The sequence below is a fragment of the Haliotis cracherodii genome, unplaced genomic scaffold (assembly GCF_022045235.1).
Source record: "Haliotis cracherodii isolate W230 unplaced genomic scaffold, xgHalCrac1.p SCAF_8, whole genome shotgun sequence".
NCBI classification, from domain to species: domain Eukaryota; kingdom Metazoa; phylum Mollusca; class Gastropoda; order Lepetellida; family Haliotidae; genus Haliotis; species Haliotis cracherodii.
The window spans coordinates 9,836,951-9,954,090 of NW_027266341.1; the positions used below are offsets into that span (position 1 = coordinate 9,836,951).

Genomic DNA, 117,140 nt, shown 5'->3' on the forward strand with positions numbered 1-117,140 from the left:
TCGAACCCTAGCATTTGGCGTTACGGGGAGACGCCTTAGCAACGAGGCTACCCCACCGACCATTTTTCATTTATGATCGGATTCTTTCAAGAAAGTCTCGATTGTGTATTTGCTTTGAAGTTTAATATTTCCTTCCCTAAACTGCATTAATTGCAGTTTGTTTGAATGCAAGTGGACTTATCAACCTAAATTGAATTGGAGGAATAAAACACCACATGACCAATCTTATTGACGTCAGATGACAGAAACCAGATGGCGCTTTTTTGTCTCTGGGCATATTTTCAAAGAGTTGTCTTTTCCTAGCTAACAAATTATCCGTTCTCTGTGTATCATCAACACTGCTTTGAGCTATCAAATAAAATTAGCCAAACACGCGAAGCTAGTTGGGAGAGCCCCCAGCAATTACACCATATTAGCATCAATAATCAATGGCCATATTTGTAACTGTAACGCTTCCCTGTGGCTCGGCTATCTGACGTTGCGTTTACGACTATTTGAGGTAGGCCACTCGGCATGCCGTCACAGTTCCTTGAAATATTTAGTATACGCTCCTCCCTTAGATGCATCCTCCTGAAGTATTTCAGTCAAATCCGTCTGTTCAGCAATTATTGAACAAAATGTCATACATGTTACAAGAGCGGGTATATCCAATTGTGTTAAATGATGCGGAGATGTATCTGTTTTGAATCATTCTGTATATTTTAGAGTGGGTTAAACTTTAATTAAAATAAACCAAACTGGTTTAAGGAATATAAACAGAATTTGATCACGATAACAATAATCCAAAAGAGTCCAGGTGAAAAAAAATAAATACAAATTTTAAAAGTTCTTTAAATTATTATAGCTGTTACATGATATTTATTGAACCTACATTAGTTTATCACGTTTTTATTCCTATATCGTTGACATATCAAGTAAATATGGTCACACTGACACCATCAGCCGTAAATCTTTCAGCAGTGATATTTTGTTCATTTTGACCAAATTTAAATTCCTTGAAAAATATAAGCACAACGTTACATTTATATGCACTCAGGAACATGCAATACCGTTGTTGACATTGTACGATAAACATTCGGGTAACGTTAATCACCCTCTTTATCAATTTTCTGCTGCAAAGCATACATGCTTTTCAAAGAGAAGAATCTCTGGCACCGTAAATACCAATTTTCTATAACAACCGGTCTGTGGAAGAGACGTTATATCAGACTATTCTTTCTATGCGAGACGAAATTGACTCACTTGTGCTCTATTCTTTTCTGAAGTATCTCTCGAAATTTTCAAATTAGTCCGTCTTGTCTTTAAGCTTTCTGAAGCCCCTAGACATCCCATTATAACGACCATAAATACACTGACCTCCAAAGCTAGGCATTCTGTAATTAGATTTCGTGTTTCCGCCACCCCCTAGGGGAACAGGCAATCGATTTTGGGATTCCGCTGCCAGACTAACATCCACTATACAAACCCTTTACACAGGGAGATAACAACAGGATCGGCTAAATATTTGCTTTATAAAATATACCTAATTTTCGCCATGTCGTGTGAAAATCGATCTTGAGTCAAGGAGGAATGAAGAGGGTTAAATATTTTCTGCGGTAAACTACGGCCCAGAAAAGGCTGTTTGACTGGACTTCAGAAGGAACCACTAACGTTTAATCATGCCAAATTTAGAACCGGTAAAAAATTAAACAATTTAACCGAAATTGCGAAGCGAAGCCTCCAATCTAAGGCTATTTATTACGTATTCTTGAGTTAGATTGAATAATGCTATGACTGATTGAATTTGGCCATGATTCCAAACGCCACGAGTGCCAGCCAAATCAATTACTGTTCCCATACCAAGCTCCAAACGCTGCTGCTCGCTTCTTGCTTGCCTCGTGTATTTAAGACAGTTTTATTCCCTTCCATGAAAATCTGAAAATGCCGGAAAGGTCCTCTCAATGAACAAGTTGCCAACTGTTTTCTCGCCTCCTTGGCAGGAGAGCGGTGTAAGGGAAAGCACTGCGCCTGCACTGTATCTTTACGACTTGCCGTAAAAATCAATAAAGATAAAGAAGGGTGTCACCAGTAAGCGGCTGTATGAGCATGCGCAAAATGAACTGTGACAACCGCCAAACGCACGTGTGTGTTTGTTATGTGGAAATGACTTGGATCTAAAGTGTTTTCGCAAAGGAATTTAAATTAAACAACCAGAATGAGATGCGTTGGCCTGGATACGGTTTGTGCAATTGTGTTATTGTGTTTAGAAGTAACGTGGGCATTCCAGAGATTCATACCAATAGGTACGTATTTAACAACACTGGTTGCTGTTGAGAGTTCAGACGCTTTGCATAAAACAAGGTGGCCATAGTCCTTTAACGCCATGGCATAAATGCCCAGTACACAAATGTATTCTTTTCATCTTAACACTCCGTGGTACTGTCGTTGAGCAACGTACTCCAATCAGGGAAAATAACAAAACATGATCGGATTCTAATCAAGCAAATATGTTGCGTTGCAATTAATTTTAGGCCTAGAATGAGACTTACATTATTCATACCATGTGTATTAACTGATGTTTGGGGTACTGTTACCAGATCATATTACATACTAGCGCTTTTTCCGTTACCTTGGTGTTGCAACTGGTCAGAACGCCAAGACAATTATTTTTTCTCATGAAGTTTTCACGATGCTGAACTATTTGTCTGACCTTCACGCAGTCTGGAAGCCAAAATCTTCATACATGTACTTGCATTAATCACAATGTCCATACTATGACGTTTCACGTAAATGTTTCATTCAGTTAAATTCATTGCAGTGTAACATGTCAATGTTTTGATCAGGCTTTACGTTAAAAAAACATTTTCCTCAAATACGTCATACAGTTCTATGCTTGCCAATGTTGCATATCAAGATGTTTGTGCCATGTTTCAAGATACGAAAGCGTATATGATCAATGTTTCAATGATTCGATGCCTACCAGTCTAAGATATCATTATCAAAACTTAATACAGTCACGCACTACAAATATTACAAGACCCATACTTAATAGTTATCATTGTCATGTTTTTTGTCTCACATGACGTCAATGGTAATGTCTTTGTACCATGTTGTGGTTTTCTTAAACGTCAACGTAAACCATAACGAATGTAAAGGGCTACACGTTAAGTTCCAGCCGATACTGTTGAACAACTTTAATCATTCCCATGAATATGTGTCGTTTAGAAACGATTTCAAAACCCAAGCATATAGACGTTTGTATGCTTACATTTGTATTTTCTATTTTCCGTTGTAAGACATTTCCCAACTATACTTATCCATTATCTTATTTTATTCTTAAATATGATCAAACAGACGTGGATCATTCTTTCTGTTTGAATTAATTAATGACTCAGAAATATCAGAAATGTCCAGTTCTTTATTCTCCCTAGTGTGACATGTGTTGTGTTGATTCACTGTTTGGCACTGTCTTTCCACGTGGCGTAATTGGCATAATGGAATAACGTTATCCCCATGGCAACGTGACATGTGACTTATTTAATGTAATGAGGTTAAATGTAAACGAGGATAGATTTGGCGAACAGAAGAGAATACTTTCAGATGATTGGTCAACTATGTAGATCTGTTACTTATCTACATTGAAACTTTCTGATTTCTGTTACGTAATGATGGTACCAAGACAGTCAGTACAGGTCTGGTTCCAGTACTAATAGCATGTGCCTTCTTAATTTTGCCTCATTCAAACTCAGAAATAATCTTTCATTTCTTGTCACAGAAGACATGTATGCATTTTACACATACATGACGAACATTAAATATCATAACAATACAAACGATATATATTTTTTGACAACAGGAAGTATTTTCATACTGACTGATATTTCAACGTATAGCCCACGGTTGTGAAATATCCCTCAAGTTATATCAATAAAAGCGACACATTTATTTCCATAACCATCAGAAATCCTCCTAAGATCCCATTGCACGAGTCCGACTATGTCATAATCATCATAATGTGTGATGCATTCACAAACATGAAACATTAATAAAACACCTTTATGTGTGGTAGAGGTAAGGTATTAGAAAGCTAAACAAGCACAACAGACACCATTACAGAATGTAACAATGCAAACAGATGGTAATTCCATGTGCAAAATATTCCTTGGCTTTGCATGCAATTAAATGCTGATCAGGAATGTCCTTAAACCTTATGTAGTGAAGGCTACAGTGACCTTTATGCTTTCAGGTTCAGTGGTAGTCGTTTTACTTTAATAACACCGTGTCTGTTCTTCGGGGTATTGTTACTTTCTGCTCTAACGAGGTGAAAACATTGATATTTCCGATATGCCGTTGCCCATGACTAAAGTGGCAAACCGTCCTTTTCAGAAGATGAAAGAGATGATATTCCACGAGACCAACCTCATGTCTCTCCACATCAATTATTCTCGTATTATTTTCCCTAACAGGTGCTATATTTGACAAAAATGACCTGATCTCCAAACGAGCGTTTGACTACGCCGTTGAACAACATGCAGCGAATGAAGACAGAGAGCAGTATTTCCAGTTTAATGTCACGGTGGATTTGATAGATATATCGGATAACTTCCAGTTGGCTTCAGCAAGTAAGTACCGGTGTTTAATATAACTACTATCACCATGCAAACCGTTATTTCAGCATGACAACCGGTTATTGCAGAACCATGAATTCTGCAATGTGCATGTAAATTGTTTCAGAGAGCTATTATGGTTAACCAACACATGTAATGAAATACAAGTGTCTTAACTTATCCTTGTCTGATTTGACATGATCACCCATATTTTGATGTTTTTAGGTAGAGATATACAATCTCCAACTAAAATATATTTATTGCATACTATCGATTTTCGATGCGCTATACGTGTGCCAATTATGAATACTGGCAAGCTCTGGCGTGAGTATTTAATGTTACCTCCCCCAGATGACAGGTATATGTTTCACTGGATTCAAGTTAGTATTCCTTTGCTGGCTTGACTTTTGGGGATTTCAGGTAAGAATATCGGTTCCCGACACCATTATGCTTGTCGCTAGAGGTGATTAAAAGAGTGGGCATGCTCGCTGACGTGGTTAATTGTATTTGCATGTCACGGTATCTCAATTTCCATGTCAATCACTGGATTGTCTGGTCCAAACTCGAGTATTTTCAGACCGCAGTAATGGGGCAGGAATATTACCCAGTGTGGCGTTACACAACAATTTACAGGCTTGAGAAGTTGCAAAATCTGGGATCAGATTTTAGACTTAATCTGCAGAATCTGTCAGGTCAGACTGACACTATGGCAATTTACAGCGATGCACTTAACACATTATTTGCTGAGGGTTATGTTGTACTAAATACAAATAGTGTTAGTCATCATTCACTGTATCTATGCTGATGTAAGCAAAAATGTATGTCGCACTCAAGTTCCATTTCTTCGAAAATCATGTTTCAGAAAATGTCATTTTTGTAAAGTTTTCACACATTTTCATTCGACATTATATTTAATTGTAATACAATAAAACGCAAACTATGATCCTTAATTCAATAGTTGGTTCATCTTTCGAACATATGTGCGTTTCACATAGTAACCGATTGTACTTAATTAACCCACACAGTAAAAGGAGCTTATATCAAACGTATACACAAATTATATGCAGCTTCATCACATATCCTCGAATATGTTCATACTATCCCTACAGTATTGGGCACACACTCACAAGCCAAAATGATATGATATTAATGACAACAATTTAAGAACTCATATCTTATAGTTATAATGTCAATGTACACACACACACACACACACACACACACACACACACACACACACACACACACAAGAATGTGTTTATGTGGGATTCCTTTGTTTAATAATAAATCTGAAACGGAACATAATGATTAAGACATACGTACAGCTATTTCTTAAAGCTTAAAAATCAAGCCATTATCTCAAATTAAAGGCTCGTCTCAGAGAAACATCTAAAGACGAACTAATCTTAGTACACCCGACGTAAAGCTTGTCTGTAAACGCCTGTTCGGTTATCTAGCTCTTTCTAAGATTTCATGACGTCCAAGTGGCGTATCAGGTAGCAATTACACAGTCTACATGTACCATCTCAATGAACAGAAGCATCTGAAGAGTATCCATTGTATATAAATACATACACACTTAGTACCTACACACGGACAATTCCTTTGAAGGATATATATTGAAACACACATGTATATACTACATATCTATCTACAGCGTTCTCGCTGTTCTACCCATGGCTATTCGGGGTTAGAATGGGCTCCTAGCAGCCTATAAGAGACAAATTAATGCATCGAGTGATCAGGATGGGGACTTTGACGATTACACGTTTTGTAACCACGACGACATGCATCGCTGCCCATTATATCAATCTTTGGATTTTTCTTGTTCAGATTCAGTTTTTTGTTGTCATACATGTGGAATGCAATCAAACGAGAAAATTGAATCTTGGCATATGAATAAGAATACATGACACAATGTTGTAGAAACTCGCGGGAAGGAGAACAAAAAAGTGACAAAACCATTTCCCTTATCATATGAAATCTCTGCCAAAAGAGTCTATTGCACGATTCCGACTATATCATAATCTTGTATGTGTTTATAAATCAATGTTGAATAGCGATGATACCAGATGTTCGCGAATATATTGAACTGTATTCTGTCAAACATTTCGATATATATTTATGTGAAATATACGTTAGGTCACATCATAACAGCTGCAGCCCACCCTGCTGTAATATCTCCGTCAATATCAGTACAGTCGATACCATATAGTTCCCGAATAGTATCTGGACAGTTAACAAATGATCTTTTAAAGCAATTCCCAATTCAAGAAAATCGGCATTAATTTTCCTCTTTCACAGACAGCACGATCCGTCTTATAGGCCTGTCATTAAACGTGCCTGGGTTTGGTGGTATTATCAAGAACATGGCTCTCTGTCACGATCCCTTCTCCAAGTCTGTTGGCCATTTCGTTCTCCTATCCTGTAGAATCCAATGGCACAAATAGAACCCTTGCTAATTTGGATCATATGTGGCAGGCACGTTTGATACGTGGTCTGTTTCACGCGGAAACCAGTTTCTGTTGTTACTACCCAATCCGTTCATGGTGTTTCGCTTATATTCTATGATGTATACACGCAATTACGTTAGCTGTAAACAGAGTCCGGAACATCTCTGCCAGAGAAATACCAATTTTCTTATACTATATTTAGTATTACACAACATGATGAAACAGTCTAGTTCTTTGTTATGGATATGATATAACGTTGACCATGTTTTTGTTACTTATATTAAATACATTGGGACACTACAAATCTGGACTGTAGACGCGCACAAAAACGGAAAATGACGTATCCTTTGCAGTGTTAAACCCTTTTTGTATTTGTTACATTTGTTAAGACAAAACTCCAGCAATATTCCAGCTATGTGACGATGGCATGTAAATAATTGAGTCTGTACCAGACAATCCAGTGAATGATATTAAGACCATCGTCCAAAGCTGTCAGGTTTCGGTGACACGCAATCAACTGAGTTAAACCAATCCCGTTTTACATAATGCGCGTGGGGGCTCCAGGTTAGAATAGGTCCCCAGAAACATATGATGATCGGAAGAGGTTAGTTAATGGATCGGGCAGCTTAGATGGGTGGCGTGGATCATTGCTCGCAATATCAATCAAAGGATTGTCTGGTCTAGACTAGATAAATTTACAGGTAAACAAAAGCTGGAGTATTGCTGAGTGCGGCGTTAAACAACAGATATACACGCGCATGCGCGCGCGCGCGCGCGCACGCACACACATACACACACAGACAGAAGTCCTGGTCAGAATCCAGTGTTGAAAGATGTATAGAAAAGAGGATATACGACAATAACAGGCCCAGGTCATATTAAACAAAGAGAATACGTGGCTCAAGAACCGGTTACATGCTTTGGTATAGTCGCAATCGTACAATGGACAACACTTTTGGCATAGAATTCTTATGATTACGAAAGGGTTTTGTTGCTTTAATTTTAAGCACATAATGCAGACAAACGAGAGGAACATGAAAGACCCTTCTCAGGCTTTGGATGATCTCCCTCGCTTGTACTTGAGGGTTTCAGAGGAGAACAGTGATTTATCGAAAGGAAAAACACGACATTAGCTTGGATTTATGAGCAATTACCCTTTTGACTTACTCTGTACTTACCGTCCTACGCGGCCCAGACACATAGATTAGTTCAAGTCGATGCACGCATATAATTGTTAGTGCGGATTGACTGTGTGATACTACACATATCCTACTGAACGCCTAAAGCGATTGTATCTCCTGCCTTGCAATGTAAAATATGTACGTGATTAACATATATGGTTTTTATACAGTCTTTGTCTTGAAAGTTTATGTGTAAATATTAGAGATTCCCATGAAACTATTCAGGTGAATATAGAGATTGATATACCATCACCTCTCTGATAAAGTTGTTGGAATCTTCACCGAAACTTAGCAACAAAGATGATGATGGCCCGGACCATCGTGTCATTAGTTACACATATCAATATAAGCGACAAAGCCCTTTCCATATTCATAATATAAGAAATCTCTGCCGAAAGCAGAGTCAATTGTACGATTCCGACTATATCATGATCATGTGTTTATGAATTACTATCAAAAAGTGATGATATCTGGTGTTCGCGACTGCAACTCAAAGATCGCCTATACAACTTTACCATGAAACTAGGAATCCAAATCCCATGGGCCTATACCTGCATGTTCTAGTATTTTACTGTTCGGGTACACTGGAATCTTCCACTCAAAAAATGACTACATTTACGGTCAAGAAGTTACCACATTAAAGTACGACCACCTCCGTGGCCTAGTGGACAAAGTGTCTGCCCGGAAAGCGGAAGGTCGGTGGTTCGGCCGCGTTATACCAAAAGACGTGAAAAGATTATCTTGTTACCATGCCAGGCGCTCGACAGAAAAGGAATAAAACAAGTCTGCTTGGGAGTCAGTATACTGTGTGTGAGTAGGGTATTTGTGTTGTTAGTCAGGACTAGTATGAGCAGCCACAAACTAAAACTCGACATCAGTCTGGACTAGTACAAGCCATCACACACACACACACACACACAACCACACACACACACACAACCACACACACACACAACCACACACACACAACCACACACATGCACGTCGCTATACACATGCAATAATCTTGTACGCGACGTTAACCACTTTTCACCTCACCTATTATCAAGTGCATTCACCGTTGTACGGACTTCGCTCTGTATTCTACTGACTAAAACTATGGGTCAAAATAACATCTGGTCTTGTACATCATACAACTGATGTTCCCCGGGTTTTAAACCCCATGAGCAACAGGATCATGGTACATGTATGCTTGTATGATCTACCGAGGCTGTGTACGTTTCATATATCCAGTAGTAGGTTTATGATGTGAAAGTTTCAGGGGAAAGTTCGCCCTTTTAAGATGAAGCCAGAAAGCCTTCTTTCACAAAAGCCCAAATACTAATATTTCAAGTAAATCGATGAATGCATCGGGCGTCATGATACAGTGAAATGTCATAACTGTGAGAATCCGAAAATATCGAGTTCTTTTCGGATGAAGGATCACGCAAATCAATTTCTTAAAGTAACTACACAGTGCAAATCTCCCTCATTTCAAATCTCTGAATTATCGTGCGGGTGCCATTTCGAACCTATTTTGGCACTGGTCTGTAAGGCGTGTGAATTCTGACAAATGAAAAACAATATCGTAACTGATCTACGATTTATTTCCTATGATACACCGCTTCGATTAAGGTCTTAACTTGCAGATCAAGTTCTGTCCGTCTCCGGTCTCTTCTTTGTCTAGGGATACTACTCCCTCGACAACTGATCGAAGTTCACCAAGGGCACAGACTGATTTCTTAGAAGGATTGTTTTGACCACGGAACCATTAAATTGGGTTGGGAGTCTGGCTGCGTGTGATAGGACGATCAGAGGTTTTATCAAACTAATAAAATTTATATCAGTATTTCACTGTGTGATGTCTGATTAAAGATATTTGTTGGGGAAGACTTGGAAAATTTTATGTCTGATAACACTTGAGACATTTCGCCATGCAAGGAAACAAATGGAGTGAACACAAGACACGGAATCAATATTTCCTGCAAGCATTGTGTCTGAAAACTAAACGCCATTCCATATCTCCTGATAAATTCCCGCAATGGCATTTATGCTGAATATATTGGCATGGTGCCTTTACTGCCCACAAGCAAGGGTTATATACACGCATAGACGTAACAAATGCCCATTATGAGCTGATGATGAAAAACGTGATTCTGGCATTTCATGCAAGCATTGGCGAAGCACGTAATTCCTATTCACACCATTATTTCAGTTATTAACGTCAAAATATGAATATAAATTGTACAACTGCCCCAAGAGAATTATCTGCATTCTTTAAATATTACCACTAACATAACACCAACTTCAGAATTAATTGGGTCAGTTTGGTCTCAACGATTGATTCAAGATGAAGACGAATGATATCAGTGAAACCTCCCAAGTTGCATTCATTTTTTATCAGACACACACTATCATGCTATTGCTCTAACACTTGCGTGGATAACGGTAGCCAATAACAATGGTTGTTGGTTCGAATCCCAGATTCTCCCTGAATATATTTCTAGGTGATAGGCTTTATACCCATGATCGTAGGTTTCACCAATGTAATGACGTCTTAAATCTGCATCATTTCAGGCTTTTCTCACACATCAAGCTGACACGCCATGGTATAACCTCTAAATAGTGTTTAAAACCCTATTTAGTCACTCACTCTTAGCCGTTAGAACTACTCTGAATAATAAACACATTGTTTGGTGTACCGTGAGTATGTTATTGATGGAGGGTGCGGGTGGTCCAGTTGTCTAAGGCTCCGCATTTAACTCTTCGCCTCTTTGATGTTAATTGGTTCGAATCCTAGATGGTCATCCGTGGTTCCAGTCCCTCGCTCTTGGGTTCCTAGAACAGGGATGAACATCAACGCACTTCGTCAGTTTGGATGTCCAATCGGCATTCCAAGATATGAAATGTAATAATCTTCAACGTTGACTGAACCAGAAGCATTCGCTTAATATGTATGGTGACCACCTCCGTGGTCTAATGGTAGAGCGTCCGCCCGGAGAGCGGAAGGTCCGAGGTTCGATGTCCAGTCGCGTCAAACCAAAAGGCGTTATAAGATGGTACTTGTTGCTACCCTGTCTGGCGCTCGGCATTAAGGGGCTAAAAATGAGGACTGGTCGGCTCGGAGTCGGTATACTGTGTCTGAGTGGGGTATTCATGTTTAACTGCGGCATGGTATGGCACTAGTACAAGCAGCCACACACACACACACATACACGTGCATGCACGTCGCTATATCAGTGCAATAATCGTGGACGTGACCTCACCCCATTTCACCTCACCTCATATGTATGGTGTAAAGCCGTGAAAGAGACTACATGAATTGACCGCCTTCTCAAACCTAGAACTTCATCGTCACAGGTACGATATAACTGAGATCCACCAGCTCAATCACTGATAGACAGATAGATTAATGTTAAGTTCTCGCGTATCCCTCTCTTAAAGATGAGCATCGATTCATGCAAAAAGGCAAGAAGATCTGAAGTAACACGTGACTTATATACGTCAAAATGAATATACTTTCTTCACACGTCAGCAGTACAGCATTAAGACTGCTGGGTGACTTGGCTGGCGGCGTCACGTACCCAGACAATGTGCATCACTGCATGATACTGATCGTGTGGTCGGATTGTGTGGTCCAAACTCAATGTCTTTAACCGCCGTTCTATGGCAGGAAGATTGCTGTGTGCGGGGTTAGTCAACCAACACTTACATTTGTATTATAATTGTGGTGTGTGCTAATACACAGCCTTGTGACCCTAATGTTCTCTCTGGTTTTCAGTGATCCATTCGTATATTTTTCATTCCTTTTACGCGTGCAGATAATCAAGACTGGTTATTTTTTAAATTGCAAAACAAGCCATTTATTTGAACAAACAAACGTAACTCCTTCTGTTTTTTTATGCAAATCAACATAAGTTGTTTGTGAAATAAGTACTTAATTCCTACCTTTCATCCTCCCCCTATATACATGTACGGCTGCATAGTTTCACCATCGTGAGCAATGGACACTGTACGCTGCTGTGGGTGGAATCATGTTAATTATTCATAGTCTGGGACAGTATTGGTGCTGAAGCATCAGTAATTACAGTCAACCTGTTTATCTAATAGGATAAACACTGTAAGTCGATCATTAACTGCTGACATGGCAGTTTGATTTGAGACACCCTTTCCCATCCTTACTGTCTTTATGCGTCCGGATATCTGATCAAATGGTTTTGTTCATGTGATTAGAGACTTATGGACAATATCTATTGATTCCAAAGTTCCAGGAACTTGTCCGGTGTCGATACACAGTAATGATGATCCTTTGTTTATTCGAACACCTTCCAATTTGTTCCACACTGACTGATACAGCAAGTGAAGCTTACTAACTTAGTAATTTTCACTGTCAACTCAGACTCTAACATGTTCGTAGACTTTACAAACCACTTAGTAAATACTTGCTAATTTGACAAGTCGGTGGCTTATCGTAGATTAGTACAATTTACAAATCAGTTATGGTCCATTTGCGGCAAAATTGAATCGACGAAATGCAAAATAGATATAAGTCCGAAAGCAAACAATTCGTCTTAAATCATGGCATAAAAGTTATTTATTTGTCCATACCAACTTGTCAAACCAAATTTCAGATATTGTTGTAAAAGTAGAGACAAAATTGTTTTAAAAACTATCATGTAATTGTTGGTGTTTAAATGCCTGTATGATTTTGCAGTAAACGGACTATAACTGCAGGAGTATGTTTATTGAGGTGGAAGTAAGTTTTGCTGCGCTCTAATAAAGGCTCATTTCTTGGCCATTTGGGGATCACCTGCTGAATACAATTTGAAAAAAACAAGTAAATAACAAGTGGTATAACCAATACAGGTAAAAGATAATATAGAATGAGTTTCAGGGTCATTTAAAATTTATTTACACAATATTACGAAAACGTAATTGACAGGTAAAATAATATATAACAAATATTGTTTTACACAAGCAAACTTAACAAACCTCACTTCTTCTGAGCCATTGCTATTAAGTTCTAAATTTTGTCGTGGCGGTCGGGTAGCCTAGTGGTTTAAGCGTTCACTCGTCACGCCGAAGAGCCGGGTTCGATTCGACATGGGTACAATGTGTGAAGTCCATTTCTGGTGTCCCCTGTCGTGATATTGCTGGAATTTTGCTAAAAGCGGCGTAAAACCATATTCGCTCACTCTAAATTTTGTCAGTCATGAAACAAATCGTTAATAACATCATTACAAAGCCAATACTGTACAGTAACTCTCATTCATCGCCTTGTCTCAAAATGGCGAGTGTAATACTGACTAAAGCGGAAGTGAGGAATTTCACGTGGTCTTGACGCCGAAACTGAAATAGGATACCCCTTCTATCCACAGCTGCCACGTGCAATCTACCAGACAGGATAGTAAATACCGCTGTTACTTATCAAATTAGTAGAATTCACTAGGTGTGTTCTTTAGTACATCTGCCCTGTGGTTTTATGTTGGAACAATGCTTATCGAGCTACGGATATATATTTCATGACATCAGTAGTTCGAGTGTCAAAATAGTTATGATTCGTTTTTGGTAAATACAGTCGAACCGCGTTGTTTCGAACTCCTTGAGAACTAAAGAAAACGTTCGACTTATCCGAGGTTGGAGCTGACTCAACCTCATTACTATCTGACCTAGCCGGGACCGGACTGTGAGTTCGACACAATCAGGAATTCTACACATCCGATTTCGAGACAACGGGGTTCGGATGTAACCTGTTATTCACATATGGCACATACTGTTTCAGCTCTCGTGTTAGGTGAGTTAGATCAAGATTAGATTGTTTTACTTCATTTAGCGACTTCATGCCAAGCGCCAGACAGGGTAACACCAAGTACCATCTTTTAACGTCTTTTGGAGATCGAACCCCGGACCTTCCGCTCTACCGCTAGACCATGGAGGCGGCCAGGTAACACAATAGGGAAACACATCTCAGTTCTGATAAGATCCCATGTACCCGATACGTGCACAACGCGTTCCTTACGCGACCCTCGTGCTTTCCTCACGCGAGATGGTACGTGAGACTCACCGTGGCATCAAGCATAAGTAACTCGTATGCCACGCGTTATAAACGCGTTTCGTCGAAAATTACTTGAAGGTTTAATGTGCATATACATCGCTCATTCACGAAGGAATCTGTAAGTCCGAGTTTCATGAAGGTTAATCTATGTATTACTCGTTGCTAATTTATTTTTCAGAAGAACGAAAAAAATGTATGAAATTTCAACTTCACTAAAGTAGCCAGCCTGTTCTTATGACGGTATCAGTTTGTCACGTCATGAATAATTAATGCCGCCGTTTAGAATTATTCTCATAATTGAAACCGTTTGACATTCTCCTTCAACCGACCAATACGTTTTCACAATGAAAATGCAAGAGCCCGGAAGGCACATTCTGCTCGATCATTTAGCGAGAATGAGTAATAGTGTGTGGTCGTATTATAGGATGTATGATCCGGAAACTCTTGCAGCTGCAGCAGGATGGCTTAATCTAATTATGTTGCATCTTTTACAGTGGCTAAGAGGTCAATGCATCTTGTTTTCATGTTTGCCACAGCGAGCTACAATGTAGAAGATAGACAGAAAAGCTTGTTATTCATAGAACTGACACCATTGCAAATTCCCTATAGTTTTATATAAAATTATTATGCCAATATTCCACAAGGGAACGTCTGTTCTTTATCATGTAAGCCAATTAGTCGGTTTAACTGTCGTTGATGTAAGGCTATTGGTTTGAGGTGAATATGAACATGGTATGATTACAGACAGGAGTGGATATAGTCTTGATCAACTCAGTTCGGAGACGTGATATATCATATGTCTGATCAGAGAAAGCATTAGCGTAGTGAAGGGGGGAGGGGAGTGGGGGGCGTCCGTGGGGAATGTACTTTAAAGCTGCCTGAGACAGGCGTATTAAAGGGGCAATGCCTCATGTTAAAGATGTAAGTATGCTTCTGAGGTAGATACTTCTCAGGGAATGAGTAAGTTAGTGTGATGAGGCGAAGGCCTATTTGAACAATATATACTAATGATGTGATGCAGGCAGAAGACGTTTACCGTTTTTGTGAAACTCACGAGAACTGGTATGATGCTGACAAACAACAAGCTCATAGCGTCAAGTAATACTTATTATAATGCGGCATGTAAGTAAGTTAGTTTTCGTCTTGCATTAGGATTTATTGTTTATGCGCAGCCGTCGATGGCAGGAGTACTGTTGTGCGGCGTCACGCAACATACACTTACGTTTATACAAAAATTGTGTGAGTGACGGGTTCTACCGGTAGAGCAGGACATGCCTACCGTTTTCGCGAATACCTGGTCTCAGCACTGATATTCAACGATTCATTCATACAAGTTTCACCGCTATTTTGCCTTTTAATATTACCAATGAAATTTATTTCGGCTGATACTCGAGATTGGTAATTCTCTGTTGTTGATGTTTTATAATTACAACACCCTTCATATTGCTCAAATGTTTCTTAATAACAATGATTAATATGTGGGTAGGTGGGGGGGTGTTATTGTGCCAATCAATATGGAATATAGTTTACTGCTGAACAAGAAAGGTTTTTTTATGAAATTGTAATTCAAGATGTGTTTTTTTATGCTGCATGTATGATTGTGCATGCAGTCCAAGCGCCTCTCTGACAGATTTGCCCATACCTTCCTCCTGAAGAATGTGGGAAATTGGCAAAAAAGGTATGAATATGTGACTCAAATAAAGATTGCATCAGTTATAAATTCTCAAACATTAGAGAAAGAAAGCACATTATGAATGAGTTTATGGACATGAAGTTAGATTGTATTGGGTTTCTTTTTTTTTTAGTTCATTGCTGTAAAAGGTTTACAAAGATTTTTAAACATCGGATATTCATTCCCTCAGGCCCCAGAATATCAAATGGCCGGCCCCTAACAGATCATCAAAACTTGTTATTTAGTATTCATAGACCTGATTTTCGTGCAGTTGATGTAGTTATCTTTGGGTCATAAATGTTTATAATTCCTTGTAACCATCTTTCGTGCCACATCCCATCAAAATTTCATAACTGGATTAATTAAAATGATGTAATACTTCTCGTTGATATTCGACATTTTGTTAGGAATAAAGAAGAATGTAAGAATGGGTTGGGTCTCCTTGATTTCAGCATCTCCATTTTCAATTATGATGCTTATTTCCTGCACAAAGCGAATATCTCGCTTGTCAGATCACGAATGTTACTCATATAGAAATCGAATAACTCACCAAAGTAATGTGCCTTTACACATCCAAAAGATGTCGCATCACACAGAGTGTCGGGAACCAGTCTTAAGACGGACAGTAAAGGAGAAGCAATACCCTTGTAGGGGAAGGCTACGGCCGGTGAAGACGGCGTTGAAGGTGGTTAACAAATTTGTCATTACGTGAGAGAGTGTGTTCGCTTAGAACACTGCATAGAACAGTATTTTAGTTATGTCCTGGCGTGTCTGTCTAATGTCGGGAGGAAAGCCCGAAATGATGCAGGTCCTAGGCGTTTTCCACTTTGGTGAAACTCACAAGCACGGGATTGGTGTTGACAAACCTAGAAACATAATGAGGGCGAACCGAGTTCCGAACCCACGAACATTGGCCTGCACAACAAATTTCGGCGCCCAAGACGCCACTAACACCGAATCTAACTAGTCACTACATGTCTGCTTCGTTGTTCTAACGTCATTATCGAGATCTATATGTACACCATGTGTGCAGTCGTGAAACATGCTCGTTGTCTGTGGACCCGTGAAGATCCGGGGTAGAACAGGTCCTCAGCAACCCATGGCGACAATGCTTGTCGTATGAGGCGACCAACGGGATCGGGTGGTCAGGCTCGCTGACTTGGTTGATGCATGTCATCGTATCCCAATTGCGTACATCGATGCTCGTGATGTGAATCACTGGATTGTCTTGCCCAGACTCGATTATTTACAGACCGCCGTCATATACCTGGAATATTGCTCCGTGCTGCGTTAAACAACAAACAAACAAACAAATTGCTTGGTTCGATGCTCATGTGAATCACTGGATTGTCTGGTCCAGACTCGATTATTTACAGACCGCCTTCATACAGCTGGATTATTGCTGAGTGCGGCGTTAGACAACAAACAAACAGACTGTTAACTGTTGATTTGATTTACGGCTTGAACTGTGTCTTTAGGCTCACCAATTGACGGAACATGTTTATCACTTCGAAGGCACCTGGGGCGGTCGGGTAGCCTAGTGGTTAAAGCGTTCGCTCGTCACACCGAAGATCCGGGTTCGATTCCCAACATGGGTACAATGTGTGAAGCCCATTTCTGGTCTCCCCCGCCGTGATATTGCTGGAGTATTGCTAAAAGCGGCGTAAAACCATACTCACTCACTCACTCGAAGGCACCTGGTGTCATCAAACACAAAAATGATGGCTGGATCCATGTGTTTTATAATATTGTATACGACTATCAGACCCTGAGGCGCAATGACGCCGCGGTTATTCAAAGTCAGATCTGCTTTCCTGCACCGGAAAAGCATTATCCAATATTGCAATAAACCCTTTGTGACCCTGCAGCGGTCAATGGGTCAGCCAGTTCTGATATAATACTATCGCTTGCAATTGTTCCTAATGTATTTTATTGTATTATTTGATAATACCCCACTGAGCACGATCAGATCGCTCAACAAATGTTGCACAATAATTGCATGGCTGGGATCAGTTCAGAATTGCACTCGATAACTACATTATGTTGTGGTAAACGAATTAGCAATTATGCAATCGTTATATTAGATTATGGAGCTGACGAGGGGCCAATTTCAAAAGCTTGACAGTGGTGTTGACAATAGTCAGTGCAATTGAAACACAGAATTTGGTGGCAAGTAGCATTGTGGCGTATTCGTGATCACCTTAAGGACAAAACAAAACATTTCAACAACGGAACTCGGGGGCACGGGTGGCCTAGTCATCTGAGGCACCGGAATTCACTGCGCAGAGTTGCGTCCCTTAAGTTTGCTAGACACCTATCATTTGGATCGAAATTCGAAATTTGCCTTGATGTTTTAAGGTTTGTCTTTACGATACTCGTGGATAACACGTTAAACCTGCATCACTTCATTCTTGCTCCTACATCAAGCTGACAGCCGTGATATAAGCGACCTACTGTTCAAAGTGGCGTTAAACTAAAGTTTCAAATCACAATAACCATCTCTGATTGATAAAACCTCTATATTGGTTCCAAATTCGTATAGCGTCAAATCTACTGGTAACATGGCTGGTTAGAAAGTATGTTGTCTCATAAGTATTCCCACTTGCCGCTGTCTGAGAGAGTAACCAAAACGTCTCTCCAACCTGCCTGCAGTCAACATTCACATAAGTCATCTTTATGGTTAAGGCGCATTCCTCGTAACTATTTAAATGGCTTTACAAGTATATTCGTCGGAAGACCACCCACTGGCCCCAGGAACTGCCACCCTCTGTCCTTCCCGACCCTGTCTTGGTGCCAGCATCTTGTGTCCCAGAAGCCCCAGGGGCATCTGCAATGTCTGTCCAATTTGTGAAACTACTTTTTTATCACCGACGCCACAAAACTACCGCTGCCAATAGACTTGTCAGACTTCACAGCCTACACGAACTTCACTGGCTTGAGAATGGGCATCACGATTATTTTGTTTTTATATTTGACTTAGTTAGCTGTAAAGGATATCTTTGATGATATTTGCGGGATTGCCGTTTATATTCAATTAAATTCCATCATTTGTTTATCAGGGTGTACCAAGCAAAGAAGTAGGATATACTGTCTCCACTTAGAACTGTTTTACATTTGAAAATATTTCTTTTTTATATCTCCTTTATACATCAAACAGTGTTTGAATTTATATGCCAAGAAAACGCTGAATGTGATAGATGAACAAAAAAGAGCTATTCATTACCCATCTTCAATTATGAGTAAACGTATTTAAATGCGAGGGCATGCAGTCGTCGCCCGGCGATCTAAGGCGCCTCTATGAGAAGTACAGAGTTGTGTCCCATTGTAGTGCCAGGATCTGCTAGGTTCAGATTCCAGATTCGCTCCTTGTATGCCCCTTGGTTTGTCAATTCCCAACCCGTGCATATGAGATTCACCAAATGGAACATATCTACGACCTGCGTGCAATCTGGTTCCCTAGGGCATTAAAGAGGGACTATGTTCCACCGCCTGTCCCCGTATGTAAGAAGATGAAGGCGTTGAAATTAGTTGATGTGAGTTTGTTCTCTGTGTAATCAGACTTTTCATATACTACTAGATTGATGTGCATCATACAGTTTAGATTAGCAGACAACCAAAGTTATTTTTAAACGAATTGAAATGAACGGTATATGCCTAACCTCTTTTAACATCAGAAAACAACAGCATTGAAACTCACTGAAATTTGCAATGATTTCGCACGGGTGCTCCAGGCGTGTAAGACGCAGCAATTCGCTTTGCAGATTTACGTCCCTTGCTTCTGCCAGAATCCTATGATCGAAGTGGGTTCTAGTCTCGGATTCGCCCTGATTATGATTATCGGTTTCAGCATATGCCAGCGCACGTTGGTTTCATTGAAGTGGTAAACATTTAACACCTGCATCACTCTGCATCTTTCCCCGTATCAATCTGACACGCCGTGACAAAACTGAAAGATTTTCAAAGCGGCTTTTCACTAAAAGTACAACTCCGTCACTCCTTCATAATCAGACAACGTCAGCATTGCAAATCTTTGACAATGTGTTATTATTGTGCATTTTGATGATACATTTAATATACAAGAAATCAGCTGTTAAAGTCAAATTGATATTATATTTCGCACATTTGCCGATAGTGTACTATATCTGAACTAAAAAAAGAATAAACATCTTGGGTCTTATTTTCAATCGGCACTCACATTTCCCAGCTCATGTAAAAAGTTTGTACTGACATTAGAATTAACATGATTATTAGTAATTTGAAACAATAAATTTTGACATTCAAGTAATTAGAAGCTTTTATTCAATTTGATGGCAATTTCAGTATTATTTCCCAATAACATGTTTCCTCTAATTTTTCTTCAAACGAACTTGCTATGAGTGAAGGAGAAGTTTAAATGAGTACATGGGTTTCAAACAATTTATCCTCCACTCTCTGCCACTGCTGACTGAGGGCTAGATTAGGAAGTTAAGGTACAGAATAATTATATTTACGAGTTCTCAAACATGTTTTAAAGACGCCAGAGTGTCTGTGATATAATTCCCACTAGACGTCCTCTGATCATTGGAGCAATTTCAAACTGTCTTGTTCGTAAGTAGTCCCAGCCGTGTTGTTGGAGTATTGATTGTATTCGGTGGTATCACTGTTTCACTCACACACACGATATTGTCACCACAGTGGGCTCATCGTCCGTCGTCCTGCGTTGACTTCGGGTGTGAAGTGGGCCAGTCGCCTGAGGCGTCACTAATCGATGTGTGCTGGCCATGGGTTCGAATCTCTGATTCGACGTCAGTGTCATTCTTGGTTTCACCATATTCGTGCAACTGGGTTTCAAGATTGAACACGTCTACGAATTACAAAACTTCCTGCCATATATAACGGTACTTCAGATCTGATTGTACCGTTTTCTTTGGTCTTTCCTCTCACATTAAGTTGACACTCCATGATACAACAGAAATAATGTTCACAAGCGGCGTTGAACCCAACTCACTCACTCACTTCAGATTGTATATCTCTGTAAACGTAACATATCGTGAACACATAGCCTCTTTTATGAATGATTACAGACATGTTCCGAAAGGTGAGGTGAGGTGAAATTGGGTTTAACGTCGCGTCCAAGATTATTGCACTTATATAGCGACGTGCATGCACGTGTGTGTGTGCGTGTGGCTGCTTGTACTAGTCCGGACTGATGCCGATTTATAGTGCTAGCACACTGAGATACCATGCCGCAGTATCACATGAATACCCCACTCAGACACAGAATACTGACTCCGAGCCGACCAGTCCTTGTTTAAGCCCCTTTATGCCGAGCGCCAGACAGGGTAACAACAAGTACCATCTTTTAACGTCTTTTGGTATGACGCGGTCGGGGATCGAACCCCGGACCTTCCGCTCTCCGGGCGGACGCTCTACCACTAGACTACGGAGGCGGTCTGTTCCGAAAGGGAAAATGGTATGTGTTGCAGCATCAATAAAATATCTATCTTTAACGTTTGAATATAAATACGTCTAACGTTTATAATACACAGAGGAAAACTGAACTAACTAATATCTGTATCGCAAATAGTATATTACTACTCAATCTGTATTCAATTACTTACAACAGAAGATTGCTTACAACAGATGAACATTTGGTATTGTGGACGTCGAGGAATGACAAAATACCAACACGACTACCCATTGGCGCCTTCTGATATATTCCCGTAGTACAAACTCAGTATGTAAGTTTCAAAACATCACTCAATTCTTCACAAATAGAAGATTGCTGAAAACCAGATGAATATTTGGCCTTTGGCGATGGAGAAGAACATATGACGATGAAATTGGACCTCTGCGATAGTCTTTTCCCAGAATTAAATTATGTAAGTTTCTTCAGAAGGCAGGTGTTCCTAACGTATTTCCCCGGTTTGGGAAGCCGTGAATGATTGGACGAACACAGGGTCACGACAGTCTACAGGAAGTCCCTTAGGTCAAGTCTTCTTTGATTCGCTCATCTTGAGTGACCAGGGGTCAGGTTTAGACCTGTGATAGCCACCGGAACAAAGCCCAGACTTGATTTGGTTGAGAACAGCGTTGAAAATAGAACGCTGTTGTCTTTGGATGTTGGCGTAACGGATGGGTATTGTCTTTAACCTATTACACGGTAGAGTAAAATGGTAGCTTCTCAGACGAAACGGGAATACATCATAGGGAGGTTGAAGACAATGGTTGTCTGGCGGTGTTGTGAAAAATAGCAAATGTCACAGTGACGAATAGTGTCGGGGGTATCAAGAAGGAGCGAGTCCCGGCGGTTCTTGAACTGCCTTGTGATATGAGTGATGCTACATAGAAGAAGAAGAAGAAGAAGAGAAGAAAATTATTTTATTAAAGTGTCACATGCTGCAGTACTAAATATATGGACATATAAACATTTCATTAAAAAACAGCACCCGGCCAGTTGGCCTACGAGACACTAATTACATAATGGTACATTTAAAATATATTAAAAAAAAGAAAGGAAAAATTAGTTGCAACTTTGTATATTACTACACCCACACCCACACACACACCCACACACACACCCACACACACACCCACACCGATACACCCACACACACATCCGCATTAAAATCCCGCTCAAAGCATTCAAACAGGTAAGCATACATATACTTAATCTCTTTGCAAACCATTGGTGCCGTCATCGTTCACAGAGGTTTGGTCATGAGTTGACAACGATATGTCATTGGGCTCTGATTAACAAAAGAACTTCTTATCACTGTGCAGGCATTTCGCGAACACCTGGTGCCATCACTCTTTCATAGTGAAAGATTATTAAAACATGTTATGTTTATTAAAACATGGTTATGATATAGTCGGAACGTACAATTAACTTTTGTTGCGCTTTTCTATTATATGTGTATATAGAGACAAGTTAATATTTATTACGATACACAGCATAGGGAATGATAGACTCACAACATTTTGGCCAACACAGCATATTATATAATTGTAGTGGAAAAGGCTGATAAGTGATCGATCATTTGCTCTTGATGGTGGGAATGGGATTTCTTTTTAAAAACATATTTATCAGAAAACACTGGAAAATCATAATTTGCGCTCAGCTATTCCCAACAAAATTGTTTGTACGCTTGACATGCCGTTATCCTGAAGAAAACATAATTGAAAGAAGCGGCTTGTTTTGAAGCAGTAACCGAATCAACATAATAATAACAACAATGATAACAACACAATTCCCCAGAACCAACATCCCACCCATCGACACCGAACCACTCTTAATATCAATCACTTATCCAGACTCTAGTCCACACAGACAATTTACAGTGTCGATGTCATATTGCTGAACTACCGCTGACAGCGGAGCTAACAAGCATAAGACATAACTAATATAAATAAAATATAAATTGAGAAAGATGCAACATTTCATTTCATTTAAAACACCAGCGTGCTAGAGTAAGGTAAATTAATTGAAACCCCATTACTCCGATATTCTAAGTGGTTACTTTCCGGAACAATTAGTCAATAATTAACTAGTCGAGCGTTATTATGCATCGAGTATTAGTAATTCGAAAATATGTTAATTCGAACGATGGCACTCCTCACCGTCCAGATTATAGGGTATCTCGTTTGGGTTAATGTGACACTGGGTTTAAAAAAACTAAACCAAACAGGATTGATTAAACCATTTTGAAAGATATCACATTACATTTGATTAATAACAATAAATTTCAGTTTAACGTGATTACTTTAATAACTGTTGTCATTTCATTACATTACGACATGTTTATCACTTTATGTTTGCTTGTCTTCCGCTTCTAAACTCATTGTGCACATGAAATCAGTCGTCAAGCGATGTCACCTATTTTCCCTTCCATGAAATCGTTGTTTGAATGTGTAATGTCAAACCCGTGTTCTATTCCATTCAAGAGTTATTATATTCGCCAAAAATCACACTTGACGTCGAACTTACGTGAGACTGATTGACGTCTTGGTTGTAGGAAGGCAATCACATATGTTTGCCGTGTTGTCAATTATCAGCTTAAATAACTTGAGTTATAAATGTTATCACGATTAAGCATCACACAAGATTGACACAGCTTTCCCAATCACAAAAACAAATTAAAATACTCAGCATAATGGAAATCCATTTTCCTGGTAATAGCTCATCGACACTCGCATCCCTAGCACGTGTATACATAGAAATTGACATGCAATGTACACACTGTTAGACAGGCATTGGTAGGACAAGTACAGCTATTGATGAAGAAGGACATCCTTGTACAGAAGAGGATGCTCAAATTGATTAAACAACCATGCATGCATCACCAATATCGCTCCAGTCATAACGTTGAGGGCCGAAGCATTTCTTATCATTCTCTAATAACATTTTCGCGATAGTCAACATGCCTTTTAGGCCGTGTAGCGGGGAGCCATCCCCAAAGTTGAAATGACTGCCTGTCAAAACTATCGGCAACGCACTACCAGACATGGCTTATTGAGATAACATTTGAGTTTTATTATCGTTTCTGGGGATTTCGCTTTTAATCTGGTAAAGTGGTGAGTATGCACAAGGACAAATCTCAGTGTGCCTGGATATCGATCAAGGATGTATTAGAACTGATATTCTTTGGTGCCAAAATCTTCAACGCATATTCCCGGGTTACCGCTATGATTTATCCTGTTTGTGAACACGTGTATTTAAGAATTTTGATTGATGTGACATGATTTTCTAGTAAAGCTGGATCGTGTGTTAAATCTTTAATGCTATTACATCACAGCGTGGTAGCCAGCCCATGGAAGTGTGAACTTGACAATGAACGCTTGAATGTGGAGAGTCTCGTGAGGAAGTTGCAAGGTATCGACAAACAGAAATTCCCAAAAGGTGTTCAGTAGGATCATGGATTGCATGATTATATATGAAATTGAGAATTTACGTTTAGCAAAATGGAGTATTCAACTACAGTATCACTGTTGCCACGTTAGAATAATTAAACAATCTATTGACAGTAATGGTGGACAAACAGTATGTGATGCTATCGCGTTGAATTGCAGGTATCCACTGTTGGTGCATATGTGTAAATATAATAAGACTCCACATAATACCAGAAGGTCAGTAGTGGTGAATCAGCTTCCACACATGTCATCGTAGGAAATAGTTCCTTGTCACAAGAACACTATTAATCTTCTTCTTTCACCAGAAGTAACTGTATGAGTCTTTGAGTTTACGCCGCTTTGAACTCTGTTTTTGTGATTTCTCCGCCAAGAAAGCCCTAAGTGGTAGAGGTCGTAGACTTTTATCAGTTCGGTAAATCCCATAATGACGGCGACGGTGCTGATAAATGTATGATCTTTGACGAATATCATATTTGAACCAACGATGAGCCGATCCTGGCGCGATCATAAGGGGTTCAACTCTGCAGAGCTCCTTAGGTGCCTGGGCAATCCATGTCCACTATTTAATTCTTTTGATGGTATTAATAACACCGGGTGCTCTCAAATGTTCTTATTTACCCCTGCCACTCCTGGCCGCCTACGTGGTCTAGTGGTTGAGCGTCCTTCCGGAAAGCGGAAGGTCCGATATTGATGTATTTGATACGCTTGTCACAGGCAATGTACGTTGTCCCTTATGTCTGCAGTGTTTCGGCGTCTGTTTTCAACCTAATAACGTTTTGATAGCGTTTGTAATTTGATGGCCACATCCAGTTACAGATGTATGCTTTCTTTTGCCCGGCAGTTTATCAAAAAGATGCATCTACATAGACAATTCATTGTATCACAATTGCGTGGATCGATGTTCTTGATGTCAATCACTTCATTGTCGGGTCTTGACTCGATTATTTACAGACCGCCGTCGTATAGCTGGAATATTGCGGCGTAAAACAACAAACAAACAACAACATGAATGCCAGCCATGGCCATACTGATAATAATTTGTCAAAAAGGAAGTGCGTGATAAACAACAAACAAACAAGCAAACAAAAATATAGACAATTAGTTTCAATTGATATACGACACGCAATTAACGACATTCAGATTGAGTTAAACCATCAAAGTCGCCTTCAAAAGTTTTAGAGAATGATGCTTTTGACAAAGGGACGGTACTGGTTCATCAGGAGATTTTCAATAGGCGTGTGTGAAGTGTGGTCGTTTTAATCTCACGTGTGACTGTAGTTCTCTGGCATTAGGCCCAGTGTTGTTATGCAAACGTAATGAACAATAGCTGACGTCAAAATGGACCCAAAACGTTATGTTCTTAATTCAACGACTGAATCTTCACAGGTTAAACGTGAAATTGATATATCTATGTGTATGCCACAACTTGGTGCATGTGCCAGCCGCGTAATAATCTAGATGTCCTGTCTAGTAGTAAAATTGAGATTTTCTCTGCATCACAGCTGAAAGCTGGTATATCACTCATTGTGTAAGTTGGTGTCTTGTTTAAATTTTTAGTAAATATTTCGGTGATACCTGTCATTTCTAAAAGAGTTCACTCCCTGGAGAATAGTGACAATATTGTTTTATTGTAGACATAAAGCCATGTTCGTTGACATTCTTATGATGTTTCCTTTGAAAACCTCAAAGCATGTTTTTTATGCGTTAAATCATTACAATCACGAATCTAAAGAAACTTTCAGTCCCGTATTTTCAACAGAAGAAACTAAAATAATATTCGTAATCAATGTGGATCATTTCCACTGAGGAAATTAAATCATGTTTATTGGCAAACATTAAGTGCTAGCCTCTCCTTTCAAAACAGCATCATGAATTATGTCCAGTCAAACATGAACTCTTTCAGGAAACTCTCAGTCGTTCATGATTTAAGCCGAGCGTCATGAGGGTGTTTTGAAACCCAGTTGTTCATTAGGAAACTTAAATGCTACCGAGTTAGCCCCACACCTCCCCAGCCTGGTCGATACGATGTTGAGTAGAAGCATGGATCGAGTGTTAATCTTGACACTACTAAATAGCAACTCAGCTGCATCGACAAATCATTTGTTAGCGCCAACGGTAATGGAGGCCAATGAATCTTGTCACGCATGCGTACTCAACCGGAAGTGTGATAAACGTTCTGAATAGACTCTGGTTTATCGCGACTAACGGTATGTTATCCACACTTTTCTTGGTATAATAAACGCTTCATATCAATGAAGTCGTTAATGTCTTTTTCCGTAATGAGTCAGTGTTTGTTTGTTAAAAATATCGATCGATATTCCCTTGATGGAATTACGTTTAAACTCTTTGAGGTAATTAAATTTTATTTAACGCGTCGATTGTATGGTGATATATTTCATGATACATGGACGTTGCTTCTGTGCGAATGCGAATCAGAAAAAAACGTCCAAGTTCTTCAGTCTTGTCGACAGAGCTGCCTTACATGGGAATGGGTCGGTCAGTCTCTGACTGATGACATAGTTGGTAGTTTGTTATAGTATCTAAACCGCAGGAAGCAATGCTCATGCTAGCAACCACTTGTTTGTCGGTTATGACTAGACTGCCGAGTGAGTGAGACATCAAACTGCACAGAGCCGAACAAATGTAAGTTGCAGCGTTCTGAAAACCTACTCTGAAACAACTTGATAGTCCGTTTTTCGGTCCTCGATTCCCACTGTGAATTACCACGCGACACAGAACACACCATCCGTATAAAATGGCCTCCATTCTCCAGCAGACGCGGGAAAACCTGCAAGAGACAAGGCCCCGCCCCCATCTGCACATCGCTTTAAACCCAGCGTCCGTATCTGGTAAAAAGGTGAGGTCGGCAGCAGCGATGTTGTCCAATAGCGTGATGACCGAAATCAATGGAGCAATGGACCCGTGAAGATTCCGAGATAGAATAGGTCTTCAAAATCCATGTTTGCCGTAAAGAGTGACGATGCTAGTCGTAAAAGGTGACTAACGGGATCGGGTGGTCAGGCTCGCTGACTTGGTTAATGCATATCATCGATCCCAATTGCGTGGATCGATGCTCATGTCTGGTCCAGACTCGATTATTTACAGACCGCCGTCATATAGCTGGAATATTGCGGAGTGCGGCGTTAAACAACAAACAAAAAAACCAATGGAGCAGTGAAGTACTGTAAGGAATCCACATTAATTATTGGTTTTACCTGCTAAAATGATACATCGACACAGTTTTAAAAAACGTACGTACGTATGTACATGCATGTACTTAGACTTGCGATAACGCTACGATCAGGTCATGAATGCCAACAACCCGTGAAGATCCGGGGTAGAGTTGGTTCTCAGCAACCATGCTTGCCGTAAAAGGCGACTATGCTTGTCGTAAGAGGCGACTAGCGAGATCGGGTGGTCAGGCTCGCTGACTTGGTTGATGCAGGTCATCGTATCCCAATTGCGTGGATCAATGCTCATGATGACAATCACTGGATTGTCATGTCCAGTATCGATTATTTATAGCTGGAATATTACTGAGTGTGGCGTAAAACAACAAACAAACAACACCATGACCAGACTGATAATAATTTGGCAAAAAGGAAGTGCTTGATAACCACAGACGACCCGAGCCTCTTTGTAGGGAGTAGCCCACCTTTAATGATTCAAGGCTTGCCTAACTGCAATGTGTGTGTTTGTTCAAGAAATATTTCTACGACCAGTAAATATTTTACATATGAAAAGGAAGCTAACTAACTGTATTCCCTAGCATCACGTGCGCTTACCCTAATTTCAACTACCAGTAGGAGTTTTCACAGTTTTAGAATCCTTGAGAAGAGCACTAAGGGCTATTGTCTTCTCATCTTAGTTTTACAAAAACGATAATGAAGTTCCCGCAATTCTGTTGCATAATTCAAGTGATAGGGTAAACTAGTCTCATACTTCATGCCCAAGAAGACGATTCTCAATCATAATTATTTCACCTCGTGTTACATGGACGTTGTCAGACATTCTAAGAGAACACTTTTTTAATTTAAAGACTGATTTGGTTGGAGAAGCAAAAGGCTGTTGAAGTGCCATTTAACAGTAGCACGCAATATCGATTCAATTTGTAGACTTAAATTGCACGTCAAGGCCTGTTTAGCATCAAGGGTAGGGGACCGGGGAAAGGGCATCGTTAAATATGGTATTTATCTTTCAAAGACACTCATTTGCTCTGGCACAGAGCTGCGTGCTTATCTTTAACGCAAAACAGACCCAGGCCTGGTATTAGACAGGACTGCAAAGCGTATACCGTAACGATGGCGTACGGAGTTTAACCACGAGGAATGGCAGATACTCAATCTGTTGATTTAGCCCTTAACCAAGTACTCAAATGCAGAAGGTCGCTGCTCGTGCATATGAAACTTCCCGCATCTTTCGGAAAAGTAAATCTCGTTGATTCTCGTGCGATTACAGATTCTTGCCACATCCAATCACTATCACTAAACTCCCGCCTTTTGAGGAAGGGACGATTACAGCCGACGACGGCGACAATTATCACGTGATCCCATGGGAAGAGCACATTATTCACGTGCACGATGTAACCACGCCACCTAGCGACACGTGATCTCCATCCTAATGTGTTACTTCGCGCGGCTTGTTTTCGGCTTGGAAGCTATCTGAATTCTATCAGTTCCTTATCACTGGGTAAAAAGCTTGGGAAAATTGCAAATCTCTTAATAGGTTCTCTACGAGCCACAATTCAATTTCTTCGGCGCGGCCTTTGAGCCACTCAGACCAAATAAGGTCTTTCTGGGAAGAACACGCAGTCAAAGAGAGGACCTACCTATAGAACCCCAGTCTCTTCAGCGTTGCAATTGGCAGCCATGATGACCTTCCCTTTCTCTGCTTCGTGATTATCCATAACAGCCTTGCTAATCTTAGAATTCAATGTGTAACTATAGCTTGTGTTAATGTGCATCCAATATTAGCTTTCAAAACCATGGTATAGGTTTGATGTAACTATTAAAAGGCAATATGCAAGAATCCAGTGTCTAGATTGCTCTTCTAGCTCTCAGTGATTCAGTGACACATTAGGTTGTGGATTGGACTTATGAATCACGTCAAATGATTTATTAACCTCTGGGAATCGCATCAATCAGGCTTAATATAAAGTTCCATGTGCATTGTCATGCACAGCTGATAATCCTCCTCTTATACATCTGTCGTACGTGTCCCTCATGAACTCGCTGTGGGGTTTTAATGATCTTTTTGAAAATGGAATTGTTAATAATTTACATTTGCATTTCAGTCAATACACTACTCTGGCCGTTTGTTCGAACGCACAGGAAGCCTAATTTTTTTATTATTTTTGTAATTGTGTAACTCGCCATCAAGCAGTCGCCTAAATGAATCAACTCAAAGGGTATTACAATTTCTATAATTTCCAGTTTTAGAGAAACGAGAGCGTATCATTAAAACAATGCTTGATACTGCGTCTGATTTGTTGGAAGTTTGAACAAATATATTATCTGAATAATTATTGTTTCTCGCAGAACAGAATAAAATGAAAGAGTAAAATACCGAAAACGTCCGAAAACGAAGTGTGTAACTATAAAACCATAGTGAACAAATATGAACAGTTACATTGTAGATGCTAACTACAAATTGTATCTGACCTATCGGGCAAAGGAAAGCATACGGGTTCCAAAGTAGTGTGTTGTACCTTACATGTACGTTCGCAGTATTTCGGCGACTGTTTTCTGCATAGTAACGTTTTGTAAACCCTCGTTTGCAATGTTTTTGTCAAATACAATTTTCAAAGATATACCTTCTTGTGCAGTGTATTTGAATTGTTACTATGAAAAATCCAAAGGACGAATCCTCTTCTATTTGCACATGAAATAAGAAATTTCCGAGCGTCCGGCAGCTCCCTGGGTAAAGAGATTCTAATTGCAGCTCGAGTCTGACATGAGTGCCAATAGATAATGACTCTCACATCAGCTTATAAATACAACAACAAAAATAATACATGTTCCATGTGACAATTATTCTCAACGTAACCACCCTCAACGAAAATTAATGTAATAGTAATCTCCCTTTACGTCATTATTATAACTAATAAATAAATAAAACAATCATAAAACCATCATATAATCCATGTAACATTTTTATTATCCTTAACGCAACCAACCTCAATTTGCTGTCTAATAAGTAACTAATAATCTACCTTGACGTTCTACTTCTCTTAATTCAGCGCAAACATTTCCTCTGTGAAATGTTCTTCTTTAAACCATTGACTGAAATTCACTACAGAGGCCGTGAGAGTTCCCCATGCCACAAATTGATGATCTGTTAAAGGCTATTACGGGTCCTGGTTGGAATTAGTCCATACTGAGATGTTCCATTAAGTCGTCGCGCGTCAAACAGCAATATGTTGGACACTGCTGAGCCGATCAAATCGAATCTTGTACGCAACTTCCGTTGACAGCTGAGACCGGAAATGGACAGAAGAGTGCGGAAATGCAATATGGAGAGCGAAAGGTTCGTAGCAGATTTCAAAACGAGAAGGGTGTGGCTGTTTCTTCATGCTTCCGGTTATCAATTATTGCAATAAAAAAATATTATTAACAGTTCATTTGGAAAGAATGGGAAATCGTTAGTTTACGTTATTTATTACAGTTGGACACAGACGTCGGCTGTGGTTGAAAACTGTTTCACATCACACAACTGCTGTTCACCCCGTAATGTTTGGGAGCAGTGGGTTATGTTTAATGATTTGAAATTCAAATCAACCTAAATGCGAGATTGTGAATATGTCGTTGGACACATATTTTCTTTTTAATCTGCATGTCCTGCAACACATTCAAATCCACAGTAAAGCTTTTAAAAAGGTTTGTGGTAGATATGTGGAGGAAATTTCCAATTTTCCATCAGTGACAAGATTTATGTCTGATGTTATTCAATATATAGACTTGTATCGTAGGGGTTTTTTTAAGTGAACAGTTGACTTGCCTTTGCACGTGTTTCCGACGGGAGTCACCAGTGGCATATACTCACATCTTCGTGAACGCCTGGTATCATCACTATTTGATATGCTCATGATATAGTTGGTGTCGTACAATCGACTCCTCCTTTTTGGGAGAGAGTTCTTATAAATATGGACAGGGTTTTGTTGGTTTTATTTTCAGTTGGTGTACACGATATATCGCTTGGCTGATTTCGTCCCCCCTACGGCATGTGTCGTTGTGGAACTGATTTGCCCGTCAAGGCCCAGACTGATAATATCCAAGCTATCGTTATTTAACTGAAATATTGCTGACTGATACAGACAGACAGTTTCTTTGTATATATGGCCAAAGGCCAAAAGTACATCATGTATACAATAACATTGTACAAGTTACAGCACAACCCAGATATTGTAGTTTCAGAGCATGTAGAACGGGTTTACAAACATAACTTAACATAACTTAAATAACACGTTCGCATCTTCGGTTTGGAGTACATCATACAGCTTTTCTCTGGATGGCCTATTTCTGCAATACTGTTGGACGTAATCATTTCTTAAACTTCCATATTCTGGATATCTTAATAGTACGTGATATTCGTCCTTATTGGGTAGTTACTTTATGGACAGGATGTATTTTCAATTTACGGGTTTCTTAAATATCTAGCTTCTCTAATGTTACAATTATGTACATTGCATCTAGCTTTCGTTAAGACTCGACGGAAGTGCACTGCTTTTATTGACGTAAGGTACGTCTCAAATGCAATAGAACTTTTGAATTCAAAATAATAATGTACATAATTTGATTCTCGTACACTCATGAACCATTCGTGTTCATATATATTATCTTTACACTTTTGTTCAGAAACACTGGTCTGTCAGCTACAACTTGTGCGAGCCAGACGTTTAAATGATAACATTCTTACAGAATAAGCCCAGGATACGTCTCCTGCATCGTCTAGTCTTTGAGTAAGTCATAGCAAATATCTTGTAAATTGGTGTCTGATAAGCCTTATCCAATATCAAAGAAATCTACTGTGGGCATTTATGAACAGTAGTAAGCGACCACGTTCTAGATCTGCTCATACAACTTTATTTGCAGCTTTGTAATATGTGTTCAATAGAAATTTGCAACACTTTGTGTGTACTTTTTCAATGGCCAAACTCTTTTCATACGCCACAGATCTGATCCATTTTCAGGATCGGTTGGATTTTCACATCAAACAGTTTGAATGAAGATGCAACTGGCATTTTTTATAGCTCAATATAAACTTTTTATTTTTTACTGACATGTAAAACTCTTTCACCTTGCATTTCAAGGGTCTCACAGGCTCTGGTGAATATATTTCTACTCGAAAATACAATGCCTAAATATTTGTAATACGACACAATCACAAGACTCGAGAAACCATTTCTCAAATCCTGATTTCCTACCTCCATTTTTAAATACTAATAATTAGTCTTACCGTCTTTATTTTTAAACCCCATCTCAGACAATACGTATTTAGGATATCAATTTTATACGTGCCGTATTATTTTCTCACATCCATCAGGGTTCCGAGGTACATCATGATATCATCTTTGCTACCTTCTAAACGCGACGCTATATGTGTTATTAACCAATAAAAGGTAGGGGCAGGTGGATGGGGGACTGATGAGACAGTTTCCCTTCAGGCAATGTCTGTACGCTTGACATGAATGTAGAAGCCTCAACGTTTTTCGGCTGTGAAGATATTTGCCTTAACGCAATGTTTGTTCGCTAGACATGAATGTACAAGCCTCAACGTTGTTTGGCTGTGAAGATATTTCCCTTCACGCAATGTTTGTTCGCTAGACATGAATGTACAAGCCTCAACGTTGTTTGGCTGAGAAGATATTTCCCTTCACGCAATGTCTGTACGCTAGACATGAATGCAATGTAGAGTGAGTGAGTGAGTATGGTTTTACGCCGCTTTTAGCAATATTCCAGCAATATCACGGCGGGGGACACCAGAAATGGGCTTCACACATTGTACCCATGTCGGGAATCGAACCCGGGTCTTCGGCGTGACGAGCGAACGCTTTAACCACTAAGCTACCCGACCGCCCCGAATGCAATGTAGAAGCCTCAACGTTGTTTGGCTGAGAAGATATTTCCCTAAGAGCTAGATATGATGGATGTCCTGAAAAACGTGTTGAAAAAGAAATAAGAATGGTTCAGCTCTACGTTTCAGAGAAAACAAACGATGTCTTAAAGTGACAGAAACGCCACTCTGTCTCCAATAATAATCCGGAAATAATCCGACCTACTTTTCCCAAGCTTTACCTTAGAAGGCCAGTGACTGACGTGCACGATATGTTCCGTATCCTGGTGGATTTGGTTGGATTCTGTCACATGTGACACGGTGGTAACCCCGAAGCACATTCAAGCACCATCGATCCCGCTCTGTCCTCGAGTCTTCTTGACAGACAGAGAGAAGTGTCAGAGATTTCTGGAAAGTATCCATGGGATTAGCTACGAACGACCAACTGATTTGGTTTCGTCCTTCATTAAACATTACTGGTTAGAATAGGTCCACATCCACCTGTCGTGGGAGGCGACTAAATGGATCAGTGGTCAGGCTCGGTGACTCGCTGTTTCATCACTCGCCCCACACACAGAATTATTTCAAACCAACCCTGCCACCTCTGGCAACAAACATAGCAACATTCAAACCCCATCACTAATCGCCCATACACATAGCAACATTCAACCCCCCACAACTACTCGGCCCACCCACACATCAACATCAGAACCCCCACAACTACTCGCCCCACCCACACATCAACATCAAAACCCCCACCACTACTTGCCCCAAAAACAACAACATCAGAACCCCACCACTACTCGCCTTATACACCACAACATCAGAACCCCACCACTACTCGCCCCACTAACAACAACATCAGAACCGTACCAGTACTCGTCTACACACCACAACATCAGAACCCCACCACTACTCGTCTACACACCACAACATCAGAACCCCACCACTACTCGCCCTACACACCACAACATCAGAACCCCACCACTACTCACCCTACAAACCACAACATCAGAACCCCACCACTACTCGCCCCACTAACAACAACATCAGAACCCCACCACTACTCGCCCTACACACCACAACATCAGAACCCCACCACTACTCGCCCCACTAACAACAACATCAGAACCGTACCACTACTCGCCCCACACACAACAACATCAGAACCCCACCACTACTCGCCCTACACACCACAACATCAGAACCCCACCACTACTCACCCTACACACCACAACATCAGAACCCCCACCACTACTCGCCCTACACACCACAACATCAGAACCCCACCACTACTCACCCTACACACCACAACATCAGAACCCCACCGCTACTCGCCCCACTAACAACAACATCAGAACCCCACCACTACTCGCCCTACACACCACAACATCAGAACCCCACCACTACTCGCCCCACTAACAACAACATCAGAACCGTACCAGTACTCGTCTACACACCACAACATCAGAACCCCACCACTGCTCGTCTACACACCACAACATCAGAACCCCACCACTACTCGCCCTACACACCACAACATCAGAACCCCACCACTACTCACCCTACAAACCACAACATCAGAACCCCACCACTACTCGCCCCACTAACAACAACATCAGAACCCCACCACTACTCGCCCCACTAACAACAACATCAGAACCCCACCACTACTCGCCCCACTAACAACAACATCAGAACCCCACTACTACTCGCCCTACACACCACAACATCAGAACCCCACCACTACTCGCCCCACTAACAACAACATCAGAACCGTACCACTACTCGCCCCACACACAACAACATCAGAACCCCACTACTACTCGCCCTACACACCACAACATCAGAACCCCACCACTACTCACCCTACACACCACAACATCAGAACCCCCACCACTACTCGCCCTACACACCACAACATCAGAACCCCACCACTACTCGCCCTACACACCACAACATCAGAACCCCACCGCTACTCGCCCCACTAACAACAACATCAGAACCCCACCACTACTCGCCCTACACACCACAACATCAGAACCCCACCACTACTCGCCCCACTAACAACAACATCAGAACCCCACCACTACTCGTCCTACACACCACAACATCAGAACCCCGTCACTACTCGCCCTACTAACAACATCAGAACCCCCACCACTACTCGCCCAACTAACAACAACATCAGAACCCCACCACTACTCGCCCTACACACCACAACATCAGAACCCCACCACTACTCGCCCTACACACAGCAACATCCCAACCTCTCCCACTACTCTCCCCACACACAGCAACATCCCAACCTCTACCACTATTCGCCCCACGCACAACAACATCAGAACCCCACCACTACTCGCCCGACACACAGCAACATCAGAACCTCAGCACTAATCGCCCAACGCACAACATCAGAACCCCACCACTACTCGCCCTACACAGAGCAATATCAGAACCCCACCACTACTCGCCCAAAACACCACAACATCCCAGCCCCCACCACTACTCGCCCATACACACAGCAACATCAGAACCCCACCTCTACTCGCCCAAAACACAACAACATCCCAGCCCCCACCACTACTCGCCCATACACACAGCAACATCCCAACCACCACAAGAACACCTCACCACAAACCCACTACACCACCCCACCCCCACTGCCATCCCATCCCATCCCACCCACATCGTCTTTCAAACAGCATCATTCCACACCAACTCCAACCCTACCCCCACCAACTCTAATCATCGCCCCTTACCAAGCAGGATGCACTGATAACACCGGGACTGCTGCAGGACAGACAGAGAACGCTCACCGCTGACTGCAACACCTTCAGCCATGGTGAAAGGAATATATCCCATTATCAGTCAAAGTTAACTATAAATCATTTTGATATTTCAAATGGCTTTCGTGAAGATTAATGCCCTTATTGTCCTATTCATATAACTGTAAAAGCTGGAATTACACAATTACCCCAAAACTGAAGAAACTTAAATGATCCAGATGAGATAGCTTAATGGTTCCCAAGATAATAAATCGATGCAGGATTATTGCAAAGACTCGACTGATTTTTTTTTTTACAGCAAGACACCAGTGAACATTTCAGATATGAATATATCATATTTCTGTTTACACATTATTCTAAATAAATGTCTAAGCGATCACATCTTCAAAATTTGCCGTTAAATATTAAACCGGCTGTAATAAACTGTCACCATATGCCGGATGCAGTAATGCATTATCATGTTTATCGTGTAGTTATGGTTTAGTTATGATTTGGTGTTTATTTGAAGCATCCAGTGTAACGGTTTTGAGTGTCTCATTTCGGAAGGGTTTTCATTTTGGTTCCTGGTTTTATCCACCAGACACCAGAAATGGGCTTCACAGATTGGGCCTTAGGCGTGACGAGCGAACGCTTTACCCACTAGGCTGTCCCAGCCCTCTTTGTTCAGATAGTACTGCCAGTCATAGGGAGATAGTGGGTTGGAGTTCCATTTGAGTGCTTCGGTCACTACGCGAAGACATACAGAACAATCTAACAAAATAGCACAACGTGTGTTTTTTTCATGACCTCCGGTATTTCCAGTAAACACTTTTATATTTTTTATTTCTAAAATAAATCTACAACTGTATTTTTTTCTAACTACATCTAATTCCGTCATCCATCACCCCTTATCAGTCACCCGACATCCGAGATATGTTACCCGTAGTCGGAGGTCGACATCCATCACCCGATATACGAGATATGTTACCCGTAGTCCGAGGTCGACATCCGTCACCCGACATACGAGATATGTTATCCGTAGTCCGAGGTCGACATCCATCACCCGATATACGAGATATGTTACACGTGGCCCGAGGTCGACATCCATCACCCGATATCCGAGATATGTTACCCGTAGCCCGAGGTCGACATCCATCACCCGACATACGAGATATGTTACCCGTAGCCCGAGGTCGACATCCATCACCCGACATACGAGATATGTTACCCGTAGCCCGAGGTCGACATCCATCACCCGACATATGAGATATGTTACCCGTAGTCCGAGGTCGACATCCATCACCCGACATACGAGATGTTACCCGTAGTCCTAGGTCGACATTAGTCACCCGACAGCTAAGATATGTTACTCGTAGTCCTCAGGTCGACATCCGTCACTCGAATTCCAAGATATGTTACCCGTAGTCCGAGTTCAACATACGTCACCCGACATCTGACATATGTTTCCCCTAACCTGTAACCCGTAGATCGACAGCCGTCCGTTATCGGTCACCCGTCACCCGTCACCTGTCACTCGTCACTTATTTCAATGTACAGTTCGTTCATCATCTCCACGCCCAGTGACATAACAGTTCATGTATGATACTTTGTTTTCCTAAATGCATCTTTCACAAAATCTAATTCTTTCCGTCCCCGTTGCTCCGTGGTCGCATACAAACATCTACACAGCCAGAATCATATCTTTAACACAATGACTGATATATTCAAGTGCATATTCCTCACCACGAACGCATCTCATTAAACCTGAACAGAAAACATAGTGTTGCAGCTGACGCAGGAGATATGTACAGAGCGCGGCAGCTGACGTTGTCGCAAGGGACGTCACCAAGAATGACAGCTTGAAAATAAATTGAAAATAAACTGCCTAAGGAATTCATTTTTACGGTCTCCATGCCAACCGTTGACTTTTATCTGTGAAAACAGATATCTGAATCGCAAAAGCGACCGGTGTGTCTTTACACATAGGGAGGGAGTATTGTATCACCCTATGGCTAAGTCCTATACCATCAAATGTAAAGATGTTGATAGGTTTAATTTCCTGAGCCGGCTTCATTGTGATGTCCCAGTTGTCTTGTCCTGTTCACTGCAGCATCTTGATGAGGTTGCCTGGTCCGAGTTAGTGCAGCTTTATTAAAACAATTGTACGATTCCGACTGTATTATAATCATGTGTGTATGAATCACTATCACATCACATCGCATCGCATCGCATCGCATCACATCACATCACATCACATCAGGTGTTCCCGAAAAGCGGAGCTTATACGATGAGTCAAATTTGACATCCACGTGTCTACAATAAAACCTTTTGAAAGTTTTAATGAGGCCTTGAATGTTGTAACTCGGATCAACAATTGAGTAAGAGTCGTATGACGCTCTTTTAAATTCTTTTGGAAACAGCATGGTGTAAACTGTAGATACCGAAGACTTGGCCTTCTGGAACATTTCTCTCACAGTCTTGTCTTGTGTCAGTTTGTGTCACTCTGAATCCTGATGCGTCGATCTAAATATGAAATAGACGAGGCGATTTCTCTTATATTTAAGATTTCTGTATTTTTAGCTCAGGTGGGAAGATCGGTGAAGAAAAATATTTGCCCCATTCAGACATTAATACCCGTTGGCGCGCGGATGCAGATATTTCTGCTTTCTTATTTATCTCAGGGGGTAGGGGGTAGAGGGTAGGGGGTAGGCGTACACCCCTGACTTGATGGGATTACAATGACAGCTTAAAACTGTCAGTTACTACAATAGAAAGATATAAAACCACTCCTTGGTTATCCATCACTATCAAATGGTAACGGTATCAGGTGTTCCTGAAAATGTAGGCGTATCCTGTCCCACCGGTGGCACCCGAGCACATCTTAAACACAACTGTATATATCCGTATGTAAGCAAGCTGTATTTAACGCCGCTTTGAAATGTGCTTGTATTCCAGGTATATCACGGCATTGGGTCAATCATGTAATACAATCTTGGCTTGGATTATTTAGTTAAGACAAAGTGCATTTCTGCTACTGGCATACAAATCTTCTCCATGGAAGGTAGGGACAGACAACACAGTTTATTCAGATCGACAATTGGAGTAACATTTAAAAATATCCCGTGGCCAGTTGTGATTCTCAATATTACAAAAGTAACAGGCGGATCGTCTAAGGGTGCAGCTCTGTGCTGTTAATTGCAGTGCTTCAGACTGTCACACATTTATTATTTTATCATTATTTTTTTCTTCTGTCATACACGCTACACGTATGCATTCACACGTTTCAACCGCGTACAAACTAACGACAATAATTAGTATTGATTCGGGTCAACGCCGATTGGACCCGTGAAGATCCGGGTTAGAATAGGTCTTCAGCAAACCATGCTTGTCGTAAGAGGCGGCCAGGGGGTTTGGGTGGTCAGGCTCGCTGACTTGGTTGTTCCACGTCAACGTATCCCAGTTGCGTGGATCGATGTTCATGATATTAATTTCTGGATTGTCTGTCCAGACTCGATTATTTATAGATAGCTGCCTTATAGCTGGAGTATTGCAACAAACAAACCAACAACGTCGATCGTAGGATCCTGGCATTTCCAATGGAAGTAACTTTGCACAATGAATTGAAGCGCCTTAGAAGACTGGACGCACAAACAGTCATCATTCAGTTATTGCCAGTTGACATGTTACGAACTGATCGTAAAGAAACGTTGATGTCATATCCAGTACGCTTTGGCCAGTTCCTTGGATACAAAGGTTTTGGCGAAGAATACGAATATCGGCAAAACCATGAACAAAGTCACATGTGGATTAAACAATAACTTTTTAATAACGAAGTTCTGATATCACGAATTTATTTGAAACGTTATTTGATTTAGTTCGAAATGTTCGTTGGGTGAAATTCCCTTTGAATATGAGTGTTAAGAAAACAGACCTCTGGATGGAACAGCATGAAAACCTTTCACTTCACTGATCCTCTGACACGACTGGTTCAATTGAGAAGTGGAAAGCTTGAAAAAACAGGTCACTCTATTTCATCTCTCTTACAGTAAATGCACCTGAGTCCAATTATTTTTTTTCAAAATGAATGAGTCCTTTCTCGGGTCAGTGTCAAGAAAGAGCTAAATATAAATCCTTCTTGTCTGGTAGTCAATTCAAGTGGTTTTCAGGATGAGAGTCTAGATTTAAAGGTCGACTTCCACTAAGCGCTGGGGATCAAAACATGTTCAATCCCTGGCTTTAAAGGTGTTTTAATGATAGTTTGAAAGACTGGGTTATTTCAAACGGTTGGCGTTAAAAGTGTGGGGTTTTTTATATTCTGCGATTATTTTTGATGCAAAGGTCTTGTGCGTAATACTTTGTAGATACATGTACTTGAAGGGTTTATACCACTTCCTGAGACTGAAAAGTGAATCTTGTCATTTAACCTGGAACCGAAATCATTGCTCTCAAATCAACGAATGATTGGCACGTACGTCTTGTTTCTATATGTACCATGTCAAAAACTCCCGATTTTCAGCCTAAAGTTACGAGTGGGCTGCAGGTTTGATCGTCTTTCAAATATTAACATCTCCATATGTATCAAAAAATATGTTTTAAACATTATATATATACTTTACCCTCAAGCACGAGAGACATTTAAATGTGCCGAACGGTTCCGTTGTAGTCAAACATTAATGCCAACCCCACTCCCCCAGTCGTCTAAGGCGCCGCGATTTGCTGTGCAGAGTGGCGTCCCTTAGGCACACCAGAAACCTATGATTGTGGGTTCGAATCCCGGTTCGCCCCGATTATGTTTCTAGGTTTGTCAGCACCTTACCCGTGCTCGTGGGTTTCACCGTAGTGGTAAGCGTCTGAGGTCTGCATCACTTAGGGCTTATCTCCCACATTAAGCTGACACGCCGTGATATGACTGGAATACTGTTAAAAACGGCGTTAAACCGAACTCACTCACTCACTCAAAACCTCAAAACTGATGGCCTTGTGAGGGTGCTAGGGTAGCATGTCCCCCAATACAGTACTTCTTGTGCGGAGAGGCGACTAAATGGATCAGGTTGTCAAGCTCGGTGACTTTATGATCGTACACCGACGGTGTTGCACGTTACTCACAGTATCAACCAATGAGTGTTTTCTGCTGCTTTATGTTTCAAAGCAAACCTTTCCAATAACACTCACCGGACTGGAAAGTGGTCTTCTGTGGTGACATCAAAGACTCACTGAGTGGCAAATGTCTACGGAGGCTCTGAGATCACTTGATGAGTTTTTATGAAGTAAATTATTAATCTGGTTAGAACAGTATAACCAGTGACTGATTGCTCTTTTACAGACGGAATTATTGTTAATCGATAAATGTTCATATAGCATACAAATATGATGGCTGACGTGTGATGGCATTTGTAAAGATGAGAGCCTAGTTATGCTGTACTATACTGGAGCATAAAAGCGTCATCGGCTTTAAAAATTCAGGGCGGGCTTAGGAGGTTATTCTGATGCTGGATTAAATCTCTGCCGCTGGTGTTCTAACTGTCATGACATTTTTGTCTGTCCTTTGATTGCAAGGATCTGCAGGTCAAGGTCAAGGCCGGATATACCGCCTGCTTCAAGAATCACACTAGTATATAGAAACTTAATTTGTGTTTCAAGTTTCCAGATCGACCCTATTCTGAAGCACGCTAACCCTTTTTTTTATTTCTTCTCGAGTTGCACCAAAGCTATTTCACTCTTCCTGTATTTGCCAGTATGTTATTCCACAAACGTAAATTTGTTCTGCTTCACTAGGAATAAACCTGTATCAAATTTTGAAAGCAGATTTTTCTGTTTTCCAAAGATAAAATAGAATATAAAGTACCTTACGTTTGAAGTGCTGAAATAGAAACATTTGGAATAGTGTGGAAGCTTTGTGACAACAAATCCAACTCACATAGTTTCAGTCTACACCAAATAGTCATTTTGACAGTTTCATCTAAAACGTCACACACTATATTTTAAATGAAGGAATGAGTGTTAAAAGAATATTTAAACCAACTCGCTGTACCACTCTTTTCACCAAATGGACAACTTCTGATGATAATGATAGAAATGAAAGTACAGTTTAAAGTGACGTGTTTAAAGTGAGGTTAAACCTAAACCACTCACTCACTCTACTAGCGTTGGTCATTCTGAAATAACACTGCTCTGAAAGATATTGATTAGTTTTATTGTTGTGTATATGTCGTCTTCTTTCTTCACAGTGTTGTCTGAATAACAGGATGACCTGTTGTAAATTATGAAAACTCTATCTCTTCAATAATCCCTCGATAATTCTTCACTGGCACTACCCTTTATACATAGCCAGAACTGTAACCATTGATGCACTAACACCTGCTTAACGCACAGTCCACTGTACGACTACTAGTATTATCATAAGCATGTGTTTATGATTAATTAGCACTATTAAATAGTGATAATGCCAGGTGTTCGCAAAAAGGTGAACGAATACTGGCACACCGTGGCATCCGTCACTAACCATTGCAAAGCCAAGTCAATTATTCACCTAAAACAATACGGAACATATTATGCAAGTCAAAAAAAGGAATTGCATCAGACATCATTTGTCACTGATTCGTCAAATTTGGAAATGTCCTCCACATGCCTACCACAAAACATTTGGAAAGCTTTGCCAACGCCGTGAATATTGTACCCCTGAGGAAGTATCGTATGACGCTCTTTGAAATTGTCGTAGAAAGAGCCGGCTCGACAATACCCCCCCCCCCCCCCACACACACACACACACACAGTCCCGTGGATAGCTGTATTGTCCCTCTTGGTTGATAGCGTGTCAACAACGTACTCAGACCTGAGCCGTTGCTCATACTATCAATCTCTGGTTTGTCTATTTACAGCTGAGTTCGGCTTTTAACATCAAACAAACAAAGCATAAACACACGATAGTATTGTATCAGTATTACAGGTATTTCTAACAGAAGCAATATATTCACACTAAGCATAAGCAATGTTGCTCTTTTGTTTGTTTCCCTGCAAATAGGCGTGTCATGTAAGCGTTCCTTGTGACCACACGATGGGGTAGCCGAGTGGTTAAAGTGTTCACTCATCACGCCGAGGACCCAGGTTTCATTTCCACACATAAGATGTTATTATTAATATAATCGATGTATGAGTTCCAATTCCTTTTGTGAAAGGACCTCTTAAAAATGCAGCCAGTTTTGAATGCAAAAAACGCCTAAACATCGGTAAAATAACGTTCCAAATACGCAAGCAGACATTGCATCAATATACAGAGCTATAAAGTACATCTTGCAATTTAACTTCATTTGCATATTTACCGTTATTTTATTAACAACATTATTTGAACAAGATATTACTCTCCGCGCTTTCAAAAAATTGTGGTCAGGGTTATTATTATTTTCATCATCATCATCACCATCATCATCATCATCATCATTCGTATTGTTATTGTCGCTATATGAATGAAACATAAATATTACTGTTTTCGCTCTTGCTATTATGAGCACCATCTTCGCCGTATTGTTGTTGTTGTTGTTGTTGTTGTTGTTGTTGTTGTTGTTGTTATATATATAACGCATAACTACTTTCATTGATTGCAGTATGCAAACAGATGAGCGATGGAGTTTTTGCAATACTTGGCCAGAAAGAGATGACCTCCACCGACATTGTCAAGTCTTTCGCGAAGACATTCCACATGCCGTTCATCACACCGAGCCTGTCCCGCATTGCCGTCAGTGAAGAGTCTAACTTCGAGCTGCACATGCGCCCGGACTACACGTACGCCCTCACTGACGTCATTCATAAGCTCAACTGGGGACAGGTCCACTTCCTGTATGACAGTGACGAAGGTACAGGTCAAACCCACTTCGGATTGTTTTGAAAGCCATTGCCAACTTCAAAACTCTTTTTGTCCAGTTGAAACCGACATTACGTTAGCGTTCAGAGCCAAGGGCATACTTGGTGCTATGACAATCGTAACAGCCGTACTATAACATAAACCTACGATAGTCGTAAGCGCTAAAACTGTTTTAAATCCCATACGTCATAGGCCTAGGATAATCGTTTGCGATAAAATAATTGTAACTCCATCGTCGGAGCTTGAAACGACGTTCATACAATGTTTCGGCCACACTCTATGAAGGTCCATACTCCAATGAACTCACACAAAGTGAAAGCAAATTCCTATTATTTTTTCTATCACTATTTGTCACCTCGAAAGATGTAGGCCTAGATCTATATGCAATTTTATTTTAGTTCGTGCGACTTCATGTCTACACTGACAGCCATACAACAACCAGTTTTATCGCGGAGTAAAATTTTCCACAAAATGAGATGAGCGTATGTATGCTGGACTTGCTTTGCAAACATCTGTTGTAGTTTGTTTACAACAAATGTATTCACATAGTATCATCACTGGACGAGAAAGGTCTGTTAAGAACTACCTCAGCAATGAGTGAGTGAGTGAGTTGGGTTTAACGCCGCTTTTAACAGTATTCCAGTTATATCACGGCGTGTCAGCTTAATGTGGGAGGAAAGCCCGAAGTGATGCAGGTCTCAGACGTTTACCACTTCGGTGAAACCCACGAGCACGGGTATGGTGCTGACAAACCTAGAAACATAATCGGGGCGAACCGGGATTCGAACCCACAATCATAGGTTTCTGGCGTGACCAAGGGACGCAACTCTGCACAGCGAATCGCGGCGCCTTAGACGACTGGGCCATCCGTGCCCCCACCTCAGCAATGACAGCGCGTCGTAATACATTCACATCAAGTACAAACCGTAAAAATGGCCAACACGATGAACGTGGCGGGAGAGATTTCCGAAGTTGTTAATGAACCTGTGGCGGTTACATGTGTTAGTCATCATTGATCAACTGGCCGATCATTACAGCGTGTTTAAAAATGTGTCAAAAGGAAACTGAGGTAGATTGCTGTCGACTGTCACTGTCAGTCTAGACACGAATCGAGTTGACACTGCGATAGTTTAGATGTGTATTTTATCGTTTTCTTCACTAGGATAGCTTCGATATTCCCCCCGGGGTTTCCCTCAGAATGTGTAAGTAGTCAAATTGTTTCGTTCATACACTTATGCACGTCACTTTCGTGGTCATGTGACCGACCTTTTGTCCAATGGAAAAGCCGTACATCGTGTTAAGTTTAAATTAAAATATCTTAGCGCTATGACCATGGTAGTGACCATATACATATTGCTGGTAAAATGTACGTGTGTGTGTGTGACTACTTGTTCTAGTCTTTACTAAAACAATGTCGGTTTTATAGTGCTCGTCCACTCAGATACCATGCCGCAGTTTAGAATGGATACTTCACTAACATACATTATACTGACACCCAGCCGACCAGTACTGGTTTTATCATCTTAATGCCGAGCGCAAGGCAGGGTAACAACAAGAACCATTTTGTAACGTCTTTTTAAATGCGCGGCGAGAGGGTCGAACCACCGACTTTTATCTCACCGGGCAGCCGCTGTGTCCACTACACCAATCCTTGAGTACGGACACGCGTTGACCATGTAATTAGAATATGGTATTATTGGTAGAGTGACGCAACACAATCATAAACCTTTGTATTTGATACGTTTGGTTCATCAAAATTACCACAATGCAAACTGGCACGACCCAAGTTCCTCTTTAACACTCAAACTATATTTCCAGGCTTGTTGCGTCTGCAGCAGATATTCTGGTCCCTCCGAGATCAACCTTTTGTCGAAGGATTCGCCGTACAGCGTCTGCAAGACGTCCGAGACATCCACGACGAATTACGTCACCTTGACAGAAGTTACGCCGGGTCCTACAAAAACATCGTCCTTGACCTTTCTTCAGAAGAAGCTTACGACCTCGTCCTACGTCAGGTAGAGAATCCATTTTTGACAGGAATTGATTTTCTGTAGATTGTTTAACATTCATTGTAACAGTTCAAGATTACAACTCCCTGTTTACAAGCGGAAGGCAATGGTCTGGGAACAATCCCTGGCCATTATAACGCGAGCGCAAAGGGATGTTGATGACGTGCCTGACAATAGTATTTCCCTCAAGCTCTACATCAGTACGTGCCACGGATCGCGGCTTTCCCGGTAGTGGCGATGCCCTCGGAAACATTGCCCATTATCATTCAAATCGTATATGTGTCATTTATAGCCTCTAACAAAACAGAAGTCTGAGATGGTCTGAGAGTTGAATACCTCAGGGTTTTGTATATTGACATTGATATCAAATAATATATCACTTTTACATACCGAGTGTGGTATTATGTATATTGTCGTGCGTGTTGTCGTGTTTAAGTGAATCCCTACTATTGGTTATAGGTGAATTCTTTTGTTTCACAATGTGTTATTAACATATCCGGTATCAGTAAGGATAATAGTGTATAATAATGTGAACAACAATGAGACAATGAGGTGAAAAATCACATTTTGACTTTTCATTATATTTTAAAACTACAGTATCTTTGGAACATAAAAATACAATTCACAAGCTTCAAATCGTATTACAGAGATACATGAAATCACACATTGCGATCTTCACTAAAGGTAGCTGAAGTCAAGCAATCGACGATAGCACAATTGTTTCCTAGCACCCAAATGGTCCCTTTTCTCCTGGCGGGTCATGTCACTGGAACTAGAGATGATAAGGTATATAGCGCTTGTTGCTACTAGAATGAGTTGTGTTTGAATTTTAGCCTGCTACTAAAAAAAATAATCCATACACCTTCTGTGCCAAAGCCTGCTTGAAACCATGTGACATTCTCATTAAAAAGGGCGTTGTGGTAGCCGGGTGGTTAAAACGTTCGCTCGTCACGCCGAACACCCGGGTTCGATTGCTCGCATTTGTACATTGTGTGAAGCCCATTTCTGGATGATATTTCTGGAGTATTGCTAAAAGCGGCATAAAACCATACTCACTCACAACTCAATCATTATAATCTTAAAACAGACTCCACCCCTCTCTGACAAACTCATCAAAGGAGGTCTGGTGAACCCTTAGCGCTCTATCAAAATGAGGGATTTGTCGGCAGACCAGTAGTCTAAGGCACCGCAACTCAATGTACAGGATCCGCTGATTATATATTTACATATCGTTGAACAACGTTATCTAAAAGACTTTGGCCCATGTTTGTGATTTCCTCCCACATTAAGCTGACACGTAAAGAAATAACGGACAAACTGTTTAACTGTGGCTTTCAACTCACTCGCTCACTCACGCACGCACGCACGCACGCACGCACGCACGTCTCTCAAACCACTACACGCGGAAATGCTCTTTTGTCTGCGTGCAATCTAGAGACCCATGTAGCTTTTAGCGTACGTTTATGCAGATGAAAAGCTTCATTAACCCTTAACCCAACAAGCGCGGAAACAGCTTTTGGAAAGGGGTGATGTTTGAGCTAAAGTTCTCGTTTAGTAAACCTGTAATTTTGTTGAAAATATGTCATAATGCTGGAATACGTTTAAATCTTAATGCCAATAAAGCTGGGGAATATAATCACGTTTAGAATGCCAAAAAGGAGTTGCGGCACGTATGCATCATGATGTGACCCCGACACTCACCTCGAACTCACCAAATGCGCTTGCACTCTAGTGCACTCTCGAATCCTATTTCCACCTCAACTCCAATATCCCTTCCACGGAAAACAAATTTGTCAAACATGTCAAAGTATATATAGTTTAATCTAAAAGTGCACTTGAAGCGTTCAAAAGTGCTCGGTAGATAGGTCTATTTATTCCGTATCTACATGCAGACCTTCGTCCCAAAGACGCGCTGGTAATGTAGCGACGGCAAGTCACTCGATTAGACACTCGCTCTCGGTTGAAGTGTGCACCGTGTCAATAGTTATGATTACCAAGCAATGCCGTGTGTGGATCAATATTATTCATCTCTGCAGAGTCAAACCTCATTAATCAGGATCCAGCTAGTTCCTTCACCGTCAAGAACTCATCGAATGCCAAGACGTAAAAGTATATTCCATCTATAAAGAACTTGTAGTTGGGACTTACAGGATTATCAAGCTCGGATTAACGAGATCCTGATTCACAAGGTTCTTATCTACGAATTTGGGGGCAAAATATTTCGGATATATTGAGAGGTCCGTAGTAATAGGCTGTTGGTTAACAGGTTTCGAAATGAATAGAGTTTTAATACCGGATTCCTGATTAACGACTCTGTTATTGAATTCTTAATTCCTATTACCCCTGGGATGACTCGACCCTGAATAAATGAGCTCCCTGCTTAAAATCCCCAATGTCACATCTCTTGGTCTGTAAATATGTGTATGAATGTATCAAAATGCTAAATGTAATGTTATTTAATGCTTTGATATGAAGTGCTTTATAGAATAAAATAATTAAATACACTGTAAATATGTGTATGAATGTATCAAAATGCTAAATGTAATGTTATTTAATGCTATGATATGAAGGGCTATATAGAATAAATAATGAAATTTTTGTGCATATCATATATCAAAATTTTGAGATGACCCCTGATGCCTTCTATTGTTTAACCAATTAGCATGCCTGACTGAGTTACATACTGGGAACAATAGGTGCTGGCAAAGTGAGGAGATCCCGTCTTTTCATATAGTTACAGACCCGTGAAGATTCCGGGACAGAATAGGTCTTCAGCAACCCATACTTGCCGTAAAAGGCGAATATGATTGTCGTAAGAGGCGACTAACGGGATCGGGTGGTCAGACTTGGTTGAAACATGTCAACGATCCCAAATGCGTGGATCGATGCTCATGATATTAATCACTAGATTATCTGGTCCATACTCGATTATTTACAGACCGCCGTCATATAGCTGGAATATTGCTGAGTGCAGCGTTAAACAACAAACCAACAAACCAACCAATCATATACATGTAGTTACATACAACGTATGCGTATATTTAAACAACAGGTAGGTTATTTAGTTTCCAAAGTGAAGAGAATTGAAACGGAAAATAACTCGAACCACACAATTGCTTTGCACTACTTTTGACGACGTTGATGATGAGGCCCAAACACCGTCTCATATCCCAGTACGTCAGTGTCTATGCTGACTGACACTAATGCACTAGCGTATGACTCATGAAAGTATTATTCCCCTAACGACATGTATTACGAGATGTAAGTAGAGCCAGATAAAGAAAGAAACCCATCCGTGCAATTACATCCAACGTTCAATACCGGCTAGACAAAAATATATCAAACCTGGCCCAAACACCTGATTACCTAGCTATTTACCATAATACCCCAGGCCTCCACTAAACACGTGAAATTACAATTTGGATAAGTCGTTGTGGGGATGTATTTCACGTAAATACTACTTAACAGATTATGCATTCATTTGACGTATTGATTTATTCAATTTGAAAGGTGGTTTGTCAAGTATAGCTAATCGGGGAACATCAACCGCTTGTCAATGACGCAGAGAATCGATAATCGCGGCAATGGCGATGTAATAGCGGTTGTTAACTTGGGATTTATTAACGTGGAATGTTTCCAGTTTGGTTTGGTTGATTTATTTGCGATTGAAATCTATCCTTGCTTTGGACTTTGAAGTTACTCGCAAAAAGGCTCCATCTCACTCCAAATACAAACATTGTATTGTTAATGTGGTTATGAGATCCGGCTTTACAAATATTGGTGGTTTATACGAGGAGATTATATCGATAACTGCATTGAAGTATGAACTAATTGGAGGCACTTTTTCGTAAGGATTGCTCTTAAACTTTACGACTGATGTATCTTGTTATCTCTGGATTTGGGGAATCCAAGACCAAACGTCTATTTAGTTGGGTTCCTGGGAGCATTCCGGTTATGGGGTGTAAACAACTTACTATATTTGTTGTGTCAACGTTGTTCGTTGGTTTTCGCTGTTTTTGGTGAGTGTGGGGAGGGGGGTGTTCTTTGAGCTTTAATTGTGTTGTTTGGTGGGTATGGGGGGGGGGGGGGGGGAGGGGGGGATTTCTATTTTGGTGTTTTTGGTCGGAGTTTTGCTGTGCTGTGCTGTGCTGTGCTATTATCGTTTGGTGTGTTGTGTTTTGTTTGGAGGAACATTGTTCTCTTTGGGCGGGAATGGAATTTAAATAATCTCAGATTTTGCTAAATGACACTGGAGTTCAAATCTAAAATCAATATGCATTGACAGTATTTTTTTTCAAATTTGTCAAAATAGCTGTTCAGTCGAACTTATATATAAATCCTTCCCTAAGGTGTTGTTTCCATGGCATCTTATAATGTTCCGGCTATGAAGAATGGTATATGGACAATGGTATATGATGAATGGTATATGGACAATTGTTTTTGGACAATGGTATATGAAGAATGGTATATGGACAATGATATACGAAGAATGATATATGGACAATGGTATATGGACAACGGTATATGAAGAATGGTATATGGACAATGGTATATGAAAAATGGTATATGGACGATGGTATATGGACAATGGTATATGAAGAATGGTATATGGACAATGGTATATGAAAAATGGTATATGGACAATGGTATATAAAGAATGGTATATGGACAATGGTATATGAAAATGATATATGGACAGTCATTGTGCACAGAACGTATTCTGAACAACTGCTGGACCAACAGCTAATAATATGCCCAAAACGTCAACTTTGCAAACAAGAACACGTTTATACTTCCTAAGCTCCTCCAATATTTTATCACCTAATTCCAGCAAAGTGTCAATTTATGACACATCCCCAATCAATACACCCGGACTCTCCCCTGGGTACAAGCTAAATGATGGCGTAAAATCGATTAAGGTTGTTTCTCCCCGCAGAATTTCTGCCAAACTCACATTCGTGTTTTGTTTACTAATATCCTGAGCAATTATTGTGCGCTGTAGTCTGTTCCTCTTTGGTTGTTTCAAGTGAAATGACGATCATGAATGAATTCATGAACAGCATTCATGAGGTTCTATAAACATAACACGCCATCACTGAAGGACAGGGTCAGAGGTCAACTGAATTTAATAAGTACAAGCTGTGTCATAGATTCTGCTACCTTGAATAGGCATAACATGCCTAGTGTTAAATACGGTGACGGCGTTAACACATTACATCACTGGGGTCCGTTCCACGAAAGGAAACGCAAATACTCAAGGAATAACTGTAGTATATACCCACCCTTTCTACTGCCCAATTCGGTTTTGGGTTTTATTTTTTTCGGAAACTACAACTAAACATGCCGATTTTTCAATTTTCAAAAGCTTGAATGGTTCTTAATTCAAGTAATTTATATGTTAATGGTAGCACAGGGGAGATGTGCGAGTCAGGCACAACCTCTTAACTGATACTAGAAATTCAAATCATCATTCGTTAAACCTCGCTTCCTTCTTTTCCTACTCGTTATTTCGATTATAATTTGGCAATTTGGAATCCTACTTTTAGGGATAATATTGCTTGGCAGAACTCATAGCCCTTGGGTTTATGCTTGTTTAAATGTAATAGTCTAACGTTTATCTGACGAGCAAATGCCTAATTTTATAACTTTGGGAACAGCCAGGGAGATGTTAATCGCGATCTTAACTCAAGTGGAAGCAGTATTGCCGTGCTAATGTATGTTTTGTTTGGTTGGTTTGTTGTTTAACGCCGCACTCAGCAATATTCCAGCTATATGACGGCGGTCTGTTAATAATCGACTCTGGACCAGACAATCCAGTGATTGACATTGTGAGCATCGATCCACGCAATTGGGACCGATGACATGCATCAACCAAGTCAGCGAGTCTGACCTCCCGATCCCGTAAGTCGCCTTTTACGACAAGCATAGTCGCCTTTTATGACAAGCATGGGCTGCTGAAGACCTATTCTATCCCGGATCTTCATGTACAGTAAACCACGTTCATAACGAACAGGCTAAAACGAACTGACGGATAAAACGAACTGTTATTGTTCCTTATACATTCGCTGTATATATGCTGTTACATATTCGTATAACGAACTACGGTTATAATGAACTAATATTAATGGTCCATTTGAGGTCGTTACAACCGAAGATTCTCAAGGACACAGCACTACGCACTCAAGGTGAAGCAAGACGTCAACTGACGTCATAGAATGTAGGCGTTAAGTACCGGTGAAGGTCAGGTTGTAATTGTTTGGTTTGATACCTCGAATATTAGCATTCATATCACATCAGTAACACGATGGAGAGTAGCAAGGGTTGACACCATGAGTGAGTGAGTAATATTTTACGCCACTTTTAGAAATATTCCAGCAATATCACGGCGGGGCACATCAGAAATGCCTTCACATTTTACCCATGTGGAGAATCGAACTCGGGTCTTCGGCGTGACGAACGAACGCTTTAACCACTAGGCTACCCGACCACCCCTCATGACAACTAGTGGCTGTACACAGTTCGGACTTGGGGTTCATGTGATACAACTGGAGTTCGCTGAAAACAACTAGTTCTTCCAATTTTCACTGTCTTCGGGCGTTATTACATTTAAAACAGTCCCCATTTTCGCCACACACTCACTCACTCACTCACTCCGTATCCTACATCGTGAATTTGGGCCGTAAAACTTTATTCATTGGTATTTGCATATATATTCATACATTAGGATTTGCCGTTTCTGTTACGGCTTCAAAATATACAGAAAGAATTTGTTCGCATATGTTTTGTGTTGAAAACCGTAGCAGTTATGTTTTTTTACAGTATTGTCTGAAGAAATTACTTTTTTAACCCCCTCCCTCCGATTATAAAGTTGACGGTCGCTTTATGTGATGTTATCGTCTCCGATATGGCGCTGCGGTGCCTCACTCACTCATTGTGTTTGGATAAGATGTATGTTGGTCTGGACGTTTAATCTTGCATTATTTGGACACGTTGATCAGAAACCAGAAAACTAGGCACCTTTCCAAGACCAACATCGCCCCGAGCTCCCACCCAAGGTCATAACATTGAGAACGTTTTATGGACGGAGGGCATATGCACTTCCACGGTGCTGACATTCAAACCTTCTTTGAACGTCAGGCACATACTATTTCATACATTTTTATTTCCCTGAACGAAATTTCACTTTTCCGATAATTGCACGAAGTTTCAAGACCTCGTCCATTATAGTGGCAATAAATCATGCATAAGACCATTAGAAGTTGTAGCTGGTATATGATGGTAATGCATTTGGTCCTTCGGACGGAAAAATGGTAATTTCATTTCTTATCAAAGGTTTCTTTCTAAGTATAACACCATCAAACTCGTTGTCAGTAAATTACTTTCTCGCCACAAAGGTTAATAGCATAGAATGTACAGTGAATAGTTCTTATTTCAAGTAATTTATATGTTAATAGTAGCACAAAGGTTGTGTATGTGTGAGACACAACCTCTTAACTGATACCAGAAATTTAAATCATCATTCGTTAAACCTCGCTTCCTTCTTTTCCCACTCGATATTCCGATGATTATTTGGCAATTTGGAATCCTACTTTTAGAGATCATCTTGCTCGGTAGAATTCATTCCTCTTAGGTTTAGGTTTGTTATGTGATCGGCATTTAGCATGGGGGCCATAACAAGTTTTATAACTTTGGGAGCAGTGAGCAAGATCTTTCAACCGGCATTCGAATTTTTTTTTGTTTTTTTACATTTTCAGCGTGTCCCATTGGATGAAAATTGGATTATTTTTTTTAAACCTAATACCTACCTCGTTCTCAATCACCAATATAAAAAACGTGAAACACATTTGATTGAGTGAACTTGTTAGTCCAACAAGTGGTAAAAACCAAACATACCTCAGTCAGTCAGTCATCCTTTTAACCTGTTTGCGGTAATTTTGTCAAAGACAGAATACTTCACCTGGTACTGCTCCAAGGTGCACATATGTTTTCTCTGTAAAGGAGGACTCACAGTTTGTTTATTTGTTGTTTAACGCCGCACTCAGGAATATTCTCACTATATGTCTATTAATAATCGAGTCTGGACCAGACCATCCAGTGATTGACATCATGAGCATCGATCAACGCAATTGGGATACGATGACATGCATCAACCAAGTCAGCGAGCCTGACCACCCGATCCCGTTAGTCGCCTCTTCCGACAAGCATAGTTGCCATTTACGTCAAGCATGGGTTGCTGAAGACCTATTCTACCCCGAATCTTCAGTAGTTTAGTAGTTCAGGTATTTCAGAAGGATTTCAGTAGTTCTTTGGACCAAAGTTTTTTCAGCAGCATCCAGTGACTTCACATTATTGCCTGCCAGGAGTTACTTGCACATTAGTGGTGTGGCCTTTGATATGTCCGCCATGTATGATGTACCCTTTGTTTCACCCCGTGACTGTTTCGTGCCCATGTATATAGGATTCAAACCCAGAGTCCGTTTAATCATAAACCCAATGTAATATTATTGTAACGCGATAACAACAGAGGAAACTCTATGCATGTCGTAATTCAATTTGAAAACTGGAAGCTGAATATTTGATTAATAATATCACATATAGCGCGGATTGTTTCCCTTCTGACTGAAAATGGAGCTGTGTCTGGCAAAACTGGTGTCAGGGTATCGTCTTGACTGACGTGATTTCGTTAGAAGTATTACTTCTGTCGCTGCAGTGTCACACTAGTAGCAAGGGGTTTTGTATTAATACGATTAATATTGAACAAGGGGATATCTAGCTTCTTTATACAGACCAGAACCAATTCCAACTGCTCAAACGAGTTGATAGTTAAAAAATAGAGATTCATAAGAGAGCGGTTGCCTTCCTTTAAAAATCAACGATGAGCAAAATGTCATCTTCAATCGGCAAAAAATAATTAGTTTTTGAAATAAATTATATTTTTCATGCTTTTGGTATTATAATCGATATCTTAGATGCTCTTTGAACAAACGTTTAAACGTTAATGTGGTGAATTCATCAAGACAGTGGAAATTACATATCGATTTTGCTGAAACGTAATTATCTGAGACCCCTATTATTATCATTCTTCTTCTTATTATTATTATTATTATTATTATTATTATTATTATTATTATCATTTATGCTCACGTTGGTTTTAAATTAATTAATAACGTATATCTACGTATAAAACTCTCTAAAATGGTAAGTGAGTGAGTGTAGGTTTTCGCCGCAAACAACAATAGCCCAGCTAATTCACGACAGCCAATAAGTACATTCGACAAACGTAGACCTGTGTTTATGTAGTAATTTATTTCGTAACAGACCACGCTGTTAGGACACAATGAGGCACAATGAACAAGACCAGTGTTGTGAACACAGATCATCTTTTTTGTTGTCTCTTGCGAAAAGAATAAAATACTGGAGACCCATTTCTTAATAATATGTTATACCACAGGAATCAAACCCGGATTTGAGTGTGTACAAATACCTCAACCACTGAGCTAGCAAATTCCATTAATTACTTACTATACATGGAACTTATACATTGAGGAACTATCTGCAGTCAGGTCTTTCCAATCGATACCCAAGACCCCCGAGATCATTGAGACTTCGGTTTGACCATAATCACTCCCGCTTGGGGGAAACTGAGACTTTGTCTCTTTGTTTATGAATACGATAGTTCCTCCTGAATATTCATTAACACGGATCGATCACAGGTCGTTCGAGATGGAGTGGTTGCCAGTTCACTTTTGAATAAGTTGATCTAGTGATTGTTATATAATGTGGATTGAGTTACAAGCAGCGAATATACTAATCTATATCATACGCCTTATATATGGCAGATTCACTTGGACAGTTGGGGCAGAAGGTTTTTTTAAGTTTTAGCATTGATGCTGGGAGCGCACTTTAGTTTCATAATAAAGGTGTTGATTGTTCTTGAACGCCGCTCTCAGCAATATTTCAGCTTTGACAGCGGTCTGTTCTTGTTATTGTAATGGCCGCGTCACGCAACAAGAGTTCCCTGAAGATCCGGGTTAGAATAGGTCTTCAGCAACCCATGCTTGCCGTAAGAGGCGACTGACGGTCAGTCTCGCTGACTTGGTTGATGCATGTCATTGTATCCCATTTGCTTGAATCGATTTTCATAATATCAATCACTGGATTGTCAGGTTCAGCCCGCCGTCATATAGCTGGAATATTGCGTGGCAGCGTTAACAAACCAACAAATATACCATAAGACTCTAAAAATGGTACTTACTATTGTTACCCCACCAGGCGCTCGGAATTGAGACGTAAAACAAGGAATGGTCGAGTCAGTACACTGTGTCTGAATGGGGTGTCCAAGTTAAACTGTGTTATTGAAGTTGAGAATTTCTATAGTGCGTGAGTGAGTATGGGTTTACGACGCTTTTAGCAATATTCCAGCAATATCATAACGTCGGGGGACACCAGTAATGGGCTTCACACATTGTACCCATGTCGGGAATCGAACCCGGGTCTTTGGCGTGACGAGCGAACGCTTTAACCACTAGGCTTCCCGACCGCCCCAGAGTTCTATTAGACTAGACCACATATCCAGTCACGGTTCCAGTATGTTTTGTTTTTTTGCTTTACGGACCAAATGATTTTCATTGAGCATATATATATGCACTATATCTGAATGATATAATTTCCATATATAAGTGATTTATATGATTTGTTAGAATATTACATACTGAGACGTAAAACAGTATTCACTCACGCATTCACCAGAGCCATCCTCATTCATCCCAAAGTAGGCTGGAGATACCCAGACAAAAAAAGTCTGTCTCTTAAACTTTTTAACAGACAAGAACCAGACAACGCCAGTTCTCATAGCGCAAAACCAAACACCCAACCCCAACGCAGACAGTGGTCGACAGAGAGCATCTTCGGCACAACCGAGCAAGACTAAAATGGAAAATATATGTAAGAAAGCATAGCGTCATCACGGTTCAACAAACACTGTATGCAGAAACACCCCAACAGACAAAGACCCCATGCGCTGCAACCTTTCCATCAGCCTCCTCATTGCGATCGCCCAGTAGGGAGAGATTTTGATTAAGTTTTCCAACTTTATAAAGACTATTTCAGACAAGGTCCCACCCTCATTCATCATCCCATCTTTCAAAGAGAGGTCTTAGCATGGCAAGAAGGGAATAGGCATCATTAACAGAAATCAAAAGAAAAAACAACCTCCTCGCACTGCTGCCTCATCAGTCTACATGTTCGTGCGGGAAATTGCCTATGCAGGATCCCAGTATTTTCTTAAGACAGTAGAAGACAGTGGTCGATCTAAACTTAAGCCTCTGGGATCGATGCAATCTCTTGGAAAACAAACCTGTATCCGCCCTTCGACTATTAAGGCTTGCTTTCGCAGTAAAACACTAGTTAGATGGGGAGACTTCTCTTATCTGGGAGTGCAGGCGGGTGATGATGCTGGCTGCTCCAGTTAGAAATATTCCGATGAACATGCTAATGTGGATAACGCGACGTGTCGTGATAGAATTTTCATTAATATGTAATGAAGTTTACCACATGAAAGGTCATTCGCCTATATACACTTGTCAGTTTACAAAATATATATTTGTACAGTTAACGTACCAAAACGTAAGGGATAAATTACGTGATTAATTTTGTTTACGCTTTTGTATTGTTTTTAAACTACAAATGCAACAAAAATATAAAAAGCAGATAGTGTGTAACTCGTCATATGTTTCAATGGACATTATGCGTGCAAAAGGACATTTTGATTGCTTTGGTGTATATTCTTTTAACCATAAATGTATCATCTTGGTATGGTTGGAAAAAGACAAAATAAGATCTTCTGTGAATAGTCTTCAATCTTATAGTTTGTTTGTATATTTGTTGTTTAACGCCGCACTTAGCAATATTCGACCTATTTGACGGCGATCTGTTAATAATCATGTGACTGACATGATAAGCATCAATCCACGTAATTGGAATTTGATGACATGCATCAACCAAGTCAGCGAGTCTGACCTCCCGATCCCGTTAGTCGCCTCTTCCGACAAGCATAGTTGCCTTTTACGTCAAGCATGGGTTGCTGAAGACCTATTCTACCCCGGAATCTTCAGTAGTTTAGTAGTTCAGGTATTTCAGAAGGATTTCAGTAGTTCTTTGGACCAGAGTTTTATCAGCAGCATCCAGTGACTTCACATTATTGCCTGCCAGAAGTTACTTGAACATTAGTGGTGTGGCCTTTGATATGTCCGCCATGTATGATGTAACCTTTGTTTCTATTCTACCCGGAACTTCACGGGTGTACAATATTCCATAATTTGAACACCTTACTTCAAGGACATATTCGTACATGTTGGAGAACACTGTTGTGAATATAACCTAAAAGAAACCTCCACTGTCAGTAGTGACTGAAATGCTAGCCACTGAGGCGCTTTGTGGCTGGCTTACAGAAGGGTAGAATCCTGGCGCTCAACAACCTGTTCCTGACCAACATGTTTGTCGGACTGTGAGGATCGGCGGGGGTCAAGGCAACGCTGCTCAGACTGTGGGGATTATTGTGATGGTCAAGGTTCATGATGCTCTGACTGTAGGGATTCGATGAAGTTGAAGGTTGACGCTGCTCTGAATGTAGGGAATTCAATGAAAGTCAAGGTTGACGCTGTTCAGACTGGGGATTACGTTGAATATCAAGTTTTTCGCTCCCGAGGCTAGGGATGTCGATGAAAGTCAAGGTTCACGATGCGCAGATGGGGAGGGATTACGATGAAGGTTTAGGTTCACGCTGGTCTCACTGGGGATTTTGGTGAAGGTCAAGGTCAACGCTGCTCAGACTACTCGGCTTACGTTGATACCGTTGGCTACATCTTCAACACTGATATGTTCTTCTAACGTGCTGTTACCCCCGTTAATTCGGAGAACTGATGTCATAAACAGCTACCCGAATACAATTATTTTATATTCAAACAGCGTATGGCGTCACGGGTGGCCCAGTCGTCGGAGGCGCCGCAATTCGCTGTGCAGAGTTGCGCCCCTTACACGTGCCAGAAAGCTGTGATCATGGGTTAGATTCCAAGATTCGCCCTTATGTTTCTAGGTTTGCCTGTACCATACGCCTGCTATGGTGTTTCACCAAAGTGATAAACGTCTTAGACCTATTCACTTTCTGTCCACTTAAAGCTGACACGCCTTGAGACAAAAATAGCGTTCAAAGCGACGTTTAACAAACAGGTTACTGATATCTTGATATCTACAAATATCTTGTCCAGATCATTGCGCCAACCACTCTGTATGTCACCCTCATAGGAATGTATGAGAACCTACAGGACCTTTGTCAATATCCGTTTTATGAGGTACAGTTTCAAAACAAAAGGATACATTGTATGAAGCGTCATAGTTCTCTAAGCCAATGTACAACATTCAACACACTATCTGTCTTAAACGATATCGTTTTATTCAGCACCCTGTATTAGTCGAATTTATAGAGGCATATTTGGTTCCGGTTGAGAGCAATATTGAAATCTGAGTTCCACTAATCAGGAGTTACGACAAAAAATACGGGTGAAGGCAAAAAGACGGTTCTTCAGGCAACAAACGAACACATTTTCATGCAAATTGTGTGAGGCGGACGATACCAAAAGGACACGCTTACTCCGTTCGCGAACACCTGGTGTCATCACTGATTTTCAATTATCCATTCTATAACTGTCGCCACTATTTTGCCTATTACGCCCAGCGGAATCTGTTTCCGTGGTTAATCGAGGTCATTTACTGTCGTTGACGTTACCTTTTTATCCCCGCCCAACAAAGTTGGCGGGAGATATAGAAACGGGCTCCGTCCGTCCCTCACGTTCCGTTTCCGGAGCATAACTAAGGAACCGTTCAATATTGTTTCACGAAACTTTGCAGGTCTGTCAAGTACATGCTGAACTGGTGCCTTTTGCTATTTAGAGATTTTAGAATGTTTTATTTTTTACGTTTCCATGGCAACAAGTTCCACCTAGGTTTAAAAAGGTTAGGGTTTGTTTAGATTTAATTATGTCATAAATTCTGCAACAGGGGCGGGGGATATAGCCACGTTAGTGACAAACTCTTGTTTATTTACAATTACTATACCTCTTCATAAGACTGGTAAAACATGATGATTTTATTCACTTGACCCTTGATGGTTTCCAGTTCGGAATAGGTCCCAGTATCTCATGCTTCTCGACAGGGATTAATACCCTGGGGAGTGAGTGGCCAGGCTCTTTGACTTAGACTCTGATGGTGAGCATCGTCTGTCATGCATTTAGTCACCAATCTGCCTGATTCGTACTCGATTATTTACAGGCCACTGTGATGTTGCTAGCATGAGCTTCGGGGTAAAATAACATTCACTCACAATTCATGGATGCACGATCTATAGTCGCTACTGGACCGTCAATATTCACAACTGTGTTGCCAAAGGATATTTATAAGCCACATTATCGGCAGAGCCACTGCTTCCGGTTTCACTTCTGTTACGTGGCTTGATGTTTGTAGTAGATATCTGACCCACTAACACTGCCCATCCTTGCTTTGATAAACCGAGCTATAATATTCACCTGTTATATGTATTTATTCATGAAACACAAATCTGTTGAGTTTTGGTTATTCCTGGTTCTCTGATCTCTACAGAAATTGCAGTTCCGTGCTGTTGGAACCGCCATTAATACCTCCGCACGCAATATGCTTTTCATTTATAGCCCCGATCCTTATTTGGTCTCACTCACTGCATACAAATGGAGCACTGTGCACAGTTTTGTTTGTGTTCAACTGACGTGTGTGGCTCAGTGTGGAACAGAAAAGTCGTGAGTGGCGAACTTGGTTTAGCATTGCATTGAACAATATCTCGATTACAGAGCCTGTCAGCTTCCAGTGTTCCGCGTTCTAGTCCTGATACAGAAATTGTGACTACTTCTGCAGGGGTTTTACCTGGGCCATTCGTGTGTGTTGTGGATTATCAGTAATGATTTGGTCCGTGGCTTGATAAAGGGTGACCAGGATGACCAATCTACCAATCTATTTCTTGGTCCCATCCATTTGCTGTATATATATATATTATATGATTATATATATTGTACATATGCTTCTAACGAACTACGGTTACAACGAATTAATATTGGTGGACCCTATGAGTTCGTTATAACCGTAGTTTATGTATGTTTGAAGCCTTACGCTATCAAGTGATTGTTTTTTTTCTGTAAAACACAACTTTTTAAGATTTTTAGATTTTTAGAGCAAGCTTCCATGGCTAGAATTGAATTCAAACTTCTATGCTCAGTTACAACATTACTTCTTTGCGTCTAGTTTCAATTGTATGCGTATTGGACGCAGTATCTTCGTTCTGCAAAACCCTGGTTTGAGTACTCTTTTACTGCTTGTCATAAAGCATCATACATTTTGAAATGAAAGAGAACGTCAATGCCCCAGAAGTTTAAAACACAATAATTAAAGTATGAAATGTGTCCCAGGTGTCCGAGATGCGGTGCTGCGGGACGGTAGGCTAGCCTGGTGGTAAAATTGTCAGCTCGTCACGCCGAAGACCCGGGTTCGATGACCCACAAGGGCACAATGTGTGGAGCCAGATTTTGGTGTCCCTCGCCATCATAAGACTGGATTATTACATTCACGAGCTAGCCCCTCTCCCGTGGCCAGTGAGATGTTTATGGGACTGGTTCTTCTACAAAATTCCTTTAACTTCTTATCTTATTTGTGATCGTCATTAGGCAGCTGATCGCCTCTCTGTTCAAAGGCATAATGTCGGCAAGGAGTGCGGAAGGTCGGTGTTCGATGGCTGGCCACGTCATAACGAAAGACGTTAAACATGTTACTTTTTATTGCTAGCACCATATAATCGGCATTAGCCAGATTAGAACAATCAGCCACACAAACACACACACACGACCTTAAACCCCATTTCACCTCACCTCACCTTACCTCACCATTAGTCAACTTTTTGAATTTACAAATTTACAAATCATATTCAGTTTTTTGGTGTTAATTTCATCCGTGTGGTTTTATGTTGAACAAAAAAGTGGCAAGTGAATGATATTGGTTTGACGACGCTTTGAACAGTATTTCTCTCACATCATCGCGTGTCAGCTTACAGACAATCTCATTAAAATGAGATATTTTTCTCCGATTCGATACTTCTCTGAAGCCACCTGAACAGGATGCCGCGTCAGGTGAACTTTCTGATCAGTCAATCAGCGTCGAGCGAGGTTTCTAACTTCTTGGTACCAGTGAGCGAAGCATTCGGACCAGCACATTTGATTTCTGTATCTCGAAAACGAACTTAAACGACCATACCCGAATGTACATAATGAAGGCCGTTCCATTACATTGTTGTTGCTATGTTGAACAGCATGTCGCTTCTTGGTTCTGTGGCATCTACATGAAAGAGGGTACCATGGAAGGCATTCTTGTGTCCTGCATGGGTTGCATTTTGTTAAAATCGGAATTTGAAAAGAAATGAAACCAAAAGGTTTTTGACTCAAAGCTGGCGTCTCGGTAACCCACGCATCCTTCATTCAGATTTGACGATCAAAAGATTCTCGGGGTTCACATGGCGCTACCTTCTATGGAGGTGTCCTTTCATCGTATCTGATTAAACTATTTGATTGTAATGAGTTCACGTTCTAGGTCTGTACACCACACTATGACCAGAGTATGGGACTGTGTTTAAATATGATACCCATCACTTGCTGGATTAACATAAACGGCACGAAAGAAGTATAACTTGAAAATTGGATTTGACCAAAAATCTTTGAAAACGTTACTCGGCTGAACACAGACGTCCAAACACTGCAAACGTTAGGTACAACACACAAATGATACCCGCATCAAATACATCACCATCGAATAAGTATTTCTTGTGTATTTCATTTTAGCCACAATCAAACATGGGTGTTTTGTCCGTCAGTTTGCATCAGAAATGGTGTACCGTGGACCTTTTCTTCCCTTGAATCCATAAAGGACATGTCCCTCTTGCGCTATGTGTCAAAGAGAACAAAAGACTAAAACAGTGGACAGACGTTCATCCCGGCTACGACTGCCTCCGTGGTCTAGTGGTAGAGCGTCCGCCCGGAGAGTGGAAGGTCCGGGGTTAGATCCCCGGCTGCGTCATACCAAAAGACGTTAAAAGATGGAATTTGTTGTTACCTCGACAATAAGGGGATAAAACAAGGACTGGTCGGCTAGCAGTCAGTATATTGTGTCTGAGTGGGGTATTCATGTTACTCTGCGACATGGTATCTCAGTGAGCTATATAAAGCACTATAAATCGGCATCAGTCCGGACTAGTACACACGCACGTCGCTATATAAGTGCAATTATCTTGGACGCGACGTTAAACCCCATTTCACCTCAACTCATCGTGGCTAGAGAACCAAACTTTATTCTGGACGTTCCATCCACTGGCTGTCAGTTATGACAAACGTCAGCCAGATCTAGTTACTGGGACGCTCTGCGATGCAGCGTTTCAGCGTCTGGTACAGACTTATTTACAGGCATTCGTCATACAGATGTAATATAGTGCGGCGTAAAACAACAACGACACACGAACACTCCTAGGCCGCTTTGTGATGCTATAATGTCAGCCAAGACAATCACCAACCTCGACAGCTTGAGTTACGAACAAAGGACGCAGTTGTCCAAAAAAATATGAACCAGCTAAAGCCCTCTCCGAGGGACAAAAGCTCTTACATAACAGCATGCTCTTGTGTCACGTTGCAAGAGCTCTCAGAGCGTCGAGGAGCACTCGTGGGATGTGTGAAGGTCCTCTGAAGCATTTAAACCAAAAACGTGATTTAAACTGACAAACAGAGTCACATTTCGTGCGAGGGGATCGCCTTGCCAATTGAAATTATTCACCATGACAGGGCGGCGTAAATGCGAGCCTTTGTCAAGAAAAATCGATATGGAGGAGGAAAGCTTAGAAACGATGCTTGGAGCGAAGACCCGATCCAGTGAGGGAGGGTTTGGGAGAAACGGCGGGCAGTGCGTGGAAGCAATAGCTGGATTGGCCTGCTACATTGAATTATACTTGCCACTTTAAAATACGCTGGATCAATAGCAAGAACCGTGTTGAACTGTATCTGATCCTTATCCGTCGACGACATAAATATGGATCCTTATTACCCATTCAAACCGGAGCAATTTGTAAATTGTCAACAATTTAGTTGTTTCGGCGGCAAACAATGCCTCATTCTGGAATGCAGGGCAGTTGCTACGAACCCGTACAAAAAAACGTTGGAATTAAATCGGAATCGAGATCATTTTTTTTTGTTATCAGTTGGCAATTTGTTGATAAATTGCCAGGATAAGGTGAAAATTTAATTTGAAGATTGCGGTCGATTATTCTGCGGGGACTAGTACCGGATGCTTTGAAATTTCAAACAATTTCGTGCAAAAAGACGAAAATTTGGACGTTGAAAACGATAATTCCAGCCCATTTGTTTGCCGTTGGCGTATCTTTTCATCTTTCCTTGCTTGTATTTTTTGAGAATCTCTGAGAACGTAGACGTGTCATTATGTATTAGTGAATAACGGAATAACTGGTTGGATGTAATATTGATAAATTTGACGCCAGAAACTTTAATGGGAAATTTATCACATTACCTCATCAGCATTAATGAAGGCGATAGTACCATCTAAGTGTAAGAATTATTGTATTGTCCAAATATAATTATGAATTGTCATTGCAAGAGTAACCAGTCAGTAGTCACGCACCCACGCACGCATGCACACGCACACACGCACACACACACACACACACACACACACACACACACACACACACACATATATATATATATATATATATATATATATATATATATGCTTGTAATTAGGTAACATCTTAAATATTGCTGTAGTCACAATTTAGGTACAGTGTTCGCAAATCCATGCTTGGCCTAAAAAAGCGACTATGCATGTCGTAAGAGGCGACTAACAGGATCGGGTGGTCAGGCTCGCTGACTTGGTTGATACATGTCATCGTATCCGAATTGCGCAGATCGATGCTCTGATGTCAATCAATGGATTGCCGGCATCTAGCTGTAATATTGCTTTGTGTGGTGTTAAACAACAAACAAACCAGATAATATACTAAATTCCCTTATGAGAGAAAAGCGTGAAGATACATAAAGCTACTTTATATGTTTGATCAGCCTTCTTCAGACAAGCAGGAACCGCAAGAGGTGGCCAAACGGTTAAGCCCCTATTTCACCTTAGGCTACAAGATTTAAGAAATTGCGAACACGATTTAAGAAAAGTTGAAAAATCGTGTTGATTCGTGCTCGACCTTGTGGTTTATGCAAATTTCTTAAAAAAACACGACCTTCATACGACCAAAAACTACCCTCATACGACTGAACACGACACTCATACGACCGTCATAAGATATTCATACGCTACAACACTATTTAACCTCATTTAACACGACCCCAATACGACTGTCATACGACCAAACACGACTGTCATACGACCAAACACGACTGTCATACGACCAAACACGACTGTCATACGACCAAACACGACTGTCATACGGCCAAACACGACTGTCATACGACCAAACACGACTGTTATACGACGCCCAAACGACTTAACACGAATCCACAGGGCCGCCATGCGATTAAACACGAATCATTACGATGTCCATACGACTGCAAAAATAAACACGATCTCCATACGACTGAGCAAGACCTTCATACGACATATTTTTGTTTATTTTGGTCACGTGGGTCATGTAGTATATAAGCTGCATTGCAACAGCATTTCTGTGTCAGTCTTCACCAGGTTCAACAACGAACAAGACCCGCAAGAAGCAGATTTTGGTGGTGGTTCAGAGGTAACAGCTTGCTCATCTTCATCCATGGTTGGTGATGAAGGATGTTTCCCTTTCGAAGGTTTTACCTGGAAGAGCTTCCGATTCGGCCGCCTGGGGTTTGGCATGGCTGTAGAATGAGCTTTCACTTTCAGGGGGTTTCCCACGTTCTCACTCAGTCACGTGATGGGCTCTTCCGGTCGTATGACAAACGTATGGATTTCGTGTTCAGGCGTATGGGAGTCGTATGAAAGGCGTATGAAAGTCGTTTTGAATCGTGTTAAAACGTATGAAGGTCGTATGAGTTTCTTCCCATGCTCCCCAACACGACTGAACGCGACTGAACACGATCTTCATACGACTGCATTGCAAAAATTTATAACACGATTTAAGCCCATCCATACGACCGCGCGCGACCGACCACGACTTAACACGAATGAACACGAATGAGTGCGGGACCTTCATACGTTCTAACACGATTTAAGGAAAAATGTTTAATCGTGTTCATTCGTGTTCAGATTCGTGAATGTGAGATAGAGGCTTTAAACTGTTAGCTCAGAGCTCTGGTTAGATTCCCAGGTCGAAGCAGTTTATGGAGACAATGCTTGGTGTCCCCTCCCGCGCTGTTGTCAGAACGTTGCAACAAATCACGAAGACACTCACTCATGCAAGCAAGGTCTGGCACCAGCCGATGTAAATTCAGACGGTTAATCCTTTTCTGAAAATCGCTTGTGGATGGCCCGAACGAGTCCCTTCTGAATAGACGCTGGAAATTAGACTTTTATTCGACCAGTTGCCGAGTCCTCGGGTCTTTATTTCCCCGAAAGGAATGGTCGCAAAAGGTATGAATCATTTATACTGATGGACGTCTTGGGTGTAATTTCGTCAGTCTTCTTCCTTTGCGATCTGTTATTTCTGAGGCGTCCGATACAGTTCGCGTGCAGGTTTTAAAGTGATCATATTATCCCAGACCAAGACTCTACAGCTCTAATCAATTTCCTAAACTTTATTCAACTTTCCACAGACTGAAACCGTTATTTACGACAACTGGAAAGTTCTTCTGTGTCTGTGTTGTGAACATTGAAAACCCGTTTGTCTTGAAAACCCGTTCCCCGACGTTAACGTTTGACAATATGACCAGAAGTATTGTAGATAATTACAACTTTATTATACATACAGACATACAGACAGACAGACAGACACACACACACACACAGATCACGTGACTACCCATTCAGCGAATCAGCAGCAAAGAAACAGTGTAAACTTTAAAGTATGAAATTACATACAAGTACACATAAACATACGCAAACATATACATACACATTCACATACACACATATACATACATTCACATATACATCCACACACACACACATTCCACATATATAAGCACAAACACACACAAACACATATAAAACAAAGAATATGCTTTCGCACATAATTATAATATTATTAATAATAATAATAACAACAATAATAATAATAATGATAATATTAATAAAGAAGTGTTATCTGTAATACACCTCGTCATAATATATCTAACCGCCTAACCGCCTGTAAAGATTCCCCTAACGTATCAGGGGCGGTCGGGTAGCCTAGTGGTTAAAGCGTTCGCTCGTCACGCCGAACACCCGGGTTCGATTCCCGACATGGGTGCAATGTGTGAAGCCCATTTCTGGTGTTCCCCGCTGTGATATTGCTGGAGTATTGCTAAAAGCGGCGTAACACCATACTCACTCACTCACTCCCTAACGTATCAGAACGTCTATAATATTAAGTGTTGTTATTACTGGCGAGTACGTGATGATGAAAACAAATACCCCTTGAGAAAATAAGTTACCTATCTCACCTGTTATATTAACAAAGTACATCAGGACTTGGCTAATCCGTACAAGGTGACTGGGAACTATACCGTCCGTATAAACGGGGTTTTGTTGAATGTGGCTACGGGCTATAAACTGTGCAGCATTGAACACAGCATACAAGATCATATTTCAGAGTTTTAAAAGATAAGCGGAAACGGAAATAGAAACGTGTACTGGTTGCTTAGCAATGTTGTTTTTACCAACCTGAATTAGAAGCTGAAAGTCTATAAATACCGGGAGGTAGTGGTTAAAGCATAAGCTCGTCGCGCTGAAGGCCCGGGTTCGATTCCCTACAAGGGTACAACGTGTGAAACCCATTTCCTGGTGTCCCCCGCCGTGATCATGCTGGAATATTGCTAAAAGCGGCGTAAAACCATACTCACTCACTCTTAAAAAAAAACGTAATTTTCGTAATATAAATATGACATTGAACTCTGATCATGTTCTTTTTTACGATATTTTTAGAAGCACGAGACTTTAAAAACCTCGTTTTGTCTGTTTAAATTGTACTTTAGTTTTGTTTTGTTTTTTTTGATTGGGCGAGTCTGTAGTTGCATCGCTTGGGGTTGTTCTCCCATATTAAACGGACACGCCGTTATATAACTGAAATACTTTTCAAAGCGAAGTTTAACCAAACCCACTCACGCACAACTCTTTTAGCCCTCACTCTGTCTTCTGTTTTGCAAAACAAATCCACAAAATGTCTTGTCAATACAGCAAAAATGTAATAGTTTACGATACCCATCAAGTCCTTTCATGGACGATGTGTGACTTTGAACAAAAATTGTTTCAGTTTTTGTACATCAAACAATCTTCGGTTTCAAATTGAAAAGTCTCGTCAGCACTTGTGGGCTTTCTTCCAGCGATTGTACCGGTCATATTTCATTAACTGAATACATAGAATTGTTTCAAATATTGATTGTCATCCCACCTCAATGAACAGACCTAGTTTCGTATGTCTCCGGTCGGTATTAGTGAAGGTCAGATTTCTTAAAGAATCTAATCATCTCCATGGATATGTATGAAATGAATGGCTGTGCCGTACACATTACCAAGCATGCTCTGGGTTGCATTGACGTGTGAGCAATATATATAGTTTGTTTGTTTGTTGTTTAAAGCAGCGCTCAGCAATATTAAAGCTTTGTGGCGGAGGTCTGTAAATAATCGAGTCTGAACAAGACAATCCAGCGACTGATATCATGAGCATCGATTTACGCAATAGGGATACGATGACATGCATCAGCCAAGTCAGCAAGCCTGACCACCCGATCCTGTTAGTCGCCTCTTACGACAAGCATAGTCGCCTTTCATGGCAAGCATTGGTTGCTGAAGACCAATTCTAACCCAGGTAACATTCTTTGTATCAGAGGGTGTGTAGTGTCGCCGGCCGTGCAGTTAACAAGTCCGTTCGGTTTGATTCCCAAGTGGATATAGTTTTTTCTCCATGAAAGTAAGCCCATTCCTGTTGTTTCCTGAAGGAATATTGCTATTAAAAAAAAGACGCCAAACTATACTCACTTACTTTGTGACGGGTGCCGCCAGTGGCCACGATACGCTCACGTCTTCACGAACACCTTGAAGCATCACTATTTGATAGTGATTCATACATGCTTTTGATATAGTCTCAATCGTACAATCGACTCTGCATTTAGCAGAGATCTCTCATGAATACCTAAACCCTAAGAAATAGTTTTACACAATCTTTTTAGTCAAACGAATTTTTTTTTGTGTTTCCTGGCGCAAAATCGAATTTCCTGTATTTCTTTCAAAATAATCCCAGGAAATGGGTTCTTTGTGGCCCTCAGGATTAGCTTTATTTGGGAATTGTGGAAAACTATTAGAAATTGTTATGGATGACAAGTAGCTTTTGTTCACTTCAAAAACAACGTGCTGAAGATGGACCCACATCCTTTCTGAAGAAGTATACACAGTTTTAATTAAACACATAAAAATGGTATCAAACTACCCTGAGTTATTGTTACAAGTGCTTTGATGTGGACACAGACGGGTTGATCCGTAAAACCAATATGTCAAAAACATATTAATTTTTATTAGTGATTATTAGTTTATAATGGGGTGGGCATGCCGTGGCTCCTCGTGTCACTCTACGGAGTTGTGTCCCTTAGGAGTGCCAGGATCCCAGGATCGTGATCGCTTCAACGACTATGTGTTTGGGACTTAAAACACCAAATGCATTGGTGAGGATACAGTGTGTCAAAAAGCTGTTTTTTTCGATTATCATGAAGCGTCTTCCTAATATTTGAAAATGAGCAAGTCATTGACCCAAGTTGTATTCACAGGAGATGTACATATATGTGGGCAAACAGTCATCTTGGGTCACCGACTTCCTCAGTATTAGATTTTCATTTTCTTTAAATCATTCCTTTTCGCTCATTCAACCATACGTATATATTTGATCATGTCAGAAGTCCCAATTTCCAAACCCTTTAAATATGTCAGATCATTTCTATTCAACTTTCGGTTTCTTTTAAGTCTATTCATATTCCTAAGGTGTATGTCTTTTTCATATCTGGGCGGGGCAGGAAATGCATAGAGTGCGTATCGGCATTAAGGGAAGAACACAAAATCTGTCAGACTCGAAGACAGTATACTGTGCATGCACACACACACACACACACACACACACACACACACACACACACACACACACACACACACACACACACACACACACACACGCATGAACATGCATACGCACACACACACACACACGCATGCGCACGCATACACACACACATACACACATGCGCACGCATACACACACTCACACACACACATGTACATGCATACGCACGCATGCACACATATAAATGCACGCACACAAGCATGCATGCGCGTATGCACGCACGCACACATGCATGCACGTCCTTATATGAGTTTAAGTGTCATCTTGAACGCGACGTTAACCCCATTTCCCCTCACCACACTATGTCGAGTGTCTGTTGCAGAAATTAGTGATACACCTCGTTCCGTACGATTAGGTTTATATCTGTGCCACATTTACGTCTGAACCATTGTCCTCCAGTCTGGAGAGCTGTGAAAGAGCGCCGATTCAGTGGTACTCTGATTGTTGCGTCGTCATGTATCAATCTCCCGTCTTCCCGGAGCCGGTGTCACGTGTGGCAATTGACTGAAGACGATATGTCCGATACAGTTAGCCAAGGCAACCTCAGCGCTGTCCAGCCGGAGAATGGACAGTTGATTCGACAAGGGTCAACGCCAGATACAATTTGCACACCAGCCTCACCCACGCGAAGCTTTGATTACCCCCGATAAGGGCCGCAGGTGGGTATAGAGAATCACTCAGCATGGATCTCAAGAGATGTACTTTACTGTTTGAAATAACGGCACCATTCCAATAGTAGGCGAGCGATAAGACCAATGTCAGATACAATTAACAATAATATGTATGATTCAGATGGTAATCCTTGATCAGGGCTGCAGGGGTATATATACGAACATTGAAAATGAATACCTTTTCATTAAGTTTCTAAAACGAAATCAAAACGATTTCATCACACACGTGATGTTTTCAATTAATTTACAAGAGAGCTGAGTCACCTATTTTCGATAGTGGCACAAGGGGTTCGGACGTTAAGATACATGTATATGCGTGTGGGAAAATCGGGCGTGAACGGTATTTTTGTGAAAAAAAACAACTGGCTAAATTAACACACAAATGGCATCTCTATGCAAAATTATACACATTATCGTGTCACGCAGGGATGAAGAGACCGGCGTGTTCTAACACCGTGATGACACAGCATCCAGACAGAAGATCGTAAATGCTATTGATGGTATTAGTAATGGGGTATGATCAGGAGTCGAGAACGTAGAGACGACAATGTCAGATAGTATTTGCAAACACAACCTATCATTATCTTGTCGTTAAACACAGATATCATGCTGTAACAACGCTCGAACTAGAACCTAATGAGCCCTGAATGTGGATTCCTGATGTGCAATGAAATCGCGTTTCCTTCGACATTCACGCCTTTTCGGACCGTTTCGCAAAGCACATTTAAACATTAAAAATTATTAAAATATATAGAGATTTATTGCAAATACTATTTCAGAAAACGCTATAAATCCTTTTAATGCGGACCTCATCAAACAGGAATCCTCGGATTCCGAAATATTTTTTATTATGTTATTATAGAAATATTTCAGTATCAAAAGGGTTCCTTATTCCGGGTATGTGTTAATCCGGTACATTCCATTGGGAACGGTGGTCCCTTATTACGAGATTTACTTTATACCCGTGCATTATTAGTTGGCGTTACGGTTATGATATTGAATGCCATGTGTGGATTTGTTTTAATTTAATTCCTATGAAGAAAGTAATCAATCCGCAGTGTGCATATACAAATACAAACTGGCTAAGCACGTCGAGTGCGGAGAGTAGCTGCATGGGTGAGTTTCTACCCAGCACTCTTCTCTTCAAAACTTACTGTCATGTTTTAAGGGAGGGGAGAGGGGTGTGACATTCACGGTCCAGGATACTTACAACAAAGCTAGCTTTTCTTTCGCTTTAATTTTGGCCCTTGGAACGCGGCCAATGTCTGGCTTTATCGGACACCTGTCGCAGTCGCTGTGGCAGTCGATGACGTTGGTGTAATCCCCCTGGTCAGGTTTATGTCAGCGTCATCGCTATTTTATTGCAGCACGTGTTCGGTGGTAGCCAGCAGCACGTGAACGTCATTTTACGCAGTGCCTTCAAATTACACACCGGTTTGACCACAGACGATTCCAGTTAAGCGAGAAATTAACTGAAATTGCAAATTTGCAATGATGTTTAGTCTTTGAAGGAGGAATGGAATTTATTTTGGAAAGTTTTTACGAGAACTTCATTCCTCAGAACAGACGTGTGACTGTCATCCACAGAGAGTGAAACCTTTTTGGTCCGCGAGGCCCGACTTTCCGATGAACTTTTATGCACAACTTAGAGGTCGTTTCTGCGTAATGGATTTGTTTAATCCGGAAGTAAAAATAATATGAATAATCATCTTCGTCAAGTGTAGTGTGATTATTATTATTATTATTATTATTATTATTATTATTATTATTATTATTATTATTATCATCATCATTATTATTATTATTATTATTATTATCATCATCATCATCATCATTATTATTATTATTATTATCATTATTATCATTATTATTATTATTATTATTATTGTCTAGTACAAACCTTTAAATGCATATTTGGTGTCTCACTTTAAATTGTATTTCCCTTCAGACAGTTATACATTTTCTAAAAGCAAGAATTTGAATTTGTATGATTTTAGCCTTCGAAATTTAAAAATCTAAAAACACAAATGGGGTTAATCTTCAGCCAAACGAAACACCATTCTCTTAAATCTTCAAAGAGCGGGACAGGACTGCGATTAAGCATATCCAAATATTCATACAATTGCACATACTGCATTTAACGCCTCAGCATCTCTGCAATGATGGCGATGTTTAACTGCTTGGTACTTGGTTCCACCTCAAGCATGTAACGTCTACGACAGACTTGTAAGCCTAAACTATATATCGTTCCATCGGTTACTATGGCTACAGCCCGCGGATTCCTGCCACATGTCAGATTAACTACATCGAACAAAATCTGCAAAAAACAACCGGTACCGAACACTCTTGTGAGATAATAACCGTACCTGGGAGCCTGTTAACCTGTTTCGCCACAAATCTAATTCCAACAAGTACCAAAGCGAGCCAATAGTGGGTCATTCCTAGCGCCGGTAAACATGTGGTGTTTTAAAGGATGTGCTCAATGGCTGCTTGATCTTCTTACCCGCCAAGCCCCACAATCTGCGCTCGCTTTCTTCTCCCCCTCCTTCAACAATAGTTTCCATCTATCCCCTCGTTCCATCCACGCATTAATTTATCCAGTGTAAAATCCAAAGTTCGGAGTTCGGAGTTATCCGAAGTCGGTACAAAACGCCCCAAACCACCCAAACCCCCGAGTACTGATATTATACCATAGGGAAGGTAAGACCTCTCTGATAGTTACATTGTTTTTTCGAGTTTGAATTAAAGCTATATATTTTAAGTTTTGACGGTTGGTAAACAGTTCTGAGCGTAAGTATGATAAAGTGTTGGTAGAGCTGGTTGCTTGTTATTTTTCAACACAATCACTCCAAGGTCATCACACATCTGTCCACGGTGCTGGGGTCCCCGGGTCCAACTGTTGTTGACGGATTGCACCTGCTGGTCAAAAGATCCCCACAGAAGGAATGACGTCATGATCACTTGCATAATGCTTGCCAATCAGGTCTTTCCTTAAGATTGGAAGTTGTAGAAATCTGACGTTGCTAAATCTGGTGAATACGAGAATGAATTCAAAGCCAGTCCTGCATTGCAGACATGGCGGCATCAGACCTGTGCACAGGTGCGTTGTCCTGGAAGAACAACGGGCCATTTTGTTAAAACCATGGACAAGTTCGTGTCACAACAATGTTATTCTTATCGGTCTTATTGACTCTGAATTTCAGTCAATGTGTCCCCAGGAAGTAGAACGATGACGCGACAGAACAGATGTGTCTCTGTGTTATTGTTCCCTTGAGACAGTTCAGTCGCCATTTCATTATAATACAATACAAATAATGTATCACATTGCTTCAACAATTACAAAAGCCTACAACTCAAAATGATATTATTGTTACAAAAATGTTATGAAAGGGAATCTTTGTTCTGGTGCATTTGGAACACAATAATGAAGCGGAAAGAATATACCCGATTTTGTTCTTTGTTAAATTCATTTTTGAAACCGGGACTGTTGTCCGTTTGTGTCCCCTTGAATACATTGACACCGCAAAGTGTTTTGGTGAAAACGGGATGCATAGGTTTTTGAAAGAAATGGGGTGCAGTTAGAAATAACAAATATATATGGAAATAATTCGAGAAACAATCTGCGTTAAATAGTTAAAAAATTAACACCGCCTCTCTGTGTTCGCTCGTCCAGCTCTACGCATGGCTTCGATCCAACATGGGCACATTATGTGAACCCTTTCCTTACTTTGGTTTCAATATATTTTATTAACATAAAAAGGAATTGGCACAATTCATCACAACCATCGCCCCCTCACAAACCTATCCCCAGATCCCCTATGATTTTGCTGGTAACTGGAAAATCGGCATGAAACATCACACACTCACTCCTTGTTATCTGTATCGATAACTCCATATATCGCCTCCATACCAGGAACTAATCTAGTAATCAGAGCAAATAAGATGGAATAGAAGTGTTTCATATTGTCACAGCTCTCATAATGGATATGACAATGTAGCTCGCCTCTCCAGCATCAAACGATGCAATTACGCTGTTCGCTTCATCACCTAGTGCAAACACGGTGTATTACTATTGGCCACCGCGACAGCCCGGTGTTTCAGAGACTGTCTGGTCGCGCCACAGTCACCCACATATAAACACCCTGGATCGATAACATGCACAACAACAGACAATCTAGTTATGCGTATAAACGTCTATCTTTCCTCGTGCTGCAATGTTCGGTTGTCAGGAAGCCGAGAACAATATAAGGGAGTTAACTCTTGGAATCGAATTTTAGTATGCCAACAACGACTGTCTCCCTTTATCTTTTATCGCAATCCGTTGCCTCGCGGGTAATGCCACAAGTTCATTATTTTCTTGATTATTTGATACGTTTATCGCATACTTAGTTTTTATCCTAATTTGTCGTGATTGGGTTGGCATTAAACTACGTTGCCATAACAATCTCGCTGTAATACCGCAACATCGTCAGAAATAATGTTATTTATTTTTTGAAAATATAGTATTGCCAGTCTTAAAACAAAACCAAGACTTTCATTTTCTTTTTCAGATACCCGAAGTTGGTATGAACAAATATGGCTACAATTATCTGCTGGGATCTTTGGTGAGTTGATTTATCTGGTTAAACACTGCATTGTCGCATCAGTATTATTAACTTGGTTGACTATAATATATGTAAATATGTCAATGTTTAGCTTTATTTACAGCAAACTAATTTATCGTTCAACATGTTTTTGATCTGACTCAGACAACTCTCAGTTTGGTCAATGAGTAAAGTCTGTCCATGAAGCTGCTTAAAAAAACATAATGTCGGACACATTGCAATGAATAGTGAGTAAGGAGGTCGGCCATGTTTTATAAACAATATATTATATTGTATATATTTTGCTCTTTAGTACACTGTTAGTATCGTTGGAGTTCATGTTATGGAACCCGTGAAGATCCGGGGTAGAATAGGGCTTCAGCAACCCAAAAGGCGACTATGCTTGTCGTAAAAGGCGACTAACGGGATCAGGTGGTCGGGTTCGCTAACTTGGTTGATGCATGTCATCAATCCCAATTGCGTGAATCGATGTTTATGATATCAATCACTGGATTGTCTGGTCCAGACTTGATTATTTACAGACCGTCGTCATAAAGCTGGAATATTGCTGAGTGCGGCGTAACACAACAAACCAAACCAATCATGTTATGGATTACACAATCTTCTTTATAATATTTTTTTATTTTTTTGCAATAAAAGTGACTGACAGGCAGAATTTAAAGTGACGTGTCAATGCCCGAAAACATTGTTATCCTAATATATGTACCAGTTTCTTACTTTACAACTTACTTTACGTCTATATGTGAAACAATATCTCTTTCAGGATTTCAAAAATTTAAATTTGACACGCTATCGTCACGGTGGTGTCAACGTCACAGGATTCCAACTTCTCGACGAGAAAAACGAGATTAGCCGAGATTTCCTGGAGGCCTTGGGCATGACCCCTGGGCGTTTCTCGTCCCCCAAGGATTACCAGTCCGTCCCGGTAAGTCAGTACAGGTCATGACGTACCAGGGCCCTGCACCACAAAGCGATCGTATAGCTTAGACAATCGTAGCTCCAATACTTTAAGACCGCCTCCGTGGTCTAGTGGTAGAGCGTCCGCCCGGAAGGGGGGTTCGGTCCCCGGCCGCGTCATACCAAAAGACGTTAAAAGATGGTACTTGTTGTGACCCTGTCTGACGCTCGGCATTAAGTTCATAAAACAAGGACTGGTCGGCTCGGAGTCAGTATACTGTGTCTGAGTGGGGTATTCATGTTAAACTGCGGCATGATATCTCAGTGTACTAGCACTATAAATCGGCACCTGTCCGGACTAGTACAAGCAGCCATACACGTGCATGCACGTCGCCATATAAGTGCAATAATCTTGGACGCGACGTTAAACCCAATTTCACCTCACCTCACCTCACCTCACCTCACCTCACCTCCAATACTTTAACATAGGCTTACGACAGACGTAGCATCAAGATCGCTTCATGGAACGGGTCCAATGTCTACTTTCTCATCTGTAACGTTTATGCTGTGTATGCTATGCTGTGTGGATGTATAGAACTGGATGTGTCGAAGTCCCGGTTGTATATATGTTTAATAACTGAATTGTTCTTTTGTCATCAACAACTCCTGTGGAGAGTACACATACAAGAGGCTTGCCTCTCCAGGCTCGACCGCCTTGGCGCATCACTGCACCATAGTGCGACCTGGCTGATCTCCGTGGTGAACACATTTCACATCATATAATATACAAGTTGACAATGTGTAGGAATTCACGGAGCTTACTCCTAATAATAAATTGATAATTGGTTCCTATAACTTCATCCTTGTTTTAAAAATGTTTTTGGGATTTTGATTTTCAGATACAATATTGATTTAATTAGCTACCTCATCACCTGTCGTTGTAGTAAACACTTAATGAGGATAATATGGAGCCGGATTTGAATCTGCTACATCTCAGCAGAATGCAAAATGATTAAACCCATTGTGAAACCATCATAGGTCAAACTATAGGTCATTATCCAAAATTACAAAGAGAAATCATATGTCAACAAATACATGGTTTAATCACTCGAATCTGTTGATTTCGCCCCTTCGGTGCTGGTTAACTCTACTTTCGGATTCAGTGAGTGAGTGAGTTTGGTTTTACGCCACTTTTAGCAATATTCCAGCAATATCACGGCGGGGGACACCAGAAATGGGCTTCACACATTGTACCCATGTCGGGAATCGAACCCGGGTCTTCGGCGTGACGAGCGAACGCAATAACCACTAGGCTACGCGATCGCCCCTTTTTTCGGATTTAACAGACTCTCGTGATTTCTACATTACATATTCTTCTAGATGACGAGGTGTAACAAATATTTTTATAAATAATAAAATCTGCCAGCTTGTGTTCATATAAAATTTCCAAACAGTGACACTCTTCCTACATATGTCCACGCCCAAATCGTCAGGGTAAAATGACTTCTTCTCTTTTTTTAACGCCGCACTCAGCAATATTCCAGCTATATGACGGCGATCTGTAAATAATCGAGTCTGGACCACACAATCCAGTGATTGACATCATGAGCATCGATCCACGCAATTGGGATACAATGACATGCATCAACCAAGTCAGCGAGCCTGACCACCCGATCCCGTTAGTCGCCCCTTACAAGCATATTCGCTTATTACAGCAAGCATGGGTTGCTGAAGGCCTATTCTACCCCGGATCGAATCTGTAAATGCCCTAATAATTACTGAGGATAACCCAACGTTCATAAATAAATAGCCCCGTTAAGATTTCGGCAATATTTTCCCAGTACCCCGTGCCTGGCGTAAGAGCCGCGATTAAGATAAGATGAGATTAGATGTTTATCCCAAGGGAAATTTAAATTACACAGTTGATTAGCATTAAAATATGAAAATAAGAAAATATATGATATTAAAATATGTACATAAGAAAAATAACACACATAATATAACCACAGGTAAAAACATGTAGAGAATTAGGTCCGGGTTAGAATAGGTCTTCAGTAACCCATGCTTGCCGTAACGGGCGACCATGTTTGTCGTAAGAGGCGACAAACGGGATCGGGTGGTCAGGCTCACTGACTTGGTTGAAGCATGTCATCGTACCCAAATTGGGTGGATCGATGCTCATGATGTCAATCACTGGAATGTCTGGTCCAGACTCGATTATTTACAGACCGCCGTCACATCGCTGGAATATTGTTGAGTGCGGCGTTTAACAACAAACAAACACACAAACAAACAATGGGCGATCGCGACCAGGCGGGCTGTGTGTCATCTTGCACGGACAGAGGGGATCGCAAACCATGCCATTTTCTGGGCCCTGGTTCGATTACTACGGGACGCCGCGATATAGAAGGAAGGTTGATGACATATGACATGTTTACACCCAATACTCCATTCCCTCTCTCACATAGACTCATGTCGTCTAACCATTCCCCATGTGTTGTGGTGTTCAGTACTGTAATCCCTGTTCAGGTCCGCGCGGCCCTGTTGGTGGATGCTGTGTACCTGCTAGGCCAGGCCATCTACAGCATGATGCAGAACGACACCGACGTGTTCCGCTACAACTTCAGGCGAGGAGACCTCTACACCTACAACGACACTAAGGGGATCCCATGTGATAAACGCCCGCCTGTGCCTTGGATGCACGGGGAAGAAATTCTACACAGAATAAAACAGGTAAAGAACAGGAGTGTGTTTTTCTGTTTTCGTGCGTGCGTGCGTGCGTGCTTGCGTGTGTGCGTGTGTGAGCGTGCGTGCGTGCGTGCGTGCGTGCGTGCGTGTGTGTGTGTGTGTGTGCAGGCGTGTGTGTGCAGGCGTGCGTGCGTGCGTGTTACGTGTGTGTTTGTGTGTGTTTGTGTGTGTACATGTATATGTCACGAATGCGTGTGCGTGCGTGCGTGCGTGCGTGCGTGCGTGTGCGTGTGCGTGTATGCGTGCGTGCGTGCGTGCGTGCGTGCGTGTGTGTGTGTGTGTGTGTGTGTGTGTGTGTGTGTGTGTGTGTGTGTGCAGACGTGCGGGTGTGCGTGCGGGTGATGTGTAAAATATTCCAGCTACATGACGGCGGGCTGTAAATAATCGAATCTACACCAGACAATTCATTGACGGATATTGTGAGAAAATATCCACGTGATCGGAGAATGAAGCCACGTAATCAACCAAGTCACCCGAGCCATTGTGAGAAAATATCCACGTGATCGGAGAATGAAGCCACGTAATCAACCAAGTCACCCGAGCCATTTAGTCGCCTCGTACGGCCAACAGAGATTTCTGGGGACCAATACGAACCCGGAAGCCCGGGCTATATAATATATGCCATGACATAATTCATTTCAATTATTAATGGGACCCGTGAAGATCCGGGTTAGAATAGGTCTTCAGGAAGCCATGCTTGCCGTTAAAGTTGACTATGCTTGTCGTAAGAGGCGACTAACGGGTTCGGGCGATCAGGCTCGCTGACATGATTGATGCATGTCATCGTATCCTAACTGCGTAGATCGATGCTCATGATGTAAATCACTTGATTGTCTGGTCCAGAATCGAATATTGATAGACCGCCGTCATATAGTTGGAATATGTCCGAGTGCGGCGTTAAACAACAAACAAACAAACAAACACTCAGTAATAGCATCCATAACGATGTTTCCAGATGCAGCCCACGGGTCTGTCTGGCGTTCTTTCCTTCGACAGGAAGGGATTCAGACAGGACTACAGCCTGGGGGTGTACTCCGTCAGTCTGGACAACGGACCCTCAAAGGTAAGGATGCTATTCTCTGCAAGTCAACATCTGTAGGATTGGCCGTCAAAGGCTATAGTGGGGTGTTCAGTAATCCCGGATAATGGCCTGTCCAATGTTACAACGGTGTCTTCAGTACAATGGTGTGTTCAGTAGAATGGTATATTCGGTAGAATGGGGTTTCTTTTCAGTAGAATGGTATATTCAGTAGAATGGGGTTTCTTTTCAGTAGAATGGTATATTCAGTAGAATGGTATATTTACTAGAATGGTATATTCAGTAGAATGGTGTATTAAGTAGAATTGTATATTTACTAGAATGGTATCTTCAGTAGGATGGTATATTTACTAGAATGGTATATACAGTAGAATGGTGTATTAAGTAGAATTGTACATTTACTAGAGTGGTGTATTCAGTAGAATGGTATATCCATTGAAATAGTATACTCACTAGAATGGTGTATTCAGTAGAATGGTATATTTACTAGAATGGTATATTCAGTAGAATGGTGTATTAAGTAGAATTGTACATTTACTAGAATGGTGTATTCAGTAGAATGGTATATCCAATGAAATGGTATACTCACTAGAATGGTGTATTCAGTAGAATGGTATATCCAATGGAGTGGTATATTCACTAGAATGGTGTACTCGGTAGAATGGTATATCCAATGGAGTGGTATATTCACTAGAATGGTCTATTCAGTAGAATGGTATATCCAATGGAGTGGTGTACTCAGTAGAATGGTGTATTCGTGGGTTTCACTAAAGTGGTAGACGCATGCGACCTGCGTGAATGTAGAAGTCATGATACATGTTCAACTGAAGTAATGTTCAAAATGACATTTAACCCTGACCTGGTGAAACTGTTGAACGCCTTTACATGGTTATTTGATAATTTGGAATATTCACCATAAAACATGAATAAAAAGCTCCGACTGACAATGGCGTGAGAACAGCCACGTGTAGCAATATGCCAGTCATTACACGATGTGTTGTGCTGACAATAGACTTCATCTGACTACCCTGTCGGTTGAGTGAGTGAGTTTGGTTTAACGACGCTTTAAACATTATTTCAGTTATATTCGACGTGCCAGCTTGATGTGGGGAAAAAGCCCGACGTATTGCAAGCGTTTGCCACTTGCTGAACCCACGAGCACGGGTGTGGTGCTGACAAACCTTAATACATAATCAGGGCGAACCGGGTTTCGAACCTAAAATTATCGGATATTGGCGCTGGCTTCTGTTACTCTTGTGGGACAGCGAATTATGGCGTCTTGGGCAACGTAAGGCCCCGTTCAACAAAACGATCCAAACGTTCAGTCTTTGCGCCCATACACTCTAACAAAGATTCACGATGGTCTCAGCGCTAAGATCGCTTTGTGGAGCCGGGCCCAGGGCATGGGATCCTTGTACCCTGGAGTGAGTGAGTGAGTATGGTTTAACGCCGATTTTAGCAATATTCCAGCAATATCACGGCGGGGGACACCAGAAATGGGCTTCACACATTGTACCCAAGTCCGGAATCGAACCCGGGTCTTTGGCGTGATTGTACCCTGGATAACGGGTTTACCAGAGAGTACCGTGTCGGTAGACTAAAATGTATTTCATTTTATCGCTTTCAATTATAAATATCACCATGGCTCATAGAGGCACTGATCCGCCACTGTTGCTGTTTGACTTGCAGATCGGCACCTGGTACAGCAGCGAGCGGGGCTTCGAGAGTGAGAAGCAGGATGCAGGGCAACAGATGTATGAGCAGTATCCAGAGCGAGGAGCCAACTCCACCACCAAGACCATAACGTCTATATTGGTAATAGGATTCACCGTGTCCGCCCCATCATACACCAGACCGCCTCCGTGGTCTAGTGGTAGAGCGTCCGCCCGGAGAGCGGTACTTGTTGTTACCCTGTCTGACGCTTGGCAATAAGGGCATAAAACAAGGACTGGTCGGCTCGGAGTCAGAATACTGTGTCTGAGTGGGGTATTCATGTTCAACTGCGGCATGGTATTTTAGTGGACTAGCACTATAAAATCGGCATCAGTCAGGACTAGCACAAGCACACACACACACACACACACACACACACACACACACACACACACACACACACACACACACACACACGTGCATCCACGTCGCTATATGAATACAATAAAATCTTGGACGCGACGTTAAACCCCATTTCACCTCATCCATCATACATGATCAACAACTGCGTCCAGTATTTTGAAGACTTGTTGCAAATAGCGTTCTTTCTTTTATTGCATAAAAAGGTATTTGCACTGTGTTTTGGACACATGTACTATATATCTTATATATAATAATGTGACTTTAGAAGCACGGAAAATGTATTTGTGTTTAACTGGGCTCAAAATGGACCTCATGTTTTTACTAAACACGTTCCATATTGTTGTGGAAATATTTTTAAATTAATAATTTTGAAATTCAAACCTTAAGATCTTTATCCGGTGTCTTTACCCAAGTACAACATATGCATAAAAACATCAACCTTGATACGTTGTTAATGGACGTACAGTTAGATGGATGATAAATCGCCATATAGTCCATATAATTATATGGAATAAATGATGGTTAAATAGACAAATCAAATTGAACATTTCTTTCAATTTTCAGTTACATAAAAAACAAACTCGGTACACTTTGTTTTGTGGTTTTCTTATTTCTCTTCAATGGTGTGTTCCGATTGCATTAAAATCCTTAAGTTTTGAAAACAATGGTTTGTTTCAGTTTGTTTGATGGATTGTTTGATAGATTGTTTGGTAGATCGTTTGGTAGATTGTTTGATGGATTGTTTGATAGAATGTTTGATGGATTGTTTGGTAGAATGTTTGAGGGATTGTTTGGTAGATTGTTTGAAGGATGGTTTCATGGACAGTTTATGTTCATGTCGGAAATAAATTACCATTTTTTTTAACAAAATGAAGACTTTTCACACCTACTAAAACGACTGCAGTCATTACATACTGTTTAACGTTACTGTTCACTTTCAGATAGATCCTTTTTTGATGTGGGCCAAGGAAGATGCGGGAAGGCCCAAGATTGGTAATGAGAGGTTTCAAGGTAAATATACACAGTGTGGTTATTCACGAGAGGTGTCTACATTAAGTGTCGAATTTGGATCATCCTGATAATAAGTTCGACTTATCTTTCGACACATCCGAAAACAGTTGTTAAGAAGTTACATTTAAACATTGATGGTGATGCAGGGTATATTGATATTTTTCAGTTAGACTTATCGGGGAAATTTCGTACTTTTGTCATTTTTTAATTGGGACTGAAACATAAGATCGAGACAACCGATTATTCGACACATCCGATTTCATATCAGAGGTCATGACATGGCATCAATTGAAGGAACTTGCAAGGAAACTGAAAACTGAAAATTTGAACATCATACATTAACACAACCGTGTGGTGGTTTATTTCATATTCAAATCCGACTTGACCCGTCAAGATCATGGGTAGAATAGGTCTTCCAAATTAACGCTGTGTCTGAGGAAATCGTGAACAGAAATCGTCATTTAAATCGAATTTGTTGATGGACATTTCTCAGTTTATGAGAAGTTTATGGACAAAGTTTATGAAGAAGTTTATGGACAAAGTAGACACTATCTATGAATAACAACTTCTTTATTTTTCTGTAATGGCGACGTTTCGGTACAGATCCTTAAACAACGTCGCCATTACAGTAAAATACAGAAGTTATCCATGAATTGTCTACTTTGTCATTTAAATCTTCAAAAGAAAATGTAACTCAACTGAGGGGCAAAACAAAGTATACCGACATTTTATGCAATTGAAAATTGAAAAAAGAAACTGTTGTTAAATTCAATTATGTTCTTTCAACCATCACTCATTCCTGCAACAATAACCAATGGCTGAAATTATGTTGTGTAAAAAAAATTGGTTCAGTGAAGACTGGAGTAAGAAATACATTTGCAACCACTTGACCAATGTTCTATACAGTTACACAGCTCTAGTGGTAGAGCGTCCGCTCGGAGAGCGAAAGGTCCGGGATCGATCCCCGGCCGCGTCATACCAAAAGACGTTAAAAAATGGTACTTGTTGTTACCCTGTCTGGCGCTCGGCATTAAGGGGCTAAAACAAGGACTGGTCGTCTCGGAGTCAGTATACTGTGTCTGAGAGGGGTATTCATGTTAAACTGCGGCATGGTATCTCAGTGGGCTAGCACTATAAATCGGCATCAGTCCGGACTAGTACAAGCAGCCACACACACACGTGCAAGCACGTCGCTATATAAGTGCAATAATCTTAGACGCGACCTTAAACCCATTTTCACCTCACCTCACCTCACCTCACCTCACCTCACCTCACCTCACCTCTACTTTTTGTAATTTTTAAATCAAATTATGTTGTTGTTTTTTAAATAAAACCATGTAGACGTATTCTATGAGTGCTAACAAAGCGCCAGTACAATTCATTTTTATATACAGTACACTACGTTTATAACAAACACGTTTATAATGAACTGTTGACGAACTTATTTTTTTGTCCCGGCCACTGCTGTATATGTGCTATACATATGCTTATAACGAACTACGGTTACTACGAACCGAGTGACCGAGTGACCGAGTGACCCCTTTGAGTTCGTTATAACCGTAGTTTGCTGTGTTATGTCGCTAACTTAAGATATTTTCAACTGACACTAAAACAATGATAAAATGAAGTGTGGGGTATAGTTTTTCTTACTTCTCAGTCTTTGTATTGTACAAGAAAGTAGGATCGCTGTTGATGATAGAAAGTCGCATAATGGAGGATTTACAAACATTTTTAGGTTATCGTGTTTTGTTACCGTAACGATACAACGTAATTCTAATTTTCTCATTCGTTTTTTTTTTGGTCTTTCTTTTGTGTTGCTAGGCTACGCCGCTGACCTGTCCTACGCCATGTCTCAGAAGGTGGGTTTCGACTACTATATCAGGCTTGTGAAAGATGGAGCCTACGGATTGAAAGAGAATAACTCTCAGAAATGGAATGGTATGATCGGAGAACTCACACGAAAGGTCAGAAGACATATTGCTTTCACTGGTGTTTTTTCTATTCTATTTGTTCTATGTTTCATTTTGTTTATTTTCTTTATTATCATTTTATGTTATCGTTTATCATTTTTTAATACTCACCTATTTAGGGACCGACCATTTCATATGGGGACTGGGATTTCTACGGAGATTAGATATTGTTTCAGCTTCAGCTCAAAAAACAGATATTTTGTTTTGTTAATAAATATGAGCTTGAATTGGGGTTTTTTTTAAGAAAAACACCTTGCAACAATGTAATTTTTGTGGCTGGCAATTTCTTTTTATTTCAAAAGTCTGGAGCATAATTATTTTTTTCAAGAATTTTCTGAGGCAATTAATTTTTTTCATTAAAATCCCAGCCGCCACCCACACAATCTAGATACAAAGTAGTGTTTGTTGCCTGGCGCCACAGAGCAGTACTCCTGCCACACAACGACGGCTGTAAACAACCGAGTATTGATCCGGGGGAGAATAGGTCTTCAGCCACCCATGCTTGCCCTAAAAGGCGACTATGCTTGTCGTAAGATTGTCTCGATTATTTACATACCGTCGTCATATAGCTGGAATACTGCTGTGTGCGGCGTTAAACAAACAATCGTGTATTGAGCAGACAAACGATACATTAATTGTGAATTTACGTCAGTTAATATGTACAAGTGCACAGATTCTGATGCTTACAACTAAAGAAAATCAACAAATAAGCATGTTCGTTTTGCAACACAGTGGGGGTGGGGGTGGGATGGGGTAGGGGGTCAATTATGTCCAGTTAAAGTCCGTGAAAAACCGCACATGATTATCAAAGGCTATAAATATTGCCAAATAATATTTAACGAAACTGAGGTTTAATGACTTAATATCCCGCTAGTCTAATGGTAATGCCAGTCAGCTGAGTGCCAATCACAAGACATCTGTCTTAGCTGACATGGGTCTTTTTTCTTGTGTGAAAGCAAAGATCTCTTTTGGGGCTACAATTTCAAGAGCAAAGTATAGGTGCAATAGGTATCTATATTGCAGTAGATAAATAAAATAACACATGTACATGAAGGGAAATTGAAATCCTCCACGTGTTAATAATAAATACATTCGTAAAAACATCAGACTTTATGCCTTTGTTTCTCATAGTGAATGAGTGAATAGGTTTTACTCCGTTTTAGCAATATTCCAGCAATATCTAGGGGACACCAGAAATGGGCTTCACAGATTGTAACCATGTCGGAATCGAACACGGATCTTCGGCGTGACGAGCGAAGGTTTTAACCCCTAGGCTACCCGATCGTCCCTGTTTCTTATAGCATGTTAAAGGGACATACAAACTATTTGGGGGTATATGTAAGGGTGTGGAAATACTGAGAATAGAGTATAGAGAATATCGAGACCATCCAGCATGCGAACACTTTATTTTAAGAGATACTTTTCTTCCAGACTGTAAAACGGTCGGTCCCTGAGACGACTCTGCTTATTTGTTTTTCCTAGGAAGCCGATATGGCAATAGCTCCATTGACCATCACAGCAGATCGAGAACGTTTTGTGGACTTCTCCAAACCTTTCATGAACTTCGGTATCAGCATCATGATCAAGAAGCCCGAAAAGCAGAAGCCGGGCGTGTTCTCCTTCATGCAGCCCCTGCGGGTGGAGATCTGGGTGTGCATCACGGTGGCCTACATCGGCGTCAGTGTGGGGCTGTTCCTGGTCAGCCGATTCAGCCCCCTCGAGTGGAAGAAGGGCCCCGAGGCTACAGGGGAGGAAATGGCCAATGAGTTCTCCTTATTCAACTCATTCTGGTTCTCTATGGGTGCGCTCATGTTCCAAGGAAGCGACTCCTGTCCGAGGTGAGTTCTCATCGCTCGACTCCACTCGGGTTATTCCGCGAAGTACACATGATACTGAAGGCAACCATCATTCGTGACGGACTCGTGTTATTTCGGGACAAGCCGAATAGCGACTCGTTCCCCTCTTGTGGCCATTTTTGTGACCGGGTTCCGTCTTAGCGCAAACGGGCATAACTAAAACAATTGTCAACATCGATAGGGGGACGAGTCTTCTTGCAGGTTACGGAAAAGGGCGAGTGGTGACGAATGGGCGACCATTAGACCCGCCGATTCATTCGTCACATCTCGCCATGATCCGTAACGTTCAAGAAGACTCGTCCCTTCTATCAATGAATGTTATGTGTGAAAACACGACAAATCATGGATTTGACTTGTCTGGAAGTAGACGACTAGGTTACGAATATGTCGGTCGATTCCGGAGTGACACAAACGTTCGCGACTGAACCCGAATGTCAATGTGGACCTAAGGTAAAAAGGACGTCAACAGTTTGTGTACCGGCTAGTCACTTACGACAAAGGGAGACAATTTAAGGGGAGGTAATTCTTGTATGACAATAGTTCCGTCAAAGTGTCATGTTCACTGCAATGAAATATCAAGTGGCATGTTCACTTCAGTGAATTATCAAGTGTTATGTTCACTGCAATTAAAATATCACTTTTCCCAACTTCGGAAAATTAGTCTTTCACACTGAAGTACGAGTATATATAATAAAACTGTGTACGGTGTGTTGTGGGCATAGTCTGTTAACATGTAATATCACGACTCAAGTGCAGCCCGAGTGTATATGGCGGAGAAGGCCGAGGGAATCCAAGTGGTATGAGAGAGAGACAAATGTTCTCCGGTACGGTCCGGTATTGGGCCAACTCCGGGCTCGATCTGGAGGTTGTTGTATTTATAATGCCATGTGTAAAACCGACACTTTCTGCCTGTGTAATTGGTGTTAATATTATCTGCTACGTTGATAGTACTGATTTAACAGGAAAATTGAAACTTTATTAAACCATTCAAGAACTGAAAGTTGATATACAAAGGGAGACAATTCTATACCGAACTGTGACATACCGGCTCGTGACAATTGCTAAAACATGTCTAAAAGGGGCCGTTTGAGTTATGGTACTCAACAACTACGACATCAGTTAACACCCGGCGCTGTGTTAATCGAATACTACATGAAAGGCTTTAACCGGAGAAATATACATACGTTTTTTTTCTAAATTACCGTAGATCTAAATGAAATGTCAAAACAAATCGATGTCGACCTAAGTCAGCGTGACTTATCCATGGCAATTAACATAGTGTCTTTTAATTTCTGAATCATGTATATATCTTGGACATCAATGACTCTCAAATCTTAGTTTCCGTGCTCAATGCAGTTGCTCAATGCGTCTGGCTTCAATAATAATAATGTTATATTGAAACTGCATTAGCAACGTCTTACGACGAAGGCGTTCGAGTTCTAATATTAATAAACTCTTTTCACTTATGTGAATATTTAAGCAAATCCTATATAAACTTGATAATTTCCAAGTATGTTTTGCATAGTTTGATTAAATTAAATATTAATTAAATTGATTTGCCATTCAATTTGCGAGATTTTGTACCTGATCTTTTAATAATTCACATTGTTTTCGCTAAATATTATTTTATTCTCCCATATATTTGTTTCTGTTTCAGATCGGTGTCGGGTCGTATAATAGGAGGGGTATGGTGGTTTTTCGTCCTCATAATCATATCCTCCTATACCGCTAACTTGGCTGCCTTCCTCACTATAGAGCGGATGTTTACACCCATAGAGTCGGCTGACGACCTTGCCAAGCAGACGACAATCAAATATGGAACGATTGATTCAGGAACATCGTTACTTTTTTTCAAAGTGAGTTTTGTCACATTCACAACGACCTAAAACCCCGATTGTATTGTGTACTTCAGACCGGAAACTACCCAAGCGCATATCCGGTAGCTCAAAGTAGAAGCAATTGGTTCCAGCAGTGGACGACCAATAAAAGCTCCTATTGTCAAACCATCAAAGAGCATGTATAGCCAGAGCAGGTGATCCCGGACAAACGAGGGAAGGTAGTTTGAGTAGTCTCGTCGTAACGGGAGACCACCGCCGTGATCTGGGCCCCGTTCCACAAAGCGGTCTTAGCGCTGTGATTATCGTAAGTCAGTGGTAAAGAATGGGAGTTACGATCGACTTAGCGCTAAGATCGCTTTGTGGAACGGGGCCCTAGTGGATAAAGCGTCTGCCCGGAGAGCGAAAGGTCAGTGGTTCGATCCCCGGCCGCGTCATACGAAAGAATTCAAAATGGTACTTGTTGTTACCCTGCCTCTTGTTCCGCATTGAGAAGATGGTCGGCTCGGTGCCAGTATATTCTGTCCGAGTGGGGTATCCATGTTAAACTGCGGCATGGTACTCTATTGAACGAGGCGACTAAGCCGGCTTTAGGCCTGAGTAGTAGTACAAGCAGACGCACGCACGCACACACGTCGCTATATAAGTGCCATAGTTTTGAACGCGATTATAAACTCCATTTGTAAATGCGATGACTCGAATTGCCGAATACCCGGATGTACTTACCTATATTGGAGCAGTGTTAAGAGCTCATTTTCTCTCTGAAATGGTGGGAATATTGCCAAATAGGCGTCAAACTAAATTCACTCACTCACGCAAAAAAACGAAAGGGATAATGATATTATTAAGAACGTGGTCGTACCTTTCCCAACTCCCTACATTAAACATGGTTTGTGCGAACAATGATAATTGTTCGCTGAGCATGCTGTATCTCCAGCAAAAAATATTTGTCAAAAAGAAAAAGAACTTTAAAAATATGCATAGGTCGGACTTCACACGTGATTCTGTCTCTAACTCTCCATCTTCATCCTCATCCTCTGCTGCAAGAACTCCGAGGTACCCACGTACAAACAGATGTGGAACTTTATGAGTGCCAACTCGGATGTGTTCGTCAAGACGGCGGAGGAGGGCGTGGCCAAGGTCAGGGACTCCAAGGGGAAGTACGCGTTCCTCTTGGAATCTTCCATTAACGAATACACCAACAACCGGAAGCCTTGCGACACCATGAAAGTGGGGCCAAAGCTCAACTCAAAAGGCTTCGGTGTTGCGACTCCAAGGGGCTCAGAACTAAGGTAATTGGATATTTTGAAAATCCTGTTGACAGATAGTTACATCCTGTACGAATAATAATAGTAATCATCATCATAATCATAATCATAATAATAATACAGCCACGTTCCGTCGGATTAACGAGACTTGACTGTAGGTGGTTTGGTACCTCCCAATCTGTTGACTGACATTGGGAGTGTATCCGGGTTTTCTACCAGGAATACAGCCCTTCTGACAATCTGGGTAATGCAGAAGGCTGCAATGTTGGGGAGTCTTCACATTCTCCGAAAAGTTCTAGGTGGGTTTGACTAGGCAGCGCTTCCTGGGAGAAGTCCCATTCGCTGTCTGGGCTGCGTGTAGAGGGAGCAAGGGCCCAGAGTTCATGATGACTGTGCCAGGATCACCCAAACCCTCTTTGCTGCATTCCCATTACCCTTGTTAACCAAGCGAACGCCCCGAACACCAGGATATCCGACCGCCCCCTTTACAACACTGACATTGTAGAATTTTACTTACTAATGTAAACTTGTTACAATGTACATTTGATAACCAATGGAGATAAGTCTGTCTTAATTTAGGGGTGGTGGGGTAGCCTAGTGGTTAAAGCGTTCGTTGGTCAAGCCGAAGACCTGGGTTCGATTCCCCACATGGGTACAATGTGTGAAGCCCATTTCGGGTGTTCCCCGCCGTGATATTGCTGGAATATTGCTAAACGCGGCGTAGAACCATACTCACTGACTCTAGATTTTGTCAGTCATGAAACAAATCCTTAATAACATCATAACAAAGCCAATATTAACGATAACACTCTCATTCATCGCCTTGTCTGAAAATGGCGAGTATAACACTGACTAAAGCGAAAGTGAGGAATTTCACGTGGTAGCAAAAAGTACCCTATATTTCCAATCAAACTTTGTTTCTAAGAATCTTTTACAATGAGGGGCGATATGTACGATATTAACCCTTAATGTAAAAATAAGATAGCTTACATTAAGAGTTACGTGTTAATACATAATTACATTAATGATTGTACCTGTGCATAGACGTTTAGCACTTTGGTGAAACCCACTAGCACGGGTATGGTGCTGACAAACCTAGAAACATAATCAGGGCGAGTCTGAGATTCGAGCCTGCGATCATAGGTTTCTGGAAAGTGACGTAACTCTTATATTCCGTTCACATGAACAACCTTTACTCACTATTCATAATTTGGCACGTGTGTAACAATACACATCTGTGTTTATGTAATTGTATTATGCGTTCACATGAAAATAACCTATGTGTTTAAATATATAATGGTGTGAGGCACACATATTCATCAGAATGTTCACGACTTTCACCGTGGAAAGGTTGTTTTCCAATCAAAGTCGAATGGAAGAGAGTTATCATACACAAACAAAAACAACGTGTTTAATTTAATCTGTTCACAACTTTTTGACTCCTTGAAACCTCAAAGAAAACACTGGCCGCCCAGCTCTGGATATCCACATACAAGTTGGTATTGCTAGATTAGTTACAGATAAGCTGCGTATTTGGGTAAATTACCAAAAGAAAATATTCAAAACCCAACAACTTTCAATGAGCTTGCATACAGAACGCATGCATTAAATGTAAAACTCAAATATATGAAAAAAACAGCGCCCGTAAATACCCAATGAAGCTTTTTGACGGAGGTAATTTCCTAAAAACAGTGACGAGCTAATTTACTTTCTGAGTCAAGCCTATATTTAGAAGCGTTATATACATCTAAAACATTATTTCATTAATATTGAAATCTCAAAATGTTTACTCAGTTTGGGAAAAACCCAAGAGAGTGATGAACAGATGAGTGAAAAAATACTGGTTACCCAATAAAAAATGTGATAACCCAATTAAAATAGAAACCTTCGAGTAAAAACTCAACTGCTCAAAAAGTTATCTGGAGCTCTGGCTAGATGCTGATTGGCGTAAACTTCAGAATACAAACCTGTTGCCAATTTGTTTGGCATTATAAACGTTCACATGACAACGTATAGATACAATGCAAACAATTTGCACTTATGTGAATTTACATTTGCTCCTGTTCCAGACATTTACTCCTGCGTAAATATACACACATGAGTAAACGCGTACACATAACAAGGATACTCACGTATGTATATCTATACACGGTATGCAATTACATACACACATACATCTTTTTGGAGGTTTCATGTGAACGGGGGTCTGCATCACTTCGGGCTTTCCTCCCACGTCAAGCTTACGCGACGTGATCACTGAAACCCAAAGTTTCATCCTACCAAAATCACAATCTCATTGACAGGGACAAGATCACTCTGGCAGTTCTAACCCTCCGCGAAGATGGAACTCTCCACACGCTGCAGAACAAATGGTGGTTTGAGAAAGGCCAGTGCGGAATAGACGGAGGGTCAAAGGTAAGAAAATAGAGCTCTTACGAAATGGAGCGTTTATCGTCATGTATTTATATAACTAGAATTCTGTGTCCCAATATCCCAATATACCCATTTCTTTAGGTTAGTCGGACAAATAACCAAACTTGTTAACCATTTATATGTTGTGCGTCCGCTTTCATATTATTATATGTTGAATAACTGGGTCAAACACAGGATGTTTTTTATTACCGAGACAGTTTTGCATTTGATTTTGTTATGTAAGATTTCTCTGGGTTTTCTTTTTCAATTTTGAGACAATCTTTGTAACATTGTCAAGTTTACGGTGGGCTAAGCTAGATCGGGTTTTTTTTTAAAAGGTAAAAAACGGTTGCTGCGGTACATTGATCAGACAAATTCAGCAACTGTACAGTTTGCTGTGTACATTTAAAAGATGTACTTTCACTTTTCTCAAACGCCTATTTATCTTTAAATCCTAATTTAAACAGGTGAAAAGATAATAATGTTTTCCTGACGTAATCTATTCAAAATATTTTCAACCTTTCGAAACAATTGATGTGTAATTTCGACAAACAAAGAATAATTAATTTGTTCACTATATCATTGTGCTGTCGAGGAAAATCGAAAGAATATATTCTTCACTTTGAATTGTCTTATTTATTTGGTAAGAAAAACGAAATTCCTTTTAACCCTTGTCTCCAAGTTGGCAATACGTTTAAACATTGACTGACGGGCGAAAGTAAGTATACAGCAGGTTTGATGGTGGCTAAAATGAAACAAGAAATGGTTATTCCATGGTGATGTATTTGATACGGGTCTCACAGTTGTGTTTTGGACATTATGTTTGCAGTGTTTCGGCGACTGTTTTTAGCTTAGTAACATTTCATACGTAAACGTAATTTTTTGGTCAAATCCTATTTTCAAGTGTATGCTTCTTTTGCCTGGCAGTTTTATTGAAAATAAACATGAAATCTCAAAATAACTTCTCGACAAAACTTTGCTGTTTCTTTGTGTGTTGTCACGACGTGAGACGATGAGGTACCCTAGTGATTAAAACGTTCACTGTGTGAATCCCATTTTTGGTGCCCTCGCCTTGATATATTGAAACAGTATTGCTATAAACGGCATGAACCGACTCACTTCCTATATGAAAAACCTATATATGTCAGCGATCTTATCTTTTCTTGTAGGACTCCGGGAAGCGTTCCCTGTCGCTAAGCAACGTTGCGGGGGTGTTCTACATTCTCGTCGGCGGTCTTGTGTTTGCCATCATTCTGGGAGTGTTTGAGTTTATGTGTTTTAGGGCGAAAAATCCAAAGGTACAGTTATAATTTCTTGCATCAACAGTAATTTTGAGATTTAGGGGCTCCTGTTTAAAGAGAGACAATCTCGAGTATATCTATATTGATTTTAGTGCGCGTTAGTATGCTTCTCTTCATGGGACCATGTAGTGGAATTATATTTATTATCCCCCGCCACGAAGTGGAAGGTGGATATAGGAATTGATGCCGTCCGTCCGTCCGTCCGTCCAGCATTTCGTTTCCGGAGCAGATCTTGAAAACCGTACCATATTTCTTCACCAAACTTGGCACATAGATAGATCTAGTGGTGAACTGGTGCCTTTTGATAGTTTGGGATTTTTAAAAAGTTATTTTTTCGAGTTTCCATGGCAACGACTTTGATTTAGACTGAAAATGGCGGTAGTCCTCGTTTCCGGAGCAGATCTTGAAAACCGTAACATATTTCTTCACCAAACTTGGCACATAGATAGATCTAGTGGTGAACTGGTGCCTTTTGATAGTTTGGGATTTTTAAAAAATATATTGTTCGAGTTTCCATGGCAACGACTTTGATTTAGACTGAAAATGGCGGTAGTCCTCGTTTCCGGAGCAGATCTTGAAAAACTTACTATATTTCTTTACAAAAAGGCCCAGTGAACGTAGTTCACAGGAGCTAGTGCATTGCACACACCCGACATGTCATATTGGCGGGGGATGTGAGTATTTCATGCTTGTTTTAAAAGTAGATGTAATGTATCTGCCTCACATGTATTTAAGAACTGAACAAAATTTTAGAGATTGTTATGAAAGTTATCAGACATGTTCATATGAATGAGAACTAAACATTGTCATTTTAAAGGTTTTCATGAAGTGTTTTTACCCAATCTGAATATTATAGATGTACATAAATAGAGGTTATCACGCGAGTGTGTTTGGGGATGGTAAATATCCTGCATTAGGAATAAACATTGTATTTAGCGAGCCTTGGCGAGCTAAATACATAGTGTTTATTCCTAATGCAGGATATTTACCATCCCCAAACACACAAGCGTGATAACCTCTTTATCATATAATGTCATTCTTTAATTCTGTGTTTCAAAATCGCTTTCCCTCTCTCACAAACATTACCGAAACATTGCGAGTTTTCCTGGAATGCGCGCATTAATATTTATTACGTCACAGGGTAAGTGATGTGTCAGTCGGACAGTGACAGTAGCCAGTATAGTTCCAACTAAAATCTGTTTCTTATACAGTGGCGAAGCAACATATACGCAAAACAACAGTTGTTTTAAATTGCCTTTCGCGGCAATCCATCGGTCTATTCGCTAGAGTAACTGCCCTTTGTCAAAGGGAAACTACTCTAAACCTAGTCTATGAGACGTGACGGCCAAAGTCAGATGTTGTTGACAGTCGCTCTGTTCTGTCATAACGTTAAGAAGTGTAGTCAGATGTACACACGGCGACAAAACGAAACAAGGTAACAATTCAAACATATTTCGGCCAAATGCAACTATTTTAATTTGGGGAGAAGGTTTCAAGCCGCTGAGGTCTACAAGCACAGATATGGCTACTGATCCCGCTTGGCTAGGCCTCGTGCCCTCGCAAAATTGTTTCGAAATTTATATCTCCAAAGTTGCCAAAACTTATAAAATGCCTTAGCTACGTCACAGTTAGACACTGATTTTCAGTATGTTAGACTGTTTTTTTGATAATGATAGCAATTATCCCTTAGTTTATCCAGATACCCGATGGTTAATTTTGACTCGATCGCCGAATGACGAGGGCGACGCCATGTTTGTTTATAAACAGTGAAAGTAGTCCTACTTGACCTTTGATATTTGCATCTCTATCCGCATATGACCCCAACGGATATCGTTTTTATCCGTTGGCTTTATCCTGTCGAGAAACCTACCCATTATATGATAATTGACCATATCCGAAGTGGGAGAAAGAAACAAATGCTAGGTGTCAGCCATTTGAACATGTCTGATGATTTTCATATTAATATTCCACACCACGTTTCTCGCAACTATAAAATTTCCAGTGGGCCCTTAGTCTACCTCCTCCTATATGGCAAAACCCCTCTCACTCACCTACTACCCACCAACTCACCCATCCACTCACCCACTCAACTACTACCCACCATTTCACCCATCCACTCACCCACTCACCTACAACCCACCAACTCACCCATCCACCCACCCACTCACCTACTACCCACCAACTCACCCACCCACTCACCTACTACCCACCAACTCACCCATCCACTCACCTACTCACCCACCCACTCACCCATCCACTCACCTACTACCCACCAACTCACCCACTCACTTACTACCCACCAACTCACCCATCCACTCACCCACTCACCTACTACCCAGCAACTCACCCATCCACTCACCCACTACCATCCAACTGACCCATCCACTCACCTACTACCCAGCAACTCATCCAGCAACTCACCCACTACCCACCAACTCACCCATCCACTCACCTACTACCCACCAACTCACCCACCCACTCACCCACCCACTCACAAATCCACTCACACATCCACTCATCTACTCAACACCCACACATCCACTCACACATCAACTCACTAACCTAACCGCCCACTCTCCACAGGCCGCGTGCACCCCATCACAAGCGACGTACCTGCGGGGGACCGAGACGGCGACGACGTTGTGTACTCCAAACGACAGGGAGGACGGCAATCTACCGTATGATTATCAAAATGAGAAAAATTTAGCAGAGGTACACGTAAGTTAGTTTCATTCTCGCCATTGTAATACACTGGGAATACGCAAACACAACCAGTGTTCCTTGTGGTCAGCGTCCCACAGACCAACCTCGTGTTGGAATCGTCACATGTCAAAATTAATTATTTTAAGCAATTAGAATTTTTTTCTCGTTAAACTCCATTCGTGACCAACTCGTGTTATTCCGGGACAAGTAGGTTACGGAAAGGGGCGAGTGGTGACGAATGGTTAACGCACGTTCAGAAACGTATGCTGAGTTAAAGCCCGTGTAGCGCCGTAATTTCCGCCCACCCTTTTCTTGTTTACCTCAGCTGCGCAGCATAGGGCCGACATTTGATGGTTATTTTAAAATAAATACGAGGTGAGGTGACCACAGATGAAAACGATTGTGTAGCCTATGGTTTGTTTAGCAGTTGCCAATAGGTTGAAATAAATGACACTCATATTTCGTGCGATATCGAGCTGTGATTCGAACCGAGTGCAAATCTTGAATAAGGACCAAGATGGCGGATGTCACTCCTTGTCTACATGTATATAAGAGGGTGTGATTATTTTCTATACGAATATATTACGCTATACCCGCTATCATCGAGTTCCTGAGGGTTTTATCACTTCGATGTGTAAAAAGCATGTTGGAACAGTGAGTCAGAGTTGGGCCCGGGTACCAAATTATTATCGTGAGAGACCGGATGGTCCATTTATTTCACACGTATAGACCTTCGTGACAGCTGTAATAGTGCTGACTGAGGCGATAATCAACATTCATTTACTTGACCTCTTATATGGGATTCGAACTGTCCTGTCATCGAAGAGTTACTTCACTTCGGCATGCCAGATACCTATGATCGCGGGTTCGAATCCCAGTTTCGCCCGATTATGTTTCGAGGTTTGTCAGCACCGTTCCCATGTTCGTGGATAATTTCATGACAATTTTGTTATTTGCGTGTCCTTCATCAAAGGTACGCTCACTTTGGTATGGAAAACTCAGAATTGGATCTGATAACCAAATTATTGTCGTGAGAGTTTGTTTGTTTGTTTTTTAACGTGTCACTCAGCAAACTCAATATTCTAGTGGTCTCAAGTCACCGTGAAAAGTTACACTGTGAATCCGTTTGGGTTCGAATCCCTTCACTCCGTGGTCTAGAGGTAGAGCGTCCGACTGGAGAACGGAAGGCCCGGTGTTCGATCCCCGGCCGCGTCATACCAAAAGGCGTTGAGGCCGCGTCATACCAAAATACTTTAAAAGACAGTACTTGTTGTTACCCTATCTGGCGCTCGGCATTAAGGGGCTAAAACAAGGACTGGTCGACTCGGAGTCAGTATACTGTGTCTGTGTGGGACATTCATGTTAAACTGCGGCATGGTATCTCAGTGGGCTAGCAGTATAAATCGGCATCAGTCCAGACTAGTACAAGCAGCCACACATCCACACACGTGCATGCACGTCGCTATACAAGTGCAATAATTTTGGACGCGACGTAAGACCCCATTTCACCTCACCTCACCTCGACTCACAAAATGATTCACATGGGATCCATCAGTGTGGTAAACGTCTATACGACCTGGAAACCAGTGGCTTCATATGAAGGAAAATACTGAGTGAAAAACACATTCGGAAAAATGAAAAAATGTTACCAACAATATTGAAAAAAATGAATTTATTAACTTTCCTCGCTCTATTTATTTCAGTACACGTACGACCAACCTCGACTTTTTGGATTTGAGGCTTTTAACGACAACAAACCAAACACAGACGTTTAAGAGAAGATTTCTCTACAGCATAGTGTACAACGAGTACTACATCAAAATAACCTGTCTCTTCATCAAGGTCAGATGTAAAGTGAAACAACTCAACCGCCCTTGACCTCGGTGACCTCAAACGTGATCAAACATGGTCCTATAAAATTCAAGTGGCCATAGAAAACAAGAAACAAGATTACCCATGAAGGTGTTTTTTATTGTCAATGAAGATGAAGTAGGGTAGTCTAGTGGTTAAATCTTTCGGTCGTGACGCCGAAAACCCGGGTTCGATTCCATACAATGGCGCAGTGGATGTATGAAGCCTATAATGAGACATCACGCGACAAGATTAACCCTTAACACGGCATCAAACAAATCTCGCTCACCTAGGGTGTATGGCTTTTGTCTTGGATTATGATACGGATTAATGTAAGACCCATAACCTCATTCCAGGAGGGTATTTCTTTACCCCTTCTGAAACAGGGGGCACGGGTGGCCCAGTCATCTAAGGCGCTGTGCAGAGTTGCGTCTCTTGGACACGCCAAACACCTATGATTGTGGGTTCGAATCCCGGTTTGCCCTGATCATGTTTCTTGGTTTGTCAGCACCATACCCGTGCTCGTGGGTTTCACCGAAGTGGTAAACGTCTGAGACCAGGCTCACTTCGGACTTTCCTCCCACATTAAGCTGACTCGCCGTGATACTGTGATTAACGGCGTTAAACACAACTCACTCACTCCTTCTGAAAATGAAGGCAACGAAAATGTTAAGGCAACTTGACAAACGTTTTAGGTGTATATCACACCTACTCTTATACATGAAAATGAGTGTATCGACAAAACAAATTATAGCAACCAACCCGACGTGGGGTATAAATATATATTTACAGTTTTGTTAGAGTCGTTTACGTTAGTGTTATCTAGTAAGTGCAATAATCGGAAGCAAAATGGTTAATCCCGTTCAGACTTGGTTCATGTCTATATAACAGCGCATAATGAATTGGGCATAGGACCACAAAAACCATTACTGAAGCATTCGTGACCACTCGTGTCTTTCCGGGACATACCGAATGGTTACGGAAAGGGGCGAGTGTTGACGAATGAACAAGCTCATTTGAACCAAATATGTATATATGTGAATAAAGAGGTTTACACGCCGTAATCGTGTGACAAAGGTTTTATGTAGTTTTACAAGCATTCTATTGTTACTTCCTTACCCGTGAGCGTTTGGTATACTGTGATTTTGTATGCTTGACTATTGAATAACTCGTACACTCTTTAAACAATCATTTAGTAAGAGCATTAGTGTATGCCAGTTATATTCATCAGGCTCAGTGTCTGAAGATGTTTAAAGGGTTAACGAGAATGCCCTCTCTGTGTACTTGGTTACAGCCCAACCCCGTTAATCTGGAATCTACCGTTCCTAGTGCAATAGTCCGAATACATTTTCGAACTGAAGAAGATCTTTGACTCTGATACGATACCTAGCTGCGTGATGATCTAAGGACACCGACATTAGAGGTCATGTCAGGTGAACCTTCTAATCAGCCAATCAGCGTCAAGGCTTCTATATTCTCGGAACGTATTCTCATGGTGCATTCAACCAAGCACATCTGATTTCTGTATTTCGAAAACAAATAAAAAGCAGGCAATCCTAATGCGAAAATAAATAAAGCCTCGCTATTATATTGTCGTAGATATTTGATACATTCTGCCATTGTGGACATGGGTACAGTGTGTGAAGCCCATTTCTGGTGTTCCCCGCCGTGATATTGCTGGAATATTGCTAAGAGCGGCGTAAAACCATACTCACTCACTCACTCACTCACTCACTCACTCACTCACTGTCATTGTGATCGCCATGATATCAAAGGGGTTCGATGGTGGGTATTTTTTGTGTTCAGTGCGATTTGTTTTGCAGAGATCGAAATTTCTGGATCCAGGCGGTAAAATAATGAACCCGGTTTGTTTTATAAAACTTAAATCTGACTGGCTCAAGAAGCCACTCACCCTTCATTCTGATTGGGCGATCGAAGTTCATTCGCCGTTTACCTGACGCGACCTTCAATGGAGGTTTCGTGAGAATTTTGACATAGACAGGTATCGTCTTGGAGTAAAAGATCTGATTTTAGTCAGACTGAAAGTTATCGTCAAGGCGAGGTTTTCGAACAAACAGAGTTTCGCTGTTTATAACTTATTTGCCAATCGTTTAGACTTGTTTATAGGGATTAATACTTGAGGCATCTAAATGGTGTGCATGAATCGAATTGTTTTTGATAAACTTAGAAAAAACTACGTTTGTATGTAGTTTGCTTTCGATACCGCCTGTTTTAAGTAATAGATTTAAAGGAGACAATAGAGCCATAACAAAAGACTGGAAGACTTAGAGTAACACGTGACGTAAATAAGTCATGATGTCATTCCCTTTGTGCACCCGACACAATTGTTTTGATAAAGGTATCAACATTGGATACGCGTCTACTAGCCATGTCCAGATGTAAGGGTGGCCAGAGTTTAGGGTGCCCATTGTAGAGATATTTTAATATAGTTAGTTATCAAGTGTCCGATGTGTGAATCAATCAGCAAATGGTAGAATGACAGTATATTAGGAGGTATTTTATATCGAAATCCACACTCCAAATCCTCGACTAAATACGTCTGGATAATGGGAGATCTGGTCTACGATACATATATCCGTTTAGTAGAGGTCTGCTAATCTTCTATTTTATATTTCCTGGTGCCGAGGTGTCCGGAATACTGAGGTCTGCACTAGAGAGTTTTAGCACACAGCTCAACACATAGGTATGTACTCGAGGGCATGCACAGATCACGTGACTGACACGGGTGACAATATTAGCTTGAGGAGATAGAAGGCGAAGTCGTATGACCTTGTCTTACTTCCAGGTTATGTTTCTTATTATTGGTTCCATGCTGTTCAAGACAAGCTCCTCACAGCGATATTCCGTCCGCGGGGCTCTCTATGCTATAATAGAGAACGGGTAGCGAAGGTGTCACGCGCTGGTTAGAAGTTTGTGTTCAAGACTGGCAAGGGAGGTAATTTGGGAGCTAAATGGAGTAACGTCCCTTTTCATTGCAAAAGCAAGCTCAGAGAATTCTGATAAATTGGCAATTTTGATGAGACAGAACAGGAGGAGACAATATTACCTTCTCCTGCACAATTAGACAGGGTCAGTAAGATCCATGCTCAAACAAAATGGCAACAGAGATGGGTATTATCCTTAAGAGGACGTCATCTCTGTGGTATTAAATTGAGTCTTTTATTACTAAATTACAAATATCGCGAAAAAATCGGAGAGAAGAGGTTCCCTTGACCAGACTTCGTCTTGTGCATTGTGGTCTTGGTGCTTCTCTCAATTTAATAAATATTAGATATTAATAAAGACATTTCTGCACACTGTACAGGCTGTTATCTGCTTGACAATTATTTAATAATTTGCCAAAAATATGTAAAATCAACGTAAGATGATGGTCGAGTCTCTCACAGTTCTCAATATGGACCTGTCATTGGATGGACTATTATGTTCGAGGGATATCGTTCGCCATGAAGTCTAGAATGTAATTCCTGCTCATTTTAAAGCATGTGACAGATTTACTACTTTCGGACTTTTCTCGGAACTTCGCCAACCTTTTTTTTATGGGCAAGTTGCGCGAACACCTATAAAATTTTCAATGATCAATCAACCGATCTTCCCAGCGCGTGACAACTTCGTTACACTCTCGCACAACATCGCTGCCGTCAGTGTGTGACTGGCCTTTGTAGAAGCTGAGACTGATGGCAGCGATAGTAAATGGATCTCCACGAACTGGCTATTGCTGTGAGGAGCTTGTGTAAAAAAGATTAGTTTATTCGAAGACAAGTTAATATTACGTTGATTATTATGAGATTATCATCTACACAAGACTCAGTGACGAAGTACAAGGACAAAACATGATACTCCCCAGTTGTTCTTATAGTTCAGTTGTACATAGTTTGCCGATAGTCTCAGCTGTATATTCATTGTGAATAGGTACGTATGTTTATAATTTGTTACGCTCATCTCGTGATAACATCTCTGTACAAATGTAAGGAATAAATGACAATAACATGTGATATATATGTGTCTTAGTGTCGTTGACTTTCATAGTTAATAATGTTGCAGCTATGACAGACTACATTCACAATGTTTGTGAAACCGTTTCTCCCGGGGCGGTCGGGTAGCCTAGTGGTTAAAGCGTTCGCTGGTCACGCCGAAGACCCGGTTCGAATCCCGACATGGGTAAAATGTGTGAAGCCAATTTCTGGTGTCCCCCGCCGTGATATTGTTGGAATATTGCTAAAAGCGGCGTAAAACCAAACTCACCCCGTTTCTCCCGATGAACCTGCCACACGGGTGATTGCTTGTTTGTGGATGAACGCCGCACCCAGCACATCTTCCCGAGACAAGAGAGTTAACTGACTATAACAGTCCTGTTTCCACCCTTGCCGAACTAGGCTGGCATTATGGAGTTACATTTTGGCTGGACTAACGAGTCTATATGCATAGTCCAATCAAAATCGCGGTACGAAATCGAAATCCGGTTCCTGAACTGTCGTGCAGATTTCGGTCGATTTGCAAAGCATGGGCACTGCTTCCATATGTTTTCATGTTTTCAATCAAGGTTTTCACGTGATTCGGTGCATTTCGCGATGTAAGACCCGTTTCATCACATCATAGATCTTGATTATCGATCAGATCGTCCCGTCTGGGAGCCGCCATTTTGTTTGAAGCAAATGCAAGTGATACGAGAAGTGGAATCTGACTGGTCTATGAAAGAGGCTTAGAGGGAACATAACTCGTAATAACCACTGGTCGCCCAGGAATTCCAGCCTAGTTAGGCAAGGTTGGAAACTGGGCTTTTAAAGTCAGTTAACCCCCCTTGCCTCGGGAAGATGCACCCAGCAATAATCCGGGTTCAATTTGGTCTTCAGCAACCCATGCTTGCCGTAAGAGGTGACTAATCTTGTGAGGGGCGATTAACGGTATCGGGTGGTCAGGTTCGCTGGCTTGGTTGATGCATGTCATCGTATCCCAATGGCGTAGATCGATGCTCATAATATCAATCACTGGATTATCTGACTCGATATTTTCAGACCGTCGTCATATAGCCGGAATATTGCTGAATGCGGCGTTAAACAACAAACCAAACGAAAACGATACTGAAATTGACATCTCGTGGAAAATGGTATTCATTCAAGATAAAGTTGGGACATGGGACGGCGCCTGGCTCTCCATTGATGACGAATCTCGTCATTAAAGGTGAAGGTCGCCTCTAGGACACCTGCACACAATACGTTCTGATCCTAACATAGTAATTGAGTAATAGAGATTCTGAAATATTTTGTTGTGGACATTATGTGATGTTACAGAGGTATATCCACAAAAACTTGAATTAATCAAACAAATTGTATCGCTGTGACAAGTCAATATAATAAGCAGGGGTATGTGACACATGGAAAATGGATAAATTAGCGTGCCACGATCAAGTTCTTGCAAAAAAGGTCTTAACTCCAAAAGCCATACAACACGAGGGAATGACACTTCCTTCCACTGCCAAGAGATGGACAGCAGGGTGTAAAGGTGGCAGGGAGAGCCGGCGTCCTGAATGGCCAGTGAACAACAACAGAAATAATCCAGAGAATCCACGATATGCTGAATTAAATGTTGTATTGCCTCTTCAGTCGGCATTTCCATGGAGAGATTGTATTATATTATCACAAATCTTTTTGCAATGAAGAAAGCATTAGTTCTTTGTGTTCCTAAGCTTCTGACATCGTGAGAATCTAGTTCTGTTTTAAGCAGTTCCGGAGAGGTTCTTGCAACGATTTGTGACTGTTGATGAAGCTCAAACACCAATTAAAACAGTGGAAGCCTTTGGCAGCATCGCCACCAAAGAAGGCAAACACTGCCTCATCACCTGGAAAGCTTACGGCCTCCGGTTTCTTGGATGCCGGGGGTGTCATGGCGGACTATCTTCCAAAAGGCCTCACAATCAACGAAGTAAATTATTTAAGAAAACGTACAACTTTATGGATAACAACTTCTGGTTTATTGGATATAGCGACGTTTTGATGTAGATTCTTACACTGTTATCCAGCTTGAAAACGGTGTAAGAATCTAAGCGAAAAGTCGCTATATGCAATAAAACAGAAGTTGTTATCCAAACAGTTGCACGTTTTCTTACTTACTCACCAGCTTCTAGAATGCCAAACAAACAGGAAGCATATTATGCTGTAAGCCTACTTTGGAGGCAATTGCGGGACGTGGTAAGCTGAGTAAAGGTGTGCTCTTCTATCAGGATAAAAGGCCAGTTCACAAATCCATGGCAACAATCCACGTGGTTTTCATTTCCTTCAGCACCCATCTTATTCTCCTGAACCAAAATGTTTGGCAAAAGGATATCAATGTGGAAGGGGATTAGAGTATGTTGACAATTATATTTTTTAATGTCTTTGGATCACGTGTTTCTATGCGAGTCTCAAAACATACCAGTCGACCCTCGTGTGACAAATGGTTCATATTGGGGACACACCCTCCTCCGTGGTGCAATGGATAGAGCGTCTACCCTGAGAGCGGAAGACCCGTGAGTCGATCCCCTGAGCTGTCACACTAAAATACGTAATGAAACAAGGCACTTGTTGTTACCCTGCCTCGCACTCGGCATTAGGGACATAAAGAAGGGCTGGCCGATTCGGAGTCAGTAATATGAGTCTGATGGGCTATTTAACTATCCATGTTAAAGTGCGGCATGGTATTCCATTTTTCTAGTACAAGAAGCCAAACACACACGTGTATGCATGTGGCTATATACGTGAATTTATCTTGAACGCTACGTTACAACCCATTTAACCCCACTTGCCTCGTAGAATATGCATGGGTATCTGTACACATGAGCCCCCCAACCTACGAGATCGCAAATTAACGGGAAAGTAACCCAGGTGTCACGACCTGGGAATTAGCTTGCGGTCATTGCTGACAAGGGAGGTAATTTGGTAGCTAAGAAGAGTAACCTGTCCCTTATCTTTGATAGTGATTGTTGTTTAACTCAGCAATATTCCAGTTATATGACGGCGGTCTGTAATAATCGAATCTGGACCAGACAATCTTGTGATTGACGTCATGATCATCGATCCTAGCAATTGGGATACGATGACATGCATCAACCAAGTCAGCAAGCCTGACCACCTGATCCCGTTAGTCGCCTCTTACGACAAGCATAGTCGCCTTTTATGGCAAGCATTGGTCGCTTAAGACCTATTCTTACCCGAATCTTAACAATCTTAGTTAACAATTAGTAATTCGCGGTTCACGTTTAATATGTAATCCAGGAAGTATGCCGTAGATTTTACTCCTGGACTCTGGGGGTTCGAAATAGCTGCAGTTACCGTATCCCCCCTTCCGTTCATCATTTATCATCCGCTGTTCTGTCCATTTGTGTGACAACTGGGGACTACGGGTCCATCCCTTAGAACAGCCTGCCGACGTACGCCGTGGGACTTAAAACAGCGCACGTAATTCTTTATCCAAAATCTATAATAAATCTTTTCCTTGATCACTTACCTCCAAGTATGTATACTTTTATTTAGCAAGTGAATATTTCAATATCGAAAATAAATATCCCCGTAGTGTGATGTTTACGTTCATACCTCCACAAACGCCGAATAAACTGAAGTCAATTCTTATAAATATACACGTTGTCCATAATACCTTCACAAACTGCTTAATTATTTAATCATTTACAGAAAAATTCCGTAGACAACAATGCAGGGCAATAATGTAACACAATACCCGCCCAATCAATTATCAGTATTCCGTTAGTGAGCGTGGACGTTTTTGGGGGTTTGACTTTGAAACATAAATAAAAATATGCATGATTAGCCAATGAAATGACGAGTAAAAATTTGCAACCTTTTTATTCAATAATACGATAAAGCGACGACCCGGAGCAAGTCTAGCTATCAAACATTCCACTCGAGAACTAGAACAGCGGGAACCCCGTGTCACAAAGTAGGACAACGCGGTGGTGACTGTCTCTCACGTGACAGATGGGGACCACATAGTGCCCTAAACTAAAACAGTTTAATAATGCCGAGGTACGCGTCGCTCGTGTTACGTAATAGTCGACCCTGATTCATTCTGACCCCTTACACAATTTGGACACCACACATGTGTAAACGTGTTATCGCAACCAGGTCAATTACATGGACGCTATAGTTATACCTGCATGTCGCGTTGTTATAGAGGACAAGAATTAAACTGCTTGCGTTCCATTTCAAAACCATGGTCAACCCAGGTGAACTCGTAATTTGGTAGTTTATTCTTTGGGCGCTTCAATACAGTCGGAGAGAAAAAGGTACATTTTTTCCGACGATGCAAGACATATGGAAAATAGATTCAGTAAAACGGCCATGGTAGATCCCCCTCCCATAATTGACTAAGTGGCTACCTGTCTGTCAGTACGTGTGTGTCATCGTACTCCGACTGTGTGGTTGAATTCGTGTACGTTGTGTGTTTGTTGACGTTGTCGTGTGTGGTATATGTCTATTCGATAAACATCAGTCATGTAGTATACGTTTCATTGGTCAACATCTTTACAGCTTGCCACGATTTGATAGCGAGGGGGCTTCGCCATAGTGAATGATGCCCCATACTGTATCACGACCGGCTATTAATGAAGGTGTCTTCACATCGTATCCTATCGGAGACAGCTCTTACGCCACCAATTTCCTCTGGTAGACGCCGGGCCATATGCTCTGTCTAAAAAAATCCGGGCCTCTATTAGACGCGGAGTTTCCGATACTGTGATATGTTGGGGAATAATAATGGCCAGTTCCTACACATGTACCCTTTGAATAACTGTAAAATTGGGGATTAGGTGAGGTAATAAGTTTAACAGCTTTAAATAGAAAAGACGCCGAGCCTCTGATGTAGTGCCCGGTCAACGTCTTGCGCAACTGAATTAATAGGCGTCCGGACGTCTAAAAGAGGCTATACTGTAACTGTACGTAGAGGTGACAACATTCAACCTTCTTCTGTACTGGATATCGGGTCTCAGGGTGGTAGATAGTCGGAAACATGACATTTATAAACAGTGAAAAGTGAGCGAGGTCAAAATGGAAGCCACCATGTCGAGGCTAAAATCTAGGCAGGAAACTGTGCCGTGTCAAGTTGTCACTGCTTCGGGATTACTCAGATGGTCCGCCCTCAGCCTGACTCGAATGAAATGTACATACATGCATGTATGACATACAGACACACATACATACAGACACACATACATACGTGTATGACAGACAGATAGATATACAGACATACAGATACATACATACACATACAACATATATAGACACACACATACATACAGACAGCCGGACATACAGACAGACACACACACACACACATATATATACATCATACACACACATACAGACAGACAGACAGACAAACATGCATGACAGACAGACAGACAGATATACAGACATACAGATACATACATACACATACAACATATATAGACACACACATACATACAGACAGCCGGACATACAAACAGACAGACACACACACACATATATACATCATACACACACATACAGACAGACAGACAGACAAACATGTACATACAGACACATACAACGTATAAACAGGTTTGTCAGCATCATACCTGTGCTCGTGGGTTTCACCGAAGTGGTAAACGTCTGAGACCTGCATCACTTCGGGCTTTCCTCCCACATTAAGCCGACATGCTGTGATATGACTGGAATACTGTTAAAAGCGGTGTTAAACTCAACTCACACACATACATACAGACAGACGCAAACTTATGCATGCACGCACGCACGCACGCACGCACGCACGCACGCACGCACGCACACATGCATAATAACATATATATAAACACTTACACACACACACACACACACACACACACACACACACACACACTCATTTATGTGAAATTATTCAAGCAGAGTAACAGTTGCAGACTGTGTCAGTGTTGTCTTGTGTGGTGACTTGTGAGAGAGTTGGGCAGACCGTGCAGTGTGGTCGGCTGAACACAACTCGCAGTCACTGGGTGCGTCATCGCGTGGTTCAGTCGACATACATACATACATACATACATACATTGTACAATTGAGAGAAATTGAATCCTGATCTTCGGCGTAGCGAACTAACGCTCCAATCGCTAAGCCACCCCACCGCCCTTGATAAGAATGAGAGAACACCAAAAGTTATTTCTGCCGTGTATGTGTGGCGTGAATGTGTGGCGATACCATACTATAGGTTTTGTCTCATGCAATAATAACCTTGAATGACGTCATTGTAGTGAGTCAATGTTGTTTTACTCCGCACCCTGTTATATTCTTGCTATATAACAGGGGCTGTAAATAATCCAGTCTGGAATTGGCAAACCAAGGGTTGAACCATAAGCACGCTATCATGGGATGCTGAAAACAGTATCTGGGTCTCTCGCTGTATGACCAGATCCTCAAAAATCCGTTCTCGCGATAATTATAAAGAGCACGGGCAGAGATATAGAGAATCTCACCCAAGTGTCTTTTGATATCAAATATATCAACACGAGTTGATAAAAGTGGAAAAATTCCGAGGCTTGCCGAGGATTTTTGCCACTTTTATCAACGAGTGATGAAATATTTGATATCAAAAGACACGAGGGTGAGATTTTATTTATCATCCAACATCAATCCAACATGGCCTGCAAAGCATTGTGATGTAATTTCATCTACAGTGCAGATATCGCTTGATCTCATCCAAGCGATATCTCCTGTGGGAGCCAGTTTTGGATGATAAAAAACATTCTCTTGCGTCTCTCAAGTCCAACTGTTTCTGTAACCCCAACTCGCCACAATAGTCTCGTGACTCTTGTTCAAGACGCTGTGGGTATATTTCTGCTGATATTGGGTACCCTTTCATGTCCTTCTATAAACTGAAGCTACTCAATGCCGATGACCCCAAACGGAAAGAGTTAAAACAATATTTGGACGGAAGACGTTATGTGTAGTGAATGGGTGCAGACGGGGGTTAACAGCGTTGTGAACGAACGATTCCCGTCCTCAAAGTACTCCATGTCAACGAGCCCTACAATTACACAACCACCATATGTCACGTCCAATCTGTCAGAATCCAGACCCTGCGGTCTGTAAACAAGATACTTTTTACCATAACAATATATATGTTAAGCATTCCGAGGTGATGTTTCTCTGAAAACGGGCGTCATGTATCTGTCGACCCAACACATGGGCAGATCAAGTCTGAGAGCTTGGATCTGGCTCCTAAACAATAAAACTGTTGACTCAGACAGGTAGATATCGCAGCCAATTCACAGAGCAACAACATCTGCTTGGGATAGATTAGTGGAACTACCGGCGCTGATAGCTCCGGGCATTACAAAGTGGTTTCAGATTTGTCTGCATATCTAACACATTAGTCTCCATCCGGTTTCACAAAGACCAAATCTGCTCTTCAAGGTGATGGGGGCGGTCGGGTAGCCGAGTGGGTAAAGCGTTCGCTCGTCACGCCGAAGACCCGGGTTCGATTCCCGACATGGGTACAATGTGTGAAGCCCATTTCTGGTTTCCCCCGCCGTGGAATATTGCTAGAAGCGGCGTAAAACCAAACTTACTCACTCACTCTTCAGTAGCACTATCGGATGTTCAAGTGACTGACGACATACCATTCAACGCCTTCACTACCCACTGAACGAATCAACACACACAGGCCACGTCTCACTGGCCGCCTACAAGCAACAGCCCAGGAACCTCTTCCACTGGTGCCCTCAACACTCGGTGCGTCAGGTCCATTAATCCATAGGAGCCAGTCTTCCCGTATTCCGTGGCTGACAGTCTCTCAAGTCCAACTGTTTCTGTGACCCCAACTCGAGTTCTTGTGACCCTTGTTCAAGACGTTGTGGGTATATTTCTGCTGAAATCATGTCCTTCTGTAAACTGAACAAACATCTGGTAGGAACGTTCTCTCATCCCACGGGAATGCACTTCATGCGCAAACTATCAATTCCATTGCCTTTTGCTATCGCTCCCATTCAACGGGGGCACGGGTGGCCCAGTCGTCTGAGGCGCCGCGATTCGCTGTGCAGAGTTGCGTCCCTTGGACATGCCAGAAACCTATGATTGTGGGTTCGAATCCCGGTTCGCCCCGATTATGTTTCTAGGTTTGTCAGCATCATACTCGTGCTCGTGGGTTTCACCGAAGTGGTAAACGTCTGAGACCTGCATCGCTTCGGGCTTTCCTCCCACGTTAAGCTGACACGCCGTGATATAACAGGAATAATGTTAAACGCGGCGTTAAACCCAACTCACTCACTCACCCATTCAACATTCCTCCAACCACTTGTGGCACTCACAATATCACTATATAAGTCCAGTTCCCACCCTTGCCAAACTAGGCTGGAATTTTTCGGCTCGATCGTAGCGCCACCAGTGGCTACTACGAGTTATGTCCCTTCTATATCCCTCCTATTGACCCATCAGATTCCACCTAGGCTGGAATTCCTGGGCGACCAGTAGTTATTACGAGTTATGTCCCTTCTAAGCCTCTCCCATGGACCAGTCAGATTCCACTTCTCGTATCACTTGCATTGCTTCAAACAAAATGGCGGCGCCCAGTGAAGACGATCTGATCGATAATCAAGATCTGTATTGTAATAAAACGGGTCTTACTTTGTGCATCAAATCACGTCAACGCCTTGCTTAAAAACAAGAAAAGATTTGGAAAATTTCTGTTGACAGAATTTTGACGGTACACATGCTTCGGAAATCCTGCAATAGACAGAAATATGCACAGTAGTCCAATTATAACTCCATTACTGTATTGTGATATGTGTGGACACACTGGTCGGTGACCCTTAAGTATTTTACCAAACATCAATCATGTCATAGTAACCCCCAATGCCTATAATACTCACGTCAAAAAAGGAATGTCTGACTTCAACTTGACCTCTCTCAAACTGACTTGTACCTTGACCAAAACCAACAACTCCTGGCATGTACTGGGTGCCAGCATGGCTGTTTTAAATTAACATGTGTATTCTCCCATTCAATAGACACAGGTGACAATGACGCTGCTCGAGTACGCACCTACCCAGTGCATCCAAAATATAGACATGATCTTGACACCAACATAAAGGATATGCTAGACAATGACATAATCACAACATTCTTTCTCTTTGGCCTGAACCATTGCTACTAGATTATAAATAATCAGGAGAAACAAGACCTTGTAGTATGAAGGGGTTTTTTTGGTTTGGTTTGTTGTTTAATGCCGCATTCAGCAATATCCCAGCTATATGACGGCGGTCTGTAAATAATCGAGTCTGGACCACACAATTCAGTGTTTGACATCTTAAGCTTCAATCCACGCAATAGGGATGCGATGACATGCATCAACCAAGTCAGCGATTTTGACCGACCGATCCCGTTAGTCGCCCCTTATGACAAGCATAGTCGCTTTTTACGGTTAGCATGGGTTGCTGAAGACCTATTCTATCCCGGATCTTCACAGGTAACCGTAGTATGGATTACGGGCGTACTTGAACTGCACAGGTGTGTTTATTTGTGAAAACACATTGCATCTGAAGCATGATATCAGCTTCTGCTTGCATCTCCGAATTCGTCTCAACCAGCACATCGTTCAATGACTTGGGTTGTATACTCCCCAGGGAGTTGAGACTAATTGTTGTGTGCACACTGATCCATTGACCGGGGTAATAAATGTCTAAGCGCTTAAAGCATTATTATTATTATTATTATTATTATTATTATTATTATTATTATTATTATGGACCAGACAATCCAGTGATTAATATCATGAGCATGGATCCACGCAATTGGGATCGATGACATGCATCAACCAAGTCAGCGAGTCTGACCACCCGATCCCGTTAGTCGCCTTTTACGACAAGCATGGGTTGCTGAAGACCTATTCTACTCCGGATCTTCCCGGGTCGGCAAGCATGGGTTGCTGAAGACCTATTCTACCCCGGAATCTTCACGTAACCCCATGTTGACTGTGACCATATTACTTTACAGATGTATACTTAAATACTGCTGTGAATAATGCGCAACCTCTGTGTCTTGCTTACATAGACATGTCAGGGATTAATCTAAGATGTGCCCTTGGTAGGCAACTTGGGAAAAAAATGATATTTTCAACCAAGTCAGCGAGTCTGACCACCCGATCCCGTTAGTCGCCTTTTACGGCAGGTATGGGTTGCTGAAGACCTATTCTATCCCGGAATCTTCACGGGTCTGTAGTATGAAGTGGTAACCACCAGATCCCAATGTCAACAGATAGTACAGAGAATACTACTTGTATTGTCCCTGGTCATGGACAATGTCACTTCAATGAATTGCCCTTTGATCCTGTCAATGCCCCAAGTTGTCTCGCTTTCGTTATGTCGTCTCTCTTCATGGGAATGTCATACCAATATGTTCTATCACATTTGGACGATCACCTCGTTAGATGAATTTCTCCATCATCTAGAAACGGTATTCAACAAATTTAGGGAAGCAGGACTTAAATATGCCATCAAAATGCAACCTTTTTGTGAAAGAAATACATTATCTCAGTCACGTAACTTATAAAGAAAGGTTTCTCCGCCCCGACAACATTCGCGAAATTTACTTGGTCTTATGTCCTAGTGTCGCAAATTCATAACGAGTTATGCCCCAGCAGCTATCCCTCTTACCCTGCTGCAAGAGGATGTTCCCTGCTTAATCACGCTCCTTGACTTCTAACTTAACCACCCCATTGACCTCAAACTTGATCACCATCCTTGACCTCAAACTTGATCACGCTCCTTGACCTCAAACTTGATCACGCTCCTTGACCTCAAACTTGATCACGCTCCTTGACCTCAAAATTGATCACGTTCCTTGACCTCCAACTTGATAACGCTCCTTGACCTCAAAATTGATCACGCTCCTTGACCTCAAACTTGATCACGCTCATTGACCTCAAACTTGATCACGCTCCTTGACCTCAAAATTGATCACGCTCCTTGACCTCGGACTTGATCACGCTCCTTGACCTCAAACTTGATCACCATCCTTGACCTTAAACTTGATCACGCTCCTTGACCTCAAACTTGATGACCTCTTTGATCTCAAATCTGCTTATTTGACTAGATCAAAACTAGTCAAATCAGCAGCAAGTGTTTGTGGCTAAGAGAACAGGTCGCGATCTTCGCGGAACGACGTCACCTGAGGTTGGCAAGACCTTGGATGGTCCTTTACTTCATAATAGAGCTGACAACCAACAATGACAACCAGGCATGAAGTAAGCATGCCTTCTTCAGTCAAACCCATTATTCGCCATATTTCGGACAGATAATCTTCTATGGGCCACGTTGAACAAGAATGAAAACTACAGTTCAGAATAATTTCAAATAATGCTTGGATTGACTGATTCATGCGTTATTAAGGAGTTGCAGGTGGCTTGTCGCACGTTCTTTACGTGTCAAACCTCTGTCCAACATTACAACCTTCGCTTCGGACAACTGTTTGTGTCATTACCATAATGATTGTGACTATCACATTCTCGCGGACGCGTGATACTGAGGAACTCTTAGGACAGCCCACAGGTCACGTATGAACTATCTTTCATCCCGCCAATTAAACAGAAGAGACGTTCCACAGCCCGAGGAATGAATTGCCATACAATCTAGGCTATCTATCCGACATTCCAGCATAGTCGCATTTTACGGCAAGCATGGGTTGCTGAAAACCTATTCTACACCGGATCTTCAAGGGTGACAATGAAGGTGTAGTGATTTTTTATTTTAAAAATGTGTTCCATGTTTTCAAATACGGGCATTGAACAAATCGGAGTATTACTGAATGACATATTCAAGTCTTGTTTCAGCGTATAAGAATTTGAACATAGTACATATAAAACAAAATGCTTTCAATGTACAAGTATTTATTTCCAAAGCAATAAATATATCCATTATTCCACACACTTTGTCCTAATGCACATTCAATGCTTAGTTTATAGATTCTCATTTACAGGTCTAAAGGTAAGAGGACATTCAGAGTTTAAACATCACTATTTCAAAATAGTTGACCAAAAGCGCCAGTTGACAAATAAGAACATTTGGTTATATCATTATATGGAATAATTTCTCGCTTTATGCATTCTATGCTTGGAATCAGGTCTTTTCTACTACATCTATAAATAATTTGCTTAACTAATAATATGATTGCATTCATGGGATTGTTTTTTTCCCTTTATGCCCAGTATGATCTTGTGTTTTGTAAAATGTAAAGGTATTGGTACCGCCACATTTCCAGTTCCTGCCATGTATTCAGTACATTTTCACAGTTCTTTGTGACGATTATTTACAAACCGCCGTCATGTAGGTGGAATACTGCAGGGGGCGTCGAAGACGATCAACCAACCAACAGTATATTGACAATTTATTTTTTTCACATCTGGAGAAACATGATACATTTTCATAATTTGAATTGAGAGGAGTAGCGTACAAATGTTTACTTCCAAGTGCAGATTTGACTTGCAGAAGATTGAAGTACAAAGGGTTACTGAAGATATTCTTACATTGCTCTCTATTCAGTTTTCGTGCATATGACAAGACTTTTTGTAACACTAATGTAGGGGTAGTGATGAGTGAGTGAGTGAGTGAGTATGGTTTTACGCCGCATTTAGAAATAATCCAGCAATATCATGGCGGGGGACACCAGAAATTGGCTTCACATATTGTACCCATGTGGGGAATCAAACCCGGGTCTGGCGTGACGAGCGAACGCTTTAACCACTAGACTACCCCACCTCACAGGTGTAGTGATGACAATGAGCTATACACTGACAATGGTAACACGATAACAAGGCAATCAAGATGTTCATTAGCGATTAATGGTTGGGTTAAAGCACAGGAGAGTACACGTTGGGTAGGTACCGGTATGTGCGATGGTGTCGCCTTTACCAATATATATCTGACTTATTTCTTTGGGTTCTAATAGTTTCTTAAAGTTTCCTCTTTTTCCAGTGCTTGATGTTTCGGTGGTAACCGTTAAAGCAATTTCTCTTATCATTACATGAAAGAATTTTATTCGTGTAAACATGATTACAACTCTGTGTAAGCTAAATTCTATGAGGTGAGGGAAATGGGGTTTAACGTCGCGTCCAAGATTATTGCACTTATATAGCTACATGCATGCACTTGTGTGTGGCTGCTTGTACTAGTCCGGACTGATGCCAATTTATAGTGCTAGCTCACTGAGATACCATGCCGCAGTTTAACATGAATACCCCACTCAGAAACAGTATACCGACTCCGAGCCCACCAGTCCTTGTTTTAGCCCCTTAATGTCGAGCGCCAGACAGGGTAACAACAGTACCATCTTTTAACGTCTTTTGGTATGACGCAGCCAGGGATCGAACCCCGGACCTTCCGCTCTCCGGGCGGACAGATGTTGCTTCGCTGAATCTCGGTTTGTCGCAGCCAAACCCTGAATGACACCTGGTTCTCGCAAAGTCAGGGCCTGTCCGCCACTCACACAATCAGCATAAAAAATAGGTGTTTGTATTGACTGACGCGACACAGCAGTACTCTTGCCCTACCTGTCAACAATCGAGTCCCACAGATTGAAGTGATGCATCAGATAATCCAGTGACACGATAGCATGTATTATAGCCACTGACAATTTACTTGTTTTGTCGAAACTAAAAACGATGTTAATTTGAATTACGTCTGCTGAGATTCTGCTGCTTATAAGTGTCCTTGTGTGTGTAGTTTCAATGACTTGGCCCAAACAATTATTTCGTACCTGAATAAGCATAATTGTTACAAGTCAGTTCTAGAAAAATCCTTTCTGGAGAGTCAAGGATGATCTCATTCAGTCTCCCGACTCAGAATAAGGACAGTCAGGTTGTCATGCTCAGTGACTTGGTTGATTGGTGCGTCACCTCAATGAGTGCTTGAGAATCAGTTCATAACAGAGTTGATGTCTGAATAAGAGAGACATCTTTTTCAAATCACAAATAAGTTGGTCACAAAGGAACGTTCAACTTCGAGAGAATGAGGACTAGATGACTGGAAAAAGA

At 41.2% G+C, this 117,140-nt stretch overlaps 1 protein-coding gene across 2 annotated transcripts; it reads left to right on the forward strand.

Moving 5' to 3' along the window:
* The first annotated feature begins 2,101 nt into the window (after positions 1–2,101).
* Positions 2,102–103,085, forward strand: LOC139450787 (glutamate receptor 2-like). Of its 2 annotated transcripts, none has more exons than XM_071232621.1 (18): positions 2,102–2,282; positions 4,446–4,601; positions 44,236–44,484; positions 46,311–46,507; positions 76,081–76,134; positions 76,898–77,059; positions 79,561–79,764; positions 80,735–80,842; positions 82,508–82,633; positions 83,836–83,905; positions 85,727–85,869; positions 87,358–87,713; positions 89,389–89,587; positions 90,614–90,858; positions 93,138–93,249; positions 94,416–94,544; positions 97,131–97,265; positions 98,954–103,085. In XM_071232621.1, exons 1-18 carry the CDS (start codon positions 2,195–2,197, stop codon positions 99,023–99,025), a joined length of 2,805 nt encoding a protein of 934 aa, XP_071088722.1. In that variant the 5' UTR covers positions 2,102–2,194; the 3' UTR covers positions 99,026–103,085. The 2 variants fall into 2 exon arrangements, with proteins under 2 accessions (XP_071088722.1, XP_071088723.1); XM_071232622.1 differs by having other exon boundaries at positions 97,131–97,259.
* Positions 103,086–117,140: the final 14,055 nt, after the last annotated feature.

What these genes read in the sequence shown, in the direction of transcription:
- LOC139450787 (XM_071232621.1), top strand. Translation starts at nt 2,195, where the DNA reads ATGAGATGCGTTGGCCTGGATACGGTTTGTGCAATTGTGTTATTGTGT. An exon ending in TTCTACACAGAATAAAACAG is followed by an intron (nt 79,765 to 80,734) that starts GTAAAGAACAGG and finishes CGATGTTTCCAG; the next exon opens with ATGCAGCCCACGGGTCTGTC. An exon ending in AGACCATAACGTCTATATTG is followed by an intron (nt 82,634 to 83,835) that starts GTAATAGGATTC and finishes GTTCACTTTCAG; the next exon opens with ATAGATCCTTTTTTGATGTG.